This window comes from Spermophilus citellus (assembly GCF_964194105.1).
Source record: "Spermophilus citellus genome assembly, chromosome: 9".
Taxonomy (NCBI): Eukaryota; Metazoa; Chordata; class Mammalia; order Rodentia; family Sciuridae; genus Spermophilus; species Spermophilus citellus.
Genome location: NC_138191.1, coordinates 92,821,270 through 92,965,448, shown reverse-complemented (window position 1 = coordinate 92,965,448; position 144,179 = coordinate 92,821,270). Strand labels below are relative to the sequence as shown.

The window sequence follows — 144,179 nt, the reverse complement described above, 5'->3', positions numbered from 1 at the left end:
TTGGGCTTAATTATAATGTGATGCCTAATATATTGTGATGAATTTATTCTCAAAGTATTTACATATTTGTAGTTAAGTAATTAGCATTCTACCCATAAATAACTCCTCAAAAGTCCACTCCAGCTCGGGAGCAGAAGGGGGACTGTACACATCTCCTGCTTGGATGGCCTGTTTTTTTTTTTTTTTAAATCTCTTAATTTGTGCAGAAAGATATAAGTCACATCTTCCTTAAAGGCAAAGTGATGGGTCCTGGGGGTGGGGGAGCATTTGTGGGAAGGAGGCAGAAGGAGAGAGATTTGTTCCTATCAACTCCAAGAGTGCGACTGAGATTAAGAGCTGTTATGAGGGGGTTTTATTGTGCTTGTCAGAAGAGAGTCCCATGATCTTTCCTGAGTGACAGAATTGAAGAGGGACATACACAAACTGCAAGAGGGTGACCAGGTGCAGAGAGGCTCAGTGAGGTGCAATGATGTTACTTGGTCTGTTTAACTTGCACAGGAGAAGAGTCCCCAAGATGGGAGAGTTGTCCTCTCACATTTGAAGGCTGTCATGGGCCACGGCAGAAGGCTGTGAAATGGGCAATAGCATAGGTTTTAAAGTCAAGGAGACATGTCTGAATCTCAGCTCAGCCACTTACTATCCACATGACCTTGGGCCAAATACACAGTGCCTCTGGGTCTCTGTTTCCCCTTTGGGTTGTATTAATTAGATAACCCCCCAAAAAAGAGTGGATGTCTGAAATCTGTAATTCCAGAATCCTTAGTTCATCTGCCCTGTGAGACAAGGGTTAAACCCAGGCACTAAAACCAGACTGCATTTCAGACCTTTTCCCACCATTTAAAATCTGGTGATGTCGGGCAAGTTATTGAATCTCTGTGGGATTCAGATTCCCCACTTATAAAGTGAGGATTAATTTCACACCTAACTCATAGGGTTGTCATGAGAATTGAATGAAAAAATAATTCATGTAAAGTGCTTGGAGCAGCTGGCACATGGTAAGCATTTAATGTTAGCTGGTAGTATTATTGTGGTTGCCACACCTTTTGTTCAAGGTCCTGCTGCCCAGGAAAATATCGTCCCTGCCTAGCTGAGGCAGAAATGGAATTTATTACAGTGATTAAATGGGCAAGAAGGTTTTTGAGTACTGAGGACAAGGTCAAGGTTGGATTTTCAGGAATAAACTCCCACAGCCATGCTACAGGCTCCAAGAGAGCTGTCACTTCAACAGTCCAGAAGCCACCAGCTCCAAATCCACCTTCCTGGCTACAGTAAGGGAGAAACAGTGGTCAGGAATATGCTACTGTCGTAGCCAGATGCTCAGTCACGTCATGCCCATTGCCATCCACACCAGTTAAAGTGAGTTTGTAGGCAGTGGAGCCTCTGCTAATGCTGCTGCAAAGAAAAACAAAACAAAACAAGCCTCTGCACCCATGGTTTCTGGCAGAAGTAGAAAAAGCAAGGCTTCCCACATTTCTAATTCTGACACCAGCAAATCTGATTGGCCAGGTCTCAGGCATAGCTGGAACTCCAGTTGCCAAGAAATCTAGGAAGGGTAAAAATTTGAAATACTGCAGTACAGCAAAGTTCAGTAGGAGGGTAGAATGGATGCTGAGTTCTAATTCCTCTTATCCACCATGTCACCTCTGCTCTGTGAAAGGGGAAGAGATAACCTCTTAGGAAAACATGGTGGCAAGACCACTACCAGACAGGACTTCAGCCAAACAGCTCTATCTGGTTGACCACACAAAGCCGGGAAAACCTCTTTTGCTCCTTCAGCTTAGGGGCTGGACAGGAATTTTGGCAAATATACTGCTACTTGGGCCATGTTCCAAACCTGAACATTAGATCTTATTTCCACAACAAGGAAAATCTTGGAAACTCCAACCTCAGAAGAGAGCATGTTTTTCCCTATGGCAGAGAGCTGAGCACGTAAGCAGAATGTCAGGTCCTCCTTTCATCATCCTGTTTGTGCTCCAAGAGGGGATCTCCAAGAGGAGGAGTACCAGCTCTCTGCAGGGTAGTCTCTGTTTGCCAATTGCACCTGCCCAGAGCCACTCTCTGCCTTTCTATACCATAATGCTGACCCCCAAATACAGAATCGCCAGGCTCCCCACTCTCCAGCTCACAGTGGGGTACAGTCAATGGCACTGGCAGAAGATCCAAGTCCAGAGGAGAGAAAGGAACACATTTCTTTTCCACTTTTTCCAGAGTTCTGCACGGAAGTTCTGGCAGTGTCTGCATCTCTCTGTGGCATATGTCCTACCAAGTGGCCCTTCTTCCTGGGCTCCAGTAACATCATTGTTCTCCCTTTTTCCTTAAGTTCTAAAGGAAGTGATGGCTTTTCCCTGTGCTAACCCCTGAGTGCACTGCATCAACACATCTGGCTCATTTAACCCTGCCCCCAGATCTATTCAATTCCATTATTAAATCACTCTGTTCAGTTCAACACTACTTCTTGTAGGGCTCCAGATTAATACTGACCCCAAGGAAAGAATAGCTAAGATAGAGCATTTGCCCTTTTCTCAAGATTGATCTCATGTATATTCCCTTTACACCTCTCATGAAACTCTCCACTTCCTCTTCTAAGGGGGCTCTGCCATGTTCTTAGGATGCATCAGAGATTTCCTCTCTCAACAGAGAGGAGGTTGTGGGAGACTTAGTTTCCCTGGGAAGTTAAAAGTATGCAGCAGCAAGTGGTTTGGATATTAAAATGAGATGGTGCATATGACATCCCTGTAGAGTGCTGGCACACATTAAGTGCCCAAGGAATAACTGATGGCTCCAGGCCCACTCTCTATCCTCTCTTGTACCCAATCCGGAAACAAGACAGTGAGTGTCAGAATGGCACAGTGATTGATCTCTGAGGAAACCACCTCAGTCCAAATGCAAGCTCTGCTCTGTGTGTTGAGCAAATAACTATATGCATCTGTTTGCCCACATGAAAATAATGGTGGTAAGTGGTGATACTGACCACATAAGATTGCTGTTAAGGAATAAATGAGAAAATATGTTCAAAGTGTTCAGAACAGTGCTGGCACATAGTAAGTGCTCGGCAAATTCTTGCTATTTTGATTTGAACACATTGCTTGATGAAACAAAGAGACATTTTGAAATCACCTTCTCGGGAAGAGAAGGATGTTTATCAAGTTTTACACTCTCTAGACACAATTCTGACTTTAATAGGCAGGTGGGGTTCACTCAGTCCAGGAATTGATTATACACCAAATTCTGGAAGGGTTATTTAATCCACTTTTCAAAAGATGATAAAAAATGAATTGAGGAAAAAAAATTCTAAAATGAGAATTGTATACCTGTATATATAGGGAAGCACTGTCAGCACCAACATGTGCTTCCCCACCCTCTTTTATAAGGAAATGGTCCAGGATGACCTGAGTCCAAACCTCACTTTACCACTTGCTAGCCAGGGACCCTAGGCAACCTGTGTAACTAGCTGGAGCCTCAGTTTCCTCATCTTAAAAATAAAAAGTGGAGCCTAAGGTGTCTTCTTCTCTAGATAAAGATCAGCAGGAGAGCCACTGTTCATGAAGACTGCCTATCCCGTTTCTCTTCCTGCATCCCTCCTTTGTGAACAGGCTTTGCTTAGATTACTCCAAGTATAGACCTAAGATTCCAGTCTATTAGCTTCTGAGCTCCTTGGAGCTTGGCTGTTGCCAACAGGTTACTCCTTGTCACTATGGCTTCAAGCCCTGCATCTCCATTCCTTTATTAAACTGCTTTCTTCAATGATGTCACCTCAATGAAAACATCTTTTAAATCTCCCCTCTGTCCTGGAGATGTGGCTCAATGGTAGAGCACCCACCTACCATGTATGAAGCTCTGAGTTTATCCCTAGTACTGAAGGGGAAAAAAAAACATCCCTTTTGGGAGAAATAGATTCCTCTTGCTTGATACCATGCTGTACCTGTGATAGCAACCCAATGACAAACTCCATCATTATTGAACAGATCCCTGAAAGTACGAATGAGCATTGCTGCAAAATCACCAGAGACCAAGCCCATGTAGGATTCACCAGGCCTCAGATGAATCCCCAGATCTGGAAAGGAGGCCGAGTCATCCAAAATGGAATAACCAGCCACATTAATCAGAGTTCTCCAAAAAACACAATAGGGGTGTGCGTGTGTGTGTGTGTGTGTGTGTGTGTGTGGTGTGTGTGTGGGGGGGGGGATTCACAAAGGATTCCATAAGGCAAACACACAACCTTTACCTGAATTTCCCTTTCATCCATATCTATAACATTCTACCTGATTTATGCACTGAATTACATGCTCTCTGCTTAAATGCCCTTACAGAAAAACCTAGAGTAGATTGCATTTTCTGTGGGCCCCATTTCAGTGGACCCTGCCTAATACCGTGAGCAAGACTAGAGATTAGGAGACTAATTAGGAGTAGTGACAATTGTTTTGGGATGACAGGATGGAGGCTCAAAACTAAGACAGTGGGTTGAAGGAGAGAGAAGAGAAATCAAGAAGCACTTGAGAAACAGAACATTAGGATTTGGTGATCAAATCCAAACCCTGGGAAAGAAGGCAGCTGCATGAGTCCTAAGCCTCTGGCTTGAGGAGCACTGAGAGATGGAGCCATTCAGTAAGGCACTGCAAGTGGCGAGTGCTGTTTTGGATGTGTTGACCACAGGGAACACAGGGGACACTTGAGTATATAGCTTTATAAGGACATTTATCATTCTCTATCCCAGAACCCCTTCCTGCTAATGACAGGAGCCCTTATGTTTTCAAAGATTGTTCTAAATAAAAGATCTAAATGGAAACTGATATCTTTCTCTGAAATTTGCTTACTTGGTTGATTTAGTTCCTGGAGGCAGAAAAACCCTGAACTATGAAAACCAATTTGCATCTTTTACTGAGGGAAGGGAACCACTTTCCTCCTTTGATTTTTTTTTAAATAAAGACTATGAGCTTAGCCAAACTAGATGCCTTTCAGTAGATGAATGAATAAAGAAAATGTGGTATATATACACGATGGAATATTACTCGGCAATAAAAGAGAATAAAATCATGGCATTTGCAGATAAATGGATGGAGTTGGAGAAAATAATGCTAAGCTAGCCAATCCCAAAAGACCAATGTTCTCTCTGATATAAGAAGGCTGATTCATAGTGGGTTTGGGAGGGGGAGCATGGGAGAATTTGACGAACTCTAGCTAGGACAAAGGGATGGAAGGGAAAGGGAGAGGGCATGGGGGTAAAGAAGATGGTGGAATGAGATGTATATCATTACCCTAAGTACATGTATGAAGACACGAATGGTGTGACTATACTTTGTATACAACCAGAGATATGAAAATTTGTGTTCTGTATGTGTAATATGAATTGTAATGAATTCTGCTGTTGTGTATAACAAATTAGAATAAAAACAAAAAGATTATGAGTCTAGAGATGTGGACTGCCAGAAAATCATGGAGAAGCAATTCATAAAGAATACATCCAAGAAGAAAGACCAGCCATTCTGATAGTGCTAACATCCTTGATTCTAGCCAGCCCAGGACCAGCTGCGTCCCTGCCCTTCCCTGGGCTAGTGTGTGGACCAGTCCCTTCCCTTAGCATTTGCCTTCTATAGGGTCTGAAGGTCAGAAGATCGCTGGGTGCTGGATGCAGATCTGAGTTACACAGCAGAGATAACCCGAACCTTCAGGGCAAAGAGATTTCTAGGGACAACTGTATAATAGACTGAAAAAAGAAATAATGAGGGACAGAATTGAGGAAACCCCAATATTTTAAGAAAAGGAGAAAGAAGAAAAGCAAGAGGAGAATAAGAAGTTTTTTAAAAGATGGATGAAGCATCCAGGGAGTGTGGCCCTTGAAATAAAGGGAAAGAGAAAACTCAAATCCAACATGGCAGAGATGGCAAATGAAAAGTAGCCATTCGCTCTGATCAGGCAGAGTACCAGGGGCAGAAACCATCTTGCCCCAAGCCTAAGGATTGGTAGGAGGTGAGGAAAAAAGACAGGAAGTGAGAGGCCCAGGATAATAGTTGGGGTACTAGGATGTTGGGGCAGGAGTGAGCTTTAAGTAATAAGAAGATGGTGAAGGAAAGTAAGGAGAGGTGACTCTGGGGACTGGAGAAGATCCATGCACAATGGAGGACTAAGGTTTGCAAAGCACTTCCTCACGTGTTTTTTCTTCCTCACTACACTTATGAGCTGGTTCCTGGGGAGTTTATTAGCATCCCATTTTTAGTGATAAAGCTGAATTTCAGAGGAATTAAGTTATAACCAAACATCCTTAGTAAATGGTAGATCCCAGAATAAGAGGTCTTTTGACCTCATACTTTTTCTCCTATAACCACATCTTCCTTACTGCTCAGGCTAAAGCTGATCTCTGCTCTGGATTTAATGAAGGGCTTTAGGAAGAAAAGGAATTAACCCACATTGAGGACACTTGCTTGGTACTCAGGAAGTACCAAGGTCCAAGTACTGACACCATGCTGAGCACTGGGACTCACTCAGCAGTACTCATTATATGCCAGGCATAGGAACTGAGAAAAAACAGGAAACAACAGACAAGCTCAATCCTGTGGGGATTACATTCCTTCAGGGACAGATGGAAGAACAAGAGGACTCCTTGAATGCTTACACTTAGCAACCTCCTATGGAGTGCATACTATGTGCCACAATCTATGTAGGAGCTAGAGATATAGCAGTGAACAAATTGGCTCTTCTAGGCCTCTCATGTTTGCAGATGAAATTCATGAGTGCTTTTTCTATTTCTATTAATAACATTGTTGGAATTTTGATGGGAATGGAACCACCAATTTGTCCTAGTTATCCCACTCCTTGGTATATAGCCAAAGGAGTTAAAATCAGCATACTACAGTGACATAGCCATGTAAATATTCATAGCAACTCAATTCACAATAGCCAAGCTATGGCATCAATCTAGGTGCCCTTCATGAGATGATGGATAAAGAAAATGTTATACACACACACACACACACACACACACACAAAATGAAATATTACTCAGCCATCAAGAAGAATGGCTTTAAGACCTTTGCCAGCAAGTGAATGGATCTGGAGACTATCATGTTAAGTAAAGTAAGCCAGTCCCAAAAATATGTAAATTTAAAAAAATTGTTCTTGTCAGGTCTTTTGGTCACAGTAGTGAAAAGGTTGACCAAACAGATGTGTTCACATTTTTCTGCTAGTTCCTTCTGATTTACTTGCATTTGAAGGACATTTAGTTTTCCTAAGCCAGCTAGAAGGAAGAAGTCAAGGGTGCATTTCAAGTGAGCAAGAATATTTCTTGGATCCAAGTTTTTGCATGAGAGTTTATTAAGTCTTTACATCTTTCCAAGTAATGAAGAAATTAAAAAATTGCAAACTTGAAATGGAACCACCATTTGACCCAGCTATCTTACTCCTTGGTCTATACCTAGAGACTTAAAAACAGCATACTCCAGTGACGCAGCCACATCAATGTTCAGAGCAGCACAATTCACAATAGACAAACCCACCTAGATGCCCTTCAATAGATGAATGGATAAAGAAAATGTGGTATATATACACAATGAAGTATTACTCAGCAATAAAGGAGAATAAGATTATGGTATTTGCAGATAAATGGATGGAGTTAGAGAATATCATGCTAAACAAAGCAAGCCAATCTAAAAAAAACAAAGGCCAAATGTTTTCTCTGATAAGTGGATGTTGATCCATAATGGGTAGGGGGGACTGGGATGAGTGGAGGAATTTTGGATGGCAAAAAAGGGAAGGGGAGAGGGCACGGGAGTAGGAAAGAAGGTGGAATGAGACGGTTATCATTACCCTAGGTATATGTATGATTGCACAAATGTTGTGACCCTACTTTGGGTACAACCAAAGAAATGAAAAATTCTACTCCATTTGTATACAATGAATCAAAGAGCATTTATGCTTTCACATATAAGTGATTAGAACAAATTAATTAGTTAAAAAATAAACAAAATATAAGAAAGAAACCAACAAAAAAACCAAAGGTCGAATGTTTTCCCCGATAAGTGGAAGCTAACCCACAATAAGGGGGAGGCAGTGAGGAGAACGGAAGTGCAGTAGACAGTGGGGAATGGAGGGAAGGAGGGGGATAAGCCCAGGTAGACAGTGGCATGACTGACCCAGCTTTCCCATGTACTTGCATGAAAACAGCAGTGAATCCCACCAGGATGTGCCTCCATAAGAATGAAGTCCTAACTAGAATAAGATGTCTTCTGTGCTTGTATAATTATATCAAAATGGATTTTGCTGTTATAAACTAAAAAGAACCAATTAAAATAAATAAATAAAATTTACATGGTAATAAATATCATGGAGAACAAATGAAGAAAGGGAGGAATCAGGACTGTGGAGTGGGGGGATCTCAATGTTCAGAAGGGTGGTTAGAGAAGACACCACTGAGAAGAGAAGGTTTAAGCAAGACTCTGTGAGGTGAGGGAGTGGACTCTGGAGACATCTGCATCAAGAGGGAACAGGAAGTACCAAGGCCCCAGGGTGAGCACATGCCAGGAGTATTCCAAGAATACCAGGGAGGTCAGTGTATGTGTGGTGTGGATGGCAGGGGAGTGGGGTAGAGCGAGGAGGGGTACAGTGGCTGGGGGTAAATAGGAAGGGATAGTCAGGTGGGGTGAAGTGGGGTGTGCTAGATAGATTGGGATAGGACAGATGAAGTGGAATGTGGAGGGATCAGGTGTATGGGGCTGTTTGAGTGACTGGAGTGGGGTGGAGTGAATTGAGGGGAGGTGACATGGGATAGAGTGCAATGAGAAGAGGTGGGTGGGTTGGGAGGGGCTGGATGGGGGTCAAGCAAAGAAGATGTGAGTGAGAAGGGAAGGGGTGTAGTAGAGAGAGGAAGGGCTGATTGTGATGGGGTGGGATACATTTGGTCAAGGTAATAGGCTACGGGTGGAGCTGGACAGAGAGCACCAGGGCCTTCTAGACACACAGCAGTAAGGACTTTGGCTTTGGCTCCCAGCAAGGTGGGGAGCCCTAGGCAGTGTTGACCTCTAGAGTGCCATGACCTGACTATATTTTAACAGCACCAAACACACCACTGTATTGAGAATAGATTGTAGGGAGAGAGGGCGGGACCAAGGAGCCCAGCCAGGAGCTGATGGACTTAATTCAGGTGAGAGGTACGGGAGGCTTAGACCAAAGCAGCAACTGGGGAGAGGTTGGAAACTTATCAAATTGGGGAGTTATTTTTGAAATAGAAATGTCTTTGCTGGACCTTGAATGTGAGGGGGAAGGGAGAGTTCAGGACAATTTCAAGGTTCTAATCTGAGCAACTAGAAAGATGCAGTTGCCACTGAATTGATTGGGAGTCTGCAGGACCAGGATCAAAGGAACCTGGTGTTTCACTTGGAAAATTTCAAGGGGCCATATACCCAAGTGTCAGATAGGAAGCTGGCCATCTAAGTCTGCAGTTCGGGGGGGAGGTGTGAAATAAAAAAAGAAAGTGAAGGATCATCAGATCAGACAACATGAGAAGGTTCCTATCAGCCAAAGACCAGACAATTAACAAGACTATTAACTGCAATTCATTGGCACACAGAGAATATGTTTAAAATTCCCTGTGTTCATACATTACTAGAAAGTATCATTGGTTCCTTTAAGGATGCTACAGAACACACTCGTTATTCAAAAACTGGTAAATAAGAGAAAATAATTAAGCATTTAAATTGCCTTTCCTTTATGAATTGCACTTCCTGATGATCAAACAGTTGATGAAGGAAAGATTTTTTTAAATAGAAGTATTCTGATGAATTAAGAAGGAACAATGGAGGTAGACAATCACCATCCTGTGAACCCTTAGGAAATATTGATCCCAGACAGTAATCCATAGCAGCCAAAGCCTCTCGCTGGACAAGATGGGCCTCCTGTCAGACACCAGCTGTGAAGTATTCTTACCCCAGAAATGGAAACTGGCTCCAGTTAAGCCTCCAGATCTATTTACTAGTTCACAGGAAAAACAGGAGGCACAGAGGACATGCTGAGGGACACTCAGTAGCTACAATGAGCCAAGTCCAGAATGCAAAACTCACAGCAAAAGGAGCCCAGTTTCTTCAACAAGTGAACTGCTATACAATAAGAAGGTGAAATATACATAAATTAAGATACCAAAGAGCCATATATCAACTTAATGTGACATATGAATACCATCTAGATGCCCTTTTCAAATATACTATTGACTAGATATTTGATAATATTAAGGAGCTATTGCCATTTTCAAGTGTGATAATAATAATAATAATGGAGAAAAAATTATGTTGGAGAAAAAAATCCAAAGGTTTTAAAAACCTATATTAGAATATCTACAGTTCAAACTGTGTTACTGCCGATGGAGTAGAGGGATGGAACATGGGCATTTATTATACAATTTGTAATACAATCGTATATGCTTTAAATTTCTATAATTATAAAAATGCTTAATAAGATAGTTATTAACATAATATGATGGAACTCTCCCATAATAAACCCAACACCAAAAGCATATAAAAAATTCAAGGACAAGTAAAATCATTTATTGCAAAGGGCTCCCAGCGAGAGAAACACTAGAGACAATAAAGGGGAACCAGGGAACTTTCTGGAGTGGTGAAAATGTCCTATATCTCTATCCTAGGTGAGGCTTTCCTATGTGTTTTCGATCATATAAACAGTCATAAAGCTATAAGATATGCACATTTTATTGTATGTAAAAATTATATCTCAATTCATTTAAAAAATGAACAGGAGAGTCACCAGCACATAAATGGTTTCCAAATTTATAAGACTAGATGAAATTGTTAAAGAGCAAGTGGGCGGGGAATGGAAAAAGGATCAAGGGCTGTGTTTGGAGGCTTTTCAACTTCTAAGAGCCCAGGAGATGGGGAAAAAAAAACAGAATAGGAGGTGGAGGACAGTCAGTGGGATGAAAGGACAGCATGACAGTGAGGGGCACCAGGAGCCAACTGAAGGAAGGTCTCTTCTGGGTAAGAGGCTGCAGTGAACTGAGGAGTGCTCTTGAGCACCTTCCAAAGAGTTCCCAGTATAGGGAGAAAGGCAGCCAAAGTCAGGACTTGGTGTGGAGGCTGTTCCAGGATGCTAAGAGAGAGACAGCACAGAGGAATGGTCAGGACTTGGTGGTGCTGGTGCTGGACGGTTCCATCCAGCAACTCTACTTGCAGACCTGTGACCAGGGCCAAGCAACCCCACTTTACTGAGCCTTGCAGTCCTCAGGTATAAAACAAGTAGTGACTTTTGTCTTAGTCTATTTGAGTTGCTATATAAAAATCATTGCCTAGACTGGATGGTTTCAAATCAACTGAACCTTATTTCTTGCTGTTCTGCAGGCTGAGAAGTTCAAGATCAAAGCCCCAGCAGACCTGGTATCTAATGAGGATCTGCTACCTGGTTCATAGATTATATAAGGGATCTCTGAGGACATTTCACTGTTTTCTCACATGGAAGAGGGAGCCGGGGTCTCTCTCTCTCTCTCTCTCTCTCTGGCCTCTTCTCTAAGGGCACTAATCCCATTCACAGGGGTTCTGCCCTTATGACCTAAGCACCTCCATAGCTCTACCTTCTAAAACTATCACTTGTTGGGGTATTTGGCATGGATTTTGAAGGCGGGAGATACAAAACCAGTATACACAGCTTCACACCAAAGCAATAGAAGATGAGTGGCATTCACACCTGGGAGACCTAGAGGGGAAATTAAATTAAGAGATTATTTCATTTTAAAAAAATAAAAGAAGTTAGGAGAGATGATTTTCAGGAACTCTGGCTCCAGAGAATCCCTGGGGTGATGGAAAGTCAGGAGTGAAGAGCCACTCAAAATCAGTGGGTATGCCTGGGCCCTCCTCAAAGCCCTCCTCTCTAGAGCAGGGGTTTGAAGTAGACTGCTGGCTACACTCGGGTTGCAGCCATGACCTTGCTGGGCCCTGAGAGTGACAAGAACAGAGCCTGTAATTATTAACCTTGCCACTTGTTTCTGTAGTTTATTGTGACAAGACAATGCAATAAGGAGGGAGGTAATCAAAAAGCAATTTTGTAGCAGTAAGCTTAAAGTGACAAAGCTTGCTTTTCCTAAATAAATCACCATTATTCCCATAAGGCTCAGGACTGACAACTTGGGTTTCCTTAGTAACCGAGTACTTAGCTAAACCTGTGGCCCAGTGTAATCGAGAGTAAGCAGCATCTGGAGGGAAGAACCACTTGCCAAGTCTTTCCCAGGGGCCCCTGTACCTTACAGGTGAGAGCAGGCGCCATTAGCATTCCTGCCTGCACGCTTTGCATCTGCAGTATTCCCCAGGGATCCCTGAGGTCTATGACATGTAGTAATTTGTTATTTTGAAGCATCATTAATTTGGTTTTTGAGAACCATTTGCTTTGCTAGCAAGTGAGCAGGTTTGCGAACCCCAGCATCCAGATCTCAGCATGGTCTTTGCGGTATACAAGAGAAAACTCGTGATCACGGAAACTATACCAAAAAAAAAAAAAATGGTTTCTCCATGAATTGTGCTCCCAAAAAAGAAAGCCAAGAGCTAATGGTGGCGATGGAAAGGAAGAAAAAGTAGTGACGACGAAGCAAACAACGACTCTTAGGAAAAGTTTTGTGGCAAAAAAAAATACTGTATTTTAGGTTGACATTTGCAAAGATCTTGATTTACAAGGTTTCTGAATACATCCTTTGCCAGTGTTAAATATCTATGCTGTTTTTAAAAAGTCAGCTCCTCCCTTCATTTCCTGCTTCCCTTCCCTGCTTTCCTTCCTTCACTGGACACAGTCATGGAACACATGCCTGGTCATAGCCACAGTAGGCTCACACGAGGTCGGATAGACTGGCTGCCGGGACAGATATGTGCACAGATGGATGACAAATACAGGCTGGTAAACCAGAGGACAGTGTTACCATCCTGGTCTGCAGGCTTTAGGTGAGGTTCATAAATTGGAGATACTCTTGAAGGACCAGTAGCATTGGACACATGGTACTATGGGCCAGTGGCCTGAGTACCAGTGCCAGTTTAAGCAGGGGTGGTGCCCAGAATTCACAGAGGCTCTGGAGCTTAGAAGCACAAGAAGAGCTTGGACTCCCACTTGGATCCATGTCGTGCCAAGGAAGTCCCTCCAAGCTGCTCTTTGCCTGTCATTCCAACCCAGGGCCTCTGTCCAGGATGCTCTCCTCTACACTGCCTCCCCGAGCCTGTAGCCCCTGCTTGCCACCTGGCTCCCTTAGGAGGGGACCGAATCTTCCCTAAACTCTCTACCTCAAGTTCCTGCCAACTTTCTTCATGGCCCACAATGACAAAAAAGTTTTGTTTGTGTTTACTTGTTATATTTGTTTTTTTCTTCTCCTAGATTCTAAGCCCCTTGAAGTAGGAGAACATTTTTAGACCCAGGACTGTATCCCCAGCACCTGACCCAAAGCCTTCTCACAGGAAGATCCTCCATGGTACTGGCTGAGTGGATGAGGGCAGCACTCATGGATGAACGGGCACAGAGCAAGGCACTCGTCCTCCAGGCTTTCCCTCCAAGCGGGGAACTGGGTTCTGCCCATGTGCCTTTCCGTGTGCCGTGCTCACAGACAGCACTGTTAACAGCCCTGCTGCAGAGTACCTGCCTCACTCCCCTGCTGCCCCAGCCTAGAGCCCCATTAAGCAGGAGCCACCTCAGTCTCCCCTGCCCGGAGCCTGGCACACAGGGTTGCTGAACTGACACTTTGTCCCAGGAGCAAGAGTGTTCTGCTGGGGGCAGGAGGAGATCCAGCACCTACTGTGATCTCTCATCTCCCCACCCCATGGGAAGAGGGCCCGGGGTGAACAGGGCTCCCCTTAGGGAAGCTCCACAGCCCTCCTCCAGCTCCCTTCGCATCCTGGGTGATATCAGGGAAGGGAGGCGAGGCGGCCCTTCTGCTGGCTGCCAGCTTTGCCTCCACATCCTGTCTGCCTCCCAGGCGCTCCTCTTTGCAAGCTGACTCTATCCTGAGGCCAGTTCCTGTGCTCCTGCATGTGGATAATGAGGTTGGAGGCTGCGTGAGGCTGTGTGAGGCAGCAGTCTGAGCAGCGAGAGGGCCTCCCACACCCGCCTTTTTCCTTCTCACCCAGGCGCCAGCCAGACGGTGGGGCTTCTCTCTGGAAGGTGGTAGGATTGCACATTTGGTGGGTATTTCACACGGTGGTCTCAGCTACTCTTAACCAACAGTCCTATGAATAAACAGGAGGGAGAGGCAGGCGGGTCACGAGTGTGGGAACAGGGAAGGGGGGCTGCATTTGCAGGAGGGTGGACAGGGAAAATCTCAAAATCTCGCTGAAAAGGTGGCAGCTGAAGAGAGATTTCAGGCAGTGAGGGATTACTCATGTGAACACCCGTGGGGGGGGGCATTCCAGGGAGAGGGGGGGAGCCGAAGCCAAAGCCCCGAGATGGACCTTCCATAGCTTTTGGAAGAACAGCAAGGAGGCTAATAAGGTCGGGGTAGAGTGATGCTGTTGAGGGTAGGAGATGGTGACAGCAGAGAGAAAAGGATGCTGGACAGATCACTGAGGTCACCAAAGGACCTTGCGTTTCTAACTGACTACTCCAGCTGCTGTGTCAAGGATAGAGCATCAGGGGACATTGGTTCAGGAGGCTACCAAACTAACCCAAGGAAAGGAAGCAGGGATGCGCTCTGAACTGGGCTGGTGGAACTACGACAGTGAGAAGTCATGCTCTTGGTGTAAAAGGTGGAGCCAGCAGGATTTCCTGAGACCTTGGATGTGGGATGTGATGGCAAAAGAAAATCCAAGGATGATTCCATGTCAGAACAGCAGAGAAACAGAAAGGACAAAGTTGTTGCCAACAGGCTGCAGATAGAGCAGATTTAGGAGAAGGGAGAATCAAGAGATCCATTTTGACTTGTTGGATTTGGGAGTCGGGTTTAGGAGAAAGATCTGAGTAGAAGATATCAATTAGGGATCTATCCCCGTACAGATAGCATGCATCACCATTAGAATGGATGAGATCACCAGTAGAGTGAGTGTAAGTAGGAAAACGTCTCAGAGTCTCCTGGTACACGCCAATGGTAGGAGGTGGCTTTGACATTGAAGAGACGTTAGACACACTTGGAAAATTAAACAAACTACTTTCCCCCATGCCCCAGCTCATTCACTCCCTTCTCCAACTTCTTAACCAAGAATCTAACTCCATAGCCTCTACTTTCTCCCCACCCAGCAATCTAGCTCTGGCTCCAACCATTCCATGAAAACTTCTTCCCCCAAAGCCATCAAAGTCTTCCATTGAAGGGTCCTCAGCGTCACCTGGCACTACTTCAAGGGCATTCTTATCTTTAGAAACTCTCATCTCTAGCCTATGCGAAACAACAGATGACCACGAGGACTTGCCCCTTTGAGAATTAGACCCTGTGGAGTGCATCACTTGGGACCCCTTTCTGGGTGACTTGGGATTGGGTTCACCCAACCGGAGATTGGTGGACAGGAGGAGAGAAGTGAGGCATTTTTTTTGCTCTGCTTTCCCCTGGTTTCTTTTCCACATCTGGTGATAGCTGCATCCCCCTCTTTCTGGGTTCTAGTCCTCACTGAGCTCTGGCAGAACTCTTTCCTCTCCTGGTTCTGGCCTTTCTGTCTCAGTCTCCGTGACTGGCTCACCTCCTTCTGTATATTAATGCTGGTGGCCCAGTTTCACTCATTTTGTCTTCTTTCCTCATTGTACCTGATATTGATGGCTGTGTTCTGCCCCGTGGCTGGGGCTCCCACGCAGATCTTACGCATCACGGAACACAACAGCTATAGCTCTTTCCCACACCATCACAGTGATGTGGTGGCCCCTGTGTTCAGCTACTCACCAGGCACCTCCAATGATGTCCCACAGACCCCTCCAAGTCCTTGTGCCCACCAGCAAGGGAGCTTCTGCCTCCACAAAGCCCTCCCCTCCCAAGAGCCTCCTCAGTTCGCTCTGTCATCCCCTCTTCCTGGGATCCCCCCTGCAAAGCCCCTTCTTGCCCACTTTCCCCCGGACCTGCTTGCTACCAGCCTTGTCCTAAAAGAGGAGGGTGGCCCCCTCTTCTGTCACCAGTCCTTGTTTTGGCTACCCCAGCATTGAACTGTCACTGGGTGGAGAATCCCTGTTATTTATGCCTCAGCCTAACTCAGTTAATCTGTTCCATAATTTATAAGACAGCTAACCCTAGTGGGTCTGATTTATTGAACAAATATCAGAGAGTATTTGGATTTGGCCACTGAGGAGCACAGGACCTGCAGTGTGAGCAGGGCCACCGTGGGGGAAGAACATCAGATGGCTCCCTCAGCTTTTCAAACTAGTCATGGTCTTCCTCACTAGAACAGAAGCTGTGACCAACTCTTGCCTGTTTAACTGAAGACCTGACAACCTGCAAAGTCCTCACCTCCTGGTAGTCAATATCCACCACCGCCTCCCACCACACACACCCACATTTTAGAGTCCTGTTGGTCACAGGTTGAAACCAGCTCTTCATCTTGGCTGTGTGATCTCAGGCAAGTCACTTTACTTCTCTGAGCATGTAGAATGAATTTAATAACACCTGCCTGAATTGCTACATTGAGAAAACGCATGGATTACGTTAAGTGCTAAGAATTTTGCAAATATTATCTCAAATAATCCTTGCACCCAATTATTGGCTGGCTATTACCTAGAACATAAATAGAACACTGGAGTTTGGGGTTTGGGGGAGAGCCAGGGGAGATAAGGATGTATTATCCCCTATCCTTCAGGCACAGTATTAAGGGAGTGGGAACCAACCCCCAACAGAGCCATTACTATGTCTGAGGTTCCCAGTTGGAATAACCAGTTCTGGCCCCCAGATTCTTAACCCTTTGGCTCTCTTAGCTCTTGTGTCATTCCCCATCTCCACTCTACACCCCAGAGATGAGGCTGGAACCTTCCTAGTGATCTCCCCGTGGCAAATGAGTCATATAAAGGCAGAAATTGGATCTTTTAAGTCAAGATCCAAAAGTTCAAAAAAATGTGGAAAAGGAGGAAGGAAGGAAAAGAACAAAGAATTTTTTTAATTGTCTCCTAAGTATAATCAAGTGACATCATTATAATATATGACTCTAAATCCCTCCTTAAATGTAGAGTATCTAAAGAAAAAAAACAAATGTCAGTGATGCCAGGGGGTCTATTTGGGTGATGGCAACCACCAAGTCAGAGCGCAGGGAGCCTGGGCACCCTCCTCCTCCCTCCTGAGTCTTCTCTTCTGCCCCAGCACCTCCTGACACAGGTGCTCCTCTGTCTCAGAGCCTCCAGCCTGTCCTCCACAGAGCCTTCCGAGAGGAATCTTTCTAAAACACAAGTGAGATCAACATTTTTCCTATTCAGAGCCTTTCCTGTCTCTCCACGGCCCCAGGAAGCAATGCCCAGACTTAAGTGTGCATGAGAGTCACCAGGAGCCTGTTAATAATCCAGATCTTAAGCCTCGCTCTGTGGGTCCTGAGAGAGACTTGGGAGGCCACATTTCTAACAAGGACCTGCCCCACTGGGCATTCTGACATAGTGGAAAGATATGCTTCAGAAGGGCGGAGAGGGAAGGAGGAGGAGGCCAGGCAGGAGGACTCCCTTCAAATTCCTGAGTGGCCAGGGTATCCTCCACCCTCTGGCCCCTCCTCATCACCCTCCAAGATGCCCCCTCTGACTCCTCTGGAGAACACAGCTTCCTCTCAGCACTCTCCGCAGCTCTGTACTCTGCTTTTTCTGCAAAACACATATCACCACCTGGCACATTTGATTAGTAACATGCTTCTTTTCTGCCCTTCCCTATTGCAATATCAGCTCTAAGGTAAGCAGATATTTCTGTTTATTTTGGCATCCCTTGTTACCTAGATCAGTGGTGGACTCCTACTAGGTCATATCTGTGTTTGCTGAAGATACAACATCAGAGAGACGCAAACCATGTGCCCAACCCCTCCCCACACCTCTCAGGGTAGTCATGCTGCCCTTGGGTCCTGTGACTGTGGGGCCCTACCCTTAGCCACATCCTGCCTTCAGAGAGCCAAGTGAGCACATGACCAAGGCTCAGCCAATCACAGTGATGCATTTCCATCTTAGGAGATAGTTCTAGGGGAGAATGGATGCAAAACAATCAGACTTCTTCCTGTAGCAGTGAGGACACTGATCTGGAGATGTCCATGACAGTTTCCCTCCACCTGGGCAGCAGTAGAGAAGGAGGCCATGCCGAGTAAAAGATGAGAAGCAGGAAACAGCTGGCCCAGTGGGACCCTGGTGGCTACAGGCAGTCCTGATGCTCTAGTCACCCACATCCCTTCCAGCTATGGAGCCATTCCTCCCGTCTTGCTTCAGCTAGCTTAAGTTTGTTTCTCCACCATTTGCAAACAACAGAGTTCTGCCTAATACATAGAGATGAATTATGTTTGTGATAATAAATTACAACTTGCTATGGAGTGCCAGGAAGGAACACACAGAGCGCACTGAGGACAGACAATAGGTGGGCCTAACCCCATCTTGAGAGCCAGACTGCTTCTATGAGGAAATGTCAAGTAGCCATGATCCAGAGGATGAAAAGAGTTTACTAGATGAAGTCGGGGAGAGAGCATTCCAGGGAGGGGAGCAGCAGGCATGAAGGCCCTCAGGTAGGAGCACTGAGCATCCCCAGAGAAGGCCAGTGTAGGGCACTGCCGCAGTCCGGCTGGGCAAAATAACCGGGAGGTGACAAGCAACTTGAAGGTTGAAGCGGGAACTGCTTTATTGCGGAAAAACTGAGCCGCTTTATTGTGGAACAGCAGAGGTATATATACCTTACTGATTACACACAGCTTGTCTCAATTAGCATCATCTAGATCCAGTAGTCAGCCAATAAGGAATCCCCATCATCTTAATAGCTTGCTGGTGTAGCCTCACAAACCACTCCTCCTGGCAAACTGCCAGGCGCCATCTTGACTTGACTTGTGGTCCCCAACAGGGCACTATCCCCACTGCCCCAACCCACACACTCACTGAGGGCCCTTCTGTGCCTTTGTGACCTGCTGCTCTTAGAAGCTCGCCTTGCACCGGGGGCCTCCACAGTCGTCCAAGGCCCTGGAGACACCTACCTTCCCTGCAGGGCAGCCAGCAGGGCCTGAGCTCATCCTCCTCAGGTGCCCAGTTCCAGGGACATGGGAGAAGGAAGCAGGACAAGCTCTGGAGCACCATTGCCAGGCCCGGCTTTCTTGTGGGTTAAGCTGAATCTGGAACATCACCTAAGTCACTCTTCCCTGACTTCCTGTTCCATTACCTGCTTCTCTACTTGCTCCTAAGAACACCTGGACAAGAACCACCTGTGCCCGAGGATCAGCTCAGATTCTGTGGTGGGAGAACAGGCCTCAGATGGCCAGTGTGGCCAGGGCAGGGGTGGGGAGAGGCGAGACTAAGGGGCAGGGATCAGTGTGGGACTATCATGGGCTAAGCAGGGGGTTCTGATCTCTGTCCCCAAAGCGTGGAGCCCCTGGGGGTCTTTACACAGCAGAACGAGCCCCTGGGGGTCTTTACACAGCAGAACGGCCGGTACCCACTCATGGCCCAGTGTCTCAGTCTTTGCACGCTTGTCCGTATTACTTCAACAGTCCTCTCCCAGCCCAGTCATCAACTCTGGCCTGGGGTATTTCCTCTGCCTGGAAAGCGCTCTCCTCCTTTCTCCACTCAGTAGCCTCTGACAGATCCTAGGAGACTCGCTTCAGTGTGGCCTCCTCCAGGAAACCCTTCCGGACGTCCACTGTCCACAGCCTCCACCAGGGCTGGACTAGACGCTGCTTCTCTATGGTGCCTAGAATTCTGTCATTCATTTTTTTTCAATAAATAAACATTACTGGGGGAACTTTTTATTAATGATAAAGTAATCAAAACACTTCCAGGATCTCAACTCTAGACTCTGAGCTTCTTGAGAGGAAAGATAATCATGGTCCACTCTATGTCTTTCTGTCTCATTAGCACCTAGTAAAAACTAACATTTGCCTGCTTGATCACACAGGTAGGCCACAGTCCCCAGCATAAGACTGTCCTGTGAAGAAGGTAACTATTAACTTCATTTTGCACATCAGACACTGATGCACAGAAACACTAATTTGCCTAACACAATTTGCCTTACAGCTAGTAAGTGATAGAGCAGGATTCGAACTCAGGGAAAAGCAGACTGGACATGTGGTTCAGTGGTAGAGCATGTGACTAGCATGCCTAGAATGCATGAGGCCTTGGGTTTACTCTGGAGCATTTCAGGGGAAGAAAAAAAATTATCGGTTGGGCCACCTATAATGTAGGCTCTCAAAGGAGGTGGGTACAGTTATGATTATAATTATCACAGCAATTATGATTATCATTCTCATTAGACAAGTCTCAGAGTTTCTAGCCTCCTTAGCCTGCTTGTTGTATCCTGGCCCATCTTTCTCAGGCTCTTTATTAGTTCTTTAAAATTAGGTCCTGTCACTCCTGCGTGACCTCACAATGAAACAATTACTGTGATTAGATTCCCACTTATCTCTAGGTGGTAGCCTGGGAGATCCTTGTCTTTCTGACAAGATTTTAGGGAGAACTAGTCGCCTTAATGAAAATTTGGAACCCCCAAGAAGCCCATCAGCCCCATTTAAAAATCCTCTCTGAGGCAGGATCAGAGAAAAGGAATTTCCTGTGGGATTTTCCTACTGTCCTGTCTGGTTGAAATCTGAAGACTGCAGACCCTCGGTACACTACGTGGCTTCCCATATGCCCAGCAGCATTGCTACACAGCACCCATCTGTCCTTCCATGTTTTATGTCCTTCCTTTGCATCACTGTTCTTACACTTTGGGGCCACTGCTAAGAAAAACAAGTGTCACTTAATGCAAGCACTGTGATATTGTGACAGTCGATCTGATAACCAAGATAGATACTGAATGACTAATGGGCAGGTGGCATGTACAGCACTGGACAATGATTCACATTCCAGGTGGGAAGGAGAGGGGTTAACAAGAGATTTTTGCCATGCTCCTCAGAACAGTATGAATTTAAAATTTATGAATTCTTTATTTCTGGATTTTTTCCCTTACGTGTTTTCAGACTTTGGTTGACCATGGGTAGTAAGTAAAGCAAAGGTGTAGATAAAGGGGGACTACTATTTCAGTACCCACCTGAAACCTGTGTGTGCTGAGCACCAGGCTATAAGCTGATCTTATAGAGATGCCTGAGGCCATGTCACAGGCTTCAAAGAGCTAGTGGCTCCAGGGAAAGTACAAGAAGCAAGAGAGCCATTTTAATACTAGGACAAGTACTGTGACAGAGGGCATGGGAGCACTAGCGGGGGGAACCAGACCTGGACGGGGAGCATTAGGGAGGAAAATCTCTTGGTGGAGGAAAATATGGAAGGAACTTCAAAGGTGGATTTGCATGTGGATCCTTGTTAAATGGCATAACTTTGGGAAAATCATTTAGACTCTTGGAACTTGGATTGCCTATTTGTACAATGAGAGGTACTAGTGTATACCACGTAACATAATGACATAATTGATAAGTATGTATCAGACACAAGGCTAACATTCGGTGAATTGCCACTGAGAGTCAGGCATCCTCCTTTGCATCCTTAGCTCCATCGTTCCCACCATTTTACAGACGAGAGAGCTCAGGACAGTCTTAGCTTGGATTAACCACGCAGAGGCACATCTTGACACAAGGACTAAAGCACGAACAGATTATGGGGGTGGGGGAGTGTAAAGAGCACAGGTGACCCTGGCAAAGGGCAAAGCAGTCAGTACTGCATTATTAGACCAGCTCCTCTGGAAAGCAGGCAAAACACAAGCCTTAGAATTATCCCAGTCCCAGGCAAGGGAGCTGGGGTGTTTATATCCCACATCTGTCACACGTGGGTTAAAGGCTGTGCCTAGGAGATTCCAGACCTGCAAGGCACATGGACAAAGTAGAGTCTGGATATTTGTCATGGTTGTTGAGGGTAAACTATGGCTTCTTCCTTAGTTGAGCAATAATAAGAAATCTTCCACCAGCTCTTGGTGGAAACCAGAGGCTTTGAAGGGGAGCCAGCTATTGCATGAATGAGCTGGGCCCAGTCGGCCTCCGGATGGTTCCAGGGGTTCCCTTGGGGCTGGCCAAGTAGAGTTTCCTGGGCCAGATGCTTGGGAAACCTCCAGCTTGGTTTTGGGGGTGAGGACAGGCACCCAAGGGCAGCTCTCCAAAAAAGATGCAGGTGCTTCCCATGGAAAGGTAAGGCGGATAGACAGCAAGAACTGACAGTGTCTCATCCAGTGTCCCAGAGGAGGGTAAGGAACTCGCCCAAGGTCACACAACACACAACCATTGAACAGCAGAAGGATTTAGACCCAGGCTGCCTGGCTCCAATGTCCACTCTACTAGTTCCACACTCCTTGCAGAGCGGGTCACATAAAGGGTGGCTCTTGCCGTGGTTGTCATTGTCTTCCTGATTATTGTTCTCTGGCCCTACCTGTACAGATTAAACCCCAGGGCAAGTATTTAAGTCATCCATTCTACCTTGCATCATGCTGGAAAAAGAGGGGGTTTGGGAATTGCATCTTTAGTTCAAGTCCTAACTGCCTGCCTAGCTAGACAGATTGCTTTCCCTCTCTGGTACCGATTTCCTATAAAAGGAGGTGTCAGATTGGATGATCTCTAAGGAACTTTCTCTGATATTCTTCGCTTCCCTCATATGGCTTCCCCCACCGCTGTGCAGGGTGCCCTCCTGGTGGGCCCCCTACCAGTGGGCGTCTCTGATTTGGTGGTGTCCACCCCTTCCGACAGCAGGCTCCTGATTAACCAGGACTGACAGGAATTTATGTCTTCTCAAAACCCTCCTCATTGGGAACAAGAGGAAATTAAATTGCTCACTGGAGTCTGTAACAGATGGTTGGCTCCATCTTCTTTCTGACTGGGACCCCCCCAGAGAGAGTAATTGAGGGCATCCTGTCACATGAAAGAGGCCGAGGGGGCAGGGGAAGCTGAAGGATGGCCTGGAGTCCTCTCTTTGGCATTCTGATGTCTCCCCATTTCTCAGTGAAGGAGAAAATCAAATAAAACCCGGAAGGAACTACAGCAGTTTGTAAATAGGGCACACTGGGGTGCCTCCCGGTTTCACATCTCACTCTGTTGGTTTTGTTTGGGTGCCTGTCCTCACCCCCAAAGCCAAGCTGGAGGTTTCCCAAGCATCTGGCCCAGGAAACTCTACTTGGCCAGCCCCAAGGGAACCCCTGGAACCATCCGGAGGCCGACTGGGCCCAGCTCATTCATGCAATAGCTGGCTCCCCTTCAAAGCCTCTGGTTTCCACCAAGAGCTGACACAAGATTTCTTATTATTGCTCAACTGAGGAAGAAGCCATAGTTTACCCTCAACAACCATGACAAATATCCACACACAAAACCACTCTGTACCTCCCAGAACCTTCTTATCTCCTCCCAAGTTATCCCTTAGCCAAATGTTCAGCAGAATGTTACCATTTGATACCTAATTCCAAAAAGGCTTTTATTAAGGGGATGTCAAAGGAGTTCAGCTGGGGGTATAAAAGAACACTGTAATCGGAAAACCTGAGTTTTAATTCTGGCTTTGACACTAACAGGCTGTGTGACTGTGGGAAAGTAATTTAGCCTCTCTGATCTCACCCTTTTAATCTTTAAAATGTAAATTGAGATCTGTAAAGCAGGATTTGTTTTGAGGATTGCAGGAGGTAACATATATAAAGCAGGCAACAGAGGTCCTTATACCTTTGAGATGCTTCATAAAGTCTTACATTTATGAAAAATCACAGAAGTTCAAATTTAGAAAGAAATGTTTAAGTCCCTTTTAGATTTACCAACCACTACATGATGGAACCACACAGCAGAATTTAGATGCATCTAGTCCCTACCTGTTCCTGATCTGCCCCCTGCCCCCCCCCCCCGCTTAGTGTCAATGATGGTAGCTCAGCTTACTTATTCATTAAGAGTAAATAAGCATATTTATTCTTGTCTCCACTGGATACCCACACACACCTAGATGGCCCCTACTCCACAGGTCTAGTAGGTAATCTAAGGACTTATCCAGTCCAAGCCTGGTCTGAGTTAAATAAATCCAATCTCCCATCACACAGGAGCCTTCCTGTAAAAACATTTCCCAGTGGCCAGTGTGGCAATATAGAAAGAAGGACCACCCATGATTATACAGTCCTATGAAGTCTTTGTTCCGGTAGCATAGAAACTTCTACATCAGCACTTGGATTGTTTTTCTACTTTAAGTTTGGTAGCCTCCTGCCTCCCACCACAGAACGGACCCTGGGACAGACAAAGGACATGAGTGGAAAACTGCTGAAGACTGAGAAGTCTGGAGTTCATGAGGAGGCACCGGGGCTAACCAATGCTCCACACAATGACCAAGACAGTAGCCTTAGGGAAGCTGGGTGGAGCACATGTGGACCCTCTGGTAAGTCTAGTTATTCTAAAGCTTGAAGCTCAGGCATAAAAAGGTGAGGTAGAAAATATCCCAAAGTGTATGTAAGACTGTGAATTAATGAATAAGCATGTTTACTCTTGCACAGAGAAAGGAATATGTATACACTATATAATATGATAGGTATATTACAACTGTAATAATTATTTTTGGTTGTTTAATTAACAATTTTTAATAACCATCTATACAGCTCTACTAGCTGCTAATTCTGTGAGCTTCTAGCTTGACCAATGACTGTAGGTTTGGGACTTACAGTCCTGGACAAACCAGGACAGTTGGTCACCCTACCTTGGCAAGTCTTTTAACTTCTCTAAGCCCCATTTTTCACATTGGTGAGATAATAATCAAATTTTTTTGTGTGTGTGAATTAATAGAATCCCTTGTGCATGATAATTTATAAATTCAGATGATATCATTATTCTCAAACTCCTAATAACTGGATGGAATAAATATCAATATTCCCACTTTACAGATGAATAGTCAGAGGTAAGGAGACTCCCCCAGGATGCACAAGCAGCCACAGGCCTTCTCTCTATGGCTGCAGAGACCAGGTGCAGCCCTTGGGCCCTGCCCTGCCCGGGAGCCCACAGCAGTGAGTGGCTCTTGGGCTGAAGTCTTTCTCAGACCTGGAGAATGTGCTGGCTTGTAGCATCCTGTTGTCCCCATAGTCACCCTTCTGTGATTTAGGCTCCAAGCTGAGCTTGTGGGTGAGCTCTTGTTCTTGTCTGTGGGAAAGGCCTCTTGCTAGAGGGTGAGAAAACTGGTTGTGTGGCGAGTCCCCCTAAAAGGATGGAATGCTTTGCACCTGGGAAGCACATTACACCCAGCCAAGCTTCCCATGGCCACCACTCCACTCCTCTTCCTCCCCTCTGCCCCCCAGTGAGGGATGGTGGGCTCAGGGAGGCAAAACCACATTAGAAAACAGATCTCCAACCTACCAGAGTTCTCTCTGCCACAGTGATATCTTTGGATGGCACCCAGAAACCACTCTCTTTTAGGGAGACCAACCATCCTGATTTACCTGGGACTGTCCCAGTTTTAGAACTAACAGTCACCCATCATAAGACAGGTCTGTTCTTGGACAAAGCAGAATAGTTTCCCTGAGTACCCCCAAACCACTTCCTTTACACTGTTATTTAAATATAGATATAGCTTTGCTTTTTTTATCATAGCACTCAACCCAGGTGTAATTACGAAATCAATTGGGAAGTTTGTTATTTGGTTTTGTCTATTATACTATAAGCTTCATGCAGCTGTTGATCAAATCTGTATCCCTTGTTTCTTATCCATGAATGAATGAATGAATGAATGAATGAATGAACGAACGAACGAACTGCTCAGTGAATGTTTGTTATATATATAAGAATACCTAATAACCACCTTTGCTCAGATCAGCATTTCCCAAAATGTCTTCCCTGCGGGAGTTGTTAACATTGGTTACAAAAAATAAGGGTTGCCTTGGTGAAAGAAGCTCTAGAATGCCAAGTTAAACAATCAATCTGGTTTTCAAATTTTTGCAGTGACCTTTATAATCACTGAGCAAGGTTCAGTCAAAGGGCTGAGGTGGAAGGGAGGGACGGGTAATGCACACTGTGTTTTCCAAACATTTTATCCATGGAGACTTCAGCATGAGCATGTGAGGATTTACACTGCACAAAACATCCTCTGAGAAAGGCTGGACTAGATATCTGAACGTGTGTACTTGCTGCCAACTCCACGTCCTGTCTCCTCCCAGTCTGTAGTTTTCGTCATTGTTGTTGATGCCATCGTTGTGCCTGGTCAGTGCATAAGAGAGAGCCGAGGAGGAGGAGACACTCTGCCCCCACTGTAGCTCTGCCTCTGCAAACTCCCAGGCTTTCACCCTCTACAGCAAACTAATGCTTTACAAAAATAAATCACCATGGTGTTCTGGCTTGTTTCCCAAACACCCCTGAAGGATGACAAGCTGCTCCAGTTTGTTCCTCCCAAGCCCCATGTCACCTCTGTTCACGAGCTCCATGATCTCTGAATTGTGGAAGGCAACTCTGGCCATCCCATGAGAATGGCATCAGGGGCAAAATCACCCTCATCCCATTAGCCAAGAGCTAGCTCCATGCTCAGTGGGGAGGTGGCCAAATCCCTACAAGGTGCAGCAACCTCCCAGGTCATTATTCACAAGTAATGACCAAGTAATGACTTATCACTCACCGAGAGTCTGCAGAGAAAGAAAAATCAAAGAAGGGGCTTGCTTAGCTGTCACGAATGCTAAAAGAATAGCAGCAAGGGGTGGGGCATCGGAATAGCACCTGCTCCTGCGAGGAGGAAATAATGGTGCCTTTCAAAGTAAGTTTAAAATTGTTTTGAAATACATCACCAGTGATTGGGTACAAAGTCATTTGTCAAAATGAAAAAAAAAAAAAACGAGAGTTGATCAACTTTTCAGGCTCAAAAAGGACACAAAGGTAAACTTTCCTGCTGTGTGCCACTTTTTTCTTCTACATGCAGTCATGTGCTGCTAAGTGACATTTCAGTCAAGAACAGGCCACATATCTGAAGGTAGAGCAATAGTACCATATATTCTATATATGTGGCAAGCCGTGCCATCCAGGTTTGTGTGAGTGTACTCTGTGATGTTCACCCAGAGACCAAATCGCCTAATGATGCATGTCTCAGGATACATCCTGGTCCTTAAGCAACACACTGCTGTTAACACATTATTTCACTCAACAAATGTTTATTCATGGGCAGTTACATGTCGAACATTATACTAGACAAGAGACACTCAGTGATCAGTCCAAGAAACATCACGTGCATTCACAGAGCTTGTAGATGAGTGAGGGAGAGTGAATCATCAGGTAATGTCATGTAAAAAAAAAAAGAAGGAAAGATACATGGTGCTAGTGACAAGGTAGACAGGACAACAGGAGCTAGTCTGAGCAATAAGGGAAGGCTTCCTTAAGGAGGTGACATTGGGGCTGAGAGCTGAAGGATGAACAGAAATTCTATCATTTGAACACTGTAAGACAGGCATTCAACACGCCACATGTCACCATGTTTTGGCAGTGAGTAGCAGCAAACTCAACTGAAATAACTTAAAAAAATTGTAATAAAACCCAAGAAGACACAGGTTCAGGGTGGGTTAAGTGGTTTAACAATGTTATCCAGAACCGGGTTCTCATGTGCTTCTGCCCTGCCCTCCTCCTTGGGTGTGGGCTTTACCTTTTGGGTTTACGCCATGCAGCCTCATGCAATGGCTGCTACAGCTCCAGCCATCCCAAGAGGGGACCATATTCTTTTTTTTTTTTTTTTTTTTTTTAAGAGAGAGTGAGAGAGGAGAGAGAGAGAGAGAATTTTTAATATTTATTTTTTAGTTCTTGGCGGACACAACATCTTTGTTGGTATGTGGTGCTGAGGATCGAACCCGGGCCGCACGCATGCCAGGCGAGCGCGCTACCGCTTGAGCCACATCGAGGGGACCATATTCTAAGGCAGAAAAAGTGTGAGCTTCTTCCCCTGCCACCCCACCCCTCCGTCTCCTTTTTCTGTTGAAGAAATCCTTTCCAGGGGCTTCCCAGCAGAGCCCCCTGATGCTTCATTGGATAGAAAATCATCACAGGCCCAGTCCTAAAGCAGACATTTGCAAGATGAAAGGAATTACCATGATCCACTTAGATCAAGGTCAACCCACTGGGGGCTTCAACCCTTCTCCCCAGAAGTCTGTGATTGTTTACTATCTAAACAAAAACAGCATTGTTTCAGCAACGTAGAAAACAGGATTTTACCCACAATCAATTTTGCAATTAGAAAACTAAAGTCGGAGGGTTGCCCAACTTGCTCATATACAATTTTCAATTGGAGCTCAGATGAGTCTGACCCCAAGTTCATGCCTTTTTCTCACCCTGCATGCAATGAGGACAACCAGACCCAGTGTGGGTTTTATGCTGTGACTCAAGACATGGAACTGATCCAGGTACTGTGTCTGTGGGTGAAGGATCTCATCTATGGAAGGAGAAGAGGTGGGGATCAGGGAAGCCCCAATGCATTTTCAAGGAAGAAACTTGGAGACATGGAATATGAGTAGAAGATATAATTGTAAAAAGGATCTCGGTAGGGTTGCAGAAATGAGGAAAAAATGCCAGCTCCTAAATTGAGCCACCAGGAGCCAGGAGCCAGGCTGCATGACTGGGTAAAACCTTGTACTCCTCCTCCATCTCAGAACGCATTGCACACTGCTATGACCATTAGCAGGGTGGGACCAGAGAAGGAGGGAGAGAGCAGGGTAGATCATGAGAAGAGTTCAGGTGAGCCATCCATGCCTAAAGAGTAGAGAAGAGCCAATCAAGAGAAATAGGAGTGGTCAGAGAAGTACAAGAAAGGGGATAGTGCAGAAGGCTAAACAAGATTCTCATCAGCAAGGAAGAGTCAAACAAAGATCTGGCATAGAATTCAGAGGGAATATACTTGGATGCATCTGTGCACGTGTCAATCTAAAAATAATCAACCAGAGAGAGATTTTTCCAAAGAAACATGACATTTCTTTGTGAGAAGCAGGGTATGCGAGTATGAACGTCATAGTAGACCAAGGGTGTATTCAAAGAGGTTGAGGCTGGTGGAAGTTTATAAGGCAAAAATGAGCAGGATTACATCAGCTATTTTGAAACATTATCCTTGCCCATAATGATTAAGGACGAAAGTGGTGTCAGTCCAAGGGTGAACACACAGTTGCTGGGCGGAGGTCCTTGCAGAATAAGGTTGCAATGGCCTCTCTGCAAGCTGTGGTTCTGAAAGAGTCTTTTGTTCTATCAGGCAGTTGGGTCTAAGAACCCTTCCTTTATGACCTCCTGGCTTTATTTACTTTTTGTTGCTATTGTTAGGTACGACACAAGTGACTTCCTTTGGATTCTGACAACTTCCACATTTCTTTCACACATGTATGAATGAATAAATGGCTGTTAAATGCATAAGGAAAGGTCCGAGAGGAGGCAGGACCTGTAGCTATCAGGGGAATGAATAGGAAGGCTTTGAGACCCCAAGGATTGGAATCCAAGAGAAACGAGACCAATGTAATGCTCTTGAAGATGACTGGTAAGTTTCAGGACCTGGCCTTTCTCAGACCTGAACATCAGTGAGAGTCTGCTTGCTTCCACTCCTTTCCAGATATGGCTGCAGAACCAGGCCTAATGCTTCCCTACCCTTTACAGACCTTTACAGACATGCAAGCCTTCGGACAGACTAGTCTGCGTCCTTGGAGTAAAGCCAATATTTTTATAAATGATGGAATACTAAGCATATGGAACTGCCCAGGTGGATGAGAGCAGGTTAGGAGACCACCAAATATGAATTCTCTAAACTCAAGGATTATCTTGAAGGAGTCTTTGGGATTGTTTTCAGTCACACCCCTGTCCTGAAATCCTAGGAATGCCCAGGTCAAAGAAGACTCGCCACTTCTTCACCCATGTCCCCTTGACTCCCAAGCCAATGTCTCAGCTCATTCTATTCTTTCAAAGTGAAATTGGGCTGACCTAGCCCAAATCCACATATCTCCAAAGAGACCACTTCCTGAAGGCAGACTGCCTTTAATTAAAGAAATGTTCTGCTAGGGTTTGAATATATTCCCCAAAAGTTCATGTGTTGGAATCATCATCCCCCAAGTGATGTGTTAATGGTATTGGGAGATAGTGTCTTTGAGAGGTAATTAAGATTAGATGAGGTAATCAGGGTGGGGTTTCCATGATGGCATTAGTTAGCATTGCTTGCTCTATCTTACCATGTAAAGTATTCTACCATGTTAAAATGTAGCAAGAGGGTCATGCTCACAGACTTTCCAGTCTCCAAAACCTTGAGATAAATAACCAAACCTCTGTTCTTCATAAATTATATGGTCTCAGATATTTTGTTTTAGCCACAGAAAATGGACTCATGTACCCTCATTTAAGGCAGTTAATAAATCACTTCTATAGTATCACAGCACTCATTCCACTATATTAATGTTTATTTGATAATTCCTTTGCTTTCCCTCAAGCTCAAGAAAAACAAGCTCTAGAATAACAAGCACTCAATTATGTTAGGTGGGTTCAGATATTAAACTGCATGAGATTGTGGCCATTATACCCAAGTAATAGAAGTAGACTAGAATTGTGTCTACTTCATGTCTGTATCTTCAGTAACTAACATAACCACTGACTATTAGTAAGTGTTCAAATCATGTGTATTGATTATAGATAGATAGATAAATACAGATATAGATATAGATATGCTTTTGAGGGATAAATAAATGACTGAATATGAGAATGGGAGTAAGTAATTATTGAATAAATGAGGGGCTTGGGTTCTAGTCAAGATGGGATATGGAGGTTCACTCTGTCTGGCTCTCACTAAAAACAACTAGAAACACTGTAACACATTCATGGAACAACTATCTAAGGGTGTTGAAAAGCAAGTGTTGCTGGTGAATTTGCAAAGCAAACAACTTCAAGTAACAGCAAGCTGGTAGTGAGTTTCCTAGTCCAGACTCAAAGATAGCATGAAGTCTAGAGCCATGCCCTTCATAAAACCAGAAGAATCTCTAAGAAAAATCTTCTAATTGTGGTCAAAGGAGTGGCTTCCCATTCCTGGAGGTGAAGCTTGATTCCTCTGTGCTGGCTGTGGGCTAAACTTAGGGACTCACTTGCAAAGAATAGGGGTATGTGTGTGTGTGTGTGTGTGTGTGTGTGTGTGTATAAATGAGCTTGACAAGGGAGAAAAGAGGCAGGCAAGGCTATAGTCAAGTAATGAAGGTTATAGAAGCAGAGATGAGCCAAGTTGACATCGTGTAGAACCTGAAACGGTACAATGAGAAGGACACCTCACCCATGGGACCTCAGTCCATCACGAGACAGCATCAGACAAGCCTAAATTGGAGGGCATATCAGAAAATACCTGACCAGGACTTGTCAAAACTGTCAAGGTCAGGAAAAACAAGGAAAGCCTGAGCAAGTGTTATAGATCAGAGGGTACCAAGGAAACATGATAATAAATGCAATATCAAATCTTGAATTGGATCCTAGAACGGGGAAAGAAAAAAAGACTTTAGTGGAGAAACTGGTGGATCCAAATAAAGCCTGTAATTTAGCTAATGGTACTCTACCCATGTAACTTTCTTAGTTTGACAAATGTACCATGATAAATAAGACATTAACATCAGGGAAGCTGGGGGAGGGTACAGGTAACTCTGAATATCTAAAATTATTCTGAAATAAAAAGTATATTTTTTAAAGTAAAAGGCAGGCTATGGGAAAGCTCAATGGTAGAACACCTGCTTAGGTTGTATGAGGCCTTGGGTTCAGTCCCCAGCACTAAAAATAAATAAAAGAGTAAAAGTATTTTTAAAAACATACCATACAAATACTGATCATAAGAAAGCTAGAGGGCTAGATTAATACAAAAATACACATCAGGGTAAGAAAAATAAAATAAAAGGGATAAAAGGGAAAGAGATGGTTAATGATAAAGGGGACAATAGAAAAACAAAAGACAAATTTAAGATTAGAGGAATATATTAGAAACTCACCTACATAAGACTTATATTCAGAATATATAAGAAGCCTCAAATCTCAACAGTAAGAAACAAGCACCCAATTTTTAAAAATGGACAAGTTGTGATCAGACACTTCACCAAAAAGTTATTCATGTGGCAAATAAGCACTTGAAAAGATATTCAAGATCATTAGTCTTTTTGAAATGCAAATTAAAACCACAATGAGATATAACTATACCCCTAAAAGGATGGCTGGGGGGGGGGGGAAGAAAAAGAAAAAACAGTGTTGGAAGATATGGGGCAACTGAAACTTCTACTCACAGTGGTGGAATGCAAAATCATAAAACCATTCTGCAAAACAATTTTTTTATAGAGGTAAAACTACATTTTCCATAGGAACCAGCAGTCCTGTTACTATGTATTTAATTCGGAGAAATAAAAACTTGTGTTCACACAGAAACCTGTACATAAATGTTATAGCTGCTCTTTTCATAATCGTCAAACATTGACAACAGTGTCAAGTGAATAAACAAATGATGGCATCTCCATGCAGCAGGATACTCAGCAATTAAAAGCAATAACAAACAGCATGGATGAGTTGGGAATGTATGGCTCCGAGTGGAAGAGGACGGCCTCAAAAGCGTACACAATATATGACTCCATGAATACGACACTGTGGAAGAGGCAGAACTGCAGGGATGGAGACAGTCTATGGTTGCCAGGGGCTAAAGATGGGGAGAAATCTCGATTACAAGGCCAAGGACATGGGGTAGGGGCTGCTGTGTGTCATGATTGTGATGGTAGTTACATAAATTTTTTTGTGGCTGTGACTAAAAGACCCAACTAGAACAATTGTAGAGGAGGAAAAATTTATTTGAGGACTCACGGTTTCAGAGGTCTTAGTTCACAGAAGGCCAGCTCCATTTGTTGGAGCCAGAGGTGAGGCAGGACATCATGGTGGAAGAGTGTAGTAGAGGGAAGCAGCTCACATCATGATCAGGAAGCAGAGAGACTACTCTCCATATACATAATTCATGCCCACTAGACATGCCCCAGTAAACTGCTTCCTCCAGCCACACCCCACCTGCCTCCAATTACCACTCAGTTAATCCCAGCAGGGATTAATTCACTGACTAGGTTAAGGCTGTAACCCAATCATTTCTCCTCCAAACCTTCTTGCATTGTCTTACATGTGAACTTTTGGGGAGCACCACCTCTAAACCATAACACATGCACACCCAGAAAAAGAAAGTCAATTTGGTTGTAGGTAAACTCACATAATAACATAATAATTGATCATAACAATAATAGTAGCAGGGAATGAATGCGAGGCCTTTGCTCACCTGATCCCACCTGAGAGGAATTTTTTCACACCAGTCAGCCTGAGTCTAGAGCAGTCTTGGTTGATACCTCTCCTTTTGTATCTCAGCTATTCATATAGCCCACATTCCACTGAGAAGACCTGGAAACCTGGCACCACGGCCACTCTGGAGTGACTCATCCTCAGCTCCTCAGCCCACTGCTCAGTGCCCTCTGGCACTTGCCAAGGTTTGCTGTGGTCAGTACCACAATTCCCCTCGAGTTCTGCTTACTTCAGGACACTTGACTGTATAAGGGAACCCCCTTGTGCTAGCTAAAGTGGAAAGCATTTACCACAGGGCTTTCCAGAGGTCTCCCAGAACCTGTGATGGAAATTTCAGGAAAGCCAGGCCTCAGGAGAACTGAGGTCTGCGCTCTATCTGAGGGCCTGCTGGCCTCTGCTCCTCCCCCTGTGGCTCTGCTGCCTCCTCCTGTGCTCCCCGACTCCTGCCTTCCTCTGTTCACACCTCAGTTGTTGTTCCGAGTCCCCACACCCTCCACTCTTGGCTCATATAACCCTCAGGCTCCAGGACCTAACAGACACTGGCAGCAGTCTCTATAAATGTTCCATCAAATTCTGGGGAAGGAAATCAAAATGGGTTAGGCTCAACTTCTTACATATATCACACAATTCTAGTCTTGGATGAGGTCTCCACCTCTTACCCAGTTGGCAATTGGGTGAAGTCCAAAATCAAATGAGGCACACGCTGCTCCTTCCAGGGGCTGTGGCAAGAGCCAGCACCACAATAGTGCCCTTGAGATTAATTTGTGGATATACCAAGCTGTTGAAAGACCACTCCCTCTGGGGCACAGAGTCAAGACTGCACACCCAGTTGTGGGGGCAGCAACAGGTTGGGGTAGCCAAGAAGGTCCAGCATGAAGATACATTCAGATTACTCAGAGGAGCCTCAGAGAGTGGAGAGCCAGGGCCAGATGCCTGGAGGAGGAGCTGACCTAGACTCAAAGTTCACCTTGAGCAAGAGGTGACTACAGCCACACAGGGCAGCTTTATGAACAGATGAAGGGGCGGCCTAGAGGCTGCAGGAGGCGAATCTGTGAAGGGCTCTCAAGGAGGCCAGGAGAGGAAGCTGGCAACAGAAGCCACACCTCCCTGCTGCCAGAGTGCAGGCCTGCTCCTTAGAGAGGCTGCAGCCTGGGCCTCTGTTACAGGCATTCTGAGATCCCACCAGTTCTGCCTGCTCCCAGACAAAACAATTCTCCAGATCCAGTTTGTGTGTCAAGTGTTTCCCTTCCTTCTGTGGAAAGGGGATTTGTTGTCTTATACCCTTCCTACCTTTGAATATCTATTTATTCTATAAAACTCCAATTTTCACACTGGGTATGGTGGCTCCCACCTGTAATCCCAGCAGCTTAGGAAGCTGAGGCAGGATAATCATGAGTTCAAAGCCAGCCTCAGCAATGGCAAGACACTAAGACCCTATACAAAATAGGGCTGGGGATGTGGCTCAGTGGCTGAGTGCCCCCAAGTTCAATCCCCAGTACCCTCCACACCAAAAAAAAATCCTCCAATTTTCAATGGGGAGAGGAGCCAGGAGACAGCTGAGGAGACAGGAGCCTTCAAGGAAAAAGGGAGTGAGCCAAGATGCCCACGGAAACCAGCCACCCTGGGGCTAACGGCAGCTTCATCCAGCTAGGAAATTCCAGGAGTATGAGATCTGCGCTCTGTACCCACCAGAGTGGGAGGGAGCTGGGATTGAACACCAACACCCACTAGCTTCAAGTGGAGGGATGCTCTAGAGGGCCTGCATTCCTGGGATTGCAGGTCCACCCCCAACCGCCACAAAAGGCAGGCTGGAGCAGTCCTCAGCAAAGACATGCTTCAACCAAAACAAAGTCTCCAGGAGCATGGACAGCAGGAGGCAGCTCAGGAGAACAAAGGTCCACCGAGTCATGGTCAGCCCACCTCACTCAGAGTCCCGGGGACTGACTGTTTATCTCTTGTATCTAGAAATTGATATACATAAGAAGAAATGAAACTCTTCATGAGTTTCCTAGGGCTCTCAGGCCGGTTACCTAAGTGCACTTTTCCCTCCTTACTGCCATTTCTTAAAAAAGAAAGTCACAAATATGTCCCCTCATTTGACACCTATCACCCATTGGGCAGTGGGTTCAGAAGCTGTGATTGAACAAGTGGGTGTATCTGTCTCCTTTCCCTCCCCTCTCAAGTTACCAGTGTCCCTCCCATAGCTGAGAGGTCAATCAAAGCGGGAAAAATGTCCCCCAAAGGATGATGCTTCACCAGGCAGAGTCACACGCACAGCTTGAGATCTAGCCCCTGGCTCTGCCTCTCCTCATTGCAGGTCTGAGGGACAGGATAAACAACTTCTGCATCTTGTTTTTGTCATCTTAAAATGAACACATCTTTGTCATTAAGTTTTATGGAAATGAATTTATATAAATTCATTTCCACATACGGAAAACATACAATAGGTGCTCAATACATCCAATTCCTCAATGTTCTCTCCTTCTTTGAATGCAGAGTGATACTGTAAGGGAGGGCCTGATAGTGAAGACCAGCTGATTTCAAACAAAGGCCTGGGTCTCAGGGATCCCCCATAAACATATGAGAGAACTGAGAACAGAGAGGTTAAGAAAAAAATCATTCAATGGAACTGAAGGGCATTATGTTAAATGAAACAAGTGAGCAACAGAAAGACAAATGCTGTATGTTCTTGAAAGTGAAAAAGTTGATCTCAAAAAAGCAAAGAGTAGAATAGTGGATATCAGACCCTGGAAAGGATGTCGAGGAGGGAGAGATGGAGAGAAGGCAGTTAGTGGGCACAGGGGGCAGTTAGACAGGAAGAATAACTTTTAATGTTCTATAGCATAATAGTATAAATGTGTCTATTTCAAAATAGATAGTAAAGAGGATTTTAAATGTTCCCAGCACAAGAAATGATAAATGTCTGAGGTAATGGCTATGACCATTACACATTATGTGTATGTATTGAAATATCACTATGTACACTATAGATATGTACAATTACTCTGTGTTCTTAAAATTTAAAAAATATGTTTTTTTTTTAAAAAGCAAAAGAACATCATTCAAAGTTACACAGCTAGTAAATGGCTCAGGTTGGATCAGAATCCAGATTGTCTGGCTATGGAGAATATACCCATGATCACTATGCTTCACCAATTCAGCAGAGAAAGTGGTGTGTTGAGTTGTATACTGGAACTGGGAAAATGATACAGTGATTTCTTTCTATTGAAAGAATCCACAAGTACAATAATGATGGTCCAAAGCAGAGCTGATGTGGGCAGGAGAAGAATGGAGGCCCACTGAATAGGAAAGAGATGCAATGGAGGAGTATGCAAATTGGGGAAGGTGAGGGAGAATTGGAGAAGAATATAGAGGAAGAATCAATGAAGCTGCATTTTGCAACTCTAGGACACTTTTTTTTTGTCATAGGTCCAGAGAGCCAGATTTGGAGAATGATGGTTACAAAAATGATCTTTAAAATATCCATTGAGTCACAAAACACTTAATAAGCTCCTGCAGTATATGAACCCTTTCCCCAAATTAAACCTTAAAAATGATTCAGAAGCACCTAAGGAGCCTTTTGTTAAAATCTCAGCATTTAGCTCTCACTATGGACAACAAAGTCGATATCTCTGGGAGATAGGTGTGGGCATTGTGATTTTTTAAAAGCACTCCTGGTGATTCTAATATGTAGCCAGAGCTGAGACCACTGGAATTCATTATCTCATTTAATCCTCACAGCATCCCTTTGAGGTTGTACTATTGTCTCAGAGAGGCTGAATAATAGGTCAGAAGAGCAGAGCCAGGCTCACCCTTTGTTTTGGTGATTGCCTAGTCCATAGTTTCAATCCCTATGCAAGCATAGAGCCTAAAGGGTCTTAAAGATCGCCATGTCCAGTCCCCTTTCTTTTTGCAGGGTTAAAATTTGAGATCCTGATATGGGGAAATGAATTGTCAGAGGTCACCCACACCAGTAATGTCAGAGTCCAGACTCCAACCTCCATCTCCTAGTTCCCAGGCCAGAATTCACCACTCCCCGCCAGATGCATTTTGTTTCAGACTGGATATTGATCCAGAGAAGAGGTAGTGGGGAAAACCATTTGAGAGTCATAGTGCCCCCCACTGCTGAGGTTGGCTGTGGCGACAAAGGGAGCCCCAGCAGGCCACCCCCGCCCACCACCTCCCACGTCTGCACAAGAGCTCCAGCTCAGTGACAGCCAGACCCCTTATTAAGCAGCCTGTGCCATCTTGCCTCCTGCCCTTACTGAACTTACACAGCTCATGTTGTAGGGATTAGGAAAAAAAATCCTTCCACCCTGAGGCGGAACAATAACAACATGGAAGCCAACGGGAAGGCAGTTCATCCTGTTGGCTTGAAAAATAACGAAGGTGACATTTAAGGGGCTGCTCTGGCCTCCCTGTCACTGGGTCTCATCATTAATTTAACTGTCTCTGTTAGAGACAAACTTTCTAGTCAATCTTGGAGGGATGAGGGGGGCTCTTGTCCTCTGTGGCCCATTAAAGATGTAGGGGGCTTCTTTTCCTCTGTCCCCCACAGTCACCTGAAATCTAGTTTCTGTCCAATTCCTAGAGCTCAAATGACATTTCTGCAGGAGAGCATAATTGGCTCCTATTGTGGTGGAGGGGAGCGGTATGGGGAGAAGCAAGGAAGGTCCAGTAAAGATCAATGCTCTGCCTCGCCAATAGATGCTATTTATTCAGTGCCCAAGATGGACCACTTATTCATACATTCATTCATTTGACAGTTCATTACAGGTGCCACTGTTGTGTCAGGCACTGTTGCTAAGTGCTGAGTATGTCATGGTGAGCCAAATAGCTGTGGCCCCTGCCTTCCTGGAGCTTATGATCTAGTAATGCTCTGTTCAATATGGTAAAACTAGCCACATATGCCTCCTAAATTTAAATTTATTTAAATTGAAAATAATAAAAAATTCAGTTGCTCATTTATCCTAGCCACATTGTAATGCTCAATAGCCACATGTAACCAGGCTTCCATATCGGATAGACAGGAAACAACTCCATGATCACAGAAAGTTCTATCAGATAGCACTGGTCTAATGGGATGGGAAGACATTTTCCAAAGATTCTTGTGTATGTCCCTCACAAAGCCTTTTGAGGAGGATGTTGTTTTCCCCATTTGGTGAAGAGGAGACAGTGATCAGCTGGTCATTTTTGAAGACACAATTTGAACTCAGGTTTATTTTACCAAAAAACCCATAAGTAATAGAAATGTACCAGGATCAAAGCCATAGATAGCAGAGTGGTTAAGAGCATATTGTCTGCAATATGACATATCAATGTTTAAATATTAATATTGGCCAGTGTTTTCAACCTCTCTAAACCTCATCTTACTAATTATATAGGAATAATAATGAGGTTACTTCATATCTTGGTAGAAATGAGTGGTGAGATAATATATGTGTGCATCATGCCTGTAATGTGGTAAATGCTCAAAAAATTGAGCTATTATTGTTTGGGATAAGGAAACTAAAACTGTAACTAAGAAAATCAACAATGGAAGTTTAAGACCAGAAATAAGAGATAGGTCCAGAAATCATTTGTTTGGAAAACTCAAGAAGTCAAAAATTAAAACCAATTACAAACGAGGAAAGCGGATTTGGGATTTTGAAAACTGTATTATTTAACTATTGCTACATAACAAAATAACTAAAAATTTAATGCCTTAAGCAATGAATATTTATATCTCAAAGTTTCTGAGGGTCAGGAATCTGGTAGCAATTTAGCTAGGTGGCTCTGGCTCAGGGTCTCTTACAAGGTGCAGTCAACCTCACTGATAGAGTGCTTGCCTGGCATATCTAATGCCCAGGTTTGATCCCCATAACCATAAAAAAAAATGTGCACACACTTGTACCATATTTTCAAATTTTTCAGTGCTAGTAGATATATACAACCGAAAAAGAGCATATTGTCTTCAATATGTCATATCAATGTTTAAATATTAATATTGGCCAGTGTTTTCAACTTCTCTAAACCTCAGCCACTGTTCTAGAGACCAGCTGTTTCTCCTATCAGAGTTGAGTCTCATGATCATTCTCTCGATGGAATAAAGAGTAAGGAAAAGGCAGAGATGGATGAGAAAGGAGAAATACGATGGCTAGTCCCATTACAGTTCTACTTAGAAACACTTCAAAATTGCATTGTTTTTATTTCTGGCCATCTGCTCTGAATTCCTGTCTCCCTCCCATCACTGTCACCAGGTTGAACGGTAGAGAAGGAGAAGCAAGAAAGGAAGGAATAGTTATTGGACACTTACTATGCCATTTTGGTCATGTCTCATAACCATCCTATCAGATGGTGGCAAAGCAGAACATTTGAAACACTGTGCCCTCAAAACTTGTGTGTAGCTGTCCGTGGTTCTGAATTTTATTCTTCTCAAGCTAATAGGGCTCCAAAATGAAATTGACCTACCTAGAAAATATGCATAATGATTTGTGGGAGCTTGGGTAGGGGACATATTGGCCCTTTTAGTTATATGTTTAGATTTAAAGAATATGGAAGTTTACTAAGACATAATACACAGATGGACACTGATGCCCTTACCCAGGACTTCTCACCTACTCTCTGAGAGATCAGATCTGTACTGTGTGTCCCACAGTACAAAACAACTACCCTTGGAACCCACATTCAGTGTTTGGCTTTCCACATGTTTGTGCGTGCATGTGTGTGTGTGTGTGTGTGTGTGTGTGTGTGTGTGTATGTGTGTGTGTGTGTGTTTTGGTCCATTTTGTTTTGTATTTTATAATTGATGTGGGTACAGATAAAGTGCATTTATTGTATTATCTGAAATGTTAGTGTTGACAAGAGATGATGAAAATCTTTTGCACCAGAAAGAGATTCACTGGTTATCCCAGGACTAGAGGCTTGAAGTAGCCATCAAAAATCAAACTGTTAGGTAATTGTTACTCAAAAACACAAGGGTTTACAAATTCCTGATCTTTTTTGTGATGAAATTAGCTATTGTCTCTTGGAGCTAAGACAATTAAATTCAGTTTCTGGTATAAACTGTACTTTGTATTGTACCTTTGAATAACTACTTGAGAAAAGGTTAAACCAAGGTTTTCAAAAACATCAGAATTTTGTTAATATTTTTAAGTTGGTGTTAATCTTTATCTCATGCTTTTAAAAAATATCCATCCTAAAATCTTCATTAGTGTATGTTTTATATATAAAATGTTAGTGCAGAAGTAACTATGTGATTTGTTTAAAAAGTAGATGTGGCACCGGGTTGTAGCTCTGTCATAGAGTACTTGCTTAGCTTACATAAGACCTAGGATTTGAACCCCTTAGCCAAAAAAAAAAAAAAAAAATGCATGTGCTAGTATCAGATGCTCAAATTTTTTATTTCTAGTAAAGTCAGATATTATGATTTGAATATGAGGTGTCTCTCAAAATGTCTCTCAATGTAAGAAGGTTCCGAGGTTAAATGATTGGGTTATGAGAGCCTTAACCTAATCAGTGAAATAATTCCCTGATGGGACTCAGTGGTAACTGAAAGTAGGTGGGGTATGGTGGGAGGAAGTGGGCCATTGGAGGAGTGATTTGGGGGCATATATTTTGTATCTGGTGAGAGTCTCTCTCTCTCTCTCTCTCTCTCTCTCTCTCTCTCTCTCTCTCTCTCTCTCTCTCTCTCCTTCTTGATCATGTAAGCTGCTTCCTTCTACCACAACTTCTACCATGATGTTCAGCCCTGAAACCCTGATGTTGAGCCCTGAAGAATGGAGCTGGCTATTTATGGACTGAGATCTCTGAAACCATGAGGCCCCAAATAAACTTTTCTTCCTCTAAAATTGTTCTGGTCAGATCTTTTAGTCACAGCAGGAAAAAAAAAAAAAAAAAAGATGACATCATATGATCAAAAAGATCAAAGACCTCCTCTCCAGAGCCCAGTTGTTTCCTATACCAGGACTGAGTCTCCTGCTCACTCTCTTGAAGCAATTAAAAGTAAGGGAAAGGCATGGAGAGATGAGAAAGGAGAGAAATGGAGATGCACAAGAGATGGGAGCTTTGGAAAGCACAGCTACTCAGGGATTGTCAAGGAGAAAGCATAAGAGGAATTCATTCTGAAGTTGTTTTCATGTACTTAAAGAAACTAAGGAAGAAACTGCAACCATCCCCAGCCACACTACCAAACAACCAAATAGGAGTCAGAGAGGAAATGCCAGTGGAGGCAGAGCCAGCCAGATTCGAGATGAACGATGGGATGGGCACCTAGAGAGTACTGATGAAGGGACTGAACCCTCTCTGTAGCTGAGTTATTCTAAAAGCCTCCTAGTCTTTCCTCTGTTTTTATTTTCTGTCTTGATGAGAAATGTGTTGATTTTCACCCTGTCTCTAGACAAATAGAACTTTGACATATAGTTCACAATTTACGTAACTGATTTCATATTCTCCTGCCAGCTGTATCATGCTTCTGACAATTACAAATATTTCTTCCCTCACCCTAAGGAGTTGTGGAGCATCCACAATTGTGCTACTATCCCTTTAATTGTATTGTTTTCATCATACTGCAGGTAAACAAACAGGCCAAGGGGGTAATGTTACCCAGGGACACATGATGGGTAGCTGACACAGCCACAACCTGAGGAAGCAGGTTTCATATCTCAAGGATCTCCAATCTGGATCCCCTCAATCCCAAGGTATTTGAATCAGTAGCAATTTTTTTTTGAGAATGTTTTACCTTTGAAAAAAAATATGGGAGGCATTGCTTTAAGTTTTTACCCAGGAGACAAATATCCTGTGTCACATCCCTTTAACTTCATATAGTATACCATTGGCCAGGCTCTTGCTAAGTGATCTCAGCAGGTTAATTTGACCCTGTGTGCTTCAGTTTCCTCATCTGTAAAATGGGGATGAGGATAGACATACCTCCTAGTGTTATTGCAAAGATTTTAAAAAATTGAAACTTGAAATGCACTAAAAACAGTACCTGACATAGTAGGACATCAGTGCCTGCTGTTGTTCACCTCAGTTCCCTCATCCATAAAACAGGGAATTTTCATTCCCATAGCATGATTGTGATACTCCAACGAAGGAGTGTAAAAGTGGTTTATAAGCTGTAGCGTGCTCTGAAGATGAAAAAGTATGCTGTAATTTTCACTCTTAATGACTCACATATGAAACAAGTTTAAGAACAGTGTATTCCAGCCGAGAAATTAAAAGCTTTGTTCCTTAGGAGTCAGAGTGTGTCCCTGTACAGATCAATGTTGCTGAAGGGAACAGAGAGAGATTTAATTACTTTGAGCCTTCATGCCTTCCCCACTGAGAGCAGAGAGCTCCTGTTGAGAGGAGTGGCTGTGTGTGGAGGTGACAGGCATCCTAAAGCACATACTAAACCTGGCACCTTCCAAAGGCCAGACAACTTGAAAAAGGAAGAGCTGGCCCCAAGGAGAAAGTGTAAGCCCTCTGTATCTTTGAAAGACCAAGAGCTGTAGTGGAATACATTTGAGTGTGGCACCTCAGGGAGAAGGAGGCTAACACTGCCCTCCTGGCCCTTGCCTGGCTGTGTGGGTCTTCATGTACAGGCTATATGGTGCTGGGTTTGCCTTCTCTGGTACCCACCCTCTAAGGGATACATGCACCCACATACTAAGTATCACATACATAAGGTTATTTGCATGCTTCCCAGTCTACATGCACATGTTCCTGTGGCTCTGGTCACATCCTTCACATAAAACATGAATGGGTTTGCATGTAAATGCTGTGCCTGCCTCTATAGACACATGCATGTCTGTTAGCCCAGCGTCTATGTGTCATACCAACTACCCCATGTGTATGCATAAAAGAAATCAATGTGAGTGTTGTGAATACATGGTGGTGTGCATTTGTATAGGGCTTTCCCAGGGTTTGTCATGTGATTCATCCCAAGGATGTTGTCTTTTACTCAGATAGCATTTAGACAGCTTATTAGGTGAATGGGGTGTTTGGGAACGACTGTAATGGAGTGGGATCATGTCCTCTATCCTTGAGGTTCTTCTATTCTACAAGGGGACAGAAACAAGGAATCACACAATTCAGAGAAAAATTATAAGCATCAAAAAGATGATGGATAGGGATTATACTGGCTAGATTTGTGTTCAAGACTGAACTCCACCTTTTATGAGCTTCATGGCCTTAGCAAATTACCTCTCTGAATTTCTTTTCCCTTGTCTATGAGATGAGATAATAATAATAGGTTTTGGGGGAAATTAAAGGAGGAAGTAAGTAAGAAGTCACCGAACGGTCAGGGATGTGGCTCAGTGGTAGAGCATTTGTCTGGCATGCAGGAAGCTCTAGATTCAATCTCCAGTGCAGAAGGAGAAGGGGGGAGTGGGGGAAGGAAGAAGAGAAATCAGGTAATAAAGTACAAAACAAATACTATGGATGTGAGCTTGTAAAGCAGGCTCTATGGAGGAGGAGGTAAGAACTGACCTGGTGGGCAAGGCTGATGCCAGTCTAGGAGAGGAGGTGATGATCCTGAGCTCCATGTTGGGCAGCCCTTGTTCCTTCACCTAGCAGTGTCCAAACACCTGGGGCAGAAAAGGACCTTAGATAAAATGGGAATCCAACCCTTCAGGTCACTAAGGCAGAAACAGATTGAGAAGGCTCATCCATACCCTTTCTAGGAGTGTGTGGAAGGAGCAGCTACACAGCAAGAGGTACTACGCTGGTGCTTTTGCACAGTCTCAGCCTGGCTCAGGGGCAGAGCTGCCGTGAGACAAGAGAGCACATTTTTCAGATAAGAAACAAACCCTCCTTTCGATAGCTGTAGCCCAATGGAGCCCGCCTTGGTGAGCTGCAAATTAGAATACTGCCTCCTTCAGGCAGGCATAGGCCCTGAGCACCCAGCTCAGTGATCAGCGCCCTGACCAGGATGCAGGCCTAGTTCCCTCTCAGGCAGATGCCCTATGTAACCCTACAGAGTGGCCATTGCCTGGATAGGGTCCAGGCATCATGCCAGATACTGGAAGATGCAACAGGCAACAGGACATTGTGCCCACTCCCACAGGAACTCGGCCTATCAGAAGGAATGAAAATAACAAAACAAGCAACCAATCATTGTGAAAAGCCCCGTGGGAAAGGAAGGCTACAGATTAGAGGAGGATTCCCAAACCAAACCTCAGGTTCAGGAAAACTGTAGAAAGATGGGTGAAACATCAAGAATGGAGTGAGGCTCAGATCTATTTGGTACACAGCAGTGATCAGGCACAGAGATTTTATATTTTGATGTAGCACCGTCAGGCTGATATATTAAAATGGCCCCTAAGTGTAACAGGTACCATTATACTTAGGTACCAGACACACCATGTGTTTTCATACAAGGAAACTGAGGGTTAAGTAACTTGTCTACAGTGTCTGACTGGTAAGTGGCAGAGCTGGGAGCTGCTTCCAAGTTGTACCCTAACCATGGTCTCCATCACCTTGGGTCAGATGTGTCTCTTTTGTTAGAACCCAGGAATAAGAGCCAAAGCAGAAATCCAGATTTATTTATTTTCTTTCTTCTTTTCATTTTTTGACAGGGTTTTGCAACATGCCCGTGCCCATGCCCATGCTGGTTCAGAGATCCTGGGCTCAATTAATCCTCCTGCCTTGGTCTCTCAAGTGCTGGATATCAGACATATGCCATCATGCCCAGTTAAGCCCAGACTCCTGAAACAAACAAACCAAGAACAATATGGAGGCTACAAGAATATGCCTCTCGGATGTCCTATTGCAGGGGGCATAATTAATCAATGGAACCAACAAGTGCCCTCCAAACTCCAACACCAACTCCACACCATGCTGGTCCCTGGTCACTCCTAGTCAATGGAGATTCTCAGGCACAGACTCTCAGGAAAGGCTATTTCTGGAAACACAGGACAACTCTCATAGGAAACTCATGACTCCCAGACAGCCCTGCCAACATTTCCCTAGGAGCTCCTTAGGATTCCTAAGACACTTCCTGCCCTCCCTCTCTTCTTCACTGAGTATCCATCCTGCATCATGAACTCATGGCTTTTCCAGCCTCCTTGAGCTTCCTCTTTGCTTTTTCTCACAGGCACTTACTCTACCAGATTCTTGAAGGTTTAATCCTGTCTCAGTTTCTATGATTCCTTGGGGACATGGACTAACACAGATGAGGTGGGTAGGACTAAATAAAAGCAGACTCAAGGTGGGTGTCCTGAAGCCCAGGATTCAGAGCCTGGAAGGCAGACAAAGGGAGATGTTCAGAGTAGCTGCTGCTTGATGCTCTGTCCCTTTCCTCTCCTCTGCAGGCCTCACAGGAGCTATTATTTCTTGAACACCCTCCTCTCTCCCCTTCATCTGCACTTACTCTATCTCATCTGGAGATCATTTCCTTCAAGCCCAATTGGGGAGATGCTCTACCCCTTTGGGCTTCCCACAGGCCCTGACCTTCACATATCACAGAACTTACCACACTGAACCTGCACCTCCTGCTAGCTGGGGGCTCCCTGAGGGTGGATCTCAGCCTGTGCTGCTTATCACCATACTCTAGTGCCTGGCGCAACAGTCCCTGAAAATGTAGGAGGCATTGAATAAACAAACACATTGATAAGGAAGGTGTGGCCTCACAGAAGACCCACCACCTGCCTTGTCATGCAGATACAGAACCTGGATACAGTGCCTCCCAGTGAGCAACTAGGACTAGAGAGGCTTTGGTATGAGTCTAGCTCTGCTAATCTGGCAGGTGGCCCTATTCTCAAATTTGCTGAGCATCAGTTTCCTTATCGGTGGAGGCCATAGTGCCTCACTCTCCCAGTTACATGTCATGTATAACAAAGTGACTAGCACAGTAATAAGAGCTCAAATATGTCACACCCTCTAACCTGGCCCCTCAGCCACCTCATTGCAGACCTATCACTCAAATGTAGCTACACTCACAAAGACAGAGCCTCTGCCTTTCTGACTATATTGAAAAAATACTTATGCTCTGCCATCTGCACTGCCTGCCATCTTTCTTCCCAGGGCCCCACGTTCTCATCTCCTGATTATTAAAGACATAATAAACACACATTGCTCTCCTGCTGCTGTCATGGCCACTGGGGATTCAGAAATAAGGAGGTGAGAGTCTTCTTTCTTATAGCTGGTGGTCCAGTGAGGGTTGGAGAGAGAAACAGAATAGAAACACGTGTAAAAATAAGTAATTGCTACTCAGTGCAATAAAGCCACAATAGACTGAGACTCGACTGCTGGCATGTGACAACATGTATCCCAAATTCTCAAAACATAGCTAATTCTAATCATTTTATTATTTTCACTAGAGGCAATTCATTGTGTATGATCTACTTAATATGTTTTAATTTTTTATTGTGAAATACGTTAGGCATTTTAAAAAGCACAGGGACAATGAACAACCATACCAACCACAGAGCTTAAAATACAAAATGCATTTGTGTTCTTTCTTTTTTCTCTTCCCAGTGGTAATCTCTCTTCTGATTCAGGTGTTTATCATTCCCCAGTGTGTTTTCATACTTTAATTGTACATGTATGTGACTACGAATGATATATTACATTGTTTGACTTGTTTAAAATTTTATATAAATGTTGCATACTGTATACACCACTCTGCAATATTTTTGGATTTGCTCAGCAAAATGTTTCTGAGATATATCCATGTTGATACCTGTACCTCTCATTCACTCATTTTCACTGCTCTATAGTAATCAGTTGCATGGCACACATCATACTATTAATCTATTTTCTTAATTACAGATATTTGTTTTGGGAAAACATATATGTCCATTAGCATCTTCCAAGAAGCATACGTCAAGATGGAATTAGAGGTGCAAGAGATTTATTGGAGAACCCCTTATGAATAATAAAGGAGGAAGCGGGGTAAGATGTGGATCTGATAGGAGTGAAAGGAGAGTGGGAAGGAAAGGGGATGGAGGAGGAGAGCTTCACTGTAGTGAAGTTCTAAGAAGATCTTGCCAGGCTGACAATGATCCCCTGAGAAAAGGTTGTCCATTCGAGGTGTCCTGCGTTGGCAAGAATGGCCCACTGTGACACCCCTACATGCAGGTGAAGCGTCGTGATAGACCTAAAGGTGTAGCAGCTGCAGCATTCATCAACCATGTTCCCACAGCAGGTTTTCTTGAAGAGTGCCCTCCAGGGTTGCAATTGTGCATGAGCAGAGAGGAAGTTTTTCTGGGGGACTTTTGTTCATTCATCCTCTATCTTAAAAAAAAATGAGGTGCTGAAGAAGGTCATCAGAGTATGGTGTCATTAAAGCTGGGTCCTAAAGGACCATCTCAGGCATCATTGCTGAGGCTGGCAGTCACAGTAAGCCACTTCCATTTATTTCTTGATATCCGTTGAGCTCTGATGCCAGGGATCTACAATCAAAGCTCTAGCAGGCTTCAAGGTAAAGCTTTGAAGTCTCACAGACCTGCACTTCATTCTTATTGCAGCCACTTGGCCACTGCATAACCTTGTACAAGACATTCCACTACCACGGTTCTCATTTTTTTCACATGCATAATGAGAATAACCAGATCTATTTCAAGAGTTGTTCTGGGGACTGATTAGAGATGAGGTAAGCACCGTACCTGACACACGTAGTAGGTGCTTGGAAAAAAAAAATTTCTTCCTCATCCTATCAGCTCATTGTAAAAAATCAAGAAATCTATCCTTGGATGCAATAATTTTTCTCAAACTGAGAAATGTTTAAAAACTTAACAGCCTTAGTTCTGCAAACTCCAGCTATAGCAACTGGGATGAATCAGAGTGATCTCCACCAAACCTTCTTATTCACACCCATCACTCTTTCTAAAGCAGCATTTGTGATTAATCTCACACTAGGGCTAAATCGGTCCCAAGCGCTTCCCAGGCACTTGATAAAGAAGCTCTCTGATTTATAGCAAACACCATTATTGAGCGGTGGCAGAGAGAGGCCATTGGGGGATTTGTCTTGCTGGAAACTCTGTCCGTTGGAGCCATTTCTTCTATTTTCCTAGATAAGAGCTCAATTTATTTCAAAATAGATGGATGGGGTTCTTTTTGTTGTTTTTGTTGTTGTTTCCTTGGTGGGTAGGAGACAGAGAAGACTTGAACAATTTTTAAAAACAAAGAATAATATTTACTATTTTAAGTTTGAGAAACTTTTGTCAGCTTATGCAGACATCAGGACTTATCAGAGGGCTAGGTACATGGTAGATCTTCAGTAAGTACTTTTGGAAATGGACCATCATCTCATATGATCATCTCATATGATCTTCTCAGTGACCCCATGAAGTACCCTGAGGCCACTTTATATTTGACAAAAGAGGAAGCTAAGGTTAACAGTCTAAAGGCAGCAGAGCTAGGACTTCCATGGAAGCCCTGGACCCAATCCTTATTGCCCTCCCTGGTCCAGAAACACAGTCATCAGACCCATTTCCTTGAGCACAGATGTTTGAAATACGGTTACGACATCAAACTGAAAACCTGCTTCACTAACACTGCAACTTCTTTCTCACCTATTCTCTGGGCCCTTTTGGTTTTACTCCAGGAAACATGCATGGAACATTTGCCTCTCATTTGTGGTCATTGTCACCTCCACCTACATGACTGCCTCATCTGCTTGAACAGTCCTGTTGCAGTGACGGAGAGCTCCTTACTCTGCCATACTGTCCACTGTTGCAAGCCCTTCTTATTTGATTGGACCAGCATATTGTCCTTGAAATACAATTCCCCTGGACCCCAGACTTGGCCACTGGCAGAATAGGGGCAGGAAAATCAGACTCAGGCAGACCTGGTTTGAAGCCTACCCACTTACTAGCTCTCTGACATATGGAAAGTGACCTAACTTTCTTAAGTTCTCATTTGTAAAGTGGAACCAATATTGTGTCAGTAGAAATATTTATTGGCACCCATAAGAGAATAACCACCTAATGGTGGCATAAATAATAAAGACACTTAATATCTCACTTCACAAAATGTTTAAATGGAGGAAGTGCCAATGCACTTAGCCCAGCAACTCAAGGATATTGGGGTTCTGGGGTAGTACCTCCAGAATGCTGGAGACCCTCATAGCTTGACACAATCCTTGCAAAGCAGGGATAGAAAACAAAGTACAATAACAATAGGTTTCGACCCCAAACTAAAACATCCTGGCTTGGGAGGCTGAGACAGGAGAATCGCAATTTCAAAGGCAGCCTTAGCAATTGTGAGGCACTAAGCAAATCAGTGAGACCCTGTCTTGAATAAAATACAAAATAGGGCTGGGGATGTGGCTCAGTGGTCTGAGTGCCCCTGAGTTCAATCCCTGGTACAAAAAAAAAAAAATCCTTTCCATGACTTCTCTCTTTTCCAAAGAAACATTTTCCCTGGAAAACATTTGCTTTGATTTATCATTGGTCATATCTGGTCACATGCCTTTTTAGTCACTGGCTGGTGAGGAGTATTGCCATGATTGACGGAGATGGTCATGATCTTTCTCTTGGGCAGGGCACACCACCACAAAGCAAAATAATGTTTGCTGGAAAGGAAGAGCAACAGTGATTGTTGGCTGGGCAACAGTCGCATTTTAGTGTATAGAATTGGACAATATTTAGCAACAATTACTTACCCTATCCCTGGCAATTTGTTCCATAATTGTTAACTATTACTATGACTTACTGTATTAAAAATGTTAATGAAAGCAACCAGAATTCCCACCTAGAATCCCTGTTCATCCTCAGCAATGGTCTTAATTAGCATGCTCCTAACAGAAAAGAAAAAGACACCCAAGGCTGGGCTGCCTTGCCACATAACTATGAACTGGGACACACATCACGGTTCAGGTGAATGGCACTCTGCAAGTCGGCAGTGTTCAACTCGTGTGGCCATTAGCTTTGGTCCCAACTAGGAGGAGAGTGTTCTTTAGTGTTATCTGTCTTTACCACAGCCTCTTATCTAAGAAGTGGTCACCTTCTATTGGCCCTGACATAATATTATTTTTAGTTTAGCTTCATTGTTGTCATGATAACTTTTCATAAGTCTCACACTGAAACTTTCAACATAGGTAAAAAGAGGGAGAAGCAGTTCCCTTTGAGGAAGAGCCAGTGTCCAGTTGTGGCCTTTGAGCTTGACCATGGAAGCTCTAACTGTCCTTCTTATGTCACTGAGACTGGGGTGAGGAAGGCTCCCCAGTTCTGCTGGGATGTATGAAACAGTTCCAGGAGAGAGACCACAGCGACCACTGTGATGATGGCTGATTGTTACTTCATGTTACCTGGAGTACAAAACAGACTTGGTTGAAAATGTCATCTTAAATTCGTCTCTTGACATTCTCTGTCTTATGAAAAGAATCTCTTAGTGATCTGCCAAGAACTGAATGTCCTCTCAGGCTTTGGCCCCAAACTTCCTTTTGTAAAGCAGCTTTGGAAGTAAGGTAGAGTGTAAGCTATTAGGTGAGAGAAAAAGAACAGTAGCAAGCAACGATCACTTACCCTATGCCAGGGACCCAGAAACCTAAACCCACTACCTCCTCACACTGACTAGAATAAGACACTGAGGCACTCTGGGCTCCAGTGTCCTCATTCCTAAAGTGGGACAATCATATCAGTCTCACAGAATTGCTGCAGGAGTCAAACCAGCTACTGCGTGTCAAGTGCTTTTAGGTCTTGGTTTGTAAAAGGTCTCAGTAATGAGTGGCGGCTGTTATCATTGCTCTCCTTACTGTTTGTTTGTATTGTTAGTGACTTGATCCTACTGAGCCCCAGTGACCCCATCTCCAGAACAATCTGACTCAAGGGCTCTCTGCAGAGTGAGTCTGAGCACTGCTGGACAGGTTTCCCCAAGCCTGGTCTGTCTTTCCTGCCTGCATTTGCACTCCGACAGATTTCTGTGTTCTGGATGAGGCCACTGAGTGTTATCTGCAATCTGTTCTGGCTGTTAAATAACCTTTTTCTGCTACAGGACAAGCTGTCACGTGTGCGTATATATCACTTTCTGCCTGGACTATGATTTTCAAGTCAAAGCTCTCACTTCATGGTGGCTATTAAGGTCACTCTGGATCCAGAGCCTATGAATCATGGATTATAAGCTCAAACTGTGAGGCTGCTCCAGGGACAAACTGTGTGGCCTGAAAATGGACTGACTCGAGCATGTTTATGGCCACTCTGGACATCACAGAACCACCTTCCATGCCATCCTCATTTGAAGAGGTTGCACTATGAAGAGATAGAAAGCAACATGTGCCTAACAGTACATTTACAAAACCCATTTCTGCCTGAGAATAGACTCTTATGTCCTCAGAACAACTCCAGGAGTTCAGGAGTCTCAGAACTGTTGTGTAACCCAGCAGTCAATGACTTCACCTCTCTGAATTTCAATTTCTCTACCTATTAAGTGGGGTTGTTGGGGGATTTAATAATGTTTGATAGCTAACCTCACAGTTTGGGCTTCCCTAAAAATGCCCTGAGATAAGCATGAGGGCAGGGCAGGTGGCCTTCAGTTAGTTTAATTGGAAATAATCTTAGCAAGCACTTGTGAGGGGCTGAAATTAAGTCAGGAAAGAGAGAAAAGCCAATGTGTGAAAGTTCTAGAGCCCAGGAGGCTCAGTCCCACAGGGTCCCCCTCTGTCAAACTGTGTGGGACATACCACAGAATCATCTCAAGAAGATGTGGATGCTGAGGCCTGTGTCCAATGACTCAACCTCACTAACAGAGGGATGGGCTTGGGCGTGAATTCCTGCATGTCCAGCCGACCCTGCTGGTTAAGCGACATCCTATGGTGCCAAAGGAACCTCTAGGGAGAAAAGCAAGCACCCCCAGCAGAGGGAGGTGATCTTGAGGCCAGGAGACATGGGTGTGGCTCCTCAAGCAGTCCTGACACTAACTCTGAATGCTAACCAACTCTAATATATCCTGACAATACTTCTTACACCCTGGAGAGTGTGCTGAGCCCTGGACACACACAGGGTCCTCCCAATAACCCTGCAAAGCACCCATTGTGGATATCTTCATTTTCTAGGCAGAAAACAAGAGTCTTAGAGAGTGAGGTAACCCACCCAGAATCAGCCAGCCTCAGACCCAGGTCTGGATGACTGCAGAGGCTGAGCTCTTAGGGGCAAACCTGGAAAGGAATCTGCCTGTCTAGTAGAACCACTGAGACTCCACTGTGAAGAATTCAATGGCACAACATTAAAAGGCAATAACAGTTATTATTCTTTATATTGATTTAAGAAGCATGTATTGAGCAGTGCTTTGGACTGTGGACACAAAAATAGAGGAAAATAACAGAGCTCCTGACCTGAAGGTACTCTTGGGCCAGTAGCCAACGGCAGGCTTGCAGTATAATGAAGCAGGGACAGTCATAGGACTCTTCCTGTCTTCACATCAAATGGCAAGGACAAATTGAGCTGAGAGGCAGAGTGACTTGTCAGATCCCACAGCCAGTAAGGAAGACAGACTATGAATCTACAACTTCTGAACTCAAATCCCCAGCTATTTCCTAAACTAATTCCCCTGAGAGGAGGAACTAGTACATTGAGATTAGTTCAGGCCAAAGCTGATGGCCTGAAAGATTCTGGGTAGCCATAAGTGTCAAATGAGGGTTATAGGAACTCTGAAGAAAAATAAAGTAGATAGTAGGATTGGTGAATGACTAAAGAGTGCAGAACTGGTGAGGCTTTTTTATATCCTGCCATAGATGGGAAGAGGTGATATAAAAATGCCACTGGGTACATGGGTGAGACTTTCCCTTTGCTATGTTAGTAAAGTTCACCCAAAAGCTACTTCAAACATTTAAGAAACAACAATTACTTGCTTATTTGCACTAATTTGTTTATATCTCCATTCATTAAAGCTTTCAATCTTTTGGCTTGAATTCACTTAGCACTAATGTACAGTAACATGTCAAGACTAGCTTTCGGTTAGGTGATTGGTTCATGGCAAGTAGAGTTGCTATTGAGAAATAAGATACTGAAAAGTGTCAGGGATTGTGAAGCAGGAGAAAAGCTATTCCTACAGAACAAAGCAAGGATCCCAAATAAATGTTTCCCTGTCAATTGTTTTCATTTGTGTGTAAAAGCATGTTACGACAGTTGAACCTTTTGAGTCTCATAGACCTGGATTATCTTTGTGTCTCTGGTCAAGCACCACAGTCCTATGTGACCCCATTTTTTTTTAGTTATAAATTGGGAGAATCAGCCAGCCTTTACAGGATTGCTGTGAGGATTAAAAGGAGAGAAAGTTTGTAGGATCTTGTCTTTAGTAGGGATCAACAAATATTAGTTCCTATTCTCCCAGCCTATCATATGGAAAATGGAATGGTGATTCTAGGAAAAGGCTGGCCTCATTTCTCTATAGTTAAACTTCAGGATATAGAAACAGGTGAATGTTTTAGTTAGCTTTCTGTCACTATGACAAAATACTTGAGAAAATCAACTTAGAGGAGGAAAGATTTCTTTTGGCTCACAGTTTCAGAGTTTTCAGTCCCTGGTCACTTGGCTCCACTGTTTGGGGTGAAGCAGAACATCATGGTGGGACGTGCATGGTGAAGCAAGGCTGCTCACCTATGGTGGTCAGGAAGCAGAAAGCAAGAGGTAGGGACTGAGGACAAAATATGCCCTCCAAGGGGATACCCCCAGTGACTTTCTCCAACAAGGCCCCATCTAATAAAGTTCCACCACTTCCCAATAACCTGTTGAACTTTGATACATCAATGGATTAATCCACTGATGACAACAGAGCCCTCATGATCCAATCACTTCTTAAGGCCCCACTGCTGAACACTGCACTGGAAACCAAGCCTTCAACACATGAATTTTTTTTTAAATTTATTTATTTATTTATTTTAAATTGGTTGTTCACAACATTACAAAGCTCTTGACATATCATATTTCATACATTAGATTGAAGTGGATTATGAACCCCCAATTTTACCCCAAATGCAGATTGCAGAATCACGTCGGTTACACATCCACAATTTTACATAATGCCCTATTAGTAATTGTTGTATTCTGCTACCTTTCCTATCCCCTACTATCCCCCCTCCCTTCCCCTCCCATCTTCTCTCTCTACCCCATCTACTGTAATTCACTTCTCTCCTTGTTTATTTTCCCATTCCCCTCACAACCTCTTATATGTAATTTTGTATAGCAATGAGGGTCTCCCTTCATTTCCATGCAATTTCCCTTTTCTCTCCCTTTCCCTCCCATCTCATGTCTCTGTTTAATGTTAATCTTTTCTTCCTACTCTTCCTCCCTGCTCTGTTCATAGTGCTCTCATTATATCAAAGAAGACATTTGGTATTTGTTTTTTAGGGATTGGCTAGCTTCACTAAGCATAATCTGTTCTAGTGCCATCCATTTCCCTGCAAATTCTATGATTTTGTCATTTTTTATTGCTGCATAGTACTCCATTGTGTATAGATGCCACATTTTTTTATCCATTCATCTATTGAAGGGCATCTGGGTTGGTTCCACAGTCTAGCTATTGTGGATTGTGCTGCTATGAACATCGATGTGGTAGTATCCCTGTAGCATGCTCTTTTAAGGTCTTCAGGGAATAGTCCGAGAAGGGCAATAGCAGGGTCAAATGGTGGTTCCATTCCCAGCTTTCCCAGGAATTTCCAAACTGCTTTCCAAATTGGCTGCACCAATTTGCAGTCCCACCAGCAATGTACAAGTGTACCCTTTTCTCCACATCCTCGCCAGCACTTTCAACACATGAATTTGGCGGGCGTGGGGTGGGGGCATTTCATATCCAAGCCACAACAATGGAAATCAGAAGCACTATCCAGACCAGGGCACATCATCAGTTCTAAGCTGTAATAGGCCAGGTAAATGGCCATCTTTCTGGAAATGCCCTTGCTAATAATGCCAGCATGTAAAAATCCGTGTGAGTACAGCGCTTTGGATGCTGTTTGAAGAATACACCTGTTACTGTATTTAAAACCCTGAATAAGCCTGAAAACTAAGCAGGGTAAATGTTACCATCCCTGTTTCCCAAAGAAAAAATAAGATTAGTAAGACCCAGTATGTTGCACTTGATTCTTTTACAACATCAAAGGGGAATAATTATGAAAAAAATTAAATTCAATTTGCTTCTGTGCAAAAACAAGTGGAATATTGAGATTTTCTTCCCAGAAATGAATGAGGTATTTCTCACCACAGATTACAAAACTCTAGGCCCTAAAAGAATAGGACTTTTACCCTTCACGTGTATGGATATGCTTAAAATGGGTATTTTTACCTTCTGTCATAATAGTATTAATATGGTTTTAAGTAGGGGATAAAAGGTACTGGTCCTGCTGTTTACTAGTGAGGGGTGAAGGGAAACACAGTTTCCATACATTTATAAGATTTTCCAGCTGAAGTGGAAGAAAATGAAAGAAAGACACAGACTTCAGAGTCAAAAGATGAGATTTGCAGTTCAGTTCTTCATTAAGAGTCAAGCAGTACAGGACACACTGCTTAATATCTTTGAGCTTCAGTTTACAGAGAAAAAATGGAAGTGATACCTGCTTCTCCAAAGAGAGTGGTACTGCTGAAAGAACACTGGATTACAAATCAGCGAGTCCTTTATTTCCAATCCCAGTTTAGACATTTACTTGAAATATATGCTTAGATAATTTGCCTAATTCCTTCAAGCTTAGTTTCTCCCCTATGAGTAAATAATATCATTTTTCCTTCCAATATTATAGGTTAGTTTTGAGGATACAGTACAGGTAAAAAAAAAAAAAATCCTTATGTGGTAAAGCAAATAAACTATCAAATTTACCATCAAAGCAAGATAAAACTTAGGTTCTTTTTGCTGAGATTAAATATCATTTCATTTTAAGGAATTACTCTGTTTCTTTGCCTGCTGAAGGATAAACCTAACAGGTTTCAATTCTAGTCCTGCCACTTCTTCAGTGGGCCCTGTGGTTGCATGTCCCATCTCACATTTTGTTTGGTGGTGTTGATAGTGCCCCTCCTCAATTCCAGGGCTGGATCCGGATGGGTCCAGGCCAATCAGGATGATCCTGTCCCTTGCCATGGCGATTGCTTCAGGGATACAGTTAAGAGTGTTGAAGGCTCTGTTGCAATAGTTGTAGGCTGAGTTGTTCTTTCCACTTGGGTATGAATGAAGCATGTAATCACAAAAACTGCTGATAGCCACCTTGATAACATCAGGGAAGAGTGAAGCCACAGTTGAGAAAAATCACAAAGAAAAAGATCAATTGCTTTGCTTACATCATGATCCTCTGGATTAAACTATGCCAAAAGGTAGTTCACTTCTGGGGCTTTCCATTAGGTGAGGCAATAAATTTTCTTGACTCAGTTTGAGTTATTTTTCTGTTCTTACGAGTAAAGTTTCTTCCTCATCTTTTCATAGCTTAGCCGTGGGCAAACTTCACTGCCCCTCTAAACTTCAGTTTCCTGATCTCCAAAGGGGACATTATAATATCTATCATTTACAGGATTGAGGTTCAAAGGCACATGGTACAAAGCAAGCATTTGATTTTTCTAAAAAAAAAAAAATGGTTATGTTTGAAGCTCTAGGCTTTATGCTGCTTTAAGTACTTCATTTCACCTAATCATTGCATCAAACCTCTGAGGACAATAAATGAAGACATGGGGATTACAAAGTTTCTGTGATTTGGCCAGGGTCCCAAAGCTAGCTCGCAAGAGGCAAAGTTTCACAAAATGTGACTGTTTTTCCTTTTTCATTCTCTTATCCTTTGACCAGATGATTGATGTTGAGTATACAGTAATAATAAAATATTAATTGTATGTCCATAATGTGCCATGACTATAAGGTATTAAATATATACCAATTATACACACATTCTCTTTTAGTTTTAGAGGATACAGTTTCACAACTATCTGCATTGTAAAAGAGATTAGATGAAGTCTGTGCCTTTACTGGACTCATACCCCTAATGATTGAGCTAAACAGCCAACATCTAAATCTTATAGGCACAGGCATAGTGCAGACAGCAACAAGAAAAATTCTACAACTAAATGCTGAAACATATAGAGGTTGTTTTAATAAGATACTTCAAATACACAGACACCCACACACACCCACACACACCCACCACACACCCACACACACACACCACACATATATCTTACATTCTAATTGCTATTTGTTCCTAAAACCTTGGACCAAAATGTAGTATTTCTTTTATATTTGATTCCATGGGTTAAAAAAATATTTTTTTCATATGCACTATAAAGATATTATCTCTATTATCTTTGCTTTTTTTTCCTTTGACATGATGTCAACTGGTATATGTTTTCTAGAAAGTCTGAACAACACAATCAGATGTGACAATGGGGTGGAAGGAAAAATAGACGAGGGTCTCCACTATACTATTTTCTTAGGAAATCTGCAGGGAAATCAAACACTGTGTCTTACTGTTTACCTCTGGGTGACATTCTCCAAACATCTTTACATGTTATGGAGTACCTCTTACTAAACCCAGTCACCAGTAGAGTGAAGAATGACAGTATGGAGAACAGGCACTGTGAATCTCTCCCTTACAAGTGTTGTCTTGTGTGCAGATCAAGAAATACTTTCCGAGCAATACATAATAAACCCTGGAAAAGAAAAAATAGGCTCTGAACTTGTCTTCTTAACAATTAACAAATAATTTGTCAAAGCAAATTGAACAGTATTAAAACACATCCTAAATGAGACTCCACAGGCTCTCACACGCAGGGAGGGGCCCCACTTTCCTATGCTGCCTCACCACTGCAGATTTGATAGAAGGGTCTAAAAGGAAGACCTGAAACATCATCCTGCAGACAAGGTAAGTGATCTCAGGTTTTATGAGGCATAAAGATGTTTACCTATATTGAAGCCACACATGAAGAAACCAAAAAACTAGAATTTTTTTCTTATCTTTTGATAGCTTAGTCTTAAGATACCTAAGAGTTGTGGGAAATAGATTGGTAGTCAGATATACCTTTGCTCTTCTTATATTGGAAGTCAGATATAGCTTTGGTCTTCTTACATTTTTTTAACCTCTTCAAGCCTATTATTGTAACATGAAAATAAAACCTTCACAAGGTGGTAGAATAAATGAATATAGGGTCCAACTCATAGTAGATGCTAAAAAAAAAATAGTTACTTTCCTTTTCCCTTCTCAAAAAAATTATTTATTCAATAAAATATGTTTTAAGGAAAATATCTGTCCTAGGAATATAACTGGAACAGTGTTAGTCTTTACCAGTTTGGTAGCACAAATAATACTATATAAGTAAAACTCATATTTGAAAATTTTCTCCCAAATGTATATAATACCATAATTTCTGAGCATCACTGGGGATTTGTGCTTCTTTTCTCATCTTCCTCCTCCAGCACTGTTGTTGATGTCTGGTAGGCAGGAGATGAACATGGGGACAGCATCTCATTCCTTCTCCTAGTGGTATCCTCAATGAGAACAGAGTGGCTGTCTTCTCTGAGAACCCCAGAGATTTCCAAACTGTAATACTGTTGAGAACCCAAAATAACATGACTTTACCAAATATGCTGTGACAACATGAAAATGAACCTTCCTCCCTTTGTTGTTTCTACTTTGCCTAGACCAAAACCAGCACTTCTTGTGCTTCTCTACTAAAAGGGCTTCTTCAGCATCAGCCTGTGACTGTTTCCCTTGTCATCCCATCCATAGGTGAAGACCAGGAAATTTTTTATCCCAAGGTCCTCATGTCCAATAATCTCCACTTTCCCCACCAATGCAAACCATTTCCTGCAAACAGATACTTTCAGACGTCCAATTCCCAGTTCATCATAATCATCCAGACTTTGGAATCCAGTTTAGGCTGAAATCCTATAACAACTATTACACATTCAGATATCTTATCCGCTAGGGGTCTGACTTTCAAATCAAAGGCAAGTATGAGAAAGCAAGATGTGTAATATAAATTTATTCTGTGACATTTTTCTCATTAAAGATATTTTAAAATACATCATTATTTTATGAAAAATAAATACCTCATAGAAGAATTTAGATAATATCTGTAATATACATGATTTGACCCTGGATATTTTTTTTTTCATTTTGAACATCATTTCTTAAAAAATAGCACAAAAATAAGGATTGCTGTATTCTTCACATGTCCTTAGTCTCATAAATTTTAATTCAACTGCCAGTTCTTTTCTCAACTATATATGTTAATGGTATTTGCTCCTGTTTTTGGATTTCCATTTTCTGTTTCTTAACAGTGATATTTAGGTCCTCTTTTTCTGATTCTTCAAGAAAATGCTTCATGCTGAGTTTGAATAGCAGTCGAGGGTCTGGTCCAGAAAGCGGTGGGCAATTACAGATCTCTCGAATTTTGAGAGCCTATAAAGAAAGAATACAGTGCAATTCTTGATATATTTTATGCAAATCAAATATAATGCGTTCTGTATTTTAGAATAAAAGTCATCTTAATTAAAACACATAAAAGATAAAACACAGATAAATTCATGGTAAGTACCTACTTACCATCATTTGCTCAAATAGTATTTTTTAAACAACAGCAATTGTATCTACAACAACTGCCCAAACGCTCTGTAAAGCATAAATAAATCTTAGAGATATCTCTATAGTTTCAGTCAAACTCAAGCAGACCCTGAGAACAACCATTCAGATTAACAATAATCTGAAAACTCTTGAAAGTATTTTTTTTTAATAAAAGGAAAACTGTAGAAAATACATGTCTGAACATACTGAAAAAAGACATACTTGGACAGCATGGGATGAAATTCATGCAAATAACAGAAAAGGAAACAAAATCAAAATCAGGACAATTATAAAGTGTAGGAAAAATAAAATGCTGTTGGGGAAGCAAAAGTCATCACAGTGCATTATGTGGCTCAGCTACAGGGTGGTTGCAAGTTCCAGGACAACATTTGGAACTTAGCAAGACCCTATCTCAAACTGAAAAAAAAAAAAAAAAAAAAGGCCTAGGGATGTAGCTCAGTGGTAGAGTGCCACTGGATTCAGCCCCAGTACCAAATAAAAAATAGAAGTAAAATGCCAAATCTTGGTCTAACTAAACTCACAATTTTCATTAAATGATTAAGATTTATGGGGAAGAAAAGAGCTGAATACATGTGTGTGCATGCACAGGTATGATAGTGGTAAAAGGGAGCTTATGTCTGGTACTGTTTAGTGGAAAGCAAATAAAAGGCCTAAAACTGAAAAGTTAGGAAGTCGCAACATAAGCATGCTATTGAGATATAGTGGGAAATTTTAAAAATTATGCAATAAACTTGGAAAGTAATTAACCCAAAGCCGAGGGCAGGATGGGGGAACTGCTGCTTCAAGTAATTACCCTTAACTATTGACTTAACTCTAAAGAAAGCACATGAATAGCTTGAAGACCTTAAAATTAAAATATTTGTATGAAAAAAGTTTTAATATTTAGGCGGTTTTAAAAAAAGGACATTTAAGTAGAAAAGTTGGTTCAGTATTTTTTTTCAGCACTTCTGACTGTTTTTTAATATTTATTTTTTTAGGTGTAAATGGACACAACACGATATCTTTATTTTTATGTGGTGCTGAGTTTCGAACCCGGGCCCCACCCATGCTAGGCAAGCACTCTACCACTGAGCCACAATCCCAGCCCCAACTTCTGACTTTTTGATAGTGATGAGTACTAAGGCAAGTAAAAAAGACAGAAAGGGGGATAGTAAGTATTTGGGGGAGTGGTAAATTTTTAGAAAGGCTGGACAGACAAGATCTTACTAGTAAAAAATGACTCTAGGCAGGGAGGAGAAGACCTAAAAGACTTAAGAGACCACATGGTAATCTTGGGGAAAAGCATTTCACAAAGGAATGAACAGCAAGGAATGCAAGGGAGATGGAAGTGTGGAAAGCTGGTGAACCAGCATAGCACAGGTTAAAGGACAGAATAAGATTGTATGGGCTCTCACAGGTACATCCTTTACATTGTACTGTGAATAGGCCTGCCTCTAATATTTGCAGGGTCAAGGGCAAGACTGCAAATGGAGGCCTGGTTACCATGTGTGTAAGTATCTACAAGCTATAATTCAAGATAATAAACTATTATATAAAGTATGTTCTATTCTCCTACTTCAATGGATATTCACTCAAAATTACCTGTATGTCCAGGTACAAATTCTTGAATTTCAGGATGTATAAGGATGAGGGAGGGTCTACTCTAGTTCCCTCTACTAGACTGCTGTCTGTTCCCCTCTGCTCCCCTCCCTTCCCATCCCATCCCATCCCATCCCATCAGGCTTATAAGGGCCTATGTACACACGTATCCAAAGGAATAGGTCCACAAAGGCCCTGGAAGCAGATTCAACCATGTTTGGGCAAGGTACCCAGACTAATGGCACCCAGGTTCTTAGACGGGAATATCCCCTTAAACCTCACAGGAATGTAGGGTAGAGGCAAGTGGCATGTAGTCAGAGAAAAGTCAGAAAGGAGTCCTCTTCGGTTGATGGGGCTAAGGCAGGAACCAGGGATAGAAGCACATCTGATAGATGAGGCTATTTTTTACCAAAGTAAACTAAAGAGGTATGCACAAATGGTAGGACACTATTTCATATACAACCAGAGAAGTGAAAAATTCTGCTCCATTTGTATACAATGAATTAAAGAGCTTTCTACTGTCATGAATAACTGATTAGAACTAATAAATAAGTAAATAAAATGTGAAGCTCTTTGCTGGCAGAGGCTTTGTCTTACTTCCCTTTGAATCTCACAATACAATAGATTTAAGATATTACCTCTATTGAGCATTAACTGTTTGTCAAAGTAAACTTAATTTAAATAACAAGAAAAGGTTTCCCTGCTATACAATTGAGAAAGCCAGACCCTCAGGGTGAGCTACTGTCCAAACAGGTATACTTTTAAGGGTGCAAGAGATGATACTGAGATTTTAGGCATAAGCCAAGACTTTCTTGGCTGAACTGAAACATACAGGCGCCCTTCACAACTATAGCGACTTTCTTTTCCAAGTGAGAAGTTTATCTGCTATACCACATGTCTAAGCCCCATGCTGGCATCATTAAAAGGGGAAAGTATGGAGTCCAGCACAGCAACAGCTGGCACAGCATTTAGCAATGAAGCAATGCACAGAGAACAGAAGAGGATGCCATCTCCATTAACTTTCTATATTTAGTAAATACTGTTAAATTCTCTTATGCAGTCTTTTCATATATTACAAATAATTAGACCACCACACTGAGTAAAGTAGTAGGTACACATCATTCAGAACAGTCATGGTTGCTGTCTGTAATTTACTTTGTATTTCTCTACTACTGGGCATCTGAATTGTTCCCACAGTTTTATTTGGCTTTTATAAATTACCCTACTATAAAAATATTTGTTAGCTGGTAGTGGTGATATATGCCTACAATCCCAGCAACTCAGAAGGATCACAAGTTCAAGATAACCTGGGTAGATTAGGAAGACCTTGTCTCAAAAATAAAAAATAAACAGAAGGGCTGGAGATGTAGCTCAGTGGTAGAGTGCCCCATGTTTAATCCCTATTACCCAAAAGAAAGAAAGAAACAAACAAAAAACTTTGTATAAAAAATCTTACATTTTAACCTCTACTTGGGTTTACTTGAAGCAAAACTCTCAAATATAGAACTATCTGATCAAAGAACAGATTATAATTTCTGTAACATAGGACCAGACTCCTTTCTAGCAGAAAAACTTAGTTTATAATGACATCAGCAATATAATGATATTGAGTTTAGTCACAATCAGGATAACATAAGATTTCAAATTCTTATCAAGATAACCACATATTTCAAACACCAGAATCCTCAGAAATCATCAGGTAAATTTTACAGATGAGAAAATTATTCCTGAGAGAAGTTAAATGACTGATAGGGAACAAAAAGTTGCCTTAGAAATCTTTGTAATAGCTTTATTTGCCAAAATTTGGAAGTAACCAAGATGCCCTTTAGTAGATAAATGAGTAATAAACTGTGGTACATCCAGACAATGGAATATTATTCGGCTCTGAAGAGAAATACGCTATCAAGTCATGAAAAGACACGGAGGAACTTCAAATGCTTATTAATAAGTATAAAAGAGAACGTTATGTGACAGTCTGGAAAAGGCAAAACTAAAGAAATTAAAAAATCATTGGGAGGGATAAGTAGGCACCAATTTTTTTAAGGCATTGAAACTATTCTGTATAATACTCTAATGGCAGATGCATGCCATACCTTTGCCAAAACAGAGTATACACCACCAAAAGTGAACACTAATATGAATTATGGACTTTGTGTAGTAACAATGGGATGGTGTAGGTTCATCAATTGTAACAAATACATGATACTTGGCTGCAGTATTTTGATGGTATGGGAATCTGTACCTGGGGTCAGCTAATTCTCTATTCCTCCCTCTCAATTGTGCTGAAAACCTAAAACTGTTTTTCTTTTTAAAAAAAAATGAGAGTCTGTTTTTTTAAGTATCTTGGAAGTAAAAAAACAGGGATCAGAACCTGTTTTCCATCTAATGCTTTCACTCAACATGTTTTTTTGTGCTAACGCTTGCTTGTACCATGATATGCTTCTTGAGTAAATTCTTTTACTGAATAAATGTACTTTGGCATGTTTGAGCTGTTTCTTTAATTGCTAGAAAAACTATGTTATCTTTCATAAAGATTTTCTATTGTTTTCTTCATATGTAAACTGTGTCTCTCCTCCTATTATCAAAGCAAAATTCTATAATACACCACATATATTTCTATAAAAGCTTCATCTATTTTGCAGAGTAAAATTTTATCTGATATCTGGATAAAATATTTTTATTTGCTTTATTATGCTTTAGGATGCTGACATTTTTTTACTTTTATAAATTCAAATCCATCTTATTAAATATACCTTTATATCTTCAAAAGTGAGCAAATACTTTCTTAACATACTGCTAGAATATGATTTTCTACTTTTTTTATTTTGTTGTCTTGTTTAACTCTATGTACTGCACTTAATAGGCACTTAATACATGCTAAATGTATATAGAACATATATAGAACACTAGTCATTGTCATAAGTGTCATAAGGAGAACATTCTAAGGAATTTATAGTCTAAGAGAAAGCAAGAAGGGGCTTTAATGGCAAGAATATATGGTTCTGAGAGTCCTGAGGAAGATCTGAAGTGCATATAGATAAGCCAACCTAGGGTAGTTTTGGTTTGCATTTCTCTAATTGCTAGCAATGATGAACATTTTTTTCACATATTTGTTGACTGTATATCTTCTTCTGAGAAGTGTATGTTCAGTTCCTTGGTCCATTTATTGATTGGATTTTTGGGGGGTGTTAAGATTTTTGAGTTCTTTTTATATTCTAGAGATTATTGCTCCATTTGACATGTGTGTGGTAAGAATTTGCTCCCAATTAGTAGGCTCTCTATTCAACCTCACTGATTGTTTCTTTTGCTTAGAAGCAGCTTTTTAGTTTGAATCCATTCCATTTATTGATTCTTGATATTAATTCTTCTGCTATAGGAGTCTTATTAAGGAAGTTGGGCCCTAATCCAACATGATGAAGATTTGGGCCTATTTTTTCTTCTAATAGACTCAGTGTCTCTGGTTTAATTCCTAAGTCCTCCACTCTGAGTTGAGTTTTGTGCATGGTGAGAGACAGGGGTTTAATTTCATTTTGTTGCATATGGATTTCCAGTTTTTTCCAGCCCAATTTGTTGAACAGGCTAAGTGCACGGACACTGACCGTTCATTTTGTGCCTTGCACCATGCCAGGTATGGTTCACATGTTTTCGAAACTGATGTTACAACATGAGTCACAGTTTAAGTCCTGGGCCTGGTATATAATCCTTACCATAAAGTGTCTTATAAAGGAGGCAGGCAATGAAGGAGAGAAGCAGGTAGAACCTCATCCACACAAGTACATAAAGCAACTCCTTTAAGATATTGCTTACCCTGATTTTAAATATGAAGAAAACCAAAGGTTAGATTTCCTTTCTCAAAGTTAAGTGGCTAGGTCAGAAACAAAGGCCAAGACTCCTGACCCCCTGCTATTTTTTTTAAACAATTCAACTTCCTATGAGCCTCTTTTCCCCATCACCAACTATTAATTTTCCTAGATGCTAATGTTCTATAAAGCTGTGGAAGTGCTATTCAATTCCACTGCCAACTTTTCTATTTTTAGCCCACTATTATATTGCTTATTTTTCCTATCATTACCCACCATGCACTCATTTATATATTCACTAGGCATCTCAGAAACTGTCACAGGCACTAAGAAAACAATGAACAGGGGCTTTACATTCTAGGGTAGAGACAGACAATAAAAAAGTAAACAACATCATTTTGTATGAAGAGCATGAAAAGTGTGGTGTGTAGAAAAATGAAGAACAACTGTGTGGAAGAGAGGCTACTTGACATTGAGGGATCACAGAAAACCTCCAAGGAGGTCACGCCTGTGTGAAGAACTGAGAGTAGGATGTTCCAGGCAGAGAAATAGGCAAGTAGAGGAGCTCTAAGAGGAAACACGCTTGATGTAGAATGGCTGGAACCAAGAAAAACCTGGAGGTGGGGGCAACAAGTGATAAAACAGGAGAGGAAGGCAGTGGCCAAATTATGTGACTTGAAGACTGAGTATAGAGTCTGAATTTCTATTCTAAATTAGATAAGAAGCTTCTGGCAGGTTTTAAACAAGGAAATCACATTAAAGAGATCATTCTGGACATTTATTGAAAACAGGGTTTTAGGAATTGAGGTGAAAATAGAACAGGGAGACTAAAATAGGGGGTGCATGTGGTAACTGGGGAAAGGTGATGGTGACATGTACCAGGGTGGTGGCAGTGGTGAAAGAGGAGGACAGATTCCTAATGCACTGTAGAGGAAGTCAAAAGATGTTCTTCTCCTTGATAGGATGCAGACAGGAAGGAAAGAGAATCAGCAAAGATGAACCCTACATTTCCTCCCGGGGGGCAATAGTTTTACTTTTAAGATGACCCCCGTGAATCTAAGGATAACTTACTTGCTTATGATAAATAATTGTTGAAACCTAGTATTCTACCATCTGATGATTAATGAAACCAGTCCAAAAAATTCTTTTAAAGATATATTTATCAAATTGTAGAAACAAAATCATTTATGTTAATAAAATGACATAGGATGAATCAGATACTCGATAACAACTCTTTTTATATCTTGAGGCTGGGATTAGTCACTGGGTAATTGTTCTTTCAACTTGTGAAAAAAATTCTCCAAAGTAAATCACCATCAGGGATAGATGCCCTTTTCTTTCTTCACATGTTAAAACTCTATGGGTTTATAATAATTGGGTTTTTTTTTCATTTGATTTATTTGTACCTAACTGCTTTCCAAAATTAATTTGAAGAGGTTCATTCTATTTTACTATAGTTTCTACTTCTAGCTGCAATTACTCTGGCAATTCATGCACATACACATATGCACACACTTTAATTACTAATTTTAACCTGAGCTATCAATTAACATCATCTATCTAAAACTACTCTCCCAAATAATTCAACTTTATAGTATGCTAATTTTTCTCTTCTCCAGATACTATTTTCATTATATTCCTTGTCTAACTGATCCAATGATTGTTGCCTTAACGAAATTTCCCAAAGAATCAACTACTGTCCTTTGATTCCTGCTTAATTTTATTAATTCTATTTCCCTTATTTGAGGCACTTATAATTCTCTACATCTTTTCCCTTTTTCTTTAATTAACAGAGACATTTAAATTGATGAAATTCTTTCTAAATATAGCTTTGGCAGCAATCCATAAAAACAGAAAAACGTCATTATAAAATTTATTTATTGTAAGGTATTCTCATGTTGTTTGTTGATTTATCTCTCATCTTTCATTCACATTGTTTTAGTTTTTATGTGGTCATTTACCTTTCACTTTTGTTATAATAACTTAATAATACTATGTTCTGAAATTTTAAATCATAACATTTTATATTACAAATATAATATTTTGTGAAAAGTGTGCATTTGATTTACTCCTTTTACTTAGCATTTTGTTTCTTATGTCAGTTACACCTTATTTTACATATTATACAACTGATTTTTAAATTCCTTACTTGTTTTGTGGTTCTTTAACAGGGGCATAATATAAAATTAAGAATGATATAATCATAGAAACTAAACTGTGCAGTTGATTTAGTTCCTGATCATCAGTAGATTCCGGGGGGAAAAACACCGATGCTAATGAGTACTTCATTGACATGTTGTTAGAGTTACATTTATGAAGGATCTTCCATCTTAAAAGACAAGAATATCAGTATGGCTAGATATCATACCAAAGTGTATTCATTTTTTGGTATTTTTTTGGTTGTCTTTTCCCCTAGACTCATACTTCTTCAAGAATCTGAAAAGTAAGGTTAAAAATCATTCTTACTCTGGTATGACTGCTTTTTTACCTAGGTAGCCAGTAAGAGCCCATCGTTTCAATGAAGAGTGGATCCTTCATAAATTTAAATATTCAAGTTTTGCCATGTCAGCAGTTCTCATGTGTGATATTCTGGGAATCTTCTAAAAATCACATCTTGATAAATAGTATCTAAACGACGACAGCAGAAAGTGAGTGATATAGATGCCACAAAGACACCGGTAAAAAAATGAACGCATCTGTCCCTCATATTGTTGCATGCAACTTAGATTTCCTGGTGCCTTTCAATATTCTTTCATTTTGGGGGCATTTTTTGGCTTTGAGTGTTTTAATTCGGTTGTGCTATGTTCCTCTAGCTTCCAAATCAATGAGTCTTTGTTCTGAGGCATCAATTCTGGTTTTTATAGCCTCCACTGAAAGTTTTATAGCTCTGCTGTATTCACAAGTTTTGCAATTTTCGAAAAGGAATGTATCTTACATTTGTATAGTCATTCTTTCTTGTTCTGTCACTTTGAAGCAGTCAAGTCAGGCTTATCATGCCAGCTTCAGGTGGCACTGCTTCTGTAGGAGCTCTTGCTACCTCCTCTGCTCACTCCAGCAGTGAAATTTTGAAACGACACCTGATATTTGGTTTTTCCTTTTTTATGTTTTTCTACTATTAAGGCTTAACTTATGAGGAGACAATGGGCATTTCTGAGGCTTTGTTTTTCAATGTTATTACTGGATTTAGTTTAGATGAGTTCCTCTGGTGCTACTAGTTAAGGACACTGAAATGTTCAATAAACTTTTTAGATAAAATTACCTTTATCATTCTTTTCTTTTCAGCTATTTTTTCTAACTTTTGTAACTTATTATCATTCTGATTTTTAAGCCTTTCTTACCTACCTGTTTAATCTACTCTTGAATAGGAGAAAAATATAACTTTAACATTTTATTTCAGTAGGGTTGATTTGGCTGGTCTAATTTCCTTCTTCACTGTTTTATATAGACTCCTCCTGAATACATATACTAAGGTCAGCCTCTTCAAATAGAAAAGCTTTCAATCAGGAAAGCTCAGGTTCAGAACTGGATAATTGTAGGGTATGAAATTATCACCCCACAATCTCTTGTTAGCTATAAGGGGGAAAACTTAATGCACAATTGAAGAGTCAGGAAAACACACTGATGGACTCTGGAGCATGTGGGTAGCCAGATATTAAGAAATGGGAAGCATAATACACTGCCTATAAAATGCTTTTGCCCCAACTGGACTTCAAGTTACAAGTGTGTGGAGAAACAAGTTAGATGATACCACAAAGAAGCAATCAAATAAATCTAGAATCTAGAATGTGGGAGTAGATCTATTCAACAAGTCAGTGACATATTGAAAAGCAAGATCAAAATGAGGGGTACTGTTCTAAAGTCAAGGAGACTGAAGGGTCATGAGAACAAAATGCAATATGTGTACCATAATAGATTGCAATCTGAACAAACCCACTATAAAACTCTATTTTGAGACAGAGAAATCTAAATATCTAAATATGAACAGATGTTTAATTTTAAGGAAAAACTATGAATTTCCTTAAGCAGGTGTTACAGAACAACCTAGCCTCAGTATATGAGAATTGGGCCCCAAAGTATCATTAGACCAGAGTGCAATTTATTGGGGACTTACTGTCAGAAATGTGGCAGCGAGACCAGTTATACCCCTTCAATTTGGGTCAGAAAGAGAGGTCATATATATTGGTTAGGACAAAAGCGACTTCATCCTTGCTGGAATAACTAATGGTTTTGTCTATTTGCAGTTTCCTGGTAAATGCTGGAAAACTAAGTAAGGTTACTCCAAAGTAATCATGGAGATGACAACTCAAGTTAGCTGCAGCCATGTTAAGCTGAACCCATGTAAGAGGATAATGGTACACTTACAGAATATATGGACACTACTTCCTGAAATGCATATTGAAGTATACAGTGAACAAGCTCAGGAAATGCTACCCTGAATATGGCACTTAGGTATGCTGATTACTTTGAACTAAGGACATCTGGAGAACACAGAAGGAAAGCAAGGCTTTCTCTAAACCCCCCATCTGCCTAAAGACAGATACTCCTAAAGGAACTCAACTGTTATGAATTTCTTCTTGGGTAATCTTATCAATCAGGGAAGATTAACTCACAGCACAGGAGAAGAGACTGGAGGTTGATGCCATGCCCAGATAATCATCTGTTCTTCAACTTTATTACTTGAGAGACTTTTTATCTGTATAACAAGGCAACTTTTATTCACCATACATTTCCTCCCTTTACCCTCCTGGAACTTCTATCCCACCCCACCCTAAAAGCCCCAATCTTATTCCTTTCTGTAGCTCAGGATGCTATATAAGCTCTAATGATCTGACTCTTCTTTGACTTTCATATTGTTGTGGGACTCCTATGCATATGTATATAATTAAATATGGTTTTTCTCCTACTAAACTGTTTTACATGAATTTAATAACTAGGGTAGCCAAAAAAAAAAAAAAAAACAGAAGTGTAGAAGGAAGACATTTTGTTCCCCTGCAATGAAGTTCCAGACATATCATCCCAAAATATGACTAACAGTCCAGAAAATGACATCCCCAATATCTCTTTAGCACAATAATTATTTTGAACTTATTTTAAGAAACAACACACACAGAAGCAGCTCTGAAAATGGCAGAAGTTACCCTTTTGTTAGAGAAATTTACATCTATAAAGAAAATGTCTTTCTCTGTACCAGGAAGAGAAAGATTACTCCGTAAATCACTAGAGACTCTAAACAATGGAAAGATACTGACTTAAACCTGCACAACACACCTTACCACACTTGCTTACCATGCTTTTCTGTCCATCTCCCCACAGCAAGGCCCTCACTATGCTCTCTCTGTTTCAGCTGAAGATGTTATTTAAACCTGAATTCAAAATCCTCTTTCCCTGCTATCACTTATGTGTACATGAAGTTTACATGTTAATAAACTTGCATCTGTTTCTCTCTTGTTGATCTGCCCTTTGTTACAGGAAACTTGTCCTAAGGAAGAACTATGAAGGGTAAAGAGTTATTTGTTCCTCCCAGATAATTAGGGATAAAATACCCTGATGTCTGCTATTTACATTGAAATACACCTGGGGGAGGGGCAGAAAAGGACAGGTGAGCAAATGCATAAAAGGGTTGATACTGTCAGATGAGTGAAATTGAGTTTCATTAATTATTCAATTCATTCTCTACTTTTACATGAGTTTTTAGAATTTAAAACTAAAACATACATTTTAAAGTACTTTTCCCTCTCTGTCCTCACTTCTCTTCATCACTTTTGCCTTTATGCAACTTCACTCTTGATTTTACAGCGGTGTTTTTAGTTTTAAATGGCTCATGAAAGTTTTAAATGTTCCTCCTGGAAAATGAAACCAATCCCTTTACTACTACCTCTACTTCCAACTCCACCCCTTAATTTCTGAAAGCAAGCATATATATACTTTTCAAAATACCTAAGGAATTTGACATTAAGAACTTCAATCCATGTAATATGCTAACTTCACTTAGCATTATCTTCTCTAACTCCATCCATTTACCTGCAAATGCCATGATTTTAAGTCCTTTGGGTATAGAATGAGGAGAGGGATAGCTGGGTCAAATGGTGTTTTCATTTCCAATTTTCCAAGAAATCTCCATACTGCTTTCCATATTGGCTGCACTATTTTGCAGTCCTACCAGCAATGTATGAGTGTGCCTTTTCCCCACATCCTCACCAACACTTACTGTTGTTTGTGTTCTTAATAGCTGCCATTCTGACTAGAGTGAGATGAAATCTTAGAGTAGTTTTGACTTGCTTTTCTCTAATTGCTAGAGATGATGAACATTTTTTCATATATTGTTTGTATATCATCTTCTGAGAAGTGTCTGTTCAGGTCCTTGGCCCATTTATGGATTGGGTTATTTGTTTTTTTGGTGTTCTTTTTTTTTTTTTTAATATTTATTTATTTTTTTTTAAAGAGAGGAGAGAGAGAGAGAGAGAGAGAGAGAGAGAGAGAGAGAGAGAGAGAGAGAATTTTTAATATTTATTTTTTACTTCTCGAGGATCGAACCCGGGTCGCACGCATGCCAGGCGAGCGCGCTACCGCTTGAGCCACATCCCCAGCCCAGGTGGTGTTCTTTATATATCCTAGAGATTAGTGCTCTATCTGATGTGTGAGGGGTAAAGATTTACTCCCAAGATACAGGCTCTCTATTCACCTCACAGATTGTTTCTTTTGCTAAGAAAATTTTTAGTTTTATTTCATCCCATTTATTGATTCTTGGTTTTAATTCTTGTGCCAAAGTAGTCTTTTTAAGGAAGCTGATAGATGAATGTATATATAAAAAAGTGGCATATATACACAATAGAATATTACTCAGCAATAAAAAAGAATAAAATCATGGCATTTGCAGGTAAATGGATGGAGTTAGAGAAGATAATGCTAAGTGAAGTTAGCCAATCCCAAAAAACCAAATGCCGAATGTTTTCTCTGATATAAGGAGGCTGATTCATAGTGGGATAGGGAGAGGGAGCATGGGAGGAATAGACAAACTCTAGATAGGGCTGAGGGTTGGAAGGGGAAGGGAGGAGGCATGGGGTTAGAAATGATCGTGGAATGTGATGGACATTATTATCCACAGTACTTGTTTGAAGACATGAATTGGTGTGAATATACTTTTTATACAACCAGAGATATGAAAAGTTGTGCTCTATATGTGTAATAAGAATTGTAATGCATTCCACTGTCATATGTAAATTTAAAAATTAATTTAAAATAAATAAAATAAAAATTAACTGCAATCCAATAGATCTGACAAAAAGTAATGACAACAGTGGGTTGTTACTTTTAAGAGACAGAACAAAAATATGGTAAGGATAATACCTGCATGACTTCAAAATAATAAAACAAGACATGCTTATATATTAGTCTGATAGGATATTTGATTAGGTATCTTTTTTCTTGAAAGGAGAAAGAATGTCAATAGAAAATAAAAACAAAGAATTATAAAAGACTTTGAAATGGGCAAAAAATATCATTAGGTGGTCTATTAAGTGTGCCCTTCTAGGTTATCTGTACCTGTCATGGTCTTTGAGCTATTTCACAACTCTGTAAGTCATAGAAAATTAATAATAATGAAAATGATACTTGTCTATGGAAATGGGAAATGGAAATGAACTATGTCTCATAGGATGAATCTGATTACTACTCTATAAATGGAGTTTTGCATCTATTTGTATTCCTTACTGCCTATATAACTCTTAATGAAATAAAAGTCAATATGACTGCAGAATGTAAAACATGAGGAAAAAAAAAAACAAAAGAAAAAGCAAAAATTATTTCCTGAGCCTTAGAGATCTACTGACAGGAGCAAGATTACCACACAGATATCATGCAGGAACTGAGTCTGTCAAAGGGAACCATTTTCTAGAATCTAACAATATCATGTAATGTTCAAGAAATACCAGAGTAACCCAGTTTTGCCTTGACTTGGACATTCTGATGGACCTACAAAACTTATGACCACCCTTCTTTGCATTAGTTCCCAATTGCCGGACTCGATAAAATCTGAAGTCCACTTTCCTGCTGTGGAATGCTGGTGTGGTCTGAGCCTGCGTTCCTAATTTGCAATCTATTATGCACCTGAATAAAACTGTCTATGCTTTTTCCCTTAACCTCATTTATGATTTCTTGGCTCACACTATGGTTCTTGAGTTGTCCTTTGCAGTAGTTGTAACAATTAGTTTCCCACATTAATTAACAAACGTTAAGTAAAACTTCACACATGTATTCATTTTATATTTGAATGAGTAATGATTTCATCTTTTGAAAAATTTATACTTCAACTCTTTTCATAATCTGCAATGGAAATTGTAGTCTGACCAGTTTTTGAAGTGATTTAAAGTAAATAACCATGAATAAGAACATTTAAAGTAAATTTTAAAAAGTAAAAATTCAGGCCACTTAACCTATCGATTGTCCTCTATAATGAAAAAATAATCAGGAAAGGTTTTCAAACAAAAACATTTTATAATCAACCACTCTTAACAAAGGCGAATGATAAATCCTGTCATTTGTAACAACATGGATATATCTCAAGGACATTATGGTAAGTGAAATAAGCCAGGTGCAGAAAAAAAATACTATATGATCTATCTTATATGTGAAATCTTAAAATGTTAAACTCATAGAATTTGAAAGAATGATAGCTCTCAGGGACTATGGGAAAGAGATGGGCATGGGGAGATACTGGTCAAAGGGCACAAAGTTTCAGGTAGAAGGAATAAATTTAGAGAGCTATTGTACATCATTGTGATCATATTTAATAAAAATATGCTATACTATAAAATATATAATATATATTTGAAAACTGTTAAGAGTATAGATTTTAAATGTTGCCATCCCTCACAAAAAAAAAATAAGCTTAAAGGGGGGGGGGGATACATTAATTAGCTTGATCTAATCATTCCACAACGTGAGCAAATATCAAAACATGTCATACTCCATAAATATATACAATTTTTAAGGGTTAAAGTAAATAATAAACCCATTTATTTATTTTAGGAATGGCACTCACTGTATTTATTCCCAGTAACTAAAGTATTCATGAAACAACTGATACACATCAGAATTATTCTACTTTACATCAAGTAAAACAATTACTAATTCTTAGAATATAAACAATAATAATTGAGTTTAATAGGAAACAAGGAGGGAAAATAATGCCACAGAGACCTCATTATTGGATTAAAAGTGTCCTTTGAAAACAGAAGGCAAGACACATCAAGGAGGGAAAAAAAATCACCTCCAATTTTTAACATGTTTTTCTAAAAATATCATTACTGTCCCTCCCTTACCCACAAGCAATTTTTCTTAATAGCCTATTCATTTCAACCTCAAGCAGATACATATCACGTATAATATAATGTTTTTTTTTTTTTTTAAGGTTTTAGACACTGTTACTGTCAGGCCTCCTGGCTTTATATGATTCAGAGGCCAATTCAATTACAGTTGCTGCTATGATATTTGCCTTTTCCTCCACACTCTCCATGTCAGACAAAATGAAATTCTGTAAGGTGAGCAGTGTATGTTTGTGTACATTGGCCAACAATGACATTTCACTTTAATGTTAAACACTCTTATATTTTCTGCTCATGAGATGTATAATAGTAATGATTTATTCATTTACTTTGTGCAATTATAAAGGCATAAGAATGATTTACGCACGAGTTCAAACCCCTAGCTTCCTGAAAGTTTAAAGGATTCAAAATAAAATGAGATTAAAATGAATACATTTACAGCCTGCTACTGAGTGATTTTGATACCTAAAAATTGAACATGAATATCAAGATTTTAAAAACAGTTAACAAATAAAGCTGGCATTGAGAGCTCTAAAAATGTTTCAAAATAAATCTTATTCAAATTATGATTATGACATTAATTATAATAAAATATTAATCCCAAATAATCCTCAAATGCTTCTCCTATACATTTTATCATCCTCCATTCCCTGTACCTCCCAAAGAAGGAATGGGAGGGAAAGAGGGGGAAGGAAAGTATAAGAAGTAGAGAATAACAAAAAAGAACAAAAAATAAAGACGTAGAGAACAAAAATATCTATTTAAATATGTTTAGTTTTAAAATAAATATTTAAGTAAATTTAACTTATTTATGTCCACTCATATTTTATAAAAATTCTTATTGAAAAAACGGGTATCTCTTTCAAGGACAAATTATGATGTACATGAATTTAAAGTCTGAACAGTATAACTATAATTTTAAAACTGTCACACTATTAAACATCAACAGGTTGATACAACATCTGTTCTTCAATTTTTCACCCAAGTTGTTATGGTAACCAAAATATGTGGGATATGTTTCCTAAATTTAACTGATTATTTCAAGTAAATAAAATTATAGCTTATCAGCTTATTAGCCACAAATAATATTATTACTACAAACCTATATTTACCCTTTTTAAATGCTAGTGGATCACAGGATTATATTTAAATACACATTTATACATGTTTTATCTCAGAATTTACATTAAAAAATAGCAAGGATTTTTTTCTTATTTGGAAGCATTATCTCAATTTATGAACAAAACAGGAAAGGAACTATTTTATTTTCTGAACAATATACTATGCTAAAGTACTCCAAAATTATATGAAAATTGTACTGCTCTGTGGAAGATGTAAATCACATTCTTCCAAGCATCTGCTAGAACTTGTCATTCCTCCAATTCTCTGCTCAAAACTCTTTACAAGCAACCCATCTCTGAGAAGAAATCAGAGTCCTCATAGGGGCACCTTCTCTACCCCCGTTTTAAAGGGCTATTCCAGCACCCCATCCTATCTCTGCTCATACACTGCCTGTCTGCTAAAGAATGAAGTGTTTCCCCCCAAGACTCATATCTAACCCACAGTGTGTACATATTTGGTGATAGGGCCTACAGGAGGTAGGTTAAGGTTAAATTAAATTTAGGATGAACTGATCCAACAGAATGAGTGTTCTTCTCAAAAAGAGACACCAGAGAGACCCTACCTCCCCTATTTATTGTCTGTCTCCCCTTTGTATAATAAGCTTTATGAAGGTGTAGATTTCTGTCTAGTTTACATGACCTAAAACACCTACAACACAGTGCATAATAGGTGATTAATAAATATTTGCTAAATATATAAAACAAATTCACATCTTAAATATATAAATACATACTACTGTAACAAATAATACATATCTGTAATGATATTCAAGGAATCCAAAAAGAAAAATTTTAAACTATCAGTAATTTAAATGAACAAAGTAAAAATTACCAAAATTTGTATTCTCATCATAGAACCACAGAATCTTGCTTTCTTGGTTCTCCTCCTATGAATCTGACCCACAATAGGCTCTGTCTTCTTCCAACCAATTAAATACAGAAAATAACTACTCCTGCTGCTACTCTGTTCTAGATCTTGGTCTTTATCAGTTCCTTGGTGAACTCATCCACTCTCACTGCTTCAACTATCACCTCTTTTGAATGACACTGAAGCCACTGCCTCTGGCCTAGACATGTCTATGCAATGTCCCAACTACCTTTGAGACAAATGTATCACTAGCCATAACATCAGCAACATCCAAGGACAGGAGGCTAAGGTAAAATATAATATTGTACTCATTTGAGTAGGAAAAAAAAATCCTAAATGAAATAGGAATTTAAAATACTGTCTTTAGTAGTGTATAGACTCACATAATTCCACACACTGCCTGAAGAATTGCTTTTTTTATTATAAAAATTAGACTTATGATAGTAGAGAATTAGAATCTTTGAGTTATGACTTTGTATTCTAATTAACAATATACCTATATACTAACTATCAGTTTCTTTTCAACCATTGAATTATTCCCAACATTGCAATAGAGTTTTATTGCTTTCAAATTGAATTTAATCACTTGGGGGGGAAATATAAGAAATGTATCTGAGGTTTTCAAATTAAGTTTCTGAACTAGGATAGTTTATTTTTAGAAGAAAAATACCTCCCATGTTTTTCTTCATCATTGGCTTCAAAACAATATTAGTTTCTCCAACCATTTTTCCCCACACTTAAGAATCAACTCATCACTTTAAAAAAAATTAAAGCACATTTTTTTTAACTTCTCTGAAGATCCTCAGTAATCTGATGAATGACAACTCAAATTGGAAATCCATATGCAACAAAATGAAATTGAATCCCTTTCTCTCGCCATCCACAAAAATTAACTCAAAATGGATCAGGGAGCTAGATATCAAATCAGAGACACTGCGTCTGATAGAAGAAAAAGTTGGATACGATATACATACTGTGGGGTCGGGCTCCAAATTCCTTAATAGGACACCCATAGCCCAAGAGTTAACAACTAGAATAAACAAATGGGACTTACTTAAACTAAAAAGTTTTTTCTCAGCAAGAGAAACAATAAAAGAGGTAAATAGAGAGCCTACATCCTGGGAACAAATTTTTACCCCTCACACCTCCGATAGAGCCCTAATATCCAGAATGTACAAAGAACTCAAAAAATTAAACAATAAGATAACAAATAACCCAATTAACAAATGGGCCAAGGACCTGAACAGACACTTCTCAGAGGAGGACATACAATCAATCAACAAGTTCATGAAAAAATGCTCACCATCTCTAGCAATCAGAGAAATGCAAATCAAAACCACCCTAAGATACCATCTCACTCCAGTAAGATTGGCAGCCATTATGAAGTCAAACAACAATAAGTGTTGGCGGGGATGTGGGGAAAAGGGCACACTTGTACACTGCTGGTGGGGCTGCAAAATGGTGAGGCCAATTTGGAAAGCAGTATGGAGATTCCTGGGAAAGCTGGGAATGGATCCACCATTTGACCCAGCTATCACACTTCTCGGACTATTCCCAGAGGACCTTAAAAAAGCGCTCTATAGGGATACGGCTGCATCAATGATTATAGCGGCACAATTCACAATAGCTAGACTGTGGAACCAATCTAGATGCCCCTCAATAGATGAATGGATAAAAAAAATGTGGCATATATACACAATGGAGTATTATGCAGCACTAAGAAATGACAAAATCATAGAATTTGCAGGGAAATGGATGGCATTAGAACAGATTATGCTAAGTGAAGCCAGCCAAGCCCTAAAAAACAAATGCCAAATGTCTGCTCTGATATAAAGAGAACAACTAAGAACAGAACAGGAAGGAAGAACAGGAGGAAAAGACTACAGTAAACAAAGACGAATGTGGGGAGAGAAACGGGGAGAGAAGGGAAAGCACATGGAAATGGTAGGAGACCTTCAATGATACACAAAATTATAAGAGGTTATGAGGGGCAAGGGGGAGGGAAAAAGAGGGAGAGAATTGAACAACAGCAGGGGAGGTAGAGAGGGAAGATGGGAGGGGAGGGGAGGGGAGGGGGGATAGTAGGGGATAGGAAAGGTAGCAGAATGCAACAGTCACTAATATGGCATTATGTAAAAATGTGAATATGTAACAGATGTGATTCTGCAATCTGTATTTGGGGTGAAAATGGGAGTTCAAAACACAATTTGAGTCAAATGTATGAAAGATGATATATCATGAACTATGTAATGCTTTAAATAATCAATAAAAAAAACTCCACAAAAAAAAAAAAAAAGAATTTAGGAAAGGCTTCAAATCAAAGTTGGCTAGTACATTTGTCCGTTTAAATAAACCACTTTTTTTCCCAAGAATTTCACTGGATGTAAATAAAAAGAAGGGAATTTCCAAAAGAAATCTTAGTTTATTATGGTTTTAGAGACAGGATGCCTAAGGAACCACAGGTCCCTGGGTCTTGTAGCACTTAAGAGTCTCTTACAGTCAATGAACCTCAGTATTATCAGTAACTGATGAGACTAGGTCTACATTGCCCTTTTATGATAAATGATTACCATACATTATATCTGGTACATTTTACTGACATTTCTCAAATAACTTTTCTTTAAATTAAGAATATAAATGGACTTTGGTTAGAGTAAATAACCAAATATCATAAATAATCATGTCCCTAAAAATTCATATGTTGAAATTCCAACATGGTGCTAGGGGTTGAGGCCTTTGAGAAGTAAGTAGGTCATGAGAATGAAGCCCTCTTGAATAGGATTAGTATCCTTATAAGATATTCCAGAGAATTCCCTTGCTTCTTCCACAGTGTGAGATTACCAATAGAAGACAGTCATGTATGAGTTGGGAAGCAGACCATAGTTTAGCTAATGTGAATTGAGCTGCTATAAACATTGATGTGGCTGTGTCCCTGTAGTATGCTGTTTTTAAGCCCTTTGGGTATAGATCGAGGAGTAGGATAGCTGGGTCAAATGGTGGTTCCGTTCCCAGTTTTCCAAGGATTCTCCACACTGCTTTCCATGTTGGGTTACCAATTTGCAGTCCCACCAGCAATGTATGAGTTTGCCTTTTTCCCCACGTTATCGCCAATACTTATTGTTTATATTCTTAATAGCTGCCATTATGACTGGAATGAGATGAAATCTTAGAGTAGTTTTGATTTGCATTTCTCTAATTGCTAGAGATGTTGAACATTTTTTTCATATATTAGTTGACTGATTGTATATCATCTTCTGAGAAGTGTCTGTTAAGTTCCTTAGCCCATTTATTGATTGATTGGGCTATTTGGGGTTTTTTTGGGGGGGAGGTGTTTGTTAAGATTTTTAAGTTCTTTATATATTCTAGAAATTAGTGCTCTATCTGATATACGTGTGGTAAGAATTTGTTCCCAATTTGTAGCTCTCTATTCACCTCACTGATTTTTGCTGAGAAACACTTTTTTTGTTTGAATCCATCCCATTTATTGATCCTTGATATTAATTCTTATGCTATAGGAGTCTTATTAAGAAAGCTAGGGCCTAATCCAACATTGGGCCTACTTTTTCTTCTAATAGATGCAATGTCTCTGGTTTAATTCCTAGGTTCTTGATCCACTTTGAGTTGAGTTTTGTGCATGATGAGAAAGTCTATACCTAGAAGACCCCAAAAATCCCATGAGAAAAATTCTAGAAATAGTAAATGAATTCAGCAAAGTAGTAGGATACAAAATCAATACCCATAACTCAAAGGCATTTCTGTATATCAGTGACAAATCCTTTGAAAGGGAAATGAGGAAAACTACCCCATTTACAATAGCCTCAAAAAAATTAAAATACTTGGGAATAAACGTAATGAAAGAGGTGAAAGACCTCTACAATGAAAACTATGGAACGCTAAAGAAAGAAATTAAAAAAGACCTTAGAAGATAGAAAGATCTACCTTACTCTTAGATAGGCAAAATTAATATCATCAAAATGACCATACTACCAAAAGCATTATACAGATTTAATGCAACTTCAATCAAAATTCCAATGATATTCCTCATAGAAATAGAAAAAGCAGTCATGAAATTCATTTGTAAAAATAAGAGACTCAGAATAGCTAAAGCAATTCTTATCAAGAAGAAGTGAAGCAGGTGGCATCACTATACCAGACCTTAAACTATACTACAGAGCAATAGTAACAAAAATAGCATGGTATTGGCACCAAAATAGACTTGTAGACCAATGGTACAGAATAGAGGATACAGACACTAACCCACATAATTACAGTTATCTTATATTTGACAAAGTCACCAAAAACATACATTGGAGAAAAGATAGCTTCTTCAACAAATGATGCTGGGAAAACTGGAAATCCATATACAGCAAAATAAAATTACTGGTATTTTTAACAAAAAGCTTATATCACCAAGGAAAACTTAAATTATAATCAGGGTAGTGTGTATATATATATATATATATATATATATATATATATATATATATATGCGCGCGCGCGCACACACACACACACAATACACACACACACATATATATTAATTTTAGTTTTAAACTTTTATCAAATCAGTTAAAATTAAAAGTCACACACTAAAGGATTGTCTTCACCACTGACAAAAGTCAACTAACAGAGCAATTTACTCCCCACGACTGTGGATATGCAGGATTATACTTTTCAGCCCAATTCCTTGAAAATTGATAATCCATAATCATAATAAACAAATAGTTGACATGCTAGAACTTTCTTTATCTATGCAAAAGAAATAACAGCATTAATGACAAGTGATAGAGCAAAAATAATTTCCTGCTTTTTACAGTGTTAGCTGACCTGTGGTATGAGCCTATCCAATTGTTCAGCTCGGTTTTCATGAGAAGGATGTGTAGATAACCATTCCGGTAACTTGGGATGACCTTGGAGGCTATCTGCAAACTCCATCTGCTGCCAAAACACTGAACTGGCTCTTACATCCACACAAGCCTATAACCAAAATTAATAAAAGCACACAATGAACTTAGTTATGAGGACATTTTTTTAAATGTACCTTTATGTCACTATATGTTTTTAAAACATCTTCTACCACCATTTTAATAAAACCAGAATATGTTCATTGGCTTTAAAAATTCAAATACTATGATATTATAGAAATAAAGAGACTGCCACTGTCCCTTTTTACTCCCTGCCCAACACAACATTCACAATAATACCTAACTCCCCAAAGATAAACTACTATTCTTAGTATGATGGATAATAAGAATATGTACTAAAGGTAAAATCTCTATACAAATGAAAATTTTTATACTTATATAAAAATAAGTTTTTAAATTTTTATGTTTTAACATATAAAAAGTTATTACACTACACTAAAGATATTTTACTCCTAATCTATACCACTAGAACAATTACAAGATTTCAAATAAGCATGCAGAAACAAAAGACAGTTATATATTTTAATGTACATCAACTATCTACTTTTCCTCAATGTAAGTGAGAAAGAATATATTTAAGCCATTCAGAATATCTCTAAAAAGTATTTTTAAAGGACATATATATGGATCTTATATCTTATACACATGAGCACACATACAATTCCATCATACCCTCATACCTACATACACATACTTGAATATAAACAGAATATTTCTGGAAGGCTACTTTAAAAACTGTTGTTAGTGGTTCCCCTAAGAGTATAAATGAGGTATTTGATGATAAAGAAGAAATAAAAATTTTACTTCTGAAGTATATTAAAATGTTTGTAACAAAAATTATTGTTAAATCCTCCATAAGATAACAATAAATATTTTTATAAGCCTGTTCAATTTCTTCACATTTCTTAACTTATTCTCTCTACAAGAACTGAAAAATAAGTGATTACCTATTTTCCAAATATTTTACTTTTGAGTAAAACAAAGAAAAAAATATTATATTGATGAAAATGTGATTTCAAAAACTCTTATAATAGTGTGACTGTGACACCCAAAGAGGCAAATGTGGTACATCACATGCTAATAGAAGTCATCTACATTGATGCTACATCAATACTTACCAAACACCATTTCAAATGCTGGGAAAATTTAGGAAAAAATAATTTGAAATTCAAGTAAAATTTTGAAATTCAAGTAAATTTTATTCAATATTTAAAGAACAATAATGAAGACCTTCCTACTGCACAGATATGGATAGACATGTATATGTGTGCATAAACTGGAATATATCAGATGAATACATATATCAAACATATAAACATATAACTTATGTTTTATATACATATCTATCAATGCACAAGTTGTGTGTAATTATATATATCATATATACACAAAAATATTTATGGCTGAATTTCAAATACCCACAGGAATATATCTGTCAATAGCAGGGCATCACCGTCATAATATAAATACAATCTGAGACAGAGACAAACAAGTCAGGTAATCTAAAATAATTCATAAGAAATATACAGTGACTTGAAAGAATTCCAATTGAAATCATATCATTTTATAAAGCACAGCTTAGCTAATAGGGTAAAAACAAACAAAAAAAATGAAATACTGAAAACTATAAGATGATACTTCAATAGACTTTGCTTGGAACATCCTTCTGAAAACACTCACACTTAGAAACAAGCCTGAGATACCAGTGCACTCTGCAGAATTGAATGAATTCTGAACTAGAATGGCAAAATGGTCTCACCCCTTCGCCTCCCCCAAGTTTGCCCAATACAAGACAGATTTCCCTGGGCCCACAGGTATTACAAGGGAAAGGAGCATTGCAGTAGTTATCCAATTTCCCTAATACTCCCAGAAGCTTCCCAAGGAACACACTCTGGCCTCAACTCACAGGGAACACTAGGGCAATGGCACAAGCTAGACTACCTAAAAGGGTAAATCTTGTGTTAAATGTTCTTACTACAAAAGAGAAAGAGACACTACTATACACCAAGTGAAAACATTTTTTAAATAAATATGCTCTTCATCATAAGCTTAACTCACTTGCCTCAACAAAAATAATAGCAAATATAAGGAACTTGTGTTTATCAAACATGAAAACAAAGAAAGAAAGAATAAGACTTTCTAGACAACCTTTCCTTTTTAAAACAGAATCAGTAATGACTACATCCAATCAGAGAAACACAAGTAATGTGTTTCAGTGAAATGTTTTGTAAGGCAGAAAACTGGGCTAATGAAAAGACCATTGGTTTTTGAACCAAAAACATTTGGGTTCAAAATACCAGTTATTCTTTTAAGTAATAATCAGTTATATGACACCATGTGCAAGGTACTATACTAATGATACTATAAACATTAACTCACTATATTAACTCACTTAATCCTCATATCAATCTTATGAGATAAGTACTATCATTACCCCCATTTTAAAGAGCAGATGAGGAAACCAAGGGCCACAGATGTTAAGTAATAACTTGGTGAAGTTTGCAAAGCTCGTTAGACAGAGCCACAATTTGATCCTAAGTAATCTGGTGCCAGAGTTTGCGCCTGTGAACCAAATATTCAGTCTCCAAGAGTCTAAGATTCATTTATAAAACTGAATTTAAAGCAGTGGATCATCAGGATAATAAAATTTGATATCTTGCAAAATATCCAGTCCAGAACCCAGAATACAGTCAATACTATTTCAACTTCTCCTTCCCCCTGGTGAGCAATCAGAGGCATGTAGTAGTTAGAGAGTGCTATGTTTGATCATAAATGATGATGTCATAAATTTATAAGTGAAGAAGGATCTAGTTTAATCTAGACTATAGTAGCAATATGCATAAATATGCATTAAGGGACATATTATTGAGAAAGAATTTGCTACTATTCAGTTAGAAACTCAGTGGGATATGATATTCATAAAGAGTGAAGTAGTATAAGAACTTTTCTTATGGTATGAACACTTCTCAAATGCCAATACAATAACAGAGAAAAATATATAACAAGTCTAGACTACATTGAAGCCTACTGGTACTCTACTTGTAGACAAAATGTTCATTAAAAATAAAACTGAAAAGTGTCTGAATTTTGCTATTTCTATTTACTGGACTCTCCAACAAAACTTGTTCAGCCCTCACTCCCTGCAAGAGGTTAAATCTTGGTATTAGCTGTTCTGAGTTTTGACTCTCATTAACACTTTAATCATTCTAACATCCCCCCCTGTATCCCACATAGACTTGTGGTAAACAAAATAATCATGTGAAACAACACTACAAAGGACTGTATCAGAAGGGTACTTGGATTCCTAGAGCTAGAAAAATAACCGAGATAAAATTTAAAGGGACCAAAACGGATTTTAAAAATAAACATTATTTTAGAAACAATAATGCAAAAGACTAAAATTGTTTCAATGGGTTAAAACAAGAAAGTTTCATGTCAGAAACAAACCTACCTCTACTCTGGTACTTACTATCTGTGAGATCTTTGCAAGCTACTTAAGTTCTCTACCATTCAGTTGCACCTGTAAAATGATAATTACAGGACCTATACCTTATGGGGATCCCCATAACATATGTAATGCATTCAGACAGTATCCAGATGTGGGAAAATGTTACCTGCCATTGCTATTATAACCACTGTTAAGACCATCATGAGTGTCATCGGCACTACCATACCATTTTTGTTATCTACCAGGAAACTAGCTTGTTTTAGTCTCACTCATACAGCTCCATTGTTTTCCAACACCACTGATGGCGTCACTTGCTAAAACTCACTTTATTTTGTAACCCACTTCTCTAGATATTTTTCCAGAAAATAATTTAAAATTTCTCCTTTCCAGCTGAATGTGACAGAGTTTCAAGATAGCTTCATCTAAATCATTCAAAGTATTTGCTAATCCTTCTCACTAAAAAAGAAAAACCAAATTTGATTTACACCAAAATTTTGTATGTCCCAACACAAAGGAGAAGTGGGAGCATATTATTTTGAGGTTCATTTAATTTAAATTTTTTTGCCCAAGTTTTCTGCTTCTTTTGATTGCTAATGTTCCAGTTCATCGATCAGTACAATAAAGTTTTAAATAAAATTTCATGTACCTATTTTTCTCTATGTTCAGTAAAGTTTTATCATAAAATTCAACACTCAGAGTTTAAATTGTAGCAGTTAAAAAGGAAGTGAATATGCATTTCTCTGGGTGATAAAATTAGATGCAAAAAAGATATTAGGCATAATGTATGCACATAAAAGTTACTTTATAACACACCTATTAAATGAGATGTTCTAATTTACTACTTTTTCTTCTTAAATGAATAACTTTTCAAGAACCTAAGATAGTAATCCAAATAAAACACAAAGATAGTGCTCTGTAATTAAGGCTCAAAATACTAACCTGGAAAACAAGTGCCAGGGATCTTGCTACTAAGCATGTTATTAGATAAATCACTTCATCTCTTTGGTAAGTTTCCTTACCAGTAAAAGAGGAAGGTGAATTATACTAGCTCTAAATTTCCTTCCTGCTTCAAAAATCTGAGTCTATAACTTATTATTTTACATAGTTTAGAATTTTTAATTTTCTCATTTCTGTGAGGAAAGTAGATTCAGCATGGTACCTATTTCCCTCACTAGATGGTGCTATTGGCACAGTTATTTCATGTTAGTTAAACCTGCAGGCAGTGTTTCCCAAAGGGACAAGATAGGCTCCAAGCACCAGACAATTTGTCCTGTGAAGACTTTAGGATATTTATCATTCCTAATCCCCATTAAACACAGTAATCTCCTCATACCTCTCTAATTACTGTAACAATAAAAAGCAATCACATATAATGCCCTCCTAAAAGGATGCTCCCAGTTTAGATCCACTTAAAAAAAAAATTAGTTTTCTTTTCAAAACTTAAAAAAACAGATACTCAAAAATAAGAATAAATAGTTAAATTGTGAAAATTTTTTAAGAAATTAATTTCTGGTATACAACCAGAGATATGAAAAAGTGTGCTCTATATATGTAATATGAATTGTAATGCATTCTGTTGTCATATAACAAATCAAAATTTTAAAAAAATAAGGAATAAAAAAATTAATTTCTGTAAATGACTGTAAACTCTCAAAATTTGTTACAATAACAAATGAATATGCAATGTTACAGTGTGGATGTGAAGTATCCCCCAAAAGCTCAAGTGTGAGACAATGCAAGAAGGTTTAGAGGAAAAATGATTGTGTCACTAGAGTGTTAACCTAATCAATGCATTAATCCCATGATGGGATTAACTGAGTGGTGGCTGAAGGCAGGTAGGGTGTGGCTGCAGGAGGTGAGTCTTTGGAGGCATGCCTTTGGGGTGTGTATTTTGTACCTGGCAAGTGGAGTCTCTATCTCTGCCTTTTGTTCATCATGTGAGCCACTTCCTTCTGCCACACTCTTCTGCCATGATGATCAGTCTCATCTGGAGCCCTGAGTAATGGAACTGGCTGTCTATGGACTGAGACCTCTGAAACTGTAAGTCCCAAATAAACTTTTCCTCCTTAAAATTGTTTTTGTCATGTCTTTATGGTCATAGCAATGAAAAAGCTAAGATATGCACAGTCAACAAAATCAAATACTTAAGAGAATATCTCTTTCTAACAGAGATAATTAATGGGAAACACTACTTCCTTCTGCCCTCTGAAGCCCCAAACACTGATAACCAATTTTACAAAATTCATCTGAAAACACACTGAAATAAGGAGAGAGAAAAGGCCTATCCATATTCTATGTAAAGGTTCTCCAAGTAAGAGCTCACTGACCATGCTTCATCTTACAGTAAAGTTCACTAACCCAACCTATGCAAACAGAGATTCTGATAAATCTCCTAGCGCCTTATAAAATATGGACAGATAATTATGCATCAAAAGTTAAGGATCTTATTGTATAGTTTTAGTCATTAGAGAATAACTAGTCCTAGACGGGTGTTCTCATATTTAATATCTATAAAGCTAGACAAAATAAATAAGGCAAATGTATTAGGTAAGACAGAACTGTGATCCCAGACTGAAGAAAAACTCTCAAGGTGATCCCAAAATGTGCCCCTGATCTCTGCCTGGGATTAGTTTCCTAACCACAGCATGGGAAGGCAGAAGCCAAATGGAACATGGCAAGTCTCAGTGAGAGGAGTTAGGGGACAGGAGTTGAGGGTTCCAGAAATGGCTGGAATTTGTATAATAAGGTACCAAAAGGAAGCAGGGCCCCAGAAATTGGTTTAGAGGTTCTATCCAGGTAATTCAAACTGGACTTCATTAAAATGAAATGTTTATTCTGCAAATGCAACAGCACAGCAAAGAACCCTGTTAAGAAAAAGCAGACAGACCACAGACAAAGAAAGACTATTTTCAAATCACATATCCAACAAATGACTATATCCAGAAATTATAAAGAACATTCTAAAGTTAATATAAAAAAAGTAAATAAAACCAATCCAATTAGAGTATGGTAAAAGTGTTGAGCAGATATTTAATCAAAGAGAAATACACATGGACAAATAAGCACATAAAATCATTGGTCAGATAATAAACGCTGAGTCTTCCATAATGAGAAGTCAACAGATAATATCTAAACTTAATAAATGAAAAAATTTCAAAATAAACATATTACATAGGAATAGCTAAAAGAATCAAAAGATGATTGTGTAAAGTGGGGCAGAGAAGGCTATTATTTTCCATTATGAGTTCATAATATTTATTATACCTTTCTATACTATATTGAAATGATGGACATACACACAAATATATACATACATTTAAAAGGGAAGGTGGTTAATAATTTCAAAGGCTACTAAGAAGTTGAGTGAGGAAAAAGGATGTAAGCATGGAATACAACACAGAGGTAGAAAAACTGATTGGAGAAATAAAACTGATAGAGGCATAGACCTTAAAATCATACAAACTTGGATTGAAATCACAGCTTTACCATTTGTACTTGAGAGCAAGAAAGTGACAACCTACATGGGCTTCAGCAGCTTCATCTGTAAAATGGAGAGGATAGTCATAACAATAACCACTTCACAGAATTACTATTTGACAGATCAGATTATGCAATATATATAAAACACTAAGCATAATAGTGGCATATAATAAGTACGAAATGGCAGATAATGGTGCTATTATCCAAAAGGTGCTATCAAAAATTAAATGGCAATATAAATAAAATATTTGAGACTTTTACACTATTTTTATTTTTTGACAGGAAATAAAAACTTATATTTCAGGGATGTCATTTTTATAACATAAGTTTTCCACAGCAAAGACATTATCTGAAATTGCTACATATTTATGACTTAACATCTGTAGCAATATTTCTTTCTCATTTGAGTTTAGTAGTCCATATTATCACAACTGGCAAAAAAGTCACGTACGACAAAACACAACAATATTTAGTGCACTTTAGAAAATGGGATCAGACTTTTATCTATCCAAGTACTCTTTTTAAAAAGTGGTTTGTATGTTACAAATAATCAAAGAAATATCGGTAATCTTCACTAATTTCTCTAATTTCATTTTTCTATTTAAAAAAATTAACCAAGTCTCCCCAAAACACAAAATTGGAATTTGATTATTTAAAGCAGAAATGTCTAAATTTACCAGGGTATCAGAATCACTGTCTGTTCTTAAATATTTTCAGATCAGAACTTTATCATCTACCTACTAATTCAGAATTTTCAAGTATAGAGCCTGCAATATCTATTTTTTAAAATCTACCCAGCCAAAAAAAAAAAAAAAAAAAAAAAAAAAAACGATAATCTGCAAAAGAGAAAATAGAAGTCAACAGAAGAGAGACAATGTTCAATTTACCATGAGGTAAGCAAATACAAATTTAAAAACTAATGAGTCAAATTGGTAGCACAGGCCTATAATCTATAATCCCAGCTACTCGGGAGACTGAGACAGGAGGATCTCAAGTTTGAGACCAGCCTGTACAGTTTAAAAAGACTCTACCTCAAAGTAAAATAAAAAGAATTGGTGAAGTAGGTCAGTGGTACAGCACTTGCCTAGAATGCACAAAGCACTGAGTTCCATTGCCAGCACTGAAAACATTTTTTTAAAAAGGAGCCAGACATCCTTTTTCGTCCAAATTGACAAAAAGTTAAAAAGACTGAAAAAGTACTGATGTGGGTATGAGAAAAAGGGCTTTCTCATATGTTGGTGAAATCTGCTATTAACATTTGAGAATACTTGGGAGTATGTGCTAAATATAAAAATGAAAATTTTAGCAATCTTGTCGTTACCCTTCCTACAGGTATAAAAGTCCATGGGATTTAAAGAAATATAAATAAGGATGCCTTTTTTATAGAATAATCACAAAAAGAATATATCCTGGAAATAATCCAAAATTTTAATAGCAGATAAATAAATGTATCACTTCTATTATGGAATATTAGGTAATTATTAAAATTACTAATTAAGGAACTTCTTCTTCTAGTCCTGAAAAAGCTGCTTGCAACAGACCAATGTTTCTGCCATAAACAATTAGAAAATCTGGACAAAATAAGAAAATCTTGTTCAAAAGTTTGGAGAGTTAACAAGTCAGCCAAGGCTGGAGGAAGAAAAATCCCTAAAAGGGGAGCTCAATGAGGTGAAATTCCCTTTCTATGTATCATTCTTCCCCCTCAGAGAACCTGAGGAATTTTAAGCATTGAAGAGCAAGAGGCTGAAAACTTCAAGCAGAAAGAGGTGGCAAAGGAAAGTGTTTGGCTGCCTGGTGGGTCTAGAGAACCAAAAACTTCAGAATCAGACTCATCAAAGCTGCCAAATTTGAGAAGTCGAGCTTCTAAAGGCAAGGGGAACACTGATACTACACTTGATTCTAGTTTGCAGAGGTATCTGCCATTCTTAAGCCACCCAAGTGCAACAGCTAAAGTTAAACAGGAAGCAGCTAATCTGTGTGTGGTAGCACACACCTGTAATCCCAGCGACTGGGGAGGCTGAGGAAGGAGGATCACAAGTTTGAGGCCAGACTGGGCAACCTAACAATGTGGGAGATCAACCTTACACGTGACTGGGTTACACTCCCCGGCTGGGTGCCGAGGCGCTCAGTCGCAGAAATGTGGCAAAGCTTTCCCCATCCTTCTTGGGTGCGAGGGTTGCTGTCTCGTGCATGGCTGTGTCTTGCTACAGCCCCATGGGTGAAGCTACGCTCACCTGTTTCTTTGTAATATAACCCCTTGCCCTGTTTAGGATAGAATCTTCCATGGAAGTGTCTTGTGTATGTCCCCTTCCTTTACTGTGCCCTTGGGTGTGGCCTACCCAGGTGTCAGTCAACCTGCTGACAGTGGACATCATGAAGATACTCAGCCCCCCTGAAACCTGACCCCTTGCCTCATTTGAATAGCTTCCCTCAATAAAAGGGGTCAGTGTGTGCTCTTGCTCTCTCTCTGTTTCTGCAGACCCTTAAGGTCAGAGGAGCCGTCACAGCTACCCCAAAGAAAAAGGTATTTGTGTCTCTTGGGTGGTTATTTCGTGCAGCCCAGTTAGCCCAGTTTAACTGGAGTGACCCCTGAGCCTTTTAGTCTTGAGAACATAAACCTGGCATAACAAGACCCTCAGAAACTTTCCAAGACCCTGTCTCAAAATAAAAAATTAAAAAGGTCTGGGACTGTAGCTCAGTAGTAAAGTACCTCTGAGTTCCATCCCTAGTACAAAAAATAAAAAGAAGCCAAAATACTGAGTAGAGATTTCAACAATTCCAACAGTACCTTGCTGCTATGAGGGGAAAAAAAAAATGAAGCTGAGGACCACTAAAGAGGAGGAAGACAATGCCCACTCCAGACTTTCAGGATTCCTGCCTAGAGGACAGTACCCTTAGAAATGTGGTGTACCCGACAAAGAGAGTAGGCAGGCCCCTGATTGAGTGAAATAACCTGCTTTACTCTAACTGCCATCAAATACAGGGAGAAATTGCTCTAACCAAATAAAATGTCAACTAGAGCTAAAATATCTATCTATATGAAATATTCAGCATTCAATCAAAAATAAGCAACCATTTCAAGAAAAAAAGACCAAAGGCAAAACAGATAACAGAAACAAACTCAGATATAATTCAGACATTAGAATTAACAGTGACATTTAAAAATATTATGATTAACATATTGAAGAAAATATGAAGAAACATATTACAAGATGGAGAATTTCACCAAGGAATTAAGATTTATAAGAGGGAATCAAATAGAAATTCTAGAATGGAAAGACATAGTAACTGAAATTTAAAACTTAAAGATGAGTTTAACACAGAATGGACACAGTTGAAAATAAGATTAGTGAACTGCATTACAGTGAAAAACATGCATCCTAAAACACAAACATGTGTAGAAAATAAAAAGAATTAAAAAGAATTAAAGAGACACATGACAGTTTAACATTATCTGTAATCCTGATACCGGAAGGAGAGAAGAGAATAAAGCAAGTATAATACATTAAAAGATAATGGCTGAGAGTTTCCCAGACTAATGAAAAAATATGCAACCACAGCAGACACAATAAATAAAAAGAAAATACAAGTAGACATATCACACTCAAACTACAGAAAAGCAAAGACAAATAGAAAATTTTAGCAGCCATGGAAAAAAGATGCATTGCCTTCCAAAGAACAATAGAAAGACTGATAGCTGATGTGGTAGGAACCCTCTTCAAAGGCAGTGTAGCCTGGCTAGCATCTGTGCAAGCATATGGGACTCTGAAGGACAACATGGCACCTTCAGTAACCATGCACCCATGCATTTCCCAGACAAAAAAAAAAAAAAAGGCGAGGTGGCACATAGCACACATGTGCAACTCTGCTGACACTCAGGGCACATGCATGACCCTGACAAGCTCCTTTTCCCCAGTGGCAGGCACAGCTCTGTCCTAACTTCCTTATGATTTTAAAGTATAGAATACCCATATAGGAGAGATGAAGGAGCTAATATGTAATTAGGTCGGGGGGAGGGGAATTAGTAGGGGCTGTATAAGTCAAAACCTCTCTGCGCTCCATCTTTGGATGAAAATCCACCAAGTCTGTGTTGGCACAAAATAAATACTGCTTTCTATTGAGCACCCCATGCCTTGTCTCTTTGTGTGTGAATCCCACAACACAACGTCTCAAAAGAAACAATAAACTTAGAAAATGCTAGAATGTCATCATTAACATGCTAAAAGAAAATAACTGTCAGTTTAAAATATTATGCCCTATAAAAATATTCTTTCAAAGAATGTGAAGCTTCCAGTAAGGATAGAAAAGGGTTGTGTGAACACTACAGCAGATAAAAATTATAAAAACTTGATCAAAAATAACAAATATTTAATGACACTGGCCAGTAAACAAAAATAAACAAAAGAGAATTAAACCAGGCACAGTGGCACATGCCTGAAATCCCAGCTGCTGGGAGAGGGAAGCAGGAGGATCAAATGCAGCCCAGCAACAAGGAGGCACTAAGCAACTCAGTGAGACCCTTTCTCTAAATAAAATACATAATAGGGCTGGGGATGTGGCTCAGTGGTCAAGCACCCCTGAGTTCAATAGCTGGTACTGTCCCCACCCCCGAACAAAAGAGAGAATTAAATATTGAACTTTTTTTAGAATAAGTAAGACAAAAGCTCACGGTTTTCTGGCCTAAGGATATTGTCCAGCTTCCACAGACAAAGCTGCAGAAAATAGTAGTGAAAAACAACAGCTCACCAGCTACAGTGCCAGAGAACAGAGCTCAAGGATAAAATAGCAGTTTGAAATCTGAAAGAGGAAATTCTTACAGTGAGAGAACAAAAGGCCTGAGAAACTCTGTCAGCTCTGCCCAAATTATCTAACAAGAAGAAGGGGAAATGCAAGGGTGGGTATTCTGGGGGACTACTGAAAAGTTGGCAGAGAATAGACAGACATCTACTTTTAAAAGAGCAATGCTGGAGACCAGATCTATGGGTCTGCAGACTCCCCCCCCCCCCCAATCAATGCATTCATCAAACAAGAGGAGTTTGAGCAAAAAAAAGATAAAGTGATATGGTTTGTAGTTTTTGTGGAAAAATAAACTCAGGCCAGCAGCATGTTACAATTTAAGAAGAAACCCTCAGAAATCATATGAAGATTGGACTTTATCTTTGCCTAAATGCATGATGACTGCCAAACATCATGGTAAGACTTCTGTTTTTTTCTTAGAAATTATTCAATATTAACCTCAACTAGATTTGAATAAGTTAAATATGACTACCATTATCTTAAAAGGAACAATTTAAAAACAATGCAAAAACCTATACCTAGAAAGTCAATGGTATGAGATAAAAATATATTGACTGAATCAAAAAAAGGCAAAAAAGAAACAGAGAAACAAACAAAAAAAGATAAGACAAATAAAAAACAACAAATTGGCAGACTTAAATACAACCACACTCAAAAATATTTAAATAAATATAAATGGACTATCACTTCAACTTAAAGGCAAAGAAGAGGCATGTTTTAAATGTAAAAACTCAAATAGCTAGAAAATAAATTAATAGAAAAAGATATACCAAGTGAAGTAATTCATAAGAAAGCTAAAGAGGCTATATTAGTGTCAAATAAAATAGACTTCAGGTCAAGAAGTATTATTAGAAACAAAAAGAAATATTTTGTAATGATTAATCAAATCAAGAAGGTAAAATAATCCCAAATGCATATGCACCTAATACAGAGCTTCAAATTACATGAAGCAAAAAGCAAGAGAACTGAAAGGGAAAATAGACAAATCTAAATTATAGTTGAAGATTCTGAAACTCCTCTCTCAAAAAAGCAGACTTGTAGAAAAAAATCAGAAGGATATAAATCTGAATGACAGTGTAAACCAGCATAAACTAACTTGTATTTTTTGAAAAAACACACTCAACTATGGCAGAACACTTTTTTTTTTTTTCTCCAAATGATAGACTGTTCACCATGACAAACCAAATGTTGCACCACAAATCAAGTTTCTGGATCTTTAAGAGATTAAGATCTTATAGAACATGTTTACTGGCCACAAAGGAATTAAATTAGAAATAAACAACAATAGAACATTAAAACAAACCACAAATATCTGGATATTAAATGAATCATTTCTGAACAACTCAGGGATAAAAGAAATAACAAAAAAATTAGAAAACATCTTTACTTAAAATGATAATAAATATAACAATATATCAATGTTTCAAATTCACCTAAAATAATGGAGAATGGGAAATTTATAGCTTTAACCGTCTTTGGTAAAGAACAAGAAAGTCTAAAATCAAAGATCTTAGCTCTCACTGTTAGAGTTTATATATTAAGTATCCCCCAAATGTTCACATGAGACAATGCAAGAAAGTTCAAAGGGGAAATGATTGGATTATGAGAGTTTTAACCTAATCAGTGCATTAATCCCCTAACAGGAATTAATTGAGAGGTAACTGTAGTCAGGAAGGGTGTAACTGGAGGAGGTGGGTTATTAGGTGGATATGACTTTGGGGTATATATTTTGTGAGCGAGGCTTAGCCCCTCTCTCTGCTTCCTGCTTCCAAGACCTGAGCTGCTTTCCTCTTCCACAACCTTCCACCCTGGTGTTCTACCTTACTTCAAACCCAGAGCAATGGAGCCAACCATCTATGGACCATGATCTCTGAAGCCATGAGCCCCCAAATAATCATTTCCTCCTCTAATTGTTCTTGTCAGGTCTTTTGGTCTCAGTGTCTAAAAAGCTAAAACATCCATCTGAAGAAAATGAAACAAAGAATAATAATTACATCCAAAGTGGAAAATTGGGCTTGATAAAATTTTAAATGTTCTCCAAATCCATTCAAACAACAAAAAGAACAAGCCATAAAATAAAAGAATGATGAAATACACACATCTGACAAAGGATTTCTATCTAGCAAGTATATAAAAACTTTTTATAACTCAAGAATAAGAAGACAAACAATTCAATTTAAAATGGGCAAAGTAGCCAGGCACAGTGGCACACATCTGTAATCCAAGCGGTTCGGAGGCTAACGCAGGAGAATCACAAGTTCAAAGCCAGCCTTGGCAAAAGCAAGGCGCTAAGCGACTCAGTGACACCCTGTCTCTACATAAAATAGAAAACAGGGCTAGAGATGTGGCTTGGTGGTCAAGTGTCCCTGAGTTCAATCCCCAGTACTCTGTCCCTTTGCCCCAAAAAAGGGCAAAATACCTGGACAGGTCACAAAGAAAAATACATGAATGATGCCCAATGTGTACATGAAAATGTGCTTACACTAATACCATTAGTCAATAAGAAATGCAAGTTAAACTCACAGATAAAAGGCAAAGATTAAAGAACAGGATTTCTTCTTTTTGGCAGGGGGGAGTACCAGGGATTGAACTCAGGAGCACTCGACCACTGAGCCACATCCCCAGCCCGATTTTGTATTTTATTTAGAGACAGGATCTCATTGAGTTACTTAGTGCCTCGCAAGAACAGGATTTCTGCTTATAAGAGATACACACATGTTAAGAACATAGAAAGTTTGAAAATAATAAGGAAGAAAAAGATGCCGTTCAAGCACTAACCAAAAAAATAATAATAATGCAGAATAACAATACTTATAAAGAAAAAGGTGAATAGTAGTCAAAAAGCATTGCTAGCGACAAAAGGCACTGTACACTGATAAAAAGATCAATCCACCAGAAAGATGTAAGGATTCTAAATGTGGATGGTTAAAACAGCTAAAAGATACATAAAGCAAAAATTGATAGAATTAAAAAGAGAAAAAGAAAAATCTTTAATGATAATGAAAGACTAACTAATCTCATATACAAACCATAACATTAATCATTCAGAATTTTTCCCTGATATGTGAGGAAAAAAATCACCAAGAAGACCTAAAACAACAAAATTAACAACATTGAGAAAACTAGCATCTGTAGAACCCTGCATTCACATAGCAGAGTCAACTTCCAAGTGCACACCATTTTAACAATCTTGATCACATGCTGAATCACAAAGCAAGATCCAAAAATTATTCTGTTTTGGTCAGTTTTGCCAGGGCTATGATCAAAAGACCCCACAAAAACAACTTGGAAAAAGAAAAGTTTATTTGGAGTTCACAGTTTCAAAGTCCTCAATCCATAGACAGTCGATGCCATTTCTCTGAGATCAAGGTAAGAAGGGCCCAGCAGAGGAAAGCTGTTCAGGTCAGGAAGCAGAGAGCTGTGGGGAAAAGGGTCACAGGGAAGATGCCCACCCCCAGCCATGCCCATCTACCTACAGTTAGCAAGCTAGTCCATTCAAACTAAGATTGCCAGATTAGGTTACAGCTCTCACAATCCCAGTCATTTTATCTCTGAACATTCCTGCATCAACACAGGAGTTCTGGGGGGGACACCTCATATACGAACAATAACATTAATCATTCAGCATATTCTCTAATCAGTGTAATTAATTTAGAAATCAAAAACAAAAGGTAACCATAGAATCATAAAATCATGAAATTTTTAATCATGATGATTAAAAATTAAGCAATAAACCTCTAAATAATCCAAGAGTCAAAGAGAAAACCACAATGAAAACAAGAATATATTTTAAACTAAAGAAAAAATGCATATTAATTCCTGCAATGTGGCAAGCAAAGATTCTCCTAAAGGATATCCTTAAATATATACATAGTCCTCAACTTACAATGGTTTAACTTGGAGTTTTTTTGACTAGAGGATATTGTTAAAGTGATAGGCATTCAGGAGAAATCACACTTCAAATTTTGATCTTTTCCTGGGCTAGCAATATATATAGGGTGCTCTAATGAGCCTGGGCGGCAGCAGAGTCACAGCTCCCAGCCAGACACATGACCACAGAGGTAAGTTACAAATATGGTAAAAGGCACTGAACTACTAAGCTATGATGGTTAAAAACTTAGGTGTAATGAGCTGTTAGTCAATTTTCTGTCACTGTGACAAAATACCTGACATAATCAACTTAAATGGAGGAAAGACTGATTTTGGCATACAGTTTCAGAGGTTTCAGCCATGGTCACTTGGCCTTGTAGCTTTGAGCCTGTGGAGACACAACACATCATGGGAGGAGCATATGGAAGAAGAGGTCTGTTCACCTCATGGCAACAGAAAGCAAAAGAGGAAGGAGCCAGAGACCCAATATTTCCCTCAAGTGCATGCTCCCAGTGATCTAACTTTTTCTCAATAGGCCCACCTCCCAATAGCACCATGGGCTGGGGACCAAGTCTCTAATACCTGGGCCTCTGGGGGACACTTCCAAACCACAGCATATTTTTCAACTTCTGACAGGTTAATAAAGATGTAACCCCACTGTAAGTTAAAGAGCATGTGTGTTAAAAGCAAAACAGAATTTAAAAAAATCAATAAGTATCCTTTTAAGAAACAATGGAAAAGAAGAGCATATGAAACCTGAAAAAAAAATTAATAAAGATAGGAAAAGTAACTATATAATAGAAAACAAACATATAATAAAGAAATTACATAAAACCAAAAGATGGTTTTTGAAAAGATTAATGAAAGTGATAAAATCTAGAAAAAAAGATAGGGCACAGATCACCAATATTAGGAACCAGGAGGATATTTAAAATTTAATATGTAAAATACAGGTATCCTTTAGACATTAAAAATATAGGAATAATATATTAAAATAATTTTATACCAATTTAAACAAATTCCTAGAGAAACAAGCAACAGAAACTGACACAAGCAATAGAAAACGGAATACTTCTACATCTATTAATGAGACTAAGCCCATAATTAAAAACAATCCCACAAAGAGATCTGTAGAACCAAGTGGCTGTACCTATGAATTATCCAAACATTTAAAAAATAAATAATGCTACTCTTATAGAAAGATTAACATTACACTTCTTTCATTTCATTACATTTCTTACAATTCTTGTCTTCCCAACTCACTTTATTACATCAGTACAACCTTGATACCAAAAACTGAGAAAAACATTATAAGAATAAGAAAATTCCAGGCTACCATCTCCTATAAACATAAACATTCAAAAATACATCAGCAAACTAACTCAAGCAACATATTAAAGAGTAATATAAATGACAAAATCCAGTTTATTTCTACAAGTAAAAGTTTGACTACTTTAAAATAAAATCAATGTAATTTGCCTCACTAACAGATTAGGAGAAAAATCACATAATCCTCTCAGTAAATGTAGCAAATACATTTGATAAAATATAATATTTATAATTTTTAAAAATCACTTAAAATATTAAAAGGGAAATTTTCATCTGATAAAAAGTCTCTATAAAAAGCTTATAATAATTAATTGCCATAATTAATGGCAAAATACTCTAAGATCCAGAAGAAACGAAGTTGCCTATCATCTGAAGTTTCTTGCTATTACAATAAGGCAGGAAAAAAGTATACAGACTGGAAAGTAAGAAATAGATTGCTGAATACCAAGTTAGCTATATAAATAAATGATAGTGTCTTTTAAAAATAAATTTCTTATATATAGAACTATCTATCATAACATCACACATTTAACAATAAATCTAACCAAATATGTCTGAGTCCTACATACAAAAACTCTTCAAAACATTACTGAGAAAAATTTAAAAACATCTAAATAAATAGATAAATATATCATATTCATGGATGAGAAAATCAATATGGTAGACTACAGGATACCACCTGTAAAAAACACATGAGGATCTTGGCAGGTAGTCAGGGAGATTTCAGGTTTAACCTTGGGGACTATCCCTGGCTCTCCCATGCAATAGATTGTCCAAGGCACATAACCTTTATCTTTGTTCAGCTAGGAAAATCTCTCACGGTCTCTCTAGAGATGGGCGCAACCCATTGGGAACTGGGCAGCCCACCTCCAACATTTTTTGGAGAAGAACATTCTATGGAAGGCCTTTGATGTCCCCCAATATAAATAAAGCAGACATAGGCTCCATTTTGCCTTTTAGTCTAGAAGCTTGATCTGGCTGGTTGGCTTGCCCATATCACCCCAACTTTTTGAAAATATTTTCTGTGTCTTGAGGTTTTTGTCGTCGTTCTATTTTTCTTAGCTTTTATTTCTCAGCCAACCCATTCCACAGAGGAGAATCCCATTCCCATTGCCTGAGCAGGACGCAGTTGTCCCCAAATTGATGTATAAATGCAATGCAATTCTAATAAAAATTCTAAGCATGCTTTGTAAACAGTTGTATAATTTAAAGCTGATTCTAAAACTCAAATGAAAATGCAAAGGTCCAAGAATAGTCGAATCCATCTTGCAAAACACTGGAGGACAAAAGCTATCAGATGTCAACATTTATTAAAAAAACATAGTAATGATGTGGTATGGGAGAGAATAATGAGTCCAGAAAATAGACCCCAGATATACCACCACCTTTAAAACAAAAAGATACTGAAGTGCGGTGTAGAAAAGATGACTCATCAATAAATGGTGCCAACTCTACTAGCTATCCATATAGAAAAAAATTATCTTAGCCTCTTATATGGTATGAAAAAGATAATAAAGAAGTTTCTTGGAAATTAAGCAGGCACAATAACCTTGTTATTGAGATCAACAAGGTTTTTTATCAAGAACAAAGAACACACAATATAAAGGGAAAATCTGACAGACCGTAATACATTAAAACTAGAAAGGTCTTGATATAGCATATCTATCACTCCTTATTTGGGACTCTCAATGTATGCAGTCTGAAAATTCACTTAATTTTACTTACTTAATATTCAAATAATGACTTCTGGTTTGTAAATGAGTAATATCTTGATTTATAAAATTAAACTATAAAACCCATTATGAGAGGTTCAAGTAATAGTAATTTCAATAATAATAACTACTGGAAACTTAACAAAGGATCAAATAAAACTTGAACTTAATATGTGAAGTGGCATTGTTTACACTCATTTTTATTAGAACTACACTTTTACTTCTAATGTTAAATTCAGGAACTCAGTTACTACAGGTGATTAAAATAGTAGTCAGGCATGAAGTGTCCATTCAGGAGAGAAACAAAACCAATTTAAGTAAAAGTAAAGGAAAAAAAAAGTCACCTGCTACAACAAAAACACACTGAATGCCTATTCCTTTATACATCTATTTACGTATATGTAAAAATGTAAAAACATTTTGCTCAATCAGAATCATAGCTACAATAGGATTAGCCTTTCTCTAGGTGGGGTAACAGCTATACATCATCTTATTTACTCAAAGAGCCTCCTTAGATCAGAAACGCAAGGACAGGAGGAAACTAAAGACTGCATTAGCTTTCTAGGGAGAGCAAGTTTTTTTGTTTTTGTTTTTGTTTTTGGGGTTGACTGGTTATTTTTGTTGTTGTTGTTGTTGTTTCTTTGGTACTGGGAATTGAACTCATGGGCACTTAACCTCTGAGTCACATCCCCAGCCCTGTATTATATTTTATTTAGAGACACGATCTCCCTGAGTTGCTTAGGGCCTTGGTAAGTTGCTGAGACTGACCTCATTCTCCTGCCTCAGCCTCTCAAGGCACTGGGATTAACAGCATATGCCACCATTCCTGGCTATAGAGCAAGGAGATCAAGACATTACTTATCCCTATGTTTAAAATTTTCAATTTACATAATTCATGTCTGTAATCAAATAATGTAACATGCAAAAAATTCTTTCCAATAAAAGATTAAGACTTTTTTATATAACCCTATAATTACGGCACTATAATCTTACATATTCTGTTAAAGACATAACAAAACCTCTATATAGGAGGGGGTTAAGTGAACATCTTTAGTTTGCATTCTTGCAAAGGTGACAATCTTCAAATTCTACAGATTAATGAAAATTACATAAGGGGATTATGGTTTGGATAAGGTCTGAATGACACCCAAGAGTCCATTACCATTAAATGCTTGGACCCCAGGTGGCATTACTGGGAGGTAGTGGAACATTTAGAAGGTGGGAACAAGTTGGAGATCCCTAAGTCACTGGGGGTGTGTCCTTGAATGAGATTGTGAGACCTCACCTGTCCTCTCTTTCTCTCTACTTCCATTATAGATATAACCACTTTGCTTCTATGCAAGCTTCTGACATGACATGTCACCATCATCTACCCACACCAGAATTCAGTCAATGCAGGCATGATGTTTTTGAACCTCCAAAATTACAAACTACATAAACCTCTTCTCACTTGAAATTAGCTGACTCTGGTATTTTGTTGTAGTAATGGGAAGCTGATAAATATTTAGGATTAATATATTTTAATTCTTAATCTCTGCCCATGCCAAACATTAAGACAACATACATTTATCTTTTACTATGTGAAAAACACTACTTTCAACTAATAATCACTTTACCTTTGCAGCAAACTGTAGTCCAATTTGATCAGCTTCAGCTTCCAGTGCTCTACTGTATGGTCTATCAAACATATACTAAGAAGAAATATGATAGAAAAATTCCATTAAGGTAATTTGTTTTTTGACAAAAGGAATAACAAAATGAAATTTTTAAAAATCAATTTCAGAGAGTATCTAGGATAAAATTTCTATACTTCCTACATCTTTAAAGAACACCATGGTATAAAACATAAAAGGAACCTTTATTTCTTCCATCAGATTAATACTTTAAAAACAAGGAAAAATAGAAAAAAACATGCCTACAAATTTCTGGACAGTCAATAGTATCATTATATCTGTTTTCCAATTATAATCTCCACTGAGTAGAGGGATCTCTAAGAAAGCTTATTAATGCAAGCTCTTAATATGACCAAAGAACATTTTGATATTGCAGTTTAAAATGAAATTAAAAAAAATATAAGTCCATAATAACCAGTGATAGTATTAGAAGATTTATTTCAGTAAGAAAATTAACAATATAGCAGAACTTTGTTTCTTTGATAAATTATCTTAATTTCCCTTTCCTTTCTAAGTATTAATTTGTTAGGAAAATGAAATTTTCTTGTGACTTCAATTTTTTAAGAATTAGATATTATAACTTTTATTTTCCCAATTACTTGTATTTATGAGAATGCTTTTCAGTTAAATTCTAATTTTCAGTAAATACTAAAACTTTGTAAAGGACGGATCAATAGGCATTTTTTCTTTGAGAAAAGAGCTATTAATTGGGGAAACGATTTTTCAAACATAGCAACATGTTTGTGATGACTAAAAATAATCAATCTGAAAACAGTATGTGATCATTAGACGTGAATTTTTTTCTTCTCAATCATATCTGTTTTAGGTTGGTAAACGACATCACAGTCTCTTCACTCTCATGAGCAGTCTTCATGTGTCGCATTGAGTCTACTCATAAAATACCAATTTAAATATTGGCTTTAAAAGGAGAACCAGTAGTATCATATGTAAAATGGAACTAATAACAGCAAGCATCAAATTCCTAGATTTACAAAGAGAATTAAACGAAGCAATAATAAAATCAATAGCTCATATTTACCGTGTCCTTACTTTATGACAAGGACTGTGCTAAATGCTTTAAATTAGTATTCTCAATCTGGTATGATTCTGTCCCCCAGGGGCATTTGTTAAGTACAGACTTTTTGATTGTCACAACTAGGAAAAGACCCTGATAACTACAAGGCACAGGAAAACTCCCCACAACAAACAAGTATAGTTCTGAGATTGAGAAATTCTGTCATTAAGTGTAGTATTCAATAGCCACAGCAAATGAATATAGGCAATTCCCACTCCCTAACAATTTTACTATTAGCATTCCTTTCTCCTTCCCAGTCACAGTGAGCAGGGCTTTATAGAGAGAAAAATATGTGTCACCAAAAGTTTTGAGGGGAAAAGAATTCAAACAAAAGTCATCCCTCTTCTATTTTCAATTTAATTATTGAATTAAAGAATTACCATGAAAAGGCAGGCTTCGTCAAGAATTTCAAGAAACAGCTACAAGATATTTTTATTATAACCAAATCTGATTCCACCACAGAAAAAGTAATCTATAGATGGATGGGTTGGGGAAGACCACATGAACTCCTCTGACATTCCAGCAGGTTAGTGACAGAACAAAGGTCCAAAATGTGAGATCCTATAATCTAAGCAATAACCATTCCTTCTTTTTTTCCCTTTGAGAACTTTTACTTCAATATAAATGAAGCCAAGTAATAGGAGAACTCTAAATAAAAGCCTTAGTTATTGAATCTCAAAAGCAATTTGTCTGAGAGAATTCTGAACATTAGATTTAAACAACACCCAGATGGCACTCTGATGGGTGCTCCACAACATTAAATAAACAAATGACAGATTGTGCCTAAATAACCAAACCTCCCAGGACAAGAAGAAATAAAGAAAAATGTAAAATAGTTAATCATGGTTAACAAAGTACTTATGAAGATTACAAGACCTACTTTCAGTAATGCAGCTTTTTAAACAAAATGAAAGACTTAATACATTTTTGAGATTATCATTACACAAAAGCACTAAGAACCAAAGTTAACAAATACCTAGTAAGACTGTCCTTTCAATATTTTTGAGGCAATGTAAGTTTAAATGGGAGTGAGCAGGAGAGGGTGATAAAGCAGCTTAGCAACCCTATATCATTAAAGTTTAGAGATTTCTTTGAAGAGTTTTCCCCCAAAACGAAAATATCTGGGGGACAAGGGAGTCAGTACACTACAGTAACAGAATGAAAGAAAGGGTTCATGGACTATGCTTTCTCTCTGTAAGACCAACAACTATGTGAAAAAAAGATATTAGCTAAAAATTACCTAACCCTTTTAAATCATCCATATGCATCACTTATTTGAGAGATGTAGCATTCCTTAAATTCTCATATAAGAATATTCCCTAAAACAAGTAAACATAAGACACTAAAATTCAATACCCATGTTAAATTAAATATTAAATAAAATAAATATTAAATATCAAATTTCCACCTTAAAAGTGGAAACATCTCTGGTATTTGTTGCTTCACAATAGTATTAAAATATCCGCAAGTAACCCTTATAAATTCAAGTTATTATCTCAGACTTACCTCCTGCAGTTTAGACTGTATCCACTGGCCCAAAATTGCCAAACTATCTCGTGGACAAATGGCCCAAATCATTGTGAGAAAAATCATACCAAGGAAATCCAGTAAATGAACCAAGCTAGCCTTTTCCGCCTGAGAACAATAAAAAAAAAAAAGTGAAAAATTACATTCAATAAATTGAGACAGTGTGTTTATATTCTCTAGTTATCATGTGTAATCACATTAAATAACTGCATGTGTTTAAGTGGTCCTCAACAAATAAAACCCTTACTTCTCTTTCTTCTGTGTGCATATCCTTCCCAGTCTCTTTTTCCTGTCCCTTACTTACATAGTCATGCACTTAATGCACTGCTTACTATCAAGTCAGACAATGACAGGTTCCTTAATCTACAGTTTCTTATATTAACAGCACAATACTGTGAAACAGGTTAAATTACTCCTATTTTATAGATAATGAAACTGAGATGGAGAAGGCCCTTAAAAATACTGCCCAAATTCACACCTTTATTAGTGAAAGGACCAGAAATCAGACAGACCAAGTAAGTTTTAGTTTCTAATACAATCATAAATCTTTTTAAACATAAAATAAATATGTTTATTATACTTACATTTTTGGATAAAGACTAAACACTACCTAACATATGAAGCAGTTAAAGTAAGGAATAATTCAGAAAAAGACTGGAAGTTTATTTTAAATAAAAGTCTTTTGGTCTTTATGATCTAATATAGGAAAGTATGATTGATTTATACAAGTTGTCAATTTTTGTAATTTTAGTATCCCTCACCAGAGAATTAGGTTGAGTTTTTGCATTTACCTATAAAAGTAACCAAATAAGGTTATACATAATATAGTTGTTTTGAATAGTAACATCTAATATAAGTTTAATACACTGGATTGTTTCTTGTTTGCTACTGATGTTGATTAGTAACTGTTAATGGAATGCTGAGAATGATAACATAGCAGTTATTAACTTGAACATATGAAACATGCCTGAAAACTAAAAGCAATGACTTGGACTATATTCTTCAAAAATATCATCTTTCATCACAAAACACACTTTGCTTCATTATAAGAACTGTGCCCTAGGAAAAACAAGTACAGGATTATTTTAACATGAAAGAGTGAAACTTAAAATAATAAAGTCATTATGGAACAGAAAGTCCTTGCTATTAATTATTAAAGAATATGATTACCACTACACAGTCTTAGAAAACTAGAAATTTAAAAAAAATTGTGTATTTGTAAAACAAAGAAAACATCATAAAAAGTTAGATTTAATTAAAATTAGACTCCCAAAAGAGAAAAATGTGTTCATATAATAAAGACCTCTGCAATAGAAGTATTAATAACTATTTTCTATGAAGGGTGCTATTTGCATTTTATGTCTCATCTAATTACTGTTCTTGCACTGACAAAGATAACAACAATATAATGAGAATGAGACATTGAACTAGATTCCAGAAAAACATAATGAATAGTAAAACCTTTTAAATGTTAAAGTGGCCAGATTGATTTATTTTTGTGATTATGACAACATTAATTGGAAGACAGAGTGCATATAATGACACTAACAATTGCTTAGACTTATTTTTGTACATATTTAAAAAAACAATTTTTAAATTTTCCTTTAACTTTGAGGAAATAAGGGAGAAAATTACTATTTGCACTTCAGAAAAAGCACAACTTTGACCTATCTTATTTTCTTATTACTCTAGGAATAGGCAGAATTTAAGAAGACTTTTAGAAGGAACATAAACATTATTGTTTCCATTTGAGGTTAACATTACTTGCACTTCTGATTTAGTATTTCATAATCCTTTCACTATTTGCTTTCAGGTTTTCAATTAAAGAAAATATACTTCTCTCTAATCATGTGGACAAAAGAGCCATTCATATTTTTTAATGAGTGGCAATTTAAAAAGAAATAAAACAAGTATATGTTATTTTCCTGGACTCATACCAAGTCAAATAGATGTGTAATCAAAAGACCATAAATCAACCTGAATTCTATAATGTATTTTAAAAAGTGCTGCCAACAAACAGGTAACTGTGGTAAAAGGAAGAAATGCTGGACTTGCAAGCAGAAGACCTATTTTAAATTCCCAAGTCAGTCACTTTGTCATGTTGTGTTATTTAGAGTCTTTTTAAATATCAGTCCTCATATATAAAATAGGGATAATAAATATATACTTCATGGGGTATTAAAGTTATGAGTGAAAAGATACATATTAAAAACCTTGGTAAACTGTAAGATGACAAGGTATCATTATTACTTTGCATTAATTATATATGGACTATCATTCTAGATATTTTCAGAGATGCTCTAAGCTATCCTCTGAGAATGAACAAAAAGAAAACTAGTTTTCACACTTCAACAGTAATATCATTTTATATAATTAATTTTCTGACTAGATTATATGTATGTTAATAACTATGGAAAGTTTAAAATCTAATTTGAAATAATTAGAGGTTGAGAACAATTACTTTTTTAGCAAAAGAGAAAGGTAATAAAAATAGTATTTAAAAGAAACACTAATGATTCAGTATCAAGTATAAAAATCATAAAAAATCTCAAAATTAGCCAATCACATTTTTTTTTAGGTAACAGAATAAGGAAATTACTAAATACTAAAATTCCATCATTAAAAACAGAAAAATGAAAAGACTCAGTTCTTGAAGAGATGTAACCTTCTACCTTTGCAGCAATATTCTGACAACTGAATATTCACTTCAGGTACTTACAGCATGCCCAAGTACTGCATGTGCTATTTCATGACCCAGAAGGAAGGAAAGTTGATGCGTATCAGTTACACTATTTAAGAGGCCCGTGAAAATAAAAACTTGTCCATTCTGCACCATAAAGAAAATAATACAAGCAATTAGAACAACATAAAATATAAGGACATTAAATTTAGCAATAAAAATGTGTTTGAAAACATTTACTTACTGGAAGCACAAAGGCATTTATATCTGGAGAATCAACCACATGAATAACCCAATTGAGCTCAGAGATCCCTGGGATATCCTTATTACATTCAATTAGATGATGTACCACTTCTTTAACAGTCAGATATCGAGGGTCTTTCTCAGTTAGCATATCATTCTTAAATTCTTCCATCCACTAAAAAATTAAAATGAAAGTATTCTTTATTATAAAAGAATTTTACAAAACATTTATATTGCTTCATAAAGAGTTACATGACTACTTAGTGTTGAATATTTTAAGTATTAATTACGTAAAAGTTTGTATATATTAAACATTCAAATCTCTCAAATTTGAATTATTCATTGAAAGGCAAAGTGGTTTCTCACAATGGAACAAATTCTAATATGAATATTTTTCACATAAATGTGTTGAAATCAAAATTTCATTCTATGGGGCTGGGGATGTGGCTCAAGCGGTAGCACGCTCGCCTGGCATGCGTGCGGCCCGGGTTTGATCCTCAGCACCACATACAAAGATGTTGTGTCCGCCGATAACTAAAAAAAAATAAATATTAAAAATTCTCTCTCTCTCCCACTCTCTCTTAAAAAAAAAAAAACAAAATTTCATTCTATTAACCTATATGCTAGTAAAGTGCTTAAATTTTATTTCTATTTTTCTAAGTATTTTAGAAAGCAAAACACTGCCCAGAAAACAAAGATTTCACATAAAAAAGCAAGACATAAGAGTTAATTTTATAACTCACTAGAAAAACACCCCACATACCAATACTAATATGAAGAATAAAATTTTAAAAAGATGTTTTATTCATTTTAAAGTGATTTATTCACACAAATTGAAAGGGAATTACTAAAATATCAGAACTAATGGTTACATAATTTTCTCCATATGATGCTGATCAAAACTAGCCACCTCATGTTTCAAGAACTTTTTCTGAAGCTATATTCATGTGTGATCCTTTCAAGTATACTGAGATAACTAAGGATGTTCTAAATATATTACTTTTAACTTCCAAGTTGTCGTTCACATATGAATCAACAAGTGAGCAACCTTCTTTTTCAGCTTCACTAAAAACATATGAATCAACAAGTGAGCAACCTTCTTTTTCAGCTTCACTAAAAACATATATTTTGTAGAATCCATATTCTAAAGACTATTAAAATAGTCTTTATATCAATTAACATTTTTAAAGCATAATACATCAATGTAAACTGACTGAAACAAAAAAAAACTACTATGAACCTATCTGAAGGAGTTCCAATTATATGTAATTATAATACTTTATCTCTAAAAGAACATTTGCTTTAATTTTTATCACAGAGGTATTATATTTGTAGATTAAACAATAAAAAAGACAAGTGTATCTATGGCTATATGTATATGTATATACACATGTAGAAGCACATATATATATAATTTTTAAAAATTTCTTAGCAATATGAATGGTACAAGATGCACTAATAGAAAGCCCATCTCAATCTTTCCAGAATACTTTCCTCAAAATTGTCGCCTACTAGGCTAAATTCTAAAAAATATCTCACGTCTCTGTATATACTCTCATAAGAGATTAGTCTTAAGAACAATTTTTACAGAGACAAGTCATTATTATTTTTTATTTTAATGGTAACTTTTCTTTGATAAATTCAGCAGCTTATTTGCAATTAAAAAAAAAAAAGACCTTTGGGCTGGGGATGTGGCTCAAGCAGTAGCACGCTCGCCTGGCATGCATGTGGCCCGGGTTCGATCCTCAGCACCACATACAAAGATGTTGTGTCCGCCGAAAACTAATAAATAAATATTAAAATTCTCTCTCTCTCTCTCTCTTAAAAAAAAAAAAAAAGACCTAACCATATCAAAGTTTGGTCAAGTGAGGTTAAAAGACATCAATTCAGCCAACATGACCTAAGCACATATCATGGTATGCCCTAGGCATTAGAGACAGAATATTGATATCCCCAAGTAGCTCACTAGGGTACAAAATGTTTAACTATCTGAGTTATTATACTTTTCAAGGAGTTAAGAATTAGAATTCTCACCCACCCACCCACCCACCCCCTTTTTTTTTGCATCAGGAAATACAATTGCCAAAGCTAATGTTTAGAAAAAAAAATATTTATTTTACTTGACTTTCAATTAAAAAATCTCACTACATATGTGTTCACTCAATAAATTCACACTAAACACACTTCATGTACATGCTAATCTTTAAGATAAAACACCAAACAAAACAGACAAGGTCCTTGGCCCCATGGACCTTAGTTCAATAAGGGAGACAAACTAACAAGTAAATAATTATATAAATAATGAAGTTACCCTCCTGTATGTTCTTTGAGACAAAAATACAATAAGATAAAAGAAGACAAAAGTAAGAGACCTAACCCCACTATCACCGAGCACCAGCCACAACTACAAATGAGCAGGTTCATAGCTCAATGTGAATGAAGGATAACTCCTAGAGCCTGATCTAGTCACCCTGCCTATCCCAGTCTGAATAATCAAGACAGGCTTTCCTGAGAAAGTAAAGGTAACACATGCTGAGAAGGAGTTATTGGGTGAATGGGGAAAAAAAGCAATGTAGACAGTGGGAATACTACATGTGAAAGTTCTCAGGACTTTTGCAAAAAAAAAATGTTAATTTCATTCCAACAACTAAAAGATATTTATTTCATTCCAACAACTAAAAAGCAGTGCATCTTTCATATATATGAAACTTTCCTGCTTTGAGTATTATCGTAAACAATCTAATGAAAAACAGTTCTTACTACTTACTGCTTCATATTCCAGTTCTGACAGAAGTTTGAAATGCTCTTTCCCCAATAATAATAGCTTGCTTCTTCCTGTGATTGGGCTCACTTCCAAGTGAGTAAAATAAAACACTACAAATAGCAGTCCAAAGCCAGTGAAACCAAGGAATAACTTCCATTTATTCCTCCTGACACTCTCTTTAAATAGTTCCTTCTTGTTAGGAGGAAGTGCCTGCCACCATTTCCTTATGCCCCTAGAGCAAAGAGAAAAGTTCAAAGTTCTGATAACTGTACTAGCATATATCATCAAAATGCAAATGCATGTGCTAGAATTTTATGTCATTAAACACTTGAATCTCTGATCATTTTCTCAGTATAGTTGAATTTTTAATGTATAAAATTGTTAGCTAAAAGATCAAAGAGTAATCAACTATATAGAGATATAGCTAAAAATTCTAATACTCATTTGAATTTTTTCTTCAGCTATTTTAAGGACAAACAGTAAATGAGGAGTTATTTGATTATTTTACTACAACTACCTAATTAACATTTATTGACTATCTGCCACACAAAAAGCACTCTTTTTAATCATTACACAGATGTCATCTCATTTAATCTTCCTAACAACCATGTTACAGAAAATTGAGACACAAAGAAATTAAGCAATTTGTGCAAGTTCACAGAGTAATAAAAGGAAAGCCAGGCAATGAAGGCAATGACATTCCAGAGTTTGACCATTTAACCACTTAATAGGGATAAATTGCCCAAATAAACATACAAGGAACTACGGTACAACAAATCTATACCTTTAACCACTATTCTTCCCACTGCTTCTCAGAGTTCTGGCCAGTGCTTCAGCAAGGTATAAGGAAAACTACCTCAGCATTGATTTTGGAAATAAATATTGTTCAGAAGCAGAAACTCCTTTATCCCCCTCTAGAACAGGAGAAAGGAGAGGTAAAAAGAAGATCAGAAGCACTATAAATAAGCAAATGGGAGATTTTCTAGATAACATCTGAGAAGGTCCAATTTCTACCAGGCAATAAACATTTGACAACAAGTAATGTTTTCAATAATGGATAAAAAGCTTTCTTTATAAGTTCACCAATAAAATCAAAATAAAAATTTAATATGTATACATCATTCTCAACAAAAATTTACTTTAAAATCTTAAAGTTATCATAATTTTGTTAAGTTACTAATATGGCTTTACAAGTTACCCCCAAAGGTCCAAGTGTTAAAAAGTTTGTTACAGCCTATGGCTCCACTGGGACTGTGAGATGGTGGAACTTTTGAGAGGTAGGGGCCTAGTGAGAAGAAGTTAGGCATGAAGTGCATGCCCTTGAAGGGAATATTGGGACCCTAGCCCCTTCCTAGTTCCCTCTTTTTGCCTCCAGGCTTCTGCCATGATGCATTGTACCTCCACAAGACGAAAGCAACAAGGCCAAAAGACAATTGCCTGAAACCTATGAAATCATGAGCAAAATAAGCCTTTGATTATTTCACGTATTTTGTCATAATGGAAAGCTGCCTAACACAATAACATATATGAAATGTCTTAGACAAAGGGTCTAACCGAAGAGACATAAATCAAACTACAAATAAGTAAATCAAACACAAATCAAAGTACACTTATTTTCTATTTAAAATTTACATGACATTATTACTTAATTAAAATGTATATGGAACATATTTTAAAAGACAATTTTAAGTAACTGATAGTTGTAACAAAAACAAAATCATTAAAAATAAAAAATTTAAAAGAATGAGAACACATGAGAAATTAGAAAGCTATTATCCCAAGAAACTGGGAAGAGTTTGTTACTTAATCTATGATCCAATATGACTATTTATTTTCTGAGTGCAAACACCAAATCATAAAGAACACAATAATCTACAGAGAACTTTTTTATTTTTATTAAAAGCAAATTGGGTTGTTGTTAAGGAAGAAAGAAGACTAGAAGGGACATTGTAGTTACCAAATTTAAGAAAGCTTTATGAGGAGATGAGCTTTCTTCAATTTCAATGAAATAAGAAAAAACAGGGTTTAAAAAAATATACACTATTTAAGCACTTTTTGTAATCCCAGGTACATGGGAGGTCAAGCAGAAATATTGCAAAATCAAAGCCAACCTGAGAAACTTAGCAAGATACTGTCTCAAGCTAAAAATAAAAAGAGGTTGGGATATAAATCAGTGGTTGAGCACTCCGGGTTCAATTCCCAGAACTGCAAAAAGAATTTATTTATATGAAGCAAAAATGGTAATTTTTATAAAGGACTACTAAGATAAATATTTTAGAATCAGAACAATTACACATATTAATGGTTCAAAAGTTAACTTGACTAGGTATGAGCCCTTTCTTATGTAAGAACAGAACCATCCTAAATGCCCTTTAGTAGATGAATGTATTAAAAAATGTGGCATATATACAGTGGAATATTAACTCAGCAATAAAAGAGAATAAAATCATGGCATTTGGAGGTAAATGGATGCAGTTGGAGAAGATTATGCTAAGTGAAGTTATCCAAACCCAAAAAAACAAAGGGCGAATGTTTTCTCTGATATAAGATGACTGACTCATAGTTGGGTAGGGAGAGGGATCATGGGAGGAATTGACAAACTCTAGATAGGGCAGAGGGGTGAAAGGGGAAGAAAGGGGGCAGGGAGTTAGTAATGATGGAGGAATATGATGGACATCAATATCCAAAGTACATGTATGAAGACATGATTTGGTGTGAACATACTTTATATACAAACAGAGATATGAAAAATTGTTCTACATGTATAATAAGAATTATAATGCATTCTACTGTCATGTATTTAAAAAAATAAAACTTTTTTTTAAAAAAAAAAAAAAGAAAAGCTCTTCAGTTTCATGATTCACTGGCTCAAATTCTACAAAATAAAAAAGCAATGTTAAGTACTATAGCATGAGCTATGGTCAATACTTCTGATTCTTCTTATAGTCTTTTTAAAAGGTACACTTTTTCCTATTTAAAATTTACATGACAAAATGGGCTGGGACTATAGCTCAGTAGTAGAACCTGCCTCGCACATGTGAGGCACTAGGTTCAATCCTCAGCATAGAAATAAATAAAGATATTGTGTCCACTCATACATTGCTGGTGGGACTGCAAATTGGTGCAGCCAATATAGAAAACAGTATGGAGAATCCTTGGGAAACTGGGAATGGAACCACCATTTGACCCAGCTATCCCACTCCTCAGTCCATACTCAATGAACTTAAAAACAGCATACTACAGGGACACAGCCACATCAATGTTTATAGCAGCTCAATTAACAATAGCTAAACTGTGAGACCAACCTAGATGCCCTTCAGTAGATGAGCGGATAAAGAAAACGTGGTATATATACACAATGGAATATTATTCAGCATTAAAAGAGAATAAAATCATGGCATTTGCAGGTAAATGGATGAAGCTAGAGAATATAATGCTAAGTGAAATTAGCCAATCCCAAAAAAACAAATGCTGAATGATTTCTCTGATTTAAGGATACTGATCCATAATATGTGTGGGGGGTGGGTGGAGATTAAATAAACTCTAGATAGGGCAAAGGGGAAAGAGGGAGGGAGGGGATATAGGGATAGGAAAGATGATGGAATGCGATGGTCATCATTACCCTAAGTACATGTAAAAAGACACAAAGAATGTGACTCTACTTTGTGTATAACCAGAGATATGAAAAATTGTGCTTTATGTGTGTAATATGAATTATAATGCATTCTGTTGTCATATATAACATATCAAAATTTAAAAAAAAATATTGTGTCCATCTACAACTAAAAATATTTTTTAAACAAAAGGGGCCTCATGAATACAAAACTTTCAAGATTGTATTTCTATACCATAAATTAATATGCAGCAAATTATTTTGAGAGCATTAAATCACACATAACAAAACTGGGTAGGACCTACTGTATAAAAACTCAATTTTGAGCTAAATATGGTATGGGGAAGACTAAACAAGGTTTCTTTAAAAGTACCATTTTTCAATATTAAACTTCATAGAAGTTGATACAAATGTGAACACCAAAATGTACAAAAGTTACTTTGTTAATTATTTTACCTGCCCACAATAATTGCAAGTAGCTTCTGCACTGGTTTCAGAATGATCAAGAAGAGAGGAACTGGAGCAGTTTGAACCCGTGAAGAAGTGTGGAAGCTCCTGCCAACTCTGACAGAGGAACAGCTCAGTGGACACAAGGCTCCAAGAGCAGGATCAACTGCAACTTTTTTTGTAAGCACCCATCTTGGAAAAGAGTCATTCCATGCAGTACCTTTGTGAGTAACCATCCAAATTTCCTTACTTTTGGCACTTGAGATGTATCCTATTCTTTTGTTACTGAAAGTCCTACAGAAATGAAAGTTTCCAGGGAGAAAAGTTGACAGGTCACACTGACTGAATGATTTAAGACCCTGACACTTCTTAATTATTTGGAGATTTTGTACTTGACAACAGCCCACTAAAGTTACTGCTGGTGAATTCCATTTTCTCCAGTTGGTCAGTGAATTAAATTGGGAGAGAAAACAGTTTCTAGTAGCAGACTGCAGTCCATAGATGAAGCTCATCTTTCTTTTGCTTAATTATCTGGAATACAAAAAAATAAAAGATAAGTATTTATGGAAAATAATTTATTCACCAAACCAAGAACATAATACTTATGAAACAGGTGTGATGGTAGTTCTTTTGCCATATCTCAGCCTAAATTATCTTGGGCTTCTATTCATCACCCCCATGGTAATGCCTTTCACCAATACAAACTAGAAGAACACGTATAACACTATTACTGTACAATATGTACTTTTAAAACTTGCATTTTTTCACTTTATTAAAATATATTTTTTTAAAATACAAATGTCTTTCTTTTAAATAAAATCCTAGGACTTTTGACTGGGATTAAAATAAAGTGGGACCAAATTTACCCTCTCACCTAAAAAAAAAAAAAGATTATATAATAACTGTGCATTTCAACACATTGAGCATTAGACAATGAAAGGAGAAAGATGGGAAACAAACAAGATGAGTCCTTTATTCACCCAGCTTACTATACTACCTGGTGAGTTTCCAGGTGACCATGCAGACAGGGAAATCTAGGTGAAGTTCAATGGTTGCCATAAACTGAAGAGATGAAGCTGGGAGTGCCAGTAGGCCCAATTTACAATGCAGACAATAAGAAAAGACAGAGCTGCAGAAAGAGTGAGTTCTGGAGATCTACAGAGAAGCCCCCTCTCACATTCAGCTGAGTCCTGTAGGCACATATATGTAAAACAAAACAAAAACCACTAAAGTTTGCAAAGAACTACCTGAAAAGAATAAAGGGCACAATATATATATATACAAGGCTAAACAGCACCAGGCACAGTGTCTGTTTCCACTGAAGCAGAAAAACTTACAATTCATGGTAACTGGGTAGAGTGCTCAGAAGAGTTTGGCAGTCATACAGAAAAATTAGTCCAACACTGAAAGCTATTCTGATCCTAACACACACAAGACACACCTAAAAGATCAGACTGTTTCTATAAAACAGCTACATGCCAATAGAGAACAAAAACCTCAAGAACAGATGTAAGAATCAAAAAAAAAAAAAGTCTAGTACTTAACATGGTATAATTTATAATTAAAAATTACTAGGTTCTCAAGAAGCAGGAAATGTGATCTATAATTAGGAGAAATATCAATCAATCGAAATGAAGTCACTCCTAAATAATACAAATGACAGCATTAGTAGAGAACGATATTCATGGAGTTATAACTATATTTTACATGTTTAAGAAGTTAAAGGAAAATTTAAGCATGTTCTGTAGAGACATGGAATATATTTTTAAAGGGCCTACATTTAAATTCTGAAGAAGAAAACTATAATGTCTAAGATGAAAGACATAAAGGATTAAACACCTTATTAGACATTGTGGAAACGAAGACTTGTGAACCTGAAGACATATAAGAGACAAAACAGACTTAAAAAACTGCATAGGGCATCAATGAAGTATGGAATAACTTCACACAGCCTAACATGCTTACAGCTAGAATCCTCCCAATCAGGGGAAGGGAGTTAGATGAAAAGTTCTTGAAGAAATAATGGCCAAAAATTTCCTAAACTTGATAAAAACCATAAACCCACAATTCTACAAAGTTTAATGAACCAAAGGAAACAACTCCAAGGCACATCATAATTTATTAAAACCAATGAAAGAGAAAATGTCAAACTTGACATCTTAGATGAAATGAATAAATTCCTTGAAAAACACAAACAATCAAAGCTCACTCAAGAAGAAACAGATAACCTGAAGTGCTCTACCTTTTTAATTGAATGTCCAGTTAAAAATCTTCCCACAAAGAGAGTTCAGGCCCAAATGGCTTCACTGAGGAATTCTATAAAGAATTAATATTAATTCTATATAAATGCTTTCAGTAAATTTAAAGGAAAGAATAATTTACAACACATTCCTAAGACCACCATTAGCCTGATACCAAAGCCAGACAACTACACTAAAGACAGACCATAAAGTAATATCCCTCATGAACCTAGATATAAAAGTTCTTTTGTGGGAGAAAGGCTGGTAGGGGGAGGGTGTGCTGGGGATTGAACCCAAGGCTTTGTGCATGGGAGGCAAGCACTCTACCAACCCACCTATATCCCCAGCCCATAGATACAAAAGTTCTTAAAAAATTTTTAGAAAATCTAACTCATTGTATGAAAAGGTGGCCTCGTGCTAGGCTTGGTGGCGCACACCCGTAATCCCAGTACCTCAGGAGGCTGAAACAGGAAGATCACAAATTCAAAGCCAGCCTCAGCAAAGGCAAGGTGCTAAGCAACTCAGTGAGACCCTGTCTCTAAATAAAATACAAAAATTGGGCTTGGGATGTGACTCAATGGGCAAGTGCCTCTGAGTTCAATCCTGGGTACGAAAAAAAAAAAAAAAAAGTGGCCTCATGATTAAGAAAGATTTATCCCAGAATGGTTACACATTCATAAATCAATCAAAATAATTCACCCTATTGAAAAATAATACAAGGGGGAGAAATGAATTACAGTAGAGGGGGTAGAGAGAGAAGAAGGGAGGGGAGGGGAGGGGAGGGGGGATAGTAGAGGATAGGAAAGGCAGCAGAATACAACAGACACTAGTATGGCAATATGTAAATCAATGGAAGTGTAACTGATGAGATTCTGCAATCTGTATACGGGGTAAAAATGGGAGTTCGTAACCCACTTGAATCAAAATGTGAAATATGATATGCCACGAACTATGTAATGTTTTGAACAACCAACAATAAAAAAAAATAATTCACCCTATTAATGGACTGAGAAAGAAACACCACATAACCATCTCAATAGACACAGAAAAAAATACTTCATAAAATTCAACATCCATCACAGATTTCAAAATAAAAAACTCATAGTAAACTAGGAATAGAAGGAAACTTCTTCAATCTCATAAAAGAGGAAACAGTCAATACAGAAAGCAAACATAGTACATTTATTGATTAAAAAAAAAAACTACATTTTCCCCCTAAGATCATGAACAAGGCACATATGTCAGCTCTCAACACTTCTACTCAACACTGCATTAGAGGTCCTAGTCAGAAAGAGACAGAAGGGGGAAAGAAAGAAGGGAGGGAGGAGGAAGGGAAGGTAGATATCCAGACCAAAAATAAGGAAGAAAAACAGTCTTTACTTCTGGATAACATGATTATCTACATCGAAAATCCAAACAAAAAATGATACAAGTTCAGTAAGGTACCAGAATACAAAAATAATATATAAAAATATTGTATTTTTATATACTAGCAAGTGATAGAAACCATATGTACCCCTTCGGGAAAGTATACGTAATACTCTACGATTCCAGATCTATAATATACACTGCAAAAAAAATGAAAAGCAATCTATAGTATCTGAGCAATGATTGCCTGGGGATGGGTAGGTAAAAAGAGGCAGGGGAAGGCATTGCAAACAGTAATGAATTTGTTCATCATCTTGATTACAGTGTTGATTTTACAGATAACCACAAGTCAGAACTTACACTGTACAGTTTACATATGTACAAATCACTACATATTAATTATCTATCTTTTAGTATTTAAAAGATACTAAAAAGACAATAACCAAATACAATGTGCACAAATTGCATCCAGTTTGGAAGAAAATCATCAGCTTTAAAAGACCTAGTGGAGGAATTTGAATTTGGATTTGTTTTTAAGTTATTTTAGATAATTATTACTTATTTTCTTAGGTAATGATATTGTGGTGATGTAGGTGAATATCTCATTCCAGAGATACTTGAAGTACAAATCTTACTTTTGTAAAAATTGTACTGCAAATGCACATACATACAGGACATACAGCCAATAGTGTAAATATTAACAATTACTGTGTCTGTGATGGTTATATGAGTTCTTTTTTCTTAATATTTATTTTTTTTAGTTATAGTTGGACACAATACCTTTATTTTATTTGTTTATTTTTATGTGGTGCTGAGGATCGAACCCAGGGCCTTGCACATGCTAGGCAAGCACTCTACTACTGAGCCACAACCCAGCCCTATATGAGTTCTTTAAATGTTTTTTCCCCCAATTTTTCTGAATGTTTTAAAATCTTTATAATAAAAATTGGGGAGATATAAAACTAACTCAACCTTGGATAATACAACATTATCTAAAAGATGCTTTAGAACTGCTAGTTTTAATAAGTAAGATTATCTATATACTAAACCATTTGAAAAGTATTCAAATTTATTTTGTATGTAGTTTATATACTCTGAGCTTATACTATTAATGTGTAAAGTGAATAAAGCTCATGCTAAGAAAAATAACTCCAAGTTAACCCCTTCTGAGTTACTACCAATTTTTAATTAGTAGAGTCCAGGCTGATCTATAATAGTTTGACATTTTAACAAGATGTTTTATAGGATTTTTATTTTTTGAACCAATATGACAAGTGGTAAAATAATTTAACCCTGAAAATCATTTTCAAAAATAGTAGTCATGCATTGCTTAATGACTAGGATACATTCTGAGAAATGCATTGTTAGGCGATTTCATCACTGTACAAACATCATAGAGTGTACTTATACAAACCTAGATGGTATAGGTCAAACACTCAACATGGCCTCTCAAGGCAATCGAGGGACATGATAAACAAAATGTGTGAGGCTGCTGCCAGAGTAATATAGCATTCTGTTTCACAGCAAATCTTCTTAAAATATAAGTAGGGGAGTACTGTAAAATAAAAAGTATAGTAAATACAGAAGCCTGTAACACAGTCGTTTATTGTCAAGTATTATGTAATGTACATACTATAGGTGTTATACTATTATATGACCCACAATGCAGGTTTGTTTACACCTGTATCACAACAAGCAGGTGAGTAACATATTGTGCCAGGAACATATTATAAGATATACAATGTCATGAGGCCATGGGAGATTTTCAGTTCTGTTATAATTTAATGGGACCATCCTCATGTATTTAGTTTGTCTAGCTGGCATAGGAGTTATAGAAACAGCATAAAAAAAAAACAGTCGTTGCACTAACAGAGGTTATAATCTAGTCGAGAAAACTATAATTCTTTATGCCACCTGGGTAGATGTAAAGAGACAAAAATTCTGAAGAATTGTTTCAAATGGGAAAGTGTATTTAAGTTCTTCTACTAGAAACCAAACTGCAAAAACAGCACAAATCCATTTTCCTTCCTTTACTTCAAATCTGAGGGTTTAATACGGTAGATAAGCTTTAAACACTTGCCCAATCACAACCTCAACTTAGGGGATGTACCTAAAGAGTCATGTTTGTCCCTAATGACCCTGCCACTGGTCACCAAGCTAAGACTGGATATCTGATATAGAAAAAGTTTTATGTAAGACAGTATTCAACATAGGAATATATGGGCTTCAATAAAGGGGGGCTATAGTTGGTGCTATAGAAATGCAAAGCAATATACAAGCAAGAGCTGAAAACCAAAAACTTTGCAGGAGGATATACAGATAGGACAATGTAATACATGTGTGAAAAGGAGACAAGTGATAGACCATGAAGCCAGCAAGAGATAGAGACACAGGAAAATGAATAAGAACTTCCGGGTTCCTAAGTGATTACTACAGTACTTTCTACATTTAATTGAGCTTTATAAGCCTTTACTTTATTCCTAAAATAATTCCTTCTCTTCATTGAGTGTCTTGCAAATAAATTATCTCAAAGACATTTACATGGTAGGAAACAGTTACACATTCATTTATATACAAATTGATAACATTTTAGTATTATATATGTTCTTTATTCAAACCACCTTCATGTGCCTTCTATACTTTACAAATCTCCCAATTTACAGCACTGCAAAAGTTCCCGAAAATGCTGGATTATCTCTACAGCAACTGTAACATCCAAAAGACCTAAGCCCACATTAAATCAGTCCTGTGAATTCACCTCCTATCAATCTAGTTCCTGGGCTCTGCAATCCTACAACATTGATTACTATATAGTCTCTAATCATTTGGCCTCATTTCACCCCATCTCTTCCACTCCAGGACATACCCCAAACTACAGTCAAGGCAACTTTTCTAAAATGCAGATTAGACAACAGAATTTAGTTCCATAATTCACATAAAATCATATGGTGCTAAATATTAGACAATCACTAAAAAGATGGAGATCCACATCATGACCAAGAAATGTGCAAATTTAAGAAATAATTACAATAAATGCTACTTGCAAAAACTCTGTATACCAGGAGAGGCAAACTGAAATATCTAAAGCAGTATTTTATAACAGAATTTTCTACAGTGATGGACATATTCTGCATCTATACTGTCCAATGATAACCCCTACATGTTGTTATTGAGCACTTGGAACATCTAAGGAACAGAATTTTTAGCTAGCTTAATTTTAATTAATTAAAGTTAAATGGCCATATTGTGTGTGACTAGTGGTTATCATACTAGGCAGCATGTTTGTAGGATTCAGGTGGGTGAATATCAGTAAAGCCACACTTACATGAACACAGATTCACCTCCAACTTAAAATACAAGTATAGTGGAATTTGAGCTTAAAGTTCCCAAATGTTTCAAAACCACCAGCAGAAATCCAGGCTTAAAAATTGTCAATTGTAAAATGCTGGCAACCAAAATAATTTTTTTAACCACCTTTACCAAATATTCACAAATCTCATTCAGTTTTTGACCTCTTGATTATATTATTCATTTCATTTATTCATTTATTCAATATTTAATGAGTTCCTACTACATGCCAGACATAATTGTGGGTGGTAAGGATATTACAGAGAACAAAACAGACAAAAATCCCTACCCAATTTGTAAAAATAGTAATATTAAAATATGTTAATGTATGCAAAAATAAGTAAATCTTAAGGAAGATTACTATTTATAATGACTACTTTGAGTAGCAGGATGGTGGTCATAGGGATTTAGTATTTCCATCTTACATATTTCTGTGCAGTTTAAATTTTTACAGGATGTATTACTTTTATAAACTCCAAACCAACCAACTCTATTTCCATTCATTTTCTATAGACCTCAATAATCTTCATAATGCTGTCTCCCACTACATCTCCAGGCACTTTTCCCAAACTTTCTTCACCCATCCCTAAATTTCAGAATCTCTGCTTTACTTGTACCCATCAGAAAAGAAAGCTCTCATCTCTATGCCTATGTGCATCTATTCACACTCCTTAGCTTTGCTCATATGACAAGCAAACTCCTGCTCATCTCTCATAACTTGTGTAAAAAGTTTTAAGCATTCTACTAACAGAGCCAAAAGCCCCAAATACTACCCATATATAATTTAAATCATTACCATTTATATCACTGACAATCAAGTGTCATTTATATAGAAACAGTACCTGATATTTTGTAATCCTGCTTTATCCTTAAAATAGGGTAAAGAATGGGGGAAGAAATCTATTTATACATTTTCAAAGAGCCAATCACTAGACAATACAGCACCTAAGAAAGAATTGGAACTGACACATCCTCTTCAAAGAACTGTGACAGGTCAACAAACATAGCAGGCAGACTTCTAGGATTACTAAATTAATGATGTGAGAAAATTAAGCAATTTGAATTGTGAGCCTCTAAGAACATTTCAGATTCTTAATTCTTTAAGTATCATCTCAGAATGAGCAAGTACAGCACTCACTGGCACTCACAGCTGAAGACTGGAAGACAGTTTTAACAACTCTCGCTGAAAATGACTATTTCTTCTCTAGTTTCTATGGAAACAGCTGTCAGATTGGCAAAAATAGGACATGTACTTTAAAATAATCATTCAAGCAAAGTACACACATAACGGAAGTCTGTTAAAAAAAAATTGTAAGGCAGCAGTCTGGGTTCTTAAGCTTCCAAAAACAACACTGCACCCCCTTCACCCTGTCAGAGAATGATTGATACGAACCTTAAACCCTTTTAGTTAGGGTTCCAAGGCCTTGGTCGGAGTCACTATAGTTGATCAACTCCTGAATTTCAAATGAGTTATTTTCATGTCCCTGGACCAACTGAGGACTGCATGGCACAGTAAAACTGTTGCTCCATTTTACACACATAGGTGACACTTAAATAGAATAAAAGTGATATTTCGTAGACAAGTTCAGAAAGAAACTATTAAAACTCTCCAGAACTATTTACGCAAGTTTTCTGGTTTTCACTGTCGACTATAGGCAGGAAACTTTTTCCTCCCTCAGAAAGAAGAAAAAAGCGAGGGGCTGACATTGAGATGCCTTAAGCAGCTAGAAGAGGTTTGCACAGGTGAAGGGGTTCGGCTGAGGCGCGCAATCCCGTGTTAGGAAGGGACACTTAAGGGCAGCTGATGAGAAGGACAGTCTGTGGGGGGAGGGAAGGAGAGGATCTTCCCGGAAAACACCGCCGCTGTGCCAACTTGCAACTTGGCTCCGTGGCATCCCGGTCGGGGGAGGACCAGGCTGTGCCCTCGGACCTGCCCTCTCTCCCGCGCCCCAGGCCTCGCCACCCAGCCCCGCTGCAACCTCACAGGTCCCCTCCTTACCCAGCGTCTCTCCTTGCCCTGCCCACCCCAGCTCCCACTCGGCGCCCCGTCCCCTCTGTCCCGCCCAACACGAAAGAAGAGGGCAAAGGCATCACCGTGAGCACAGACCCTAGCTATGGCGAAAACCTGGGTTCCTCCGGCCTGTCTTCTGCGCAAGCGCAAAACCCTCCGGGAAGCCCCGCCTCCTCACTTCCTGCCCTTGGCTCGGCCAGAACCTTTTCTCCGCCCACCCCGGGCAGTCAATATTCCCGCCCAGAGTCGTCCTCCCTGGGGGGAAACCTCTGCCCCTGTGCGGACTATGGCACTATAGTGCCCCCGTGTGGTCGGAGGAGGAATGTGGCCCTGGGCTGGGTGGTTTGCCCGGGAGTGAGTTAACTTATTCAGATCTTGTTACTTGCTTTGGCTGATTTGGGTTGTTTAAAGAATGATTAGAGCAAGGCTGTACCTGCTGAAGATTTAAAGCAGTACTGGCCAAAGGAGAAAGACTTGAGGGCTACAAAAGACTCAAGATTCTTGGTTCTGAAGCTACACAATCTTTGGAGTATGGGGGCACTCTGTTTTCACATGAAGAAAGATGAAATACTACCTGAAGTGTCTGGAAATTAGTTGAAAATAGCTAACTACAAAGGAGTGTATATAGTGCACTTCATTCCACACACAAAATAACATTCTTGAGCACAAATTGCATTCTAGGTGCCAGTTATCTAGTAATGAACAAGACAAAGACCTGACTCTCATAGAGCTTATATGACAAAAAGGAAAGTAGATAGTAAACAAGTATATCGATAAATAAACAAGATATCAGCGTGGTGAGTAGTATGATCCTATATTTATCATATTTAGACTCTGCACAATGAAAAAAATTCAGAGGACATAAACGCTATGAACAATTTTAGGTATCTCTTTCAGAGGGTTTATAAGTGATTTTTTTCCTTTTATCTGGCTTATATGTATTTTATAATTTGCCTTTTGTTTTGAAGGGAACATCCTGGCAAACCCCTGACCCCTGGATCCTAAAAACTGAAGTAGTAGTTCTCTCAGTTCTCTAGGGCTGTTTTCTGAACCTGTGAAGTACATATGCCATACCAAGGTTTCCAGAATGCTAGGCACCTGCCCGCTTATCATGCCTATTTAACATGATGTCATTGTTGTAATAAATGGAGGCATTCTGTGGGATGTCCACGTGGTTCACCTCTGTACTGTCTACAACCCAGTTGTGTTAGAGCAGTGGGATAAGTTGCTGAGAGACCAAAAGAAAGTACCTGGAGGAGGCATGTAAGGCACAAGGTTTATTTTTAAGTGCTTACAGGGACAGTCCAGTAGCAATAAGTTGGACAGATAACACCTCCATCTCTCTTGGTGCTTCACCAAATAATGCCTCCATCTTAAGCCCTCCTTCTGGGGCCATCTGATTTCTAAGGAAGCTACACTGGCAAATTAAATGAAAATATGACAGGGATAACCAATCCTGTATCCTTTAAATATTTCATGATGGCATTTATCTCTACCATCATCCTCCTTGGGGGAAATATAAGTTTTTATTTATTATCTGGACTTGGGAAAAGGAGCAGCTTCACTAGGTTCCATCTGGTCTTCTCCAATACTTTAATTCAAGTTTAAGGATCTTATATTAGTTTGGTATTCCATAAATTATGTCTGAGGCATGCTACTTTAGGAAGGAAGAAGTCTAGCTAGCGACAGTTTTGGAGGCTCAGACTTCAATATCAAGCAGCCCCATTTGTTTGGCCTCTGGTGAGGTCCATGGATGACATCACATCATAGCAGAAGCACATATAGAATCTAGCATCATTATCTCAAAATAGGAAGCACAGAGAGGGAGGGCCAGGCTTGCTTACAGCTGTTAACAGTAATCACAGCCTGCAGGCTTCTGATGCTTCAAGCCACCACCAAGTTTCTATTACTCTGGGATCCTCTTATCCCCTGGATATTATCTAGGCCAGCCTTATGATGACTGATTTTTCCTTCATCCCTAGCCTACAGAGGACAGACTCCTCTGAATTTCCTAGTGATGCCAGTGCCCCTCTCATCTGTGTGCACCCCATTCATAATTTTTGTATCTGTGTGCTGGCAGAACACAGGCCTCTGACTGGTCTTCTGCCTTCACACAATAAATTCATCCCAGCAAGCCCACTTCCCACAGCTCCTTCTTTCCTTTCTCTACCATTTCTTAGGGCAATTCAGACATTTCTACCTTACTGTGCACGTATCATGACTTTCTCCTGGGTGCTATGAATCACCTAGCATTGAGTTTACCCTATCTTCTAGGGTCTTACCAGGATCTCATGTCCCAAGAAAAGGTTCCCAAAGACAATAAATTGTTATTTAGCTTGGCTTATGTTCTTGCATATCTTGATCAAGCCCTCTTAAAAAGTCGAATTTAATCAAAAATTGCTGTCAGCTCCTGCTGGTACATGCTTACTAATTCTTGCAGCCGCCTCATTATGCAATCTCTCTCCTCCGTAACAGGCCCAATACATCTCTAACTGAGTGATGCTGGGATTGAACCCTGGCTATTCCCCTTCCTGATAACAAAGAGGAGATGGGGAGCAGTCCCTGAATGAGCACCTATTGCCTTGTGATTAGAACCTCGGTTTGACCTTGCCATTTAGGTTAAGTGTCACTCTTACTATGGAAGAGTTGGCCACATCCACAAGCTACAAGGGTCTACAGAGTCAACATCCTCAAGGATTCTATCTAGATATCCCATTTCCATACTTCAGGTTTTCCCAACCAGGGCTCACATCTGCCTTGGCTAAGCATTGAAACATCTCTAGGGCTTCGTGACTCTTTCCATCAGATTCCCACTTACTATGGTGGGACATTGTGTGAGCTCCTTAGGTCACTGGGGTGTGCCTCAGAAGGGATTGTGGGATCCTAGCCATCCTTAATCTCTCTCTTCTTTTGTTTATTAGAGGAGTTTCATTCCTCAAAAAAATGGGTATCTACTAAAACTCACATTGTGCCCAGTCATTGGTTTAGAGCAGCCTGGGGTACGCATGAGCTTGTTTTCAATGTGGGGAAGAACCCACAATATCAGAGGCACAGACTGTCAGTCAATTATGCCCCCCACTGTCCAGCTGGCATTTCAAGAGGGTTACATATCAAAATGATAGTGGTGACTATAGTAGGGGTAAGTAAGGATAATTTTCTTTTTTTATTTTGCTTTTCTGTGGTATCAATATTTTGCTTGTATAACAAAAAAAATTGCTTGCACCAACACTTAGAAAAGTGTTCCACTAGAATTTCTAAAGAAAAAAAAATCTCTGGGGAATAAGCAGGATGGGTTTGAGTTTAGGCCTTCCCCTTCGGCTTTACCTAAAGCCTGCTGGGCCATGTTGAATCATTCTGACACTTAACTTCAGGAATTGGATCCTAGTAGGTACAAAACTAGACAAAATGAGTGAAGCTAGAGGCAGGGAAGACCAGTTAGGAAGCTGGTATAATAATAAACTAAATAACAACTTATAAATATAATATACTGGGCCCCAGTGTGACCATTATTTTGGAGCAGAAGACAAATGCTTTAATTGGAAGATCTGCTTGTGGGAAGAACAATCTGGATGACAAGAAAGTAAAGGGAGTCACACTGGATGAAGGAAATGCCAAACTAATTTTTATTGGAATAGAGCACGTAAATGGTGATGTGCAAATCCTACAAGTTGAAGTGATTTCAAATATACCGCCATCCACTTCCACCATGTTGAACAGTTGGCACATATTTAAGTAGAATAAGGTGCTGTCCAAGAATTGCAGCCCATCAAATAATGGAACCCTCTCATCAAATTCTGGGGCCATTTCAACTGGTTCACAGTGTGCATTTGGATCAGCAAAGATCCAATTGTTGTGTTGAGCTTCTGTCTGAACCTGTCAAAGAACAAGTCATGCATCATAATTCTTCAGCATTTCTATCACCTGTAACTCAGTATTCAATTTCCAGAAATTCTTATAGGAGTTATCAATAAATATCCCTCTCTATCAAGGTGGCTCTCCACTGGAGAAAGCTGAGTTGTCTTAGATTGTATCCCCTAGAAGCAGATTGTGATAAATCCTTCTGTGCAAGGTTACTGGAGAGGGTCCTCAGGAGCAACACCTATAAGAAAGCAAGGAAAAGAGCCCAGGGTAGAGGGAGATGTGGAGTTTTTCAGCTACTCCCAGAAAGAGTTCTGGAGTGGGATAGCTCTGCAGGGTTATCCTCCATTGAAGTACAAAGTCCCAGACTTTGTACCCCCAATCAACTAGTTGTTGAACAGTGCTGTCCCTGGAGAGAGGACATATCCTTGAATGAGACAGGTGTATCTTCTGCCATATGAAATCTCCTAGGAGGCAGGCAGCTGCTGGAATGGTGCCTCTTTGAATGGGATCTGGTGTGCAGCACAGTGTCTACTGTAAGTGTTAATGAGTAAAGGTCCCCCTGCAGCATTGGTGTCGCAGGACAAATGCCTCTGTAGAACCCATTTAGCAGCTTCGCTACCATGCCTGATCAGTAAGGAACACCTACAAAAAATGCTCACACCTCATCAAGCAAAGCTCAAAATGGAGCACTTTTTCTGAGGGCTTATCCAAAGGAAATTATTCTTGTCAGTCCTCTATATCCAAATGAAGCAAATAGTTTGGGAAATTTGACAAACACTGCTACCATTTTGCTATGAAAAGCAAGATGAAACTACTTTACATATTTAAAAACTTAAAACATTGATCCCTGCTATTTTAATGTGCATTTTTTATTCCTGATGAGGTAAACACTTTTTCATGTTTATGTGCTGCTTGAATTTCTACTTCAGCAAATTCCCTTAACCAATCTTTCTATAAAATATTCATTTTTTAAATGTATTGACTAATAAAACTTCTGTATGTATTTAAGAGTTGTCTGTGGCTTATGTAGCATTCCCCCCACTTGGTTGTTGTCTTTTAATTTTGTTAATTTGCATACACAAATGTACCTAATTTTCAATTTTCTGATATGAATAAATCTATCCATTTTTTTCGTTATGGTCTCTGCCTCTGAGATCACATTTATATTATGTCTTAATCCCAACGTTATATTTTTATCAATATTTTAGTGGGACTTTAGTGACTGTTCTTTCTTAAGTCTTTTAGAAGCTTTAATATACTAGAAATATATTTCAGCATGAGGTAGGAGAAAGTAACAGAACCTAAAATTCTTTGTGAATGATTAGGCTAAGAGAGCTTTTCCAAAAGACACAGCATTGCCCTCCCCATGGGCAGGACCACCAAGCCAACTGATGTCCCTACAGGTGACCTAATATTCCAGCCTTGCCTGATGAAGTATCACTTTTGCTGCATACTAAATTCTCATATGTTTCTGGATTTTCTCTTTTTTTTCACAATCTGCCTGTTCTGGCATTAGTACATAATTCTTTATTTGTTTATTTATTTATTCTAATTTGTTATATATAACAACAATGCATTTCAATTCATAGTACATATTAGAGCACAATTTTTTGTATCTCTGGTTGCACATAAAGTAGAGTCACACCATTCGAGTCTTCATACATGTACTTGGGGTAATGATGTTCACCTCATTTCACTGTCTTTCCTACCCCCATGACCCCTTCCTTCGCTTCCCTCCCCTTTGCCCTATCTAAAGTTCCTCCATTCCTCCCATGCTCTGCCCCCCTCGTTCCCATTATGGATCAGCATCCTCATATCAGAGAAAACATTTGGCATTTGGTGTTTTGGAATTGGCTTACTTCACTTAGCATAATATTCTCCAACTCCATCTATTTACCTGCAGATGCCATGATTTTATTCTCTTTTAATGCTGAGTAATATTCCATTGTGTATAGATACCGCAAAACAGCATATTTCAGAGACACAGCTACATCAATGTTTATAGCTGCACAATTTACAATAGCAAAAGTGTGGAACCAACCTAGATGCCCTTCAGTAGATGAATGGATAAAGAAAATGTGGTATATATACTAGTACATAATTCTAACTATTGTAACTTTGTTTTTTTATTGGTTGTTCACAACATTACAAAGCTCTTGACATATCATATTTCATACATTAGAATCAAGTGGGTTATGAACTCCCATTTTTACCCCAAATACAGATTGCAGAATCACATCGGTTACACATCCACATTTTTACATACTGCCATATTAGTGACTGTTGTATTCTGCTACCTTTCCTATCCTCTACTATCCCCCCTCCCCTCCCCTCCCATCTTCTCTCTCTACCCCATCTACTGTAATTCATTTCCCTCCTTGTTTATTATCCCATTCCCCTCACAACCTCTTATATGTAATTTTGTATAACAATGAGGGTCTCCCTCCATTTCCATGCAATTTCCCTTCTCTCTCCCTTTCCCTCCCACCTCATGTCTCTGTTTAATGTTAATCTTTTCTTCCTGCTCTTCCTCCCTGCTCTGTTCTTAGTTGCTCTCATTATATCAAAGAAGACATTTGGTATTTGTTTTTTAGGGATTGGCTAGCTTCACTAAGCATAATCTGCTCTAGTGTAACTTTGTAATGTACATTTTATTGCCAAATATTGTCTGGTTCTTTTTACTTTAGAACTATTTTCCTTTTCCCAAAATGCACTGGGATTTTGATTTTGTCATTGTTTCTAATCTTACTTTAAGGAACTTTATAGCTTGGCAATGCTGACTATCAATCCAGGAAACTGGTACGCATCTCCTTTTATCCAGGTCTCCTTTTATGTCTCTATAACATTTTACAGTTTTCTTATATGGGTCAAAGCAGTATTTTTTAAAGGAATATAAATTTTTATTTCTTAGGATTACTAAATCTGCAAGCTGGAAGGGACTCAAAAATCACCTCATCACCCCCATCCCATCTCTTGTTGAGTTTCCATCTTGCACAACCAAATATCTGGGGTATATTTTGGTGTTTTTAAAACATGATAAAATCAAACTACATATATTTTCTGTGACTTCCAGTTTATTACTTGAATAACAAAAAGGGGAATTCGAATGTCAATATACAAGATCAACTAAATCCATTTTACTCACTGCATGGTGTTCTGTGCAAAGGATGTGTGTGTAAGTCAGCTTCTCATTGCTGTGACAACATACCTGAGAAAAACCAAAGAGGAAAGATTTGTCTTGGCTCGCGGTTTCAAAGGTTTCAGTCCATAATCACTTGGCCCCACTGGTGTGGGTTTGTTGCAAAGCAGATTATCATGGCAGGAAGCATGTGGTTGAGTAGAGTAGCTCACCTTATGTAAATCAGGAAGCCCAGAATGAGAGAGTGAGATGGAGAGAAAGAGAGAGAAAGCTAGGGATGTGATGTATCCTTGAAGGACAAACCCCAAGTGACCTATTTTCCCCAATTAGATACCACCTCCTATTCCCTAATTTTTACCACCACTCAGTAATGCCATCAAATTATGAATCCATCACTGGATTAATCCTCTGGTGAAGTTAGAGCTCTTATGATCCAATCACTTCCTAAAACTACTACGTTGAGACCAAGTATTCAACATAGGAGCATTTGGGTGACATTACAGATCAAAACCATAACAACTGGCATCATTAACTCCATTATTCCTCTATTGATAAACATTTTAGTCATTTGTACTCTTTTGCTGTTATGAAAAACTCTGCTCACAAGTTTGAATTCTGAAGTCAAAGTCCCCAAAATTCTAGAGCACACAATCACTGTCTGTAGAGGTCCCTTGTCAAAAATCACCAGCAGGTGGCTCAGTTCAAACATAGACATTCCTTGGAAAACCATTCCTTTGGTTTTCCAAGGTCCTTCATTTTGTTGGACAAATCTTATTTTCTGAGCATGCATTAGGAATCCTAGTGCATAATACATACTAGAATTTTTTAACTGACAAGTTTTATTTTTTAGAGAAGTTTTAGATTGAGTGAAAAGCATGGAAGGTTTTCATATATGTCCTGTTCCCACATAAATACAATCTCCATCACTACCCACAGTGGTATATTTGTTAAAATTGATACATCATTATCATCCAGAGCCCATAGTCTATATTGGGGAAATTTTTTTAAATACTTTTTTTAGTTGTCTATGAACACAATGCCTTTAATTTTATTTATTTATTTTTATGTGGTACCGAGGATCAAACCTACTGCCTCACCGGTGCTAGGCAAGCACTCTACCACTGAGCCACAACCCCAACCCCTATTTCGGGACATTTTTACTACACTGATTTTAATACAATAGGCAAATCCATTGATTAATACACTTATGGAATGTATGCTATACGCCAGAGATGGTATAGAACTGGTCTTTGGCGGAAATTAGCAGTCCTCAATGCCTTGTCTCAATTTCCACAATCCCCCGAATAAAATATGGATCATTACATCATGGTGCCCATGTATTAAAAAGTTGCAGGTGATTATTTCATACATTAAATCACTAGACCAAGCAGCAGATCCCCAAATAAGATGGACAGCCTCTTAAATTTGCTTTGAGATCTCCATGCTTTTACTCCCATGCTCTTGCACATGTCACTCTTTCTAATGGGGGTTGCACATGTCACTCTGCCTAATGGGGGTTCCCCCAGAAGGAGACTCTAGGACAAGGATTCAAATGCAAGTGATTTGGGGACAGGGAAGGTGATCCCAGGAGACACCATTTGGGGAGTAGAGAAGTGAGATAAGGAAGGAAAGGAAGCCAATTGTGTTAGGCAGATATGCATGATTCTAAAAAAATGCTTGATGTAATCAACTCATAGGAGAAATGGTCTATTTGGCTCAGTTTTCAAGGTCACAGTCCCATGATCCATTGGTTATTGTTTTGTTCCTGTACCAAGGCAGCACCTCATGGTAGAAGCGTGTGGCAGAGCAAACAATGCCCACCCCCAGGCCAGGAGACAACAGAGAAAGAGGAAGCAGATAGAGTCTCAGAAACTCCTTAAGGGCACATCCCCAAAGACCTATGGGTCTCTCACGGGCTTTCCAGTTTCCATTACCTTTCAATACTGTCCTGCAGATAAAACCTTTATCACTCAGGGCTTTGTCGAACATTCAACATCCAAGCAATAGCACCAATAGAGGATGTGTTGACACCCAAGTTGCAAATGAGAACAGATGGAGTGTGACCCTGAGGAGGAAGACTGGAACACTATAAAAAATGCTTCAGTTTTTCCAACTGAGGGATGAGGAGCTGGGCTATTTATCCACCATCTTTTGCTAGTCATTTGTTGATGTTTGTCCTGGACGTGATTAATCCTCTGGCACTTCCAATATCCTATCTGTGTAAGCAAAGTGGGCTTCTGTTGATCAGAGAAAGCCTCAAGCAAAGAGCTTCAGCTGTTGGCAGTTGCAAGTTGAACCAACATGTGCAGAAATTTGTGCTGGTCTCCAAAATGAAGGGAAATGTAATCGAACACCAGTGGCACCTGCTACAAATGTCTTTTCTATCATCACCTGGTTAATTCACTATTCAAAACAAGACAAAAATCACCAACTCTGGCAATCTGGCATGTATCTAGGCCAGAGCTAGTGAGTTTACCCTCTTACAAACAGCTGCAGCTCATATCACTCCTACTGAGATTGTAAATACAAGTGCAGAGACCCAGCCCAAATCTTAGGCTGAGACCCCTAAACCAACCTGCAATACTCTAATGAAAGAAATTAAACAACCAACTAAATGAAGAGATGTTTCATGTACCTGGATAGGAAGTCTCAATATTGTCAGACTATTAATTCTTCAAAACTTGATCTATAGATTCAATACAATTTCAATCAAAATTCTGACAAATTATTTTGTGAATATTGATAAATTGATTCCAAAATTTACATGGAAACATATAAAACCCAGAATCACCAATACAATATTGAAAGAGGATGAAATCAGAGGTCTGACAATACTCAACAACAAGACTTGCCACAAAACTACTATAACCAACACAGTGGTGCTGCCAAAAGAATTTTTTAAAAAATTGACCTATGCAACAGAATTGGGGATCTAGAAATTGACCACATAATAGAGTCCATAGATCTTTTACAGTGGAACTGATGATACAATGGAGAAAAGGTAGCCTTTTCAACAAATAGTGCTGAAATAAGAGGACATCCTCAATACAAAATGTGAATAAAGAACAGACCTCTTTGCATTTGTCACAAAAAATAGTAACTCAAAAAGAGTCACAGGTATAAATGTAAAATACCTGTTATGGATTAGATATAAGGTTTCCCCCTAAAAGCGCCTCTGTTAATACAAGAATTTAAAGAATTAGATTATGAGAGCCATATTCTAATCATGAATTAATCCACTTTTTAGACTTATTTAATGGATTAATAATTTAAATAATTACTGGGTAGTAACTAAAGGCAGGTGGGGTCCGACAGGAGAAAGTAGATCACTGGCCGTGTGCCTTAGAGATTGTATATTTTGCCTTAACACCCCCTGCATTTTCGTTATCTCCCTCTCTTCCTCTCCCTTCTCCTTTCCTTCCCTCCTTCCAGGCTACCCTGAGGTGAGCAGCTTTCCTCCAACATGCCCTCTGCCATGATGCTCCTCCTCACCTTGGGCCCAAAGCAATAGAGTCGTCCACTGTGGACTAAAATCTGAAAATGTGAGTTAAAAATAAATTTCTCTTCTAATTTGAACTACTCAGGTATTTTGGTCACAGCAACAAAAACTTAACTAACACAATACCAAATGAGAAAAAGAACATAGGAGAAAGTCTGGATGACCTTGAATTTGGCAATGACTTTTTAAATGCAACAAAGCATCAATCCATGCAAGAAGGAATTGATGAACTGACTTCACTACGATTGAAATTTTCTAATCTGCAAAAGACACTGTCAAAAGAGTGAAAAGAAAAAACATAAATCAGAAGAAAATATTTGCAAAAGAGTGTCAAATAAAGGATTGTTGTCCCAATTGTACAATTAAAATTCAATGGTAAGAAAACAAACATTCATATTCGATTAAAAACTCAGCCAAAGATGTTAAGAGACATTTCATGAAAGAAGAAATAAGCATATGAAAAAGTCCCATATCCTATGTCATCAGGGAAATGCAAATTAAAACAAGAGTGAGCCCCCACTTTATACCTGGCAAAAAGGTCAAAATTCAAAACACTGAGAGTAAACAAATTCTTGAGAGTATGTGTAACAACATAAACTCTCATTCATTGCTTGTAAGATTGCAAAAAGGTACAGTTACTTCAGAATACAGTTTGGCATTTTCTTACAAAACCAAACATATTCTTTTTAAATATTCTTTAGTTGTAGTTGGACACAATACATTTACTTACTTACTTTATTATTTATTTATTTATTTTTATGTGGTGCTGAGGATCAAACACAGCGCCTCATATGTGCTAGGCGAGCATTCTACCGCTGAGCCACAACCCCAGCCCTCCCAAACATATTCAATACAGCAATCATGCTCCTTGACTTTTAACCCAAGGTGTTGGGGGGGAAAAGTGTCAAAAAAAAAAAAAAAAAACTTCATACATAGTTACAACAGTTTTTTTCATAATTGTCAAGTTTAGAAGTAATCACAATGTTCTTTAGTAGACTAAGGATAAATGTGGTATATCTACACAATGGAATGTCACTCAGCATTAAAAAGAAATGAGCTATTGATCCATGAAAGACAAGGAAGAAGCTTAAACACATGTTACTAAGTTAAAGAAGCCAGTCTGGGAAGGCTACAGACTGTATTACTCCAACTATATGACATTCTGTAAAAGGTTAAACTATGAACATGGTAAGAACATCAGAGGTAGTCAGAGGTTGGAGGGATGCAGGAATGAATAGTAGAGCATAGAAGATTTTCACAGTAGTCAAAACATTATGGTAGTAGATACATGATATTATACATTTGTCCAAATCCATAAAATGCATGATACCAGGAGAAAGCCCTAATATGAACTATGCACTCTGGATGATAATGATGTGTTGATGCAGGTTTATTGGTTATAAAAAATGTACCACTCTGATGGAGAATGTTGATAGTGGAGGAGGCTATGCATGTGTGGGGGCAAGAGATGCAGAAGAATGTCTGTACCTTCTGCTCCATTTAAGTGTATATTTCCCGACTGAGAAAATGTATACCATTCTAGGGGCTGGGGCTGGGGCTCAGTGGTACAGCGATTGCCTAGCACATGCAAGGCACTGGGTTCAATCCTCAGTCACTAGGTGTCTGAACTGGGTCAAAGAGTACCCTCTAATAATAATAATAATAATAATATAATAATAATAACAAAAATCTCATGTCTACCTGGAACCCAGGAATGTAACCTTATTTGGCAATAGGGTCTCTGCAGATGTCATCAAGTTAAACTGAGGTCATGCTGGATTAGAGGGAGCCCCAATTCAGTGGCTGCTGTCCTTATAAGAAGGTGGAAATCTGGACACAGAGACACGCAAAAGGGAGACAGCATGGCAAGGGAGTTGGGTTTGCAGGTACACTGTCCCAGGCCCAGGAGCACCAAGGATTGTCAGCAACTTACAGAAGCTGGAAGATGCAAAGTAGGGCATTTTCACAGAGCCTTCAGAGAAAATATGCTCCCGCTGACACCTTCTCCAGAACTATGTGAACTTAATGTCTGCCATTTTAAGGCATCCAGTTTGTGGTGCTTTGAATGGCATCTCCAGGAAACTAACACATGGTCCTATCTCCTGCAAGTGATCTTCTCCCCCACCACTCCTCTGTGGAGTCCAAAACATTTTTCCTAATCGTGTTCTTTAGCCTCTCCCTTAAGCACAGGGCCTCCCTCAGTATGTGCAAAGGCTCCTACTCTTTCTCGGCAAACAGGAGGTGGCCACACAGGGAGGTTTCCTTTGCTTCTGCCCTTACAGGCTCTTCAAGATTGAAGTAAAACAGACTAAAAGAAAATAGTGGATTTTCCGACTGAGAAAATGTGTATCATTCTAGGGGCTGGGGCTGGGGCTCAGTGGTACAGCGATTGCCTAAGCACATGCAAGGTGCTGGGTTCAATCCTCAGTACCACATAAAAATAAATAAGCAAAATTTAAAAAAAAAACACCACTCATACTATTCTACTCAAAGATTTTTTTAAAGAAAGAGGGATGTGGGGGTGTGGGGGATGGGGACTGAGAGGAAAGCAGTTACAGTCAGTTCAGATTTCATTTGTTCCCATTTTTTTTAATGGAGTGGAATCATTGTGTAATTTTGTTACATTTCCCCTTCTCACTTAGCTCTACAGTATACTGAGTGTTTTAGCCAGCTTTTTCGCTGTTGTGATTAAAAGATCTGAACAGAACAATCATAAAGGAGGAAAAGTTGATTTGAGGGCTCATGGTTTCAGAGGTGGCAATCCACAGAGAGCAGATTCTATATTCCTCAGGGCTCAAGGTGAGGCTGAGCATCATGGTGGAGGAGTGTGGCAGAGGAAAGCAGCTCACATGATGATCAGGAAGCAAGAGAGAGACTCCACTCTCCAGATACAAAATATATACCCCATAGCCAGGCCTCCAATGAACCACTTCCTCCAGACACACCCCACCTGCCTCCAATCACCACTCAGTTAATCCCATCAGGAATCGATTCATTGATTAAGTTAAGGCTGTGACCCAATAGTTTCTCCTCCAAACCTTCTTGTATTGCCTCGCACATGAGCTTTTGAGGACACCTCACATCCAAACAACAACGCTGAGTATATTTTTTTCCATATTAATAAATCTTCAAGGACTATACCATAATTTGTACAAAATCACAATTCCTTATCTATAAATCCAAAATGCTCTGAAAACCAGAAGCTGTTTTGGAAGTTTGGTGCAAATTTCTGTGTCAGTAAAGCTGACCTGAAGTGACCTGTTGATGTTATGGCCTATTTATATCATTTAGTGGGACTATTTATAAGATTCATGACAGAAATATGAATGTAGTGACTAAAAGATGGCATCACTGCTGAGGAGATTAAATAATATATGCACCAAGTTTTGATGTGATCTGAAAACTTTCTGATTCTGAAACGTACCAGATCTCAAGGAGTTGTAGACCTGTATAACCATCCCTCTGTTAGATGTTTAGATTATTTTCACCTTTTTACTTATTAGAACTGCTACAGGGAATATGTCTTTTATGTAAATCTTTGTTTTCATCATTTTTTCTTAAGATAAAATCCTTGATATGGAATTAGGATGTCAAAGAAAATGAACACCCCAAACATCTCAATTCAATGGATATTGTCCACTGGATATTTGGTGGATATGGTTTACATGTTTTCCAGAAAGGGCATACCCATTAACACCCCCCTCACCAGCACTGAGCAAAATCCATTTTATTAATTTTGCAAGAAAGTTTTTTATCCACTATTCTTTAAACTCAAAGATTTAAATAATTGCCATTTCAATCTCCTTTTCTGGAATTATCTACTCATGACCTTGGATCATCTTCTACCAAACTCGGGGTCATCTCAGGGGGCTGTTCTGAATTATGTGCCGCACAAAGGCTAAGGGGGTGCAAAGGGCCAAAATCAAGCCTGATTCCAGTCACCAACCTGTGTACCCTCAACTCAGGAGGGAACACCTTGTTTCTTCTTACAAGGGCACCATAGTCCCCATAGGCTTGCTCAGTCCTGCCCTGCAAGAGCACTTTAAGGAGATGGAATGCCTTTTTCTAATTTGTCTGCCCAGAGGGGGGCGCCCTTTCTAATTTACACAAAGGTACATAGCTGAGGCCTGAACTAGATAACTGTTTTTTAAATTAATTAAAAAGTTAATAGCTTTATATACTAAAAAGTTAATAGCTTTATATACTAAAGCTATTAACTTTTTACATACTATATTGGGCTGACTGTTTTCCTTGCTTGTCTTGTATTTATTCTACTCATAAATTACCTAATTGCATTCTATGTTGCTTTTCTTAAGAAACCTTCATGGAATCCAAAGTAGCTTTCTTTTTCTTCCTTTTGTTTCTGAATATAATTTTCAGTGGTGAGATATAAATAGAACTCGATGAAATCTAACCCCTTGAACCATTGATCCCTCAGTCAAAGGGACACATTTGGCCCTGTCTAAACTCACAGTCCAGGACTCCTTCTGGGAGATATCTACACCCATCTTATCCCTCCATCCATTCAATCAGCATTAATAATCGAGCATTGGCTATGCCCCAGGCACCGTTCTACACACTGAAATGTGAGGAGAATAAAAGGAGCAGCACCCTTTCAAGGAGCTTGCAAAGGCACCGTGCGTTCCAGTTTCAGATAACCTTAACAATTGCGAAGGTTTATGAGTTCTCAAGGTATGCCAGGCGCTAGTCAGAGAGGTATATATACACTAAGGTTTTTATTTCTCTCACTAATCCTATGGGGAGGGGTAGATATACCATTGCTCCCACGTTGCAAGGGAGGAAACAGAGGCCCAAGGTTAAGTAACTTGATCCAATATCACACACTGGCCAATAGCTTGGCTACTTGCAAAGTTGTACCTAGGCAAGTCTTGGCCATTTAATCCAGCCTCTTCTTTTCCCCATATAGACTCCATGCCCAAGTTCCATTGATTTTATATCCTAACTATCCCTCCAGTACCCCTACATTCCCCCATCAGCACCACTATGCTCCATCCCTAGTCCGTGCTGTCTCAATCACCTAAAATGCTCCTACAGCTGGACTTGTATTGTTTCCTTATCTCCATTCTTGCTCCTTTTCAGCCTAGTCTCCATATTCCAGCCAGAATGATATTTTTAAACCCAAATCTGATTATATTACTTCCTAAAATTATTTTTTTTAATGATATCTCTATGCTCTTGACAGAGGAGCGGCCAAAGCTAAGTTATAGTGGGTGATGGGTGCATTTGTCATGTCCTATGCTACAACCTAAGTACAACTATATAGAATGCTTTTTTTCTAATCTGTCTGCAAGAAAGGCATGGTTTTGTCATTTTCACAAAGTTCAGAATATTTCATAGGCTTAGATGGTCTTTGGTAGTCTGTCCCAGCCTCCTTTCCCAACCTCATGCAACACCAGTTCATAGTGCTATCCATGTTCCATGCTTGCTGATCTACTCTCAGGTCATCAGATGAACCACATCCTCCTGCCTCAGGACCCTTGCATGTTCTTTTTCCCTGACTAAAATGCTTTTCTTCATTCATAAACAACATTTTCTATCTTGCAACTCAGATCAAGCATTAATTCTTTAAGGAAGTGACTCCCCATAATCCATAGTTGCTCTTTTTCTTGTCTCATTCTTTAATTGTGCCCTTACTTATGTGATTATGTGGTTAATAACTGACTTTAAGTTCCATAAGGGTAGAGACTCTGGGAGTCAAGATTCTTGATTGTAAATAACAGAAACTGATTCTGGCTTCACTTAAACATAAAAGGAATTTATTGGAGGGTTTTGGGGAAGTTTGCAGAATCAATGGGAAGCCAGAAATCAGATGCAGAAAATTACCAAGTACTAAAGTTGGGCTGTGCAGCAGGGAACATGGCCAAGGTCAAACTATGAGGCAACAGAAGTATTTCTCCATTGGTGGACAATTGGTCCTTCTCTAGCATAGCTGTGCTTCTTGGCAAAGTCAATTTGCTGTGAGTGATTTCTCATTTGGCCTGAATCATGACTTTGTGGCCTTTAGAACAATGTTCTAGGCAGGAGTGTTCAATTGGCTGAGCCAGGTCACATGCCCATGTCCCACCTGCCAAACCATCTGGCCTCCCACCAAGACTCAATAAATGGGGGTGTTTCTCCCATTGAGAAGGTCATGGGGGTTCCTTATAAGAAAAAATAATGTAAAATAAGCACCAAAGAAACTTCATCTGTCCATTTCATCCTATATTCCCCAAATGGGTACCATATATGCATAAAATACAACAAAAAGTATTTGAAGGAATGGATGAATGATCAATGCATCTTTTTTGGGGTGGGGTGGGTACCAGGGATTGAACTCAGGGGCACTCGACTACTGAGTCATATCCCCAGCCCTGTTTTGTATTTTCTTTGAGACAGGGTCTCACTGTATAGCTTAGTGCCTCATTTTTGCTGAGGCTGGCTTTGAACTCATGATTCTCCTGCCTCAGCCTCCTGAGCTGCTGGGAATGCTCTGCATCTTAAAAAAACACAGGAGGCCCAACTTGTGACTGCTCCAGAGTGACCACCACAATTGCAAGCAGCCTCTGCACTCCAGTAATAGCCAGCCCAGGTCAAACTGGGCTAAGCTTATCTCAGTCCCACTGAGGCAAGATAAGAAGATAAGAGCTCTATGAGCTAGAGTAAGTGGACTTCACTAGATTCATTTTATGATTCAAAAGTGAGATTCAGGAAGATGAACTGCTGTACTCAAAGTCACACAGTTAGAATGCAACAATCACGACTTGAAGTCTCATCTGCTGGATTAATGAATGCTGTTATGATTTAGATATGAGGTTCCCCCAGAAGCTCATGTGTGAGACAGTGCAAAGAAGTTGAGAGGTGAAATGATTGGATTTTTATAACCTTAACCTAATCAGTAAATTGATCCAGTTGAATGGATTGACTGGATGGTAACCATAGACAAGTAGGATGTGACTGGAAGAGATACATCATTAGGGGTGTGCATTTGGGAAATATATTTTTCCTTATTAAGAGGATCTCTCTCTCTCTCTCTCTCTCTCTCTCTCTCTCTCTCTCTCTCTCTCTCTCTCTCTCTCTCCTTTGCTTTCTGGTGCCATGTCTTGAGCTGCTTTCCTCTTCTGTACCCCTCCACCATGATGTTCTGCCTCACCTCTGGCACAGAGCAATGGAGCAGGTCATCTATGGACTGAGACCTCTGAAACCCTGAGCTTCCACATAAAATTTTCCTCCTCTCATTGTTCTTGTCAGGCATTTGGTCACAGAGATGAAAAAACTGACTAAAACAAGTACCTCTCCCCACCTTCTGAAGCACATTGTTCAGTAGCATACGATAATGTGCATTTACATCAAAACACTAGGGTAGCTGGGTGCAGTGGCACACATCTGTAATCCTAGTGACTTGAGAGGCTGAGGTAGGAGGATGGCAAGTTTGAGGCCAGCTTCAGCAACTTAGTGAGGCCCTAAGTAACTTTGTGAGAACCTGTCTTGAAATAAAATATAAAGAGGGCTGGAGATGTGGCTCAGTGGCTGAGCCCCCCTGGGTTCAATCCCCAGTACCCTCCAGACCTCCCCCCCCCCAACCAAAAAATAACTAAAAAATCAAACAAACAAAAAAACCCTCATAAGGTGGCCAGGACATTTCATACAACAGTGTCAGACAGCAAGAGAGTTCAGAGTGTGACTGAGACATCCAGTGTAGGGGCCACAAGGTCATACGTCTTCTCATGGGTTCCGCTGATCTAGTCACGGTCCCTTTCCTCCCAAGGAGACGAGATGCTTTGGGCAGTTGAAATGCCTGTTGACTGCTGGCTAATGTGTTGACTCTTACTCTGGATCATTTCCCTGTCTCTTACCCACCTCAGCTGGACCTCCTTGTGCACACAGAACTGAGCTTTTACATTGAAATAGGAGAAGGGCTTGCCCTGGTACCAGGGGCACAGATCTCCTGTCTTTAGGGTAATTCACTAACAGTGAACAGTGCTAGCCCTGTAATCTATCCACCCTGCCCTTCCAATAATCCTTTTCTTGAGCTTACTATGAGAGGCAATCGTGAAACCTCGGGTGATATTTACCAGCCTCTGAGAATGTTTCCAGAAGAGAAATGACAACTGCTGCAGCCTAGAGCACCACAGGAGAAGAACCCTGTCCCATAGCAAGCAGTGATAGTGTAGTAGTGAGATTTATTCTCAGAGACTTAGATGCACTCCCTCAAAGGACCATTTGGGAACTTAACAGATGTCTTTTACAATCAAGCATGTCCTGGTGGACACCTTCCAGTTGTCATTTCCCTTCGGGAAACATTCTCAGAGGCTGGTAAATATCACCCGAGGTTTCATGATTGCCTCTCATAGTAAGCTCAAGAAAAGGATTATTGGAAGGGCAGGGTAGATAAATTATAGGGCTAAAATTGTTCGCTGTTAGGGAATAACCCTAAAGGCAGGATATTTGTGCCCCTGGTACCACGGCAAGCCTTTCTCCTATTTCAATGTAAAATCTCAGTTCTATGCTGCACAAGGAGGTCCAGTTGAGCTGGGTAAGGGGAAGGGAAATGATCTAGAGTAAGAGTCAACACATTAGCCAGCAGTCAACAGGCATTTCAACTTCCCGAGGCATCTTGTCTCCTTCCGAGGAAAGGGACCATCACTACATCATCGGAACCCATGAGAAGCCGTATGACCTCGTGGCCCCTACACTGGATGTCTCACTCACACTCTGAACTCCCTTGCTGTCTGACACTGTTGTATGAAATGTCCTGATCACCATGACATGCTTGATTGTAAAAGACATCTGTTAAGTTCCTGAATGGTCCTTTGAGGGAGTCCATCTAAGTCTCTGAGAATAAATCTTACTACTGCACCGTCACTGCTTGCTGTGGGACAGGGTTCTTCGTCCTGCTGTGCTCTAGGCTGCAATGGTAAGCGCACATATCTGGAAGAAGGCAAGCCCACATTTAAACTTTACCTTGCTCCTTACCAGCTATGTGACCTCTTGTTTAAGATCCTGGTTTCCTCCTTGGTAAAACAGTAATGAACAGAACATACGTCATATTCACGGGTTGCTGTGATATACATTGTGAGGTTAGAGCTTGAATGAAAATATTGGCACAGTCTATGTGTTCAATAATTGGCAACCCACCAGTTCAATTCAACATGTTTCCTGGGTGCTCATTATATGTTATGCTTCCCATAAGACACTATGTGGGATATAGAAATAATTCTGCCAGGAGTTCATTCTCTCCTCCTTGGAAAATACTTTGTTTAAAAGGGAAATCAAGACGAGGATTGTAGAGATAGAGCTCTCTCTTTTAAACCGTGTTCATCTGGATGGCTCTAGCAATACACCATAGACTGAGTGGCCTATAAATAAACTTATTTATCATAGTCCTGGAGGCTGGGGAGTCTAGGATCAAGGGGCCAGCAGATTCAGTGTCTGGTGAGGGTCTGCTTCCTGGCTCAGAGACAGCATATTTTTGCTGCATCCTCATGTGGTGGAAGGGACATTGGACTCTCTGGGTTGTCTTCCATAAGGGCCATTCTCTGTCTCCTAGTTTTCTCCTTTGTTATAGGAATAATACAGCCACTTATGCCAATTAGGGTAAAAGAATAAGCTAAAATAAAAACAAAAAACTGTTAGGGAGATCTGATAACATGAGAGTATCCCTTATCCAAAATGTTTAGGACCAGAATTATTTCCAATTTTGGATTTTTCTCAGATTTGGGAATATTTACATATACATATTGGGATATCTTGGGGGATGGGACACAATTCTAAACTTACAAAATTCATTTATGTTTCATATACACCTTATACATATAGCCTGAAGATGACTTGGTACATTTTTAGTGAACCTGTGTTTTGACTATGACTCCTCACAGGAGCTCAGGTATGGAATTTTCCACTTGTGGTACCAGGTCAGTGTTCAAAAAGTTCCAGATTTTAGAGCATTTAGGATTTCAGATGTTCAGATTAGGGATACTCAACCTGTAGTTTAACAAGTGAGGCATTTATTTATCTCTCACATCCTAGTTGAAGATCAGTGTGCCACCTGGATGAGCATAGCTGAGTTTTTTTTCCATATTTGTATTGGCGCATTATAGCTGTGCATAATGGTGGGATTTGTTGTTACATATTCGTATGTCCAAAAAATATAACAGTATAATTTAGCCAATATCATTCCCCAGTATTTCCTCTTTCCCACTCCTCCTCCCTCTGCCTGATCCCTTTTATTTAACTGATGTTTCTTGATTTTCATGAGTCCCACCCCCCAACTTTTTTTCCCTTTCTCCTCTCTAGCTTCATCAGATGATAGAAAATATTCAACCCTTATCCTGAGTTTGGCTTATTCTGCTTTACATAATGTTCTTGAGTTCCATCCACTTTCCTGCAAATGACAATTACATTCTTTATGGCTGAATAAAACTCCATTGTGTACATCTACCACATTTTCTTTTTCCATTCATTCATTGACAAACACCTACACTGGTTCCATAGTTTGGCTATTGTGAATTGTGCTGCTATAAACATAAGTAGGCGTGTTTCACAATAGTATGCTGACTTTTCTTTTGGAAAAAGAAATACGAAGGTGTGGTATAGCTGGGTCATATGGTAGTTCCATGCCTAGTCTTTTGAGGAACCTCCATACTGATTTCCATAGTGGTTGTACTAATTTACTATCCCACCAACAGTGTAAAAGTGTTTCATTTTCTCCACATC

At 38.9% G+C, this 144,179-nt stretch overlaps 1 protein-coding gene across 5 annotated transcripts; it reads right to left on the bottom strand.

The window, feature by feature from the left end:
- Window positions 1-59,097: 59,097 nt before the first annotated feature.
- Window positions 59,098-123,131, bottom strand: OMA1 (OMA1 zinc metallopeptidase). Of its 5 annotated transcripts, XM_081306586.1 has the most exons (10): window positions 123,051-123,113; window positions 122,350-122,505; window positions 114,010-114,531; window positions 109,944-110,172; window positions 107,178-107,351; window positions 106,973-107,080; window positions 104,233-104,361; window positions 101,595-101,669; window positions 81,245-81,394; window positions 59,098-59,544 (listed from the first exon to the last, which is right to left on the bottom strand). In XM_081306586.1, the coding sequence occupies exons 3-10, from the start codon at window positions 114,510-114,512 to the stop codon at window positions 59,341-59,343; spliced, it is 1,572 nt and encodes a 523-aa protein (XP_081162712.1). In that variant the 5' UTR covers window positions 114,513-114,531; window positions 122,350-122,505; window positions 123,051-123,113; the 3' UTR covers window positions 59,098-59,340. The 5 variants fall into 5 exon arrangements, with proteins under 5 accessions (XP_081162712.1, XP_081162711.1, XP_081162714.1 ...); XM_081306585.1 differs by lacking the exon at window positions 122,350-122,505 and having other exon boundaries at window positions 123,051-123,131; XM_081306588.1 differs by lacking the exon at window positions 122,350-122,505 and having other exon boundaries at window positions 123,064-123,097.
- Window positions 123,132-144,179: the final 21,048 nt, after the last annotated feature.

Bases quoted from the DNA above. Each gene is read 5' to 3' on its own strand.
- OMA1 (XM_081306585.1), bottom strand. From the start codon at position 114,512: ATGAGCTTCATCTATGGACTGCAGTCTGCTACTAGAAACTGTTTTCTC. The intron at 107,081-107,177 runs GTAAGTAAATGT...TTTATGGTGCAG, and splicing joins TAAATGCCTTTGTGCTTCCA to AATGGACAAGTTTTTATTTT. The intron at 59,545-81,244 runs GTCAGCTAACAC...CTTTCTTTATAG, and splicing joins TGGATAGGCTCATACCACAG to GCTCTCAAAATTCGAGAGAT.